The 144,179-nt window shown below is 37.5% G+C and overlaps 1 protein-coding gene and 1 long non-coding RNA gene across 12 annotated transcripts; one reads left to right on the top strand and one right to left on the bottom strand.

The window, feature by feature from the left end:
- Positions 1 to 39,262: 39,262 nt before the first annotated feature.
- LOC116445850 lies at positions 39,263 to 70,846 on the bottom strand. 3 transcript variants are annotated; one of them, XR_004240902.1, is made up of 4 exons: positions 59,507 to 70,846; positions 45,225 to 45,349; positions 41,565 to 41,669; positions 39,263 to 40,836 (listed from the first exon to the last, which is right to left on the bottom strand). It is a non-coding gene; the product is annotated as an uncharacterized LOC116445850 (long non-coding RNA). The 3 variants fall into 3 exon arrangements; XR_004240904.1 differs by having other exon boundaries at positions 45,225 to 59,672; positions 60,207 to 70,846; XR_004240903.1 differs by having other exon boundaries at positions 45,225 to 64,834; positions 69,938 to 70,846.
- Positions 70,847 to 74,047: 3,201 nt separating this feature from the next.
- Positions 74,048 to 137,028, top strand: FLRT2 (fibronectin leucine rich transmembrane protein 2). 9 transcript variants are annotated; one of them, XM_032110996.1, is made up of 3 exons: positions 74,049 to 74,131; positions 114,814 to 114,879; positions 127,267 to 134,658. In XM_032110996.1, exon 3 carries the CDS (start codon positions 127,676 to 127,678, stop codon positions 129,659 to 129,661), a length of 1,986 nt encoding a protein of 661 aa, XP_031966887.1. In that variant the 5' UTR covers positions 74,049 to 74,131; positions 114,814 to 114,879; positions 127,267 to 127,675; the 3' UTR covers positions 129,662 to 134,658. The 9 variants fall into 9 exon arrangements, with proteins under 9 accessions (XP_031966884.1, XP_031966887.1, XP_031966885.1 ...); XM_032110994.1 differs by having other exon boundaries at positions 114,814 to 114,894; XM_032110997.1 differs by lacking the exon at positions 74,049 to 74,131 and adding an exon at positions 77,231 to 77,335.
- Positions 137,029 to 144,179: the final 7,151 nt, after the last annotated feature.

The raw sequence follows: 144,179 nt of genomic DNA, 5'->3' as shown, positions 1-144,179 counted from the left end.
AACCAAAAAACCCAAACAAACAACCTCAGCCTAAATTCCTCCCCTCTCCCACAAATAATATAGTAAATGCTTTGGCCAAAATATTTTACTTCAGTTTTTTTACAATCTTCTTTAACTCTGATAAATTCATCTATCATGTGATATACATGTGGTAAACATCTTTTTCATGATGTAAGCCTCCTACATAGTTCCACAAACTTTATCTGGGAATCTTATAAGTGGTATCTTTAATGTTTGAGTACTTCTGTGACCTTCTACCTAAAACACTATATTAGGACTTCAGGTTATTTACAAAAGTACAGAGTATTCCAGCTAGAACTTATTCTAGTATTCCTCCCTTTTCCTGGATGGTTTCTAACATCTTTGTCAATCTTGTTATGTTGTATTCTTTATCCAGAGAGTAAATATATGACTCATTATAACAATAATGTTGCTTTTTTTTTTAAGACTAAAGAGTTTAATTTAACATTAAGATGTTGTTCAAGTATATTTACTCTAATTATTTTCTGAAAAAATACACTGTATCCTAAAACCCCATATTTCACTTATTGAATAAATAATTATGAGTCATTTAAATAACAAGGAAAATAACCCAAATTTTTCACATTTGTGCTTTAAGACATGAAGTAATTCAACTGACACTTCCTGGACTCCTTATTGACCTGACATTTAAGTCCTTTTTTACCTATTTTAATTCTCGTTCGATGTCTTTGGTTTATTTGGCAAGGTTTTGATAGCAGTGAGGCTGGTTCCAGGGTGGCTTTTATGAGAAAATGTCAGAAGTTGTTCTTATGTCTGACAGAACCAGTCCAGTCAGCTTCGAAAGGGACCCACCACTGGCCAAAGCTGAGCCCATCATATGGTCATAGAGCCTTGTGACAACATGTTTAAGGAGGGGTAAAAATACACTTTGCAAAGCTGCATGGGTAGAGGTGTGAATATGAGAAAGAAAGAACTCTGCAGACACCAAGATCAATGTAAAAAGATGGGGAGAGGATGCTTCAGGTGCCAGAGCAGAGGTTCCCCTGCAGCCCATGGAGGACCCCACACTGGAGAAGGTGACTACACACAGAAGGAAGCTGTGACCCTGTATGAGATACTGTGTTGGAGTAGGACAGTCCCTGGCAGGACCCTGAAGAAAAGTCAGGAAGGAAGCTGAGCCCAAGAAGAAACGAGGTGATTTTAGATTTGTTCTTATTTCTTATTCTCCTACTCTGAATTTTATTTGTGATAAATTAAATTAATTTCCGCTAGCAGAGTCTGTTTAGCCCACAAAGGTAATTGGTGAGTGATCTCTCCTTGCTCTTAACTTGACCTATGAGTTTCTCACTGTATTTTTCTGCCCCTGTGTTTTTGATGGAGAAGGGAGTGATAGAGTGGTCTGGTGGTCACCTGACAACCAGAAAAGGTCAATCCAGCACACTCACTCTCTGCCTTTCTAATCTATTGGAATTTTGGTATTCCTTCCTACATGATCCAAATACACCAAGATGAGAGAAGAGTACAGCCTTCTTTTAGTCAGCATAGGCCACTTGAGGATTTGAGGCTTGAGGACTTTTTTGATTCTAGTATAAATCCCAACACAGTAAGTAAAATCAAAAATTAATTATTGAATTATTGCCACTTCCTGGCAATAAATACCAAGTTGCAGAAAAAAAATTATAAAAGAAACATAAAATAATACTGCGGTTTTAAAATTTTATTTTCATTTGAATGATCTTGGGTTTTGTGCTGAGTCATGTGAGTGCAAGAGATAGTTTAAAATACGTGTTTATAAGGTTTAGTCTGACTGACACCACAGAGAATTTATGAGGTATGTTAGCCTCTCGATGTCAGTGGAGCTGAGGCAGACACTTTGGCACTAGGGGTATTAAAAGCTTTGCTCAAAATTAAATTTTAATATGCAGACTATTAGCAATTATCAGGATTGAGTCCTTCTGGATCATAGCTCTGAACAGAGTACCTAGATTGAGTATTGTCCTCTTCGGGCATGTAATTCTTCATTTATAACAGCTTTGAGATGACTGAAAGCAACTTGTAGCTTTATGTGGTCGCAAAGCCCAGCTCCACTTATCCACACTAACTGGTACCAACTACAGACCAGCAGCCACTGTTTTGTCTTCAGAGCCTTCCTCAGAACAATCCAGATTGTCTCATTGTTCTGATATTGGCATATATGCAAAACTCCTATGCTTCCAATTCAAGAAAGTTCAAAAGACATCTTCACATCACAAGGAAAAAAAAACATGGATGTTTTTCCTTGGCATGCTCACTGCTTTGGCCTGAACCCATGTAATAGAACCTTCAGAACAGAGGATCTTACACTGAGATATTTGTTAAAATATTGCTTAGAAATAGCATAAGACATTTCTTTAGCTCTCTCACCAACAATTAGTTCAACTCCAGGGTTTAGAATTTTAGAACATAGCCTAAAACACAGAAGTTCTTAACTCAGGAACAGCTGAGCTTTTCCTTTATGAAGACTGAGTAAAGGATTTTTGTCACTTCAGGAAGAAACAACCAACACAGGAAGCAAGACTTGCCATAATAGAGGAGATCACCCATCTCTTTGCTGTTATCTAGTGTTCTGTCACTAAAATTGTTCAGATGCATTAGAAGTTTGAAGGGGAGAAAAATTCCTATTGTCTATGAATGAAAATTACCTATGCTTCCTTATCTTTGCAGATAGTTTTCTTAGATCCTAAAACATTACTACAATTAACATTTAACTATTTTTGTTTTAGTGATCCTCCAAAAGTATTGGGAAACAGGCAGAAAAACACATAAGGAGATACAAGAAGAGAAATTAATTTTGCTTATATTAAATTTTTAATTTTCTTATTCTATAAATCCCTTCCTGAGATGAAAAGATGATCCTGCTTGGTTAACCATGTCTGAAGTAGGTTATGGAATTATGGAAGCCTTATGCGATTAGTATTAGGATTAGCATATAATTGTTCAAAAAGCATGAAATCCTTTCCACAACTGTGGTTTAGAAAAACCTTGTATGTCCTATTATTGTCTATGTTCTTTTGTGCATTTTCCTAAGGTGGAATTTGGAATTCAAGAAACAATGGTGTTAAGAAGCAATTTTTCATTGTTTTTTTCCCTATAACACCATTTTGAGCAACAAATAAAGTATTTCAGAAGGGATTAATAAATCATCTCGTAGAGAATGAACAAACAACTCAAAGTGAAGAAACATCTGGGAAGGGAGGAAACAGATGATATTGGTTTCTTAGACAACTTTGGCCTTAGTGACACTGAATACACTCCATCCCAAAACCAAAGGATTCTATTTTCGTTTGTTCTATTTGATTTTGTTGCATCGGTTGTCCAAAAGAGGTAGGAAAACAGCTTATAAAATCCATAACATCTGCAAGCCTCTATTGCTTAATTCTTCATCCTGTTCCCCCCAGTCCAAACCCTAACTCGAGGACATAGTGGAATGGTGATGGGTTTTCCTGCTAAAGGAATAATTTAATTAGGCCCAGTGATAAAAACTGACATGAGGATGTAAAATTGGTTTAGTGATCTTTAATGCCAAAGGAGACTGCAATCTGCATTATCTCATTTCAAATTATTTTCTACCTTTGTAGAATTTTTTTACACCATTATTTGACACCCCAAAAGTAAGGTACTTAAGTTTTATGGCTGTTGGCATTGGAATTGTTAGGAACTTTAATGCAAGCCCACTAAAGCCTAAATCAAGGCATGTACATGAGTTAAAATGTGTAATAGTCCTTGCCTTTGTTAACGTTCAGAATCAAAGTGCTATTTATTCCCACAGAGACCTTTTGATTTCTGAATGCAAGTATAAGGTACTTATGCAGATTCACTCACACCGTAAAGTTTTTTGAATGTCTTCACATGGACAAACCCATAGCTGCTTTGTGTGCAGGACTACTTTTCCTCTAATTCCATAGGATACTAACAGAACCAGCATTTCAAAATATAGGAAAAAACACGGAACAAAAACATTATTTATTAGAGCAACTGTTTCTAAAGTGAAAAGCAGAAGACTACTCTTTTTCTTTCTAGTGCTTTATACTTAGTACTCTCCTTAACTGTTTCAGCTTCCATTGCTTTTAGATTCCTTGAGATTCTTTTTCCTTTCAGCCAAAAGTTTAATTTCACCACTGTAGCATCAACAAGCCACTAGATATCTGACAATGTTGAATGACTATATGTGTTTATATAAAAAAAGCAAAAATTTTTATCTTGTTAATAATTACAGTGTTCTTAATATTTCTTAACATTTTAACTCTAACAAAATTCGCAAGCACATCATCTCTCATGCATTGTTAAACATTTTAAGAGATGGTGGTGTCTACATTATATTATCTCACTCAAGTAGGCGCAGTGGACAGCCGCTGCATTCAGCAGAAGTCTGCTTTCCAGAGTATACACATGCCACTCTAATTAATCCCTAGTGGCAACATACAAAACAATCTTCACATTCTGATTTTGGTTGCCAGAAATTTTGCCACTGTTTTAGGTATTGTTAAACTTTTTTTTTTTTTTTTACTTGCATACAGTACTTACGCCGTATTTTTGTTCTCTTTCTCCAGTGTATGTTTTGGGTATTTTGAGACAGAGAATTATTTTTACTCTGTAGTTTTAGAACAGATGTCTCCGACCTTGATTTAAGGAGTAGATGAAGCATAGTGTAGGAGTCTGCCCTACAGTTAGCCATGCAAAGTGACACCCTTTGCCAGCACGAGGTCACACAAGACATGCAGAGCAGGGAAAGCAGCTCCAGGTGTATTTTTGGGGACTAGTGCCTGGCCGTACAGCAGCAATACTATTCCAAAAGCAGTTTTGTTCTGCTGAAAAAGCCCCTGTACCATACAGGCATGGTTATCATGATGACCAGCTGGAAGTACAGCTGAGAAGCTGAAGAGTATAGTGATACCAAGCTCATTTAATACCTTTGAGAAATTTTTACTAGCCTAGTATTGGTTCAAACTAAGAGATCCAAGGAAATGCAAGGGAAGAAAAGTAACACTGAAATACCCATTTAACAGTACTATGAAATGCCTCCAGTGTTTTCCACCATCTCAAAAGCACACCATTCTACGTAAAAAATGTCCATCTTAAAAATAACATCCTTCTCTCCCTTCTCAACAGTGTAGTTGATATTTTCAGACAATTTTGTCTGAAAATGCTAAATACAACAAACCTCAACTGTATTCTGTATGATCCTCTAAAATTTGGTTTCAGTTCTTTCTGCATCAGCTTCAGTTTTCTTCTAGATCTAAGGAGAAATGAAGGTAGCTTTCAGTCTAAAATACAACAGGGGTTATAACTTTTGAGAAATCTTCTTTTTGAAAAACAAAGAGAGTCACTAGAAGATATCTTCTGTTTAGAATTTATAATCCATTTTTCCTTTGCCTGGACCAGGTTGTGATTGAGGTACATGATGAGAAAGTACAACCTAGGAGCAGATTTAGTTGTGGTGGCTATATCAATGCTGTCGACTGTTTTATATTCCCTCAGTTTCCCCACTCCCACACACCCTCACTGTAAGCAGTGTTTTGGAAAGACCTTGATGGCAAAGATGGTCAGCTCTGACACAGCTGTGGTATTGAGAGGAGGATGCTGAAACTTCTTCATTCTTCTGATAAATTACTGTAGCTAAGACAGTTCCTAATGTTGTCATTTGCAGCTCACTCCCTCTTCTCCTTTCAAGTCTAGCTGCTCTTATTCCTTTGTTATTCTGTGACCAACAAAGATTTGAAACATAAAAGTAAGATGCAGGTGGCTCAGATATTACCCCTGTGGGCAAAGGGCTATGTCCCAGTCTCTGATATATAAGATATTCCAAGCCTTTCATCTGAAACATGCAATGAGAACACTTGATCCTTGGATGTTGCTTTGCTGTCTACATTAATATTGAAAGCCTGGTTTATAGTGCTTAGTTTGTTGACTGTCATAGTTGAATGTCTACCTCTGTGTATAGCTTTCAGCACACGAAAAAGGAATCCCCGGGTTCACTTAGAAAACAGAAGTCAAGTATACTGACAGCCTTGTACATCCATGGTGACAGATGTATGTAAGGAAAGTAAATTAAAGAAATACATTCTTAGCTAAGGAAAGATTATATTGAGATTCAATATATTTGTAATTTTATTGAGCTACCTCAAGAGTTTAGTGGTTTGATATTCTGCATGATACAGACTCGCACACATAGAGTGGTGCATATATACTGTACATGTCATTCTAGTCAAGAATTCCACTTGTCTTTCAATTGGAAAGGACCTAGACCACCTTAACTATTTAATCTTCTTTTATGATAAATGTCACTTAAAAAGAAAAGATTATGTGCACTCTCTTTTTCATTAATTAACTAAGACTGTTTTATGTATCCAAGGATGCAACCATATTGCAATATATTTAGTGAATAGTAAAAAATAGATATCCTCACAACTATATAAATCAATATTCTAGGTCAAGTTTTTAGCAGTTTAGCAAAACAAATTCTAGATATAATCTTTTTTCTCAGTCATTATGATTGACTTTCATGTGAAAATAAAGAGATCATAAGTATTACTTTCTTCTTTTAAAGGGGAAGAAGTCCTTGATCATATTCTTGGCAGCATCTTCCATAGTTTCTACAGAAGAGTAGAAGATAGCCTTCTCTTCAGGTAGACTAAGGAAGTCTGGCTAATAAGCACCAGCAGACTGTGTTTATGCAGAGGTAAAGGATGCAGAGGACTAGTTCCATGCTTTGCGAGAAAACTAATCTGTTTCCCTGTATTTCTTTTAAGGAAGAAGTATAGCACAGCCATTCCTAAACTTTTTGAAGTCTTTCTTTTGTGGAGAAGACAAACATGCAAAGCACTGCATCCAGTTCCCCCTGCCCAGCTGCATTCTCCAGAGTGAACACTGCCATGTGATTTCTCCTTGTTCCTATCCTGACCACCCCCTTTGGCATTCCAGAGATCCAGCTGCTCTGTCTGACCCAGATATGGACTAGACCTGACCTCTCTAGCCTCCCGTCTGGTACTTGCTCAGGCACTTCAGTGATCAGTAGTGCCTTACCAAGGCATGTGCCCTCGAGAACCTTTGCTGTTCTGTGCTGGTTTACAGCAGTAGAATATCAATCACACACAGGCTGGAACAGCTTCTAGAATTTACACTCACTCAGCCTTGTGTATCAGAGCTTCATGAATGCCTTTTAAGTATGGAGTTAAGTCTTTCCATGATATGCAGCTGGTAGGCAGAGGAGCCATAATTAAAAAGTAGGTAGCGTGATTTCTGACTAACTATAGCATGCCCTTACCATGCAGCCTGGACTTCCTCTTTCCATCAGGTATCTCTTCATGGCACTAGTACACAGGCTGTGGTGTCTGATGTCCCCTAAACATGTGGCAGAGACAACATGTTATTAACACAGATACAATAGACTTAAAAGCAGAAAAAACCTCTGTCATGTTTGTATGGATCTGGAAAAGAACAGAGTATTAATTTTTCGAAAGATTAATCCTATTTGGGCATTTTCTAATTTTTCAGAGAACATGGATTCAAAAATATGGATGATTTAAGTAATATTAATCCTAAAAAATCTGAACTGAAATCCATATGTAAAATTATTCCTAGAGATTATTAAAGCTATATTTGGATTGAAAGATGTGATTAATCAAAAATTTGGGAGAAGAAAAGCCTTTCTGACAAAGGTAGTTTTTCTTCCCAGGAATTTTGGAGGAGTTGTTTTTTTTCTCTACAGTTAATTGCATCACTATCATTCTAACATCTTATAAAACTAATGCTCAGATCCACACAGTTATTTGGATGAATATTACTTATTATTATAATATTTTGTTTGTCTTTTTATTAAGTAGTACTTCTGACTAATATATGAGCATATCTCATTTGTTACTTTCCCAAGTGCCTGGAATTTGAGCTTCAGAAGTTTGAGCTGATTTTCAGCATCAAGAAATTAAATAAATGGACTAGATAGCTCTTGCAGAATTTGGAAATGTCGAGTAGAACTATTTTTTTCTGATAATTAGTCACCTGTTTTTTTAATGTGAGTTTCAGAAAGCAAATAGAGCTTTTGCTAAAAGTATTGACTTTGTGATACTGATTATTTTTCATAAGTTGTGGTAAAAGAAGTAGTCATACCAAATGCAAACGACTGTAACATTTCCAAGTTTTAGCATAGCTAGAGAGGCTTTGCATAGAACAAGCGTCTTAAGCTCTCAAAAGCAATTGATACCTCTATGATGTTATAATCCACCTGATGAAGATATAATTTAATACTATTGATGATACTGATTTTTGTGAGGCATATTACATAATTTAAGTGAGTGACAAAGTAAATATGTCTTTTTTGGTGATGGATATATTTTAGCCATATTTGGTAGTTCCTTTTCTGACAGTGAATATTTAACTATTTATTATATCTTTACACCAGATTCCTGCATTTTCTTTTCAAGCTGTAGGTAGATAAAGAATGAAGCAAGTACATGAAGAGCTTGTAAGAAATTACACAGCAGAACATGCTGGAACTAAAAATGGATATGCTCAGCTATCAACATTTTCTAACAGTGCTTGAGTTTGGGCAAAGTTTTCATTTCTCACACCTCTAACAGGCAGCAATAAAATTGCAAACTCTGGCTCTAGCCAAACATTTATAATATTCTTACTTCCTAATGACTTCCCTGGGATTGCTTGTTTTATACCAAGAATAAGATATGGAACATAAAGTGACAAGAGACAAAGATGACATGCAACATTGAGATTTTTGTGAAGAAGAAAATCTCTCTCAGAAGAAAGGCTTTGTTCATCTTGTTAGCTTGACAATTTGTACAGGCTTTCAAGATATATATGTTAAATATAACTATGTTAATTCTTAAGTTACAAGTTTAATGCTAGTGACTTCTGCAGAAATTTTCTTCAAGCTAAGACAGCCTGAACCCTAGATACAAAAGGATTATCAAGCACTAACCTGGATCTCTCCCAGGAGGGAACTATACTCAGAGCAAATAACATTCTTCCCCAGTTACTTGTTAGAGTTGTAGTTCAGATACCAGCTGAGATTGCTGCATCTCACTGAATAAGGACTATTGAATATGACTAGAAAACAATGGTAATCTGATAGGCTTGGGGTCTGACCCTGCAGTTTTTAATCTGTCAGAGCTCTCTCAGAAAGAAGTGCTGTCTATCCTGTGGTAGGTCTGAGCACTTTGCTTTTTAATATTATACTAGAAATGAAGCTCAAATGAGATATATATATATATATATCACATTCTACTTTTTAATAATCTGCTCCTTAAGGTAGCGTTAAAGGTTTGTTAATGTTGAAGAACAAAGTTCCAGCTAAAATAAGATACTTTACTTTAAGATTGCAGTATTAAACAGTTTCCTGGATAGCCTCTTTGCACACAGCCCCTTTAAAACAAAATGGACACTCTCCATAAAAGGCATTTTTGCATTCCACATTGCAGGGTTGGTATCGTACCATAATAGTCATTCTCATGATGAGACTTGATGGCTAACCTGCCAGAAAATAGCTGACTTTTTTTGGCTTTCTTCCTCCATTTTTCACCCGCCCCCCTCTGCTCTTTATAATATATTTAAATAGAGAAAAATCACACGTTTTTGACAAGTAGGAACTGGGGTCAGAACCAACCCCCATCTCCTTCCCAGCTTTCATCTGCCTGAAGCAACATGGCTTGTTTCATCTCATACCTAGGAAACAAGCCAAATGGAACATGCCCTTTGTAAGAGCTGCTTCTCATACGAAGAGCCTGTCTTTTCTGAAGGACAGGCTCCTCTTCCCCTTCTCCTTAACTCAAAATTACTTTCTATAAGGTTCTCAAAGAAAATAGAAAAATTTTAATACTCCACTAAATATCAAATTTTTCAGTAAAAGGGCATAAAATTTGGACTCTCAAGGACTAGAAGGTGGGGAAACAATAATCTTTCTTTCCTCTGGAACAGGAAGAGGTCATAACTGCAGTGCTAGTAGGAAATGGGCAACTTCATGAAAAGTTTGCCTGTGCTATGAAACAAAGCACATTAAGCCTCAAAAAAGTTAAGTGATTCATAAAGAAGTCAAAATGGCAAGTGTAATTTTGGTTTACAAGTCAAAGAGGTATGGGTGGGGTTTGGTTTAGGTTCCAGTTTTTTCAGGTTGAAATTGTTTTGCAGTTTTCACAAAAGTGCAAAAGAAAACATAATTTGTACCTTGTGCACAGGTTTCAGCCAGTCATCTGCTGCACTAACCCGCATTTCAGGTGTGTAGTTAAATTAAAGGTCTCACTATTCTATGAAGGATCTCAGCACTGCTCACAAAAGGTAAATGATAGGCAGAGAAGGGTGAAATGGACTACTTTGACAAGTACTGTGATGCCTCTAAACAAAAAAGAGCTGTCTAAACAAAAACATGTGAACAACATTCTTGTAACAGCAGGGTAGAACTTCCTGTCTGATCATTTCTTAGTTGTTTAAATTAGTCCTGAGGAATTTGACTGATGTAAACACATCTTAGCATGTGTGTGCAAAATACTGTCTTGGTTTGAAAGACAGGTGTCTGCCAAGGAAGGCAGGAGTCTCCCTTGGAATGGAAGAAAAAAAATTGCAACTCACTTCCCTCTGAATTATTATGACTTTGAAATTAAGGGGCTTTCAGGCAAAGATATGAGGAACAGGAATAACAGTTCTTTACTATTATATATCTATATGTGTATAACCAGTCAAACAAGCAGCAATAACTATGGCAGTAACAGCAAACAATCACAAACCCAGTGCCAGCCTTCTCGGCTGTCGGGCCCTTTCCCCTCGGGTGCAGTTCCGCTCGCAGCCGGCAGGGGCGCTGGCGGCTCCCGGTGAGCAGGGCAGGTGCGATGGTTCCCCCGCGGCTGCAGGGGGCGCTCCGGAGCGAGCTCGGGAAACACGCGGCACCGGTGCCCTGGGATCCCGGGAAGGGATGGGACAAAGGCTTCACAAACCCCTGGGCAGCCGATCCCGGTGTCCGGCCGGACCCTTGGGAACAGCAGGGACGAGCACAAATCCCGGGTGGCAGACGAGATGTATCCAAACTCAGGAGCTGAGGTGGGAACCCCCTGGAGGTCTCTGCAGGCAGGGCATGCAGGGCTACAGAGTAGCGAAGGCTCGAAGCAACAGCTGGGCAGGGCGGCCACAGCCCGGCCTCCAGCGGGGCAGGGAAGGCGGGCTTGGGAATCCCAGGGTCTCTCTGGTAAAAGGAAGGCAGCCGAAGAAGCAGCCTCTCTCTCTGTCTAAACACCGAGAACTGACTGCCCACAAACCCAGGTGAAAGAGATGTAGCCCTCCCCCTATGGCCAGGTCTTTTGTTTTTCTTAAACACCCAGTAATTTGTCCCCCTGGCAACATGTATGGGGAAAATTCCTTTAAGAGAAAAAGAAAACAGGAGGAGAACTAAAACCCCAACAAATACTAAGGGAAAATAAATATATTTTGCATCTATTCCAAATATTCCCATGTTTTTGTTGGGGTTTGGAGGGTTTGTGTTCGTTTTATTTTGTTTTTTTCTGGAGAGATGCTTCTATTGTATTCCGTATGCTACCTTTTATGTCAGAGATAATAGATAAATTTCCAGCGACGAGGGGTTCACAGCAGCCACAAAGAGCGACAGAGGGAGTTCTCCTGTACAGTGTGGCCCAGGAGTTTTAGTCAGGAGGGAAACTGTTGTTGAGCTAATGGCCTAACATTGTAGTCAAATAGGTTTATACAGACCCAAAGTTGTCAGATGCTTCCAGTTATAGTAACTGGTCTAACAAAAGACGACTGATGAAGCAGAGTTGCAAGCAAGAAACTATGTTCACTTAACACAATCGACAAAATAAAATATGTGACAAAAGTAGTAATAAAAACTTCTTAAAGTGTGATCTCTTAAGCATTGTACTAACAAGACTCTTTTACAGGCAACTTCCACCATACAGGTTGGCAAAAAGATGAAAATTGAAATATGACATTCTATACAACTTCCATACTTCTGTAGACTATTAGGCTAAAGGTCTAGATGCTGTGAGAAGAAGTCTTTCAGCTGTTGAGCCTATGCCTAAGGATTTACAGTCTACCCTACTTGCCACTTCAGTGTCTGGAAACTTTATATTAGTGTGACAAAATTGAGAAGAAAAAAAACCAAACTTGTCAAAGTTGCTTCTACTAGAATATAGAATAGTTTTTGGAGAAAAAATACCTAATCTCTATCCACTTCTCTATCCACTAAGACTCTTAAAAGCAGACTGGAAAAAGCAAACAAACTACAAATATTTTTCTTGTAAAAAGTCTTTCTCTAGCTGGAAGATGTTTATAGTTTCTTTAGTTCCAGTACAGCTTAGTGAACAATGAAAAACAAAGTGGTTTGAATAATGCATTTGGAGGGAGGAAAATCATACCATTCATTAAAATTTGTCATCTTCATTGCAGCTCAAATTAACAAAGGCATCATTATTTAGGAATGCATTTATATTTGCATTTAAATTTATACTCTTGCTGAAACAGAGGAATTACAAACTCTGTGGTTTTACTTCGCTTCCTGCATTTAGATGTAATTCTAACATATTACTGCCCAAGGGCCATCATGCATTACATTTCGAAAGTGGGCAAAATTCTGTCCTCCCAATTCCTGTAAGTAGCACTGAAGAGTAACTAGAGCATCAAAGTTGATGGAGTGTTTAATGAAATTCATTCCTGTAGCAGATGCTCATGAACCCATTACCCATACCATGGTAAAGTATGGAGCGAGGGTTGGGTGATACACTGGTTTTTGAGCTGGCACTTCCTAGTGCCACCAGAATTTAAACCTAGACCAGTTTAGTTTGCTTGAGGGTTTTTGCCAAGGTAAGTGGTGGTTTTTGGGCATTTTCCCTAGGCTATCTGTATGAGAAAAGCCAGTATCAGAAGTACTCCAAAGAGTGAAAATCAAACTTTCCTATTACTTCTTACTCCATTGATTCAGTTTAATACTATTATCTATATGTTATCTATTCCTTAAAAAAAATTATTTCTGTTTCAAAGACTTCAATAAACACTGAAGTTTTTAATCAATATTAAAATACACACACACATATTTAGAACATATGTCCTGAAATGTGCACAAAACCCAGCTTTCCTGCTAAGATGATCCAAACACCTGTTATCACAGAAATACAGGAAAGCATCTCAAAAACTTCAAAAACATAATTTCTTGAACACTAAGAGTAAAAAAAAAAATCCCCCTTCAATAATGTCTTTACACTTTTCCTCATGATTTAATATAACTGAAGGAACCTAATACCTGAAAAACATTATTTAAAATATCCCCAATCTACAGCATCAACTCAAGGTGAAATCAAGGAAATAAATGCAGTTCTTCCACAGGTGTAAGGTATGGGAAAGGGGTTTACACTATGTCTTTAATTTCCACTCCTCTCTCCATTTCTTTGCTATTACAAACTGAACTATCAACCTATTTCTTGAGTTTTCGTGTTTTCCCAAATGACTTTTTTTGCCCTTTTCCACCTGTATCTGGACAAATTTATCAGTTGCATCAGTGCTTTGTAATGAACTCCTCTTGAGAATCAATTACTTCATTTTCAAAGAGAGTGGGTGTAAGGGTGGGCTCAACACTAGCCTCCACAAGGAAGAAATCAGCAGGAGTTCTTCTGTTAGAGAAAAAGAGGATGAAGAGGAAGAACAATGGGGATGAAGTTATTGTTCCTTTTTTATTTTGAGGTGGCATATAAAAGTCTTGATTTTTGACATCTGTTTGTCCTGTGCAGTTTTACAGAACCACCCTCTGAATTTCTTCTAACAACCAGTTTTGAAGGAAATGCTGTCTCCTTATCCCTTCTGAAAATGTGTTTTGGAAAACTTACTGTGTTTTTGAAACATATTTTGAATTAATGATTTAGTAGATAGTGTGTTCATGAGATTGCAAAGGTACTCTTTGAATCCCACTGAAATGAAAAAGAATTCACTGGAATGAAAAATACATAGAAACTACTGTAAAGAGAGTAGAAAACACGATTTCCTGCAGTCATGTCAAAACCTGATTTAACATATGTATAATTAATATGTTATGAAAAAACCTTCGGAAAACATTGGACTAAGCCTGTTTTGTGGGCAGAAGACACATCTAGAGGTAATCTAAATGTAAGAGAAAAGTCTTTAATTTTCCATGCAAGCCTTTGCATGGAAATTCTAAGTGTAAATTAAGAAGCAGAAATACAATTTCTAAAATGTCTAGTCCATATATAATGTGTAAATAGAAGTCAGTGGCCCTCATAGGTGGACCTATGATATACAGTAACTTTCACAGACAGGCAATGCTTGACAATAAAGGCTTATCCAAACTATAGGGAAGCACAATCTTAACTAAGGATTTTAAGATGAAGACAAGAAAATTTCAATTAGAAATGAGGTACACAGTTCTTGGAGAGAAAGTGAAAAAGCACCAGATGAAATTTGGAGATAGGCAACTAAAGGAAGTGATGTGATTCTTCAGATTCAGACCAGAATTTTTTCCATCCTGGTTCAAGCATTTTAGTTATGCACTCACCATAAAAAGCCTTCATTCTTCAGTAGCCAGCTGAGAGGAGAAGGCATCTTACAAGGGTGATTCTGGATCTCAGTGTCTTTAGATCTGTCACTTACACAAGATACCAAGGTCAACTCAGGGGAAACTTGGTGAATTTAAGTTTTTGATACAGAGTATCAGAACAGACAGTTCAGTTGTCTCAGATGGTTTTAAATTTCTCTGTTCTACCTTTTCCATATTACACTGCAGCATCTCATTTCTTCTTTGAAAGAGCTGTTTCTAGGGCTGATGGAGAAGTTCTATGCTCCATTCCAGTCAGGTCTCTGTTTCTACTGCAGCAATGAGCAGCTATGCCAAAGAAGGCCTGCCGTGGCAGTTATTTTAAGTAGTCCATTCACTAAAACAAATATAGCATAACAATTCAGGGACCACAAAAGAGTCATCATCTAGTGACAATTTACCAGAATAAAGTTCAGTATATACAAACTGTTGACCTAGAAATGATTGTATAAGCCATTACTAATTTTCTGAGTCACCTAGGCAAATCTCCGTTGGGTCTTAGATAATATCTTGTAGCTGAACTCAGAACTGCTAACACAAAGCTATAGCAACTTCTCACCTAACAATTACTCATCCTCACTCCGTTGGGTGTAAATTTGATACGAAACATTCCTTGGTAGTTTCTGCCCCCATGCAGCCTACAGAACTTCTGTTCTGAGTGAACACTTAACGTCTTCAACATTTCTGTAGCCTTGAGGGAGCAAACTTATTCAGATGAGCAGAACAAAAAGGCTGGTTCGTGCCCCAGCTCTTACTTCCCTTGAATTCTAAGCAGTGATCCATACAAATGTTGATTGTGGTATGGATGTAAAGCGAACCATCGTTTTAGTGTGCTGCTTCTCACAGCGTAAATGACTACATAATGTGAGTACTGAAAGAGACCCAGTCAGCTACAGAGCAATCTGATATTGAGGTACAAAGTTCATATTTTACTTCAGATAAGTGAATTATTTTCAGATATATCAAACGCTTGAATAGTCAGTGAGAGGTTATTTATGAAATTAAATTACATCTTTTGTTTTGAATAGAGTAGCCATAGAGATCTAAAAAATAAGAAAAAATCTGAGCCTCAACTCCCTTCTTACTACAGTGATTAGCAAGCTGCATGTTTTCTTTCCTATCAAAAATTTATCATTTTTTTTTTCTCTGTAAGACTTTGAGCATCAGATTTTCTTTGCCTTTCTGGCCTTAAGCACATGTTCAGCTGATTGGTTACAAGAAATTCTTTTACAGTCTCTGGCTAGGTGCCACCTTCCAGCTTGCTTTTCCACATTCTTGAAATGATCAGTCTGTTCCCCCTGTTTTTGGGGGATGAGACCTAGTAGTTCAATCACCTTTTAACTGAGTTTCCAGGAGCACAGAGAGTTTTCTTTTACCTGCCAAGGTACTGTGGCACATACGTGTGCCTAATACCTTCCTTAAATATACTTCATTATTTTTTCACTAACTAAAAAGCAATACTATTTTGGAATTGTGGTTTCTTTTGTTTCTGCTACACCAAGCAATACTCTAGATGTATATATATATGTATTTAAATAGGTCGTGTAATATTTTTTCTTCATATATTAACATTAGTGCAAAACTCAATAGGTTTGACTGAGTTTTGTTATTTTCTGCGTTCTTAATGACAAAATGACAGCAAGCTCAATGTAGATCCTGTCTCAGTCCATGCCAATATGCAGGAGTCTGGAATTTCCATTTTCAGTTCCAGTTGGAACTTAACAAATCACTGATTTCTGATCTATTACATCAGCTTTGGCAAAAAGCTTTCCATACAGAAGGTGGAGAATAAGAAATTATCTTATTAATATGTTCTCATTATATATAAAATAATATAATTCATATATTAATTATCCAGACCATCTTTGAGGAGATGAAGATTAAAGGTCATTGTTTTGCCGTACTTGTCAGTTTTTTCTAATAAATTCTTTTGGTTTATCTCCAGGTATTCAAGGAAGATATCACACAGATGCCCTGTAAGCTATAGGAAATTTAACTGCAGTATAAGTATTTTCCATTCTGTACAGACTTGAGCATTGTTTTTTTCCATAAAAGATTCTGAATTCTGAAAACTTAATCCAGTTCTTTTGTTCCTATAAGAAGGATCTTACATTTGGCAACTGTATAATGTTTTTTCAGTATATAAGTCACCAGTAGATCAAGATGTATCACTGAGCTATACTTTATTATAAACATTACATTATTTATCACTACATATGTTTTGGCATTCTCTTCACCAAATAGGATTAAAATTTAATTTTTAATTCAGTGAGAAAATCTTTTAATAGGTTAGGCTAACATGCTCTCAATCATGTCCAGAAAGATAAATCATCATATCAATTAACATAGCTTTATTATCCTTATGTATATTTACATCTAAAATACATTATTAACTATTTTATTACATGACAAAGCTGGCTTTGTGTGCTTCTAGTTCATCAGTCAAAATGTACTGTGAAAACCAGTCAAATAACTTATAACACTACTCTTAAAAATGTGCAGTAGACTGAAAGGTACAGTTACATGCAAAGCTTATTACCCAAGATGTAATCTAATGCCATAAAATGACAAGAGGGAGCTTATAGTTGAGAATGTAGATGAAAGACAACTGTATATGCAATTTATATACGCATATAAATTCACTTACAAGGTTATAGATATGCTTCACTATATATAATGATGTCTGAATTCATCTTAGATTGGTTATGATACTGAAATAGCTTTATGGATGAGTTTATAATGAAGTCAGCCACAGGATTCCATGAATGAAAGAAGGATCACCAATTACCAACCCCGGGTAATAAAACAGTCTCTGTCAAAAAAGTTGTCACTTAGGCATATACTTCCAATATTCAGTACTAGGTTTTCTCAAGATTGTCTACAATAAAACTGAAAGTTAGAATTGAAATCACAACATATAAGAAACTTTAAAAAAACAGAGAAAAACTGAATTAGAGACTCACTGCAAGCTGTTTCTAAGTCGAGCTTAAAAATAATAATTCCAGTATCAAACAATATTTTCAATAAAGAAACATAAAGCACTAAGATCTCATCTAAAATACAAGATTGTAATCACCAGTTTTCAGAAGGACTAACTAAATGTCTGAGATGATTTAAAGAATGAAAAAATACAGAAAAATAAAAGAATTTGATAGGACACCAAAATAAAAGAGTTTTGAGGAAAATATTTTTTGAGATATATAAGTAGAGCAAACAAGTTAAATGTTATGGAGGTTTAAGAGTTATTCAAATAAAAATTTTAGCTGGTAGAGAAAGCAATGGTTTATGAACATAACAAATTTTTTGTGTGACTAAAAGATCGCAGAATATTCTGAGTTGGAAGGGACCCACAAGGACCATTGAGTCCAACTCTTAAGTGAATGGCCCATACAGGGATAAAACCCACAACTTGGGTGTTATTACCACCATGCTCTAACCACCTGAGCTAATCTTAGGGACAAAAATCCCCCTGCATCATGATCTCCCTGTCTAACTGGTCTCCAATAATAGTGACTCTTTAGTTGAGGAAAAAAAAAAAAAAAAAAAGTAGATTTAGCATGGAATTTCATTTGTTTAAAAAATAAATATTAAAATATAAATGGTCTACAGAAGTATGAGATTGGGTTTAATGAACCAGGAGGTCCCATTCCTTATTATAATTCCTAAGCTTCAGGGTCTAAAAAACCTTACCAATTGTTACACTTGTCCACTCACTGGGAGTGTATTTAATTGAAAGGCAGCAATTTATATCCTACACAGTAGTTGCATAGGTACCACTGCATGATATGACAGCCATTTATAAGGGACATAAACTGAATTTCATCCAGCAACTTGCAAGCAAAATATCCCTCCTAGGATTCCCATGGGCTCTTTTGTGGCCCTCTATTAGTCTTTGTCCTCATTCTGGTCAAAGTCCTAAAGCTTCACAAGAGCTGCACAGCATCCTGTTGTGGAGCAATTAGCAACTCAGCATTGTGTTTTCCTGGTTAATTTATGTTTGACTCCTTTTCAACTTCAGAGCTTTAGATATCTTCAAAAAGGTTGTGGCTTAACATTTGCTATGCCCATTACAGTTCCATTTTTCTAATATTTGTTGAACTAGGGCTGTTTCACAGTTCCACAGCTATAGGGATTTACTTGTGCTTTCTACCATTTTAGGTTCTTGAATTCAATCAAGCATATGCTACCTAAAGCTTAGGACTGTGAATAACAGGCAAAAATATTTTATGATATTGATTCTATCTCACTTTTTGAGAGCCAAGACCCATTTAGTTTTTTTGATTGCTCATACACAAAATAAAATAAAGTGAAGTTCAAGAAAGCCTGGCTGGAAAGAAATTGTTCATTTTTTTGTTTCCTTCTCAAGAAAAATTCTGTCGTCTGGGTGATAGACCTTTTTTCCATAAGTCTGAACAACTTTTAACAATATTGAGCGTGCCCACCAAGATCATCACAAGCTGAAAATCAAACGTATTTTAAAGAGCGCTCAGTAGACTCAGACTTTTATGAAACCACATCCCTGCTATTTTTGCCCTCGTTACCCAATCTGTAAACTGAATTTTAATCCAGTGACTCAAACTTGTAAGATAATACCAATGTTTCATGCATTTTGAATTTCATAACTAGGGTTAAAATATTTACTTAAAACATTATCATTTTGAAATATATATAAAATTCTATATTGCTTGTTATAAATACATCAGGCCATATACCTTTATGGAACTACTCAGGCTAAGGAATCCATAAAATTCATAATCTTTCTGTGACATCTTTTAGATATATTCTGGGACACAGCAATCCTTTTTTGGGCCTGAGCATCTCTGTATATGACACACATGATCACAGAAATGGGTTGCTAATTGTATAAAAACAAAATTCAAATATGATAGTAGAAAATAATACTTTTTGAATCATTACTCTTCCAGAAAGCCAAAATAAAAACTTTCATGCTAATTCCACCAGGAAATATAGTTTTCACCTAGACTACTTTGGGGTCAAATCTCACAGAATTTGTTGAGAGAAAGGGACAAAAGTCAAATATGGCACCCAGTTCTAACTGAGATAGGAGCTCCAGATGAAAAAAAAAAAACAAAAAAAACCTCTTTTTGGATTTTTTCACAGTATATTTTTAAGAATCATGGTTTTATAAACTCTTCAACTTTGACACATCATTGAAAAGAATGTATTTACTTTGAAATTTCTCTGCAAGATGTAGTTTGCCTCTAAATCCTTCCATGCAGGGGAGTTTATAGCACTAATGAAAATATAAATGGAATAATAGTCTAGAGCTATGATTACTACATGCAGGATTTTGTGACTAAGCAACACCTACTAGCTAGTCAGTCTGGGTTTTTAACGTCTTTGAAAGAAACAGCTACCTGAATCACAAACACTTTTATGTTTCCCAAAATACTTTTAGCTCCAGAAATTTTCTGTTCTACAGTTTGTGCTTTTCAGCTGCTTAATAATAATGAGAAGGGTTTTTTCTAACTTGTTTCTTGTGTCAAAAGAAGTCCAGTGAACAAAAAAAAAACTAAGAAAGTGAGTTATATCTTCAATACATGGTACCTGATTGGGATTGGAAACAAAGGCAGAACAGCTGCTTAAAGAAATAAAGCTTGAGAATTTTTTAACCTATTAAAAAGACCTTTAAGAGACACAGAAAGGGCTCATTAAGTGGAAAATTACCAAACAAAAACTTGTTACTTTTTTTGCAAGGTTGCAGATTTTGGAAGACTTACTAAGCATTATTTATATTACAGCAACCTTCATAAGCACAGTTCTAATCTTCTTCAGCTCGGTATATGACTCAATTTCTTATGGTATGATTCTTCTGCTTTCCACACAGCTGTCTAGACAAGTAAATGATGTGCATACACTTCTCAAATCATCATACTGCCACTAAAAGATGTAATGAAATCCTAGACAATGTAAGTACAACAGTCAAGGCAGATTAGACGGAATATTTTCCCGCCAAAAATGGAATGAGTAAGACTGATTTTAAACTACTACAAGATCTACTATTTATAAAAGACTTTGAGAAATACACACAGAGGAGGATAAAAAAATGTAATGAGGTCCATCTCTTTTGCTTGTCAAAAAGAAGGTGTCTCATTATATTTGTTTAAGGACCTTGAGAAAAAAAATACTAAATGACTAATCATTGACAAACAAAAGAAAGTTACTAACTGGAACCTGGAGATACACACTGAAAATAGTAGTAAGTTATAGGGTTTACTTTGTTGTTTTTGTTTGGTGGGGGTGTGCTGCAGTGAGCTATGTTTTTTTTTTTAGTTATGTTCTAATTAAATACAAGTTAGTGTGATCACTGTTGATCATAGTTTCAGGACTAACAGATAGCTATTAACTTTAAATATCTATTGATGTATTATAATACTTCACAATATTAACCCTAGGGCTGTGATTCTTATAGAAATTGAAGAAAAATATTAACAAGAACAGCAGATAAAAAATCAGTCTTTCAAAGGGACTGAAAGAAAAGATGGTCTTATATTTAGGAGATTGTAGGGAAGGAAGATCTGGAAAGGATGACAATATTATGGTGCAATGAATGTAGTGTAGTCTCCACTGAAAAGAGTTATTGAGATAAACACAACTTTACAATTCAGGATCTGAATTATTTAGTTTTGTCATGCAATGGATGGAGAATAGTGCAGCCCTTTGCTAGCACTTGGTTTGGAGCCATGTAATAAGGCCCGAAAAAATAGAGCCAGTGAAATCTAGTTTTGCAATCAGTGGGGAAGACATGATCAGATCTTGACACACTGAAATTACCTTGTTTCTGATATAGAGAAGATTTTCCGATTGCTGGCAAAACATGAGTCAGGCACTCCCAATTCCTCCTACTATGCACACAGGGCATACACAAAACAAACATTGGTTGTATGATTTGCACCTTTGGTGCATCAACAGTAGCAAGTGATTGTTTCCCATCCACATGTGTCTGGGCAACAACATGAAAGCGGAGGTGGGGAGACCCCATTCATCAGTACCAGCTGAGACTGGCTCATCTGGCAGGTTCAAAAGACTGGGGAGGAATTTCCTGAGCAATGAAACAGAAGTCTAGTCAAGCTATTCCTCTAGGAGGCATCAAAAGGTGAAGTCCAAATTTGTACAGCTAAATACAACCACATACTTGAGGAAGAAGTAGCAGCTCGTTTGGTCATCTGTAAGGAATAGGATGGGTCAACAGTAACATTTGTCAATGGACATCAGGAGTGTCATCTGATGACAAAAACCTACCAATTGGTAGGAATTAACCAGCTGGAACAATTCCCTTGCCAAACAAGCTCAGCTGCAGCATCAGAGTCATATGAGGCCATCAGAGCTGGTCTGGATAAGCATCTGTGCAAGACTATTTTTAAAGAAGATAGAACTAACAATATCTAGAGAAAATAATCTAAATAAGATTTCTCGCATGATTAGGAGATAGCCATTTATCCAATATTTATGAAGATAGATCTGTCTTCCTCTAAGCTTCAAAACTTCTCTTCTGTACTCAGTCTTATAAGAGGATCTTTCAGGTATTGTCCAAGCCTCTTCTCAGTTTCAACTTCAAGAAGAAGAATACATTGAAACTGAACTGAGACAAGATGTTAAGGTTGGTGCTATAACTTTTTGTATTTGCTTATGATCTCTCCCACTTTATCTTTTCCCTCCTTGGTCCTGTATGACAAAAAGTATTTGTTTCACAAAGTCATTTCTGAGAAAATTTAAACCAGCAAAAATACAACTAAGCCTCTGCAACAGATGTTAGCATGAGTACAACCTGTAATTAAATTGTGGAATTCACTTCCCAAAACATTACTAGGGTGCACTCTTGAAATGGATTTTATATTTGTTAATGTAAAAATCAACTTTTACAGATGCTTTCAGGTATAAAGCTACAGGGCTTGTCAATAAATAATTCAGTTTTACAGGATCTTTCATAGACTTGCCAATATAGTGCTAATTTTATACAAAAAAAAATTAAATACTACATAAAAAGTAAGTCAGTTTCATAATCCAAATTATTTTATAATCATTGTAAAAAGGTTGTTATAAATCTAAGCATGGATGACATATTCTTACCAACAAATGCTATATCCTAGACTGACAACTTCACCATTTGTCATTTTCTCACAGCTCCTCAGTCTATAGATTGTATGTCATCCTGCTGCTCTTAGGAATTCCAAGTAGGAAACACCTTACTGTCAATATTAATTGTATATTTCTTAAGGATTTGAAGCGGGATTTCTTTTATCAAAAACACTACATTTTTTTTAGTGTGTTGATTTGCTCAGTGAAATGAGCTGAATGTATTTCAACTGGAAACAATACTGTTAGACTTCTTCCTACTTTAATTCCATAGATTCCCTTATCTCTTTAAGAACCTCCCAAGTAACATTGATAGCCCAGTCTGTCCATGTCTAAGACTGCCACCGACCAGTCATTCATCTGCTGAGGATTGTAGTCTTTTATAGTGAGTAAAGTTTACAAACACAGGCTTTCTAATCCGTTATTCTACTGAATGAAGTTTACCAGACAGATGAAATCAAAAGACACTTGTAAAATGCTTTCCAGGAAACTAGGCTACAGTGACTGTCCTGTGATAAAAAGTGATCAAGCTATATCTTGAAGCATGGAATTTGATTATTCTCAAACACAGATGTAAACCAATAAAACACGTCTAATAGAATCTATGCAATAGACTACTTTATCTGTGGCATGATTTATACATAACCCTGAAGCAGAAAGAGGATAAAGGAGCAAAACCTTTAATTTAGGATCAGTCTGATCACTGGCACATTGCAAAAATAAAAATTCAGGACTTGATCTTGGGGTACATTTGAAGCATTAACTGCAATATGAATCAGGCCTTTCTTTGAACAGAAGTCAAGTATGTTTGTCACATACTTACTTATAATATGCAATTTATAAATTTTTTCCTCATTTAAAAGAAATGTCTTTTCCTCCAAGCATCTTAGTGACCAAAAATTAATATCAAGTGCATCAAGCACATGATATTTATGTGTAGTAAGGGTCTCCAGATACCATTTCTAAACCTTGCCTTGATAACAAAACACTGAGTACACTCAGTAGTTCTGTGCTATACCTATTTAATAATGGTATGTCAGTAAAAACTACAAGTTAAACACAAGCCCAGAAATGCTTTGCATTGGGAAATTTCTTCCAGCTCTAAGTCAGGACTAAAATAATTACTGGATATTTTAATAATCAAGCTATACTCCTTATTGAGCAGAGTAATTATAAATAAAGAATATCTTGTGCATTTTGTTATTTATTTTATAAAGTAAGAAGGATGGTATCAAAATAACAAGGTATTGAACTATTGTAGATTTTTCTTGTTAAATGAAGGAGGGAAATTTTCCTGAGAATGATGCCTTGATGGGGCTACCTAAAAACAGAGGCTAGACAAAATTAGGAGACTAAAAGCGGGTATATTTATTGAAGGGCCTTCAGGTACACTTTGGTCAAACAAATGCTCTAGGGGCTACACCCAAAATGGACGACTAGTCACGAGTTTTTCATACCTTTATATGTTTGATCCGTTTGCATATCAGGGGTTAATTCTCCAGTTACAGCTTTTGGTAATGAACTCACTTACCCACAGTTTTCTCCCCCTTAATCCACTTTGTTTACATATTTCAGGGCCTCAGACAGTAAGGTGTCCTTGAAATTCAGGCCTAGAGAGGATTTGTTTTGTCTGACCAGAATGGGAGAGCAGTAGCTAACAGGCTATATGGAGTTACACACTAAAGCATTACAGGATATGAAAATATAAAAGCTAAAATCCTAAGGCATCAAGAACATAACACAGAAAATCAACAAAAGTTTCATCACTTCTCAAAGTCTACGAGCTGGATCTCGACTTAGAAGCCTTCATCTTCTTCCTGTGAGGTCATCTCTGAACAGTCCTGAATTTCTGCTTCTCTGAATCGATTTGAGCCGTCTGATTTCTCCCACAAATATATTAACCTCCCTACTCAAAATACTGTCTTTCAAAGCTCCCAAACCACATAGTTTCAATACCCCAGGAGGTTTTCATGTTGCTGTTTTAGTGGTCCTGTGCTATGTTTGGATAGAATGTTTGTTGTTGCGGTTTTGAGGCTTTTTTTTGTTGTTTTAGTTTTTGTTTGGGTTGTTTGTTTGTATTTTTTAATTACCCCCCTTGTTTTCTCACATTTATCTAAAAGATTTCAATAGCATCTGTATTTGATATAGCTCAGAGTATTTATAGTACTATATCATCATGGACAAAAGGGGCTAACAGAGACCTGAGGAGGAATTTCTTTGTGCAGTTCAAATGCATTACTTCTTGCTTCACCCACCATGTAAACAAATAACAGATTACACCCTCCTTCTTATTCCAGTTTTGTAGGTTATGTCCTGAACTGTTTCCTTGGCTCTCTTCAACTGGGCTAGCAATCACTTAAGCAATGAGCTCAAAGGTACTAATGGCTGAAAGCCTAATCCCTGCAGTTTACCCTTGCACCTTCCAAACTACAGCTTTGTTCATATGTCTGATTGGATGCTTACTTTTTAGCAACACCATGTGTACTTTTGACTCAGTTTGTGGTCTATATTATTTACTTTTTCTGCTGATCTTGCACATGCCCAAAGGTTTTCAGATCTTATATTTAGCAGCTGACTGTTTTCACCTAGATTTTTCCATGTAAAACAGTTAAAAAAATGTTTCAGCCACTATCAGAGAAAGCCTACTCTCTAAACCCAAGTATTTTCTAGAAGAAGATTAGAAATTCCTGTTTTTCTTACAATTCCTAAAATTAAATCCATTACTTATCTTAAGATGCACAAGTAAGAATTACTTGATATATTGACAAAAAAAAGATTAAGATAATATTAAGGAACCCATGATATATACAGCTTGTCCAACCAGACTGAAGAGAGAAAATGCTGATCTGAGTCCCAGTTTCTTAATAGGGACACAGTCTTGGTCACTATGGATATCATATTAGACACCCAAAGTGTCCACTCCCTGGTCAGAGCAAGTATCACGTGACAGTAACATCCCCCCATCTTTACATTAGGCCACTTTCAGGAGTAATAAACAGTGTCAGATGTTACAGAATTGTTTATTGCCCAGTTATTCTCTACCTCCTCTGTCATAAAAGCACAATTTGGATGAAACACCCCTTGGGTCTGTTCTGGCATAGGGACTGCCTTTAGGACTATATTGTGTTCATGAACTAGATTTTAATCTTAATTGTAGCCCTTAAACTCAAAACAACCTCATGAGATTTCAGAAATGTCAGCATTCACAGCAGCAGCAACATAGAAACCAAATCACTCCTCCCCTCCCCCCCCCAGGTGCAATCTGGCTGTGGCACTCTCAATTCTATTATCACTTGTGTTCTTGCCAAAAAAATGCCAAAAAATCTTTTAAAAAAATCACACACATTAATTCTCAGATACTTCCAGATGGATTTTTGGCTCAACATCTGAAATATTTATTAACTGACCAAAAATATTCTCCTACAAGACAATTTTTTTTTTCAATTGTAAAATCAGGTATTGAAGAAGTTTAGGATTAATGCTATGTACTGTCACAGGTTAATGGAGCAGACAAGGTTTAAAATCAATCATCCTTACTGTGAAAATGCATTCATTAGTACAGATAAAGAAACCACATCATCTTTAATTCCAAAGTCAATTTAAAATAAAATTGGTATAATAGTTAGATAAAATATTTCAGGCCTTAGAGGATACTGTTTAATGGTAGGGGTAGTAAAGAATAAAGTTTTATAGCAATGGAACATTCCCTATAGCTTCTGGGGTTGTAACATTGGAAATGTAAAAATGATCCAATCAGTTTTGACAGGGTGCTCGCTACACATGCACAAACTGCTCTACTAATCCTGATCTTCAGGTTGATCCAATATCAGCCATCCTGGGAGCTGGAAAAGGCAATTCTGTTGACTTCTTTCTCATAAAACAGACTACTTGCTGAAAACTCTAGAGATACCCTCCTCCATTAGCAAACAGGTTCAACCTTGCTTGGAATGAATGAAATTAGGGTAAGCAAAGACAGAGAAAGCATCAAGGCCAAACTGGAGCAACATTCTGTTAGTCCAGGACCCAAAGAATCCACAACTACATTATCTGGGTTTATGTTTTTAGTGCAGAAAGGTCATAATCAGCTTTGCAGTTTTCATACGGAAAGATGGTACATAAGGAAAGGAACTGTTCAGCAAAACCTGTTAGAAACAATGCTCAAATGGCCCAGCCTGGTCACTCTGATTCATATTCACATCACTCTATTTTTCAGCTCAGAGGAATGCAACAAGAAAGGAGGCTCCTTACCAGCTACAAACTATTAAACTATAAAAATCTATGAAGTATAAGACTCTAACAAGCCCTTTTGTCAAAGCAGCATCCTATCTACTTCACAGGTGACAACTCATCTGAAGAGGAAATCCAGGGGAAATCTATCAACCCACAGGTTAATCTGTGTGACATTGTAGCACATTCCTAATAATTCTTCTGAAAACTGATCCTTCTTATCCCTGATTAACCACATTTCTCATAAATGCAGCTAAAATAAGGGTGAATGCTTGCCTTTCTGTTGACTTTGAGAGAATCCCAGGAAGTCACAATGGATTTCTTTTAGGATGTGAAAACATTGATAAAAGACATATCTTGTTCAAGAAAAACTTTTTAAAGAATATTAAACCAACAAGCCACACTTTATTCCTTTAAAAGAGAGTAAATAGCCAACTAAGAAGGATAAAGCCTTTTTAAATTATTCAGACAAAACACGACAAATATGACCAGAAATGAAAACATCCTTATCTGAAACCTTTTTCTGAAGTAACTCCAGTGGTGGATTTTTTAAAGAACAAGAACTACTGAACATCTCTTAAACAGATGTAATGAAAATCATTCTGGGAAAGAATTTTAAATTCTGCAAGCGATCCTGTAATGCCATTAGATTATCTTCCATTTATGCTTAATAATCCATAAAACATGGTGGATAATTTACACTACTGAAAGCTCAACCTGCCATAATTTCATTTCTAGTCCTTAGTGAGCCAATTACACAAATTCCTTCTTGCATTTTTTCTTTAACTGACTGTCTTTAATGCATATTGTTCTGATGGTATACAGTATATAAATCTGTCTCTCATCTGTGAGAGGGAATGAAAAAGAATTTACAATTGACAAGACAAACTTAGGTAGTTTAACCTAATCAATCTATCTAATCAAAGGTCACTCACACTTAGTGTCACTGTTGAAGTATCTCCTGCATTTAATTCATGGGCAGTATTAACAGTCACCCCAAAACCTCTGAAAATAAAAGGTAGGCCTCAGGTTCAAACTAAAAATCCTAAGGACATGCAACAACATAAGTGTATAATCAAAGAAAAAGTTTCACCCTGTTTCTTACACACCTATGAAGAAAAACCTTTTAGATTATACAAATTAAATTAAAATAAACAAGTATTATACAAGTTTGTGCACAACATAGAACAATGGGATGAAAACAATTAATGCTTTTTTCTGGATCCAAGCTGATTAAGACTAAAGATCATTATTCTCTCATGAATAGTTGACAACTTGTAGGAATAACCTATATTTTGCTTAGATTTCATCCTATTCATCTACCTACACTAGGCAGCAATTTACTGTCAATGTCAGAGGTGTGATCAAGGAACGAATGGGCAGGGAAAGTCAAAACCATTTTGTCAAAATATTAATTTTGGGATCAAAAACTGTGAAGATACATGTGCTACTTAATGTTTGTCCTGATATTTTTAAAACATTTCTTAGAAACCTACATTTTTCATATGCATTTAGACAAGCCTGCTTGAAAGGAAATGTTCGCTACATTTACTTTCTAACTATGTCTCTGCTATGATGGATCACAAGTAGAAAGAGTGTATTCAGTAAGTATTTGTGTCAGTTGTGAACTAAATTACTCACAAATAATTCTTGACATTATTCAAGTAGTGCTAAGTCTGAGTAATGAAAAAGACTGGAAAGGACCTTGTTTTTAGCTGTCATGATCCATTATTACAGCATGTATCTTTCCAAGATGTTTAAGATTATGAACATCTCCTCTACAGCAGCTGCACTGGTCTTGGTTTGAGCCATTAGATATTTCCTGGATGTGTGTTAATACAGACAAGAACTATTTCAGGCTCTGTCCATAAAGTTCTAAGAAATAATCTGAAAATATTTGAGCTGTTTTAGTGAACCAGGGCCTTAGATTAGCTTTCAGGGGAAGTCAAGAGCCTCAAATCAAAATTAACTAAAATGCCTTAAAAAGCAGCTCCACACATAGCAAAACAGTCAATAATTTAGGATTCATTAATTTAATTTGAAGACTACACTTTCTCTAGCACGTTCATATTTTCAGGAGAAATTCCCAAAACACAAGTGTTTTTATTAGTAGCTTTCATCCCAAGGCATCTCTGGTCTCATCTTACTGGTGTTTTGGTACTCACTTTCTCAGACACACTTCATGCTAGTGTCTAGATATAGCTCATACATTCCTCTTAGTGCCTTAATCTTCCCAGCCGCCTTCACTGTAGAGTAGATAAAATAGTAGCTTATTAAAAAGCCTTGTACCTCCATAAACATGGGCCATGGTCTCTAGCAGCCTCAATAGGTACTACTTTATTTATAGGGTTCATATCTCCTCATCAGAGAAGACAGGTCAAATCAAAGGACCCATTTCTGTTTTCAAATTTGTAATCTGTCACTGAAATCAGCTTCAAGCATTTTGCTAAGAGGAATTAAAAGCATTACACACCTTGTAATAATTACAGAATGACTCTACCAAATCATGAAATAGCAAAATCTCAAAATAAACAACTAAACCACCATAAGGACTTGTATCAGCTCAGCTGCAGATATTTTTCTGCCCCATCCGGTGCTAGAGGAAGCAGGTTTCCTCTTCATGCTGAGTACATAGAGCTTTGACTCATATTACCAGGAAGGCTGAAAGGAGAGGCCTCCCCCAGGCTTCTGAACTCATCTGGTATCTACTCACACAAAGACATCAATGTTCTGAGATAAATTAGCCCCTGGAATGTTTTTGTTTTCAAAACTGTGTTCTAAAAAGGCAGTGTTTGCCACACATCTGGAAAAAGTGCTCATAGGTTAAGGATGAAAATGGGAAAGTCTTGAGAAAATAAAACATGAAAAAGGGCAGACTGGGTGGGAAAACTGCTGCAGACTGAGTGAGGGGATGAAAGGGAGCTATCCTATCAGGAGGATATCTTGCAGAGAAGCTTACCAAGATAGCATTTTCTTCTGGGGCTTGGAGATGCTTCACTTGACACACTTCACTCCCCAGCAGAGTGGGAGGACAGCTAACTTGAGATTTTATATGAAAGTGAAATCTTGGAGATATAAATACATAGAAAGGATCACAGAAATTTTACACAGTTTTGGTTGGGTGTTTTGGGGTTTTTTTAAGACATCCTTTTTTGCTAGAGAAATGCCTTACTACATTCTGATTGTAGGGCATAACAGGTGGGAGAAAAGAAAGAACATACAGAGACCTTAAGTGCCATTTTCTTCTGGCCTGCTTTTTTGTCTGTGGTCTCCCCAACTGTACTTAGTAGTAAACTGTAAGTATAAACAAAAAGTATGTGAGGTATACTGTAGTACATAATATTCCCGTAATCAATAATGTGCTGCCTGCTGCAGCCTTTTCTCCAGCCTGTTGTCAGACCTCAAGTCTTCACCTGAAATTCAGCTGATAGTTACGAATGCCTTTACAGTTCTTGAAGTCCTTCCAAACAGTCAAATGCACTTTACTAAGAGTGAAGTTGAAGCTCATTGCTTGTAAGCAAAATATTGCCATTGCTAGAAAAATCATCTTGCTTAGATTTCCAATATGGTCTTCACAATTGATTTCATATGATCTGACCATTTCCGTCTGTAAAGACATACACAGATCTTTCTGTTATTGCTGTACATACAGAAAAATAAAACTAGGCAGCCATCCAGCATTTATAGAAATATGATCTGTAATGAAGTGGAGGGAAAAAAACATGCTAATGCTACATAAATACAAAAACAATAAGTTGTCTGATAAGACATTAATTAATAACGAGTAAGCTCAAGGATATTTATTATCTTGCAGATATTACTGTAATATAAGAAAAAATTTCATCCATGAACAGGACTTAAAAGAAAGAAAAGGTCAGAAAAACGATCACCTTCCATCACAATTATGCCAGACGAGTTATCAATATATGAAAAGGACTCCAAGTGCAATGATAAATCTCAAGAACAGTTCTATCCATTCTGTGAAATGATAAATTCCACAATCAGGAAAACAATTTAAAGCATGTATCAATACAATGTACACAGAGAGAGAAAAAACCAATGAAAGTGAAATCATAGTCTATTGAAAACTCTAGTAAAGATCAGGGTTCACGTACAAGGCAAAGACTCTTGACAACTGATTTTAAGGCCAGAGGTCAGAATTAGATTGTCTGCATGCTATAATCTAAGGATTTTAATTACCTATCATTGACGGCGAGCCTATGTGATCGATATCATTTCAGTAAAACATGCACTTGATTTGAAAGCAGAAAGATACAATCTACCACTTTTCTAATCAGTTTGTTCTCTTAGGATATTGGAAAATGCTCATCTGGATATCCATAGACTGGCAAGAACTTGAATTTCAGTCTATCATTTCAGAGTTCCAGTCAGACTATCTCTCCATAACAGTCAATAAACGTAAAGAAGTTCATCTCTATCCCACACCCAAAGCACCATTTCAAGGGAAAAGATTGAATAAACATGGAAAAGTGTTGAGCCTAGAAATAAGGAGAAAAATGCAGAGGAGCAGAATCAAACAAAAGCCTTCTCTCTGTTTTTCTTATTGACTAGATAAGGTACCTAATCTACTTTTTCTCCTATGTCCCTCCCCAAATTAGATTCTTGGCTGTTGAGAAGCTTGGTCCTGGTGTCTATCTCTCCAGGACATTGCACAAGAAATCTGTTTGTCCAACGTTTTAAAACTCAAGACAATTGCCATGCAAAGAAGAGGCACAGCAATAATGACTTTTATCACTCTTAGAGTTATCACTTTCAGCATTTTAGTTCAATTTTTACCTTTGCACAGGATGGAAAAGTGTCTGTTGGTGTGTATGTCATACTTCCTGGTGTCCCTTTTAATCCTGTCATTAATCAATACATACTAGCACCTGATAAGACTCTGTTAGTGAAGGTGGCCTTGGTAGCAAAAGTCCATTACAGATATTTCCAGATAATTTCATTGTATACACATTTTTAGCTCATCAAATCAAGTATATGTTCTTCTACACACTTCTTGAAACTCAGACAAAAACATACCAGAAGTGTAAATTTTCTGGAAACTGGTCAACACTTAGATGTTCTCCTTACATTTCACACAGCATTTTCTACTGGTTATGTGCTCACCTAATAGTTTTTTATCAGAAATTTCTCATATAATGCAGTGCCATTGTTCAAAATAAGTGGTAATATCAGCTTATTTCATCTTGTTTTGGAAACAACATTTTCTAAAGAGGGAAGAATAAAATCTAAGCACAGATGAATAAAGGAGAGCATGATGCACAATATAAATGGGAAGGTGAGGGATGAATAAGAATCAAAGTTGATATTAACTAGTCTTGCATTCAGCCATGTGTGCACACCAACAATAACTCGCTAAAAATCAAGAAACTGCGAAAAATGCTTGAAATGCATTGTATATATATTACATGTATGTGTTCATATTAAGGGTCCTTCACAAATAAATCTCTTACTTTACCTAAGAAGGGAAGTGTAGCTGAGCCTTTATACAGAAAGAAATTATGTTTTGAGCTGTTTCCCCCTGCTAATTTTATTTGTTTCATAGACCTAGTCAAAACCCAGACGGGGGATGTGGACAATGTACAAAAAATTGTTCCTTGTAAACATTGGTAGCAGAGATTGAACATCAGCTGGCAACCCAGAGAAAAAGACTATTTCCTTAGGTCTAAGTCCAGTCTGAACATGTGGTTCACTGTGAACTATGAAAACCTGAGCTATTCTTTCTTTCACATGCAGAATAGCCTTTGCAAAATGAAGACTGGCATCTGTTAGTGGTTTTAAACCTATGCTAATAAGTAAACCTCAAATATTTTCCTCAGCTGTGTTCAACTAGTACAGTATATTTCACTTCAACCGAGTGCATCAAGTGGATAAATGAATCTCTTTTTCATGCTACCACAGAAAAATGCAAAGGGCTTAAATCCATCTCCGAGCTTTATCTGCACTAAGATGCAATGTATTCTGGTGATTGCCTCAAATTCTCTTTCAGTATTAGTAGAGATTAAGACACAACAGGGCTGACACAAGCAAGGTTAGCCTGTTCCAAGACATACATATTCACTCTACACCCTTTTCACTGCTGTGAAGGCAGAAATTGGATTAAAGTCAATCTGTCCTGCACCTCCAGCAAAACTATTTTTCCCCTGACTGGCATACATGGAACATACCTCTTAATCATCTGTTTCTTGCTTCTTTTATGAGAAATGGCCAAGAGCACAGCTCAATTACTCCAGGCTTTAGTTACCTCCAAAAGGTACAAACCATTCTACAGAGCAATCAGAAAAACTGGAATTATTGAAATTTTTCCACATGTCTTGAGAATTAGATCACTGCATTGTAAGTTATCACGTAATGCTTAATTATTTAAGAAAAATCATTCTTCCTTTCCTGCTCAAGACAAAAGTATGCACTAAACAACGATCCAAAGGAAGACTTTTTCCAGAGCATAACAGCAAAGGCACCGGGATTGTCCTTGTCTTCCAGAGGACTGCATGGGGATCAAGTGACACATATGCACTGCACCTCTGGGAACAGCAAGGACCACTGTCCTCTCAGCAGCTGGGTGCCAAGGGGAACAGGAGCCTAACACATCAGGCAGACCCAGTGCTGGCAACATGAACCACCAGCATGACAAGGAGAAAGCTCAGTCAGTGACAAAAAACACTGGGGACAGAGAGAGGGCTAGAGACAACACAGCACGCCTAAACAAGGGGTCTAACAGCACTAATGAGTTCACATCAGGAAATGATTAAATTCACAAACCTGAGCTTAAATGAGACCATTTCAGGGCTGGATGCCTCAGAGGAGTCAGGTCAGGGCTGATAAAGGCTATTAGCATGCTCTGGGCCCTGCCGCAGTAAGATGATGTTGCTGCCTCTTACTGCAAGTGGGAAGAGAAGGATTTGGAAAAGAAACAACAAACAAACAACAACAAACAAACCCAAAAACCTAATTTCTGTGTCTGTTTCCTCTTAAGCTTTTTGTATTGTTCATCTTCTCTCTGCTGAGGACACAAGGTCTACAGGTCTTAGACAAATTAAATGAAAAACACAGTCCTTTAAAAAACAAAAGCTCAAATGAAAATAGTCCTGCAGGTCATCTCCCTAATGCCTAAATTATTTGAACAGCTGTATATCAAAGCTAGCAGAATTGTCTCCTTTAGTTAGCTGTGAACCCTTTTAAGTAAAAGTCTGAAAATGTCAAAGCATTTTATATTTAGTCTATACAAGTGCAGATTCAATGGCATGTGTGGGAAAAATATTTCTTAATCTCTCTCTATTTACAGTGAACAACTGCATGCACAGCAGCTTTTTCTCTACTTGGATTTTTTTGACAATTAATTCCCAGTGAGTATAGTTTAACTGGTGATAACATCAATGGGAATGGCATTGTTGTCAAGGGTTCAGGAGCTTACAGTCTCATTTCATGTCTGACTGGGTATGAGCAGTCTCAGGTTACAGTTTAACTGTAGTTATGGACTGTAGAGCTTCCATTTTTTAGGCATAAGCAGACCCCACTACAGTTCAGGCCATTGCTAATTTTTCCAAGCACCATCATTGTTACAGATGTGACCACATGGGATTCTTGGAAGAACAAGTAGAACATGAGACACTTCCCCAATATAATACAGTAAAGATCACAAATATTATCTTAAGTGTTAACATTTAAAAGAAGTTTCAGATGTGTTTTGGTTTTGATGTGTTTTCCCCTTCTAACACTCCATTAATAGCCCAGATCAGATGAGAAATACTCGCTGCGACCCATGTTTGAAATCACAGAAATAAATACAATGATTATGCCTTTTAAAGGAGGGATCTGTTCTTCTCTTCATGAAAAACAACCAAATTATGCCAGATCCCTGGCGATGGATCTGTAAGAGAGTTTGATTGCCAGGGAGAGATAGCAGAGGTGCCTGCCACCTTCCACCTCTTCACAACTAGTTTCTTGGTTGGTACTGAAGCAGAAAAAGGCAAAATTATGTTTGCCATCTTTATTTTGAGGATTTTGACATACCCAGTGAAGGAACTCACTTGCTTCTGTTGTAGTCATTCTTTGAATAACAAGAAAATTTCTGCCACTTTCTCATTTCCACAGTTAAAACCAGTTATGCTCTGGCATTACAAAATCACAGAATCTCTGAATATTCTGAGCTGGGAAGGGACTCACGAGGATCAGTGAAGTCCAACTCCTGTAACGGACAGTCCAAAGAATCACACCATGTGCCTGAGAACATTGTCCAAATGCTTCTTAAGCTCTGTCAGGCTTGGTGCTGTGACCACTTCCCTGGGGAGCCTGTTCAGGTGCCCAACCACCGTCTGGGTGATAAACCTTTCCTAATATCCAAACTAAACCTCTCCTGACACAAGTTCAGGCCATTCCCTCAGTCCTGTCACTGGGCACCACAGAGAAGAGATCAGTGTCTGCCCCTCCTCTTCCCCTCACAAGGAAGTTGTAACTGCAGTTGAGGTCTCCCCTCAGTCTCCTCTTGTCCAGGCTGAACAGACCAAGTGACCTCAGCCACTCCTCACATGGCTTCCCCTCCAGACCCTTCATCATCCTCATGGTCCTCCTCTGAATGCTCTCTAATTGTTTAATGTTTTTCGTATATTATGATGCCCTAAAGTGCACACAGGACTGCACACAGGTGAGGCCACTCGAGTGCAGAGCAGAGCAGGACAATCCCCTCCCTTGCCCAGCCCGCGATGCTGTGCCTGATGAACCCCAGGACACGCTCAGCCCTCCTGGCTGCCAGGGCACAGCTCACTCATGTTCAACTTGCCATTGACCAGGACCCCCAGGTCCCTTTCTGCGGTGCTACTCTCCAGCCTCTCCCTCCCCAGTCTGTCGTACATCCAGGGCTCCCCATTCCAGGTGCAGAATCTGTCACTTGTCTTAGTTAAGCTTCATACAGTTGGTGATTGCCCAGCCCTCTGATTTGTTGACGTCTCCTCGCAGGGCCTCTCTTTAAGGGAGTCAGCAGCTCCTCCTAATTTTGTATCATCCACAAAGTTGCTTAGTATTCCTTCAAGTCCTGCATTCAATTTGTTAATGAACATGTTGAAGAGAGCTGGGCCTAAGATGGAGGCCTGCAGAACCCCACTAGTGCCTGGATGGCAGCAACACCCATTCAATGTAACCCTTTGCGCCTGACCCATGAACCACTCGCTCACCCTTCACAGGATGTTTTTATGCAGCTGAAGGCTGGACATTTTTTCCAGAAGGATTTCATGAGAGACAGTATCAAAAGCTTTGCTGAAATTCAAGATTGCATCAACTGGCTTCTCTTGATCAACTAGGTTGGTTACCTTGTCATAAAAGAAAATCAGGTTTGATATGCAGGACTTTCCCCTCATGAAGCCATGCTGGCTGATGACTGTGTTGTCCTTCAGGCGTTTTTCAATATCCCCCAGAATAATCTTCTCCATAACTTACCAGGCACCGAAGTGAGACTAACAGGCCTGTAAAAATTAAACCCATCTGAATTTTTCCTGACTCTGCTGTGCACTATGACTCAGAAGTCAACCCCCAAAATATTTCACAGAATCAGACAGAAAGATTTAGGCTGCAGTTTGAAGGAAATGTAAATATAGTACTTCATTATCTTTATTTACACAAAATTATCTGTTTATAATGAGATTACAAAAATGGGGAAAGAGCAATGAAGAAAAAGTAACAAGATAGAAACACTTCTATTTTGTGGGGAGAGCTCTTCTCTCTTCTCTTCTCTTCTCTTCTCTTCTCTTCTCTTCTCTTCTCTTCTCTTCTCTTCTCTTCTCTTCTCTCCTCTCCTCTCCTCTCCTCTCCTCTCCTCTCCTCTCCTCTCCTCTCTTCTCCTCTCCTCCCCTTTCCCCCTTATCTTTCCCCCACTCCCTTTCCATTCCCTTTCCCCAAAGGATGGAAAGAATCCAAGGAAGGCTAGATACACTTATTAAGACAACGATGCAATAGGCTTGAGTATACTTTTTTCTGTTCTCAGACAGCCAAAATTCAGGATCTGGATGCAAACCTTGCCAGTATGGTGAAACTAGCTTCAAATCCTTCAGAGAATCACTATAATGTTATTGATGTACTTTTGTTTTGTTGGTTTGGGTGATTTTTTTTTCTTTTCCTAGGTTTTTTTTTTACCTTTTAGGACAAGACAGAATTCTCAGACATATCCTGTAGAAGTTTTTCCACTCCTAAGAAAGCTGCAATTCATAAAATTTAGTATGACTCCATAAGTTTTTAGGAAAAATACCAGATGTCATAAAATCTTGAGAGTATGTGTCAGTGGATTCATGAGAATCCAAGTATGGATTCTATATGGAAAGATTTTCCTTCCTAAGAAGATGGTATAGGGAGTTGTGTGACATGAGGTCCAGCATGCTGGTGGGCAGCTACACCTCAAAGGAAGGACACTTGAATCAAATAAGGCAAAGACACACTTGATTCTGAAAGGAACTGACAGAAATTCATCTTGCCTTGAAGATTATTTTAACAGTTTTCCTACATTTTTTATGCATACTGTATTCATACCACTTTCATGTTACTTTTATGACAAATACAAGTGATAAACTTGTTTTATTGCTCTACAGAGGTACTTTTGCGTCCAATTAGTTTGGTACTACAGTTTGCTCTAATTAGCCTGGAAATACACATCATAGTTAATTACACTGTTCACCGTTTGAGAGGCTGGAAATAATTAAATATGTTTTCATTACTGAACTGGCCTGGAAAAGGTATATACATTTCAAGCATTAGTCCTGAAGTGCTCCTTCAGATGCTGGCAGTCAGTTACATCAAAACTTTCAAAAAAGCCTGAATGTGTTGTCAGAAATACACAGCAACAGTCAAAACAATGAGCCATGTGAAGTAATGTAAAATATACTCTTTCCTTAAAGGAATTATATATCTCTGTGGAATATCAAACAAAACAAAAAACCCCAAAGAGACTGTGTGAAAAATATAAATTTAATAGCAATGGAGAATACTTAACATAAACAATAGTATATAAGCAGTGAAGTTAATTGAAAGTACAAGTACAGAAAACTTTGAAAATCCAGCCAGTAATTTTTTTTTTTCACATTTGCCAAGTAATTAAAATGGATCAGTTTCACTACAAAATAGTGCACTGTGACATCTGAACAGGATATTATCTTTGTTAAATAACTCCATTTTTGATAGTCCTGCCCTAAATGTCCTCTGATTCAGCTGCAGTTTTATTTTTACCAAAGGCCTGAATCTATAAAGGATTGAGGTAACTTTAAAAAATGGGTGCACAGGCTCCCTGCTGAGAGCATTCAGGGAGCCAGAGCCCTCACAGCAGCACACTAAAAGGCAGTCATGGGGTATGGAACCACTCAGTGTCCCCCAGCTCAGCAATCACTACATAATAATTAGCCAAGACGGAGACTCTGTGGTCAGGAGCACATCAGAAATGTCATCCACACCTGGGTCCCAGCGGCGTATACCTGCCATATCTCACCTCCAGCCCTGATAATCCTCCTGGATGGAAAATGGGTTCGTTCCTTTCACTGAATCACAGACAGGGTAAGGTTGGAAGGGACCACGGTGGCATCATCTGGTCCAACCTCACTTTCCTTACACTGAGGTGGGCAGGTTTTACTTTAAAAATAACCCACAGAACCAGGTCATCACTATGGGAGTGTAAGCTTTTAATTGTGGACAGCCAGGTCTGTCCTGAATTGCCTGAGATGTATATCTATGACCTCCTCCATTGGTCTGCTCACCTCTACTGCAGGTGCACCCAGCACTGGACACTTTGAGACAACCTCTTGCAAGATTATCACTCTTTTACATGAAATCTGAATCAAACAGTAAAGAACTTTTAGCAAATCAACTCTTAGAGCTGGAAGTTCCATTTTGGGAAAAATTTTCAACGTATAACAAATCTTTCAGACTCCAAACCCTCCAGGAAGACAAGTTTTATGTCAACAGGGGTGACATAAGAGAGGGAAAATTCCTGTGCCTGGTTAAACTTTTTAAAGTGCTGTAATTTACAGAGTAGGGGAAAAAACCACAATAGAAATAGAAAACGCAAGTAGTAAAATCAAAAGCAAAACTTAATTGTTATGAAAATGGTGAAATTAGATTTTTTAACGTTGTAGTGACTTTTTTCCCTCTCCAAATGAAATTTTGCAAATTGCACCCCAGATAAGAAATGCTGTTTTGGAAGAATCATTCATTTCAACTGAATATGATCCCCTCAAGTTTTTTTTGACCTGTACTATTTCTTAGCTCTGTCAAGAGAATCCTTCTGAATAGACACAGAATTTGCATTTAAGCCTGCTTGTTGTCAGATCATTTAGAAAGGTTATCAGGTGAAACAGACAACTAGAAGAAAAGCTCTTTCTTCATCAGGTACTTTACTATAGATTTTACAACCCATTATCTCCAATGGTTTGGGAAACCAGGGGGTATGTTTATTGTGAACATCAGCAAGAAGTAGTTTTCTTCAGCTTGCCTTTACAAATGAAGCAAATCAGATACAAAATTGGTTGCTCATGAATGTGCAAATTTGAAATAACCCATTCCTTTTTGAAGCTAAGACAAACAAAATTTAACCACCTTATAAAATATTTCTTTATTTAAAAACGTCATTTGTCTTATCTGAATTTTTCTGACTTGACAGCTATATTAAGCAAAGAGAAATTTAAACCTGAAACAAATATGCCTTCGCTGTTATGATTTAAACTTCAACCAGTAACAAATTCAAATGTCAACAATGAAATGTATTCAACCTAAAACAACATCATGATTAGAAGAGGCATTTTCTTCTGTTCATTATGTTAATTTAAATTTCTAAACCTGATTGTTTCAAATTATTCACTTACACAAATTAAATATATTTTTACTTAATTGAAGCCATTCATGACCCACCAAATTCTTTTTTGAAATTATGTAAGGAGGCAAAAAAAAAAATTAAGTAAATTTTTGTTTTTATTTTACTGCAATGAGAGTGAAGTTGTGTAAAAGCCTCCTGAATGAAACCAAGCAAGTTTTGGTTAGTAAGTGAAAGCAATATAGTCATGCCTTAAGGATGATACCCTTAGCTGTAAATACTTTTATTTGCTATTGCAGTCAAAATACACATCTGTGGTGAATAACTACAAATACTCAGAATGTAACTGTAAAGCTCACTGAAATCCTTAACATTATTTTCATTGACCTCAAAGGGTCAAAGTAGTCTGATGGCCTAACCTGTTGATATACAACTGTGTTTGCTTTCACATGCCCATTTATAGCTATAGGAACATGCAACAGATTGTACAGATGCTGCTTTACTTTTAAAAGGAATATGTAGCAGCTACATACAAACTCACTTATGTGTACTGGATATACATTGGCTGTTATTTCTCTGCTCATTGATAAATAGAAGAATTAATAGAAAAAATAGAGGTGATAGTATTATTATTATAGAGTTTCTATCTGAATTATGATGGTGTGATTTACCATAGCAGAACCATAAATGTACAATTTGGTGATTTCCTCTTAAAACTATAACTTAACTTGACAGCAATGCTAGATCATCTTGGTATAATAAAAATCATCCCACTGCACTTTTTTCTGTCATATTATATTTAAAAAACCCTGCAAGTGACAAGAACAATAAAAGATTATCAGGTTCTAATTGCTCTTGCATTGAGGGCGCTTCACGAAACTTGTGACTGCCTCACCTGATCCAGTAATATCAAGCACAGCTGACTGGTAAATTTACCGAATGTCCCCATTTCCCTTAATGAAAGGAAAATGAGGGTAAACTGAACATCACATTAATAGATTCTAGTCTAGCAGCTCCATGCAAAGTTGAAAACTTCAGGAAGAGGTTCGTGCTTTGACCTCGGGCTGCAGGTCAGAATATTTTATATGCCTTGGAGTCCACAGAGAGTCCATGAAACAATGGAAATTCCTGACACAAAGTCCTAGGTAAACAACAAATCTTTAACACTTCAGCATTAAAAGACTATTTTTCAACCCTTATTTTACGCTTAAATGTAAATAATGATCACATAAGATTCCATTTCTTTTAGCCCTATATGAGGTTTAGGCTAACAGCCTTTTCACTGTTTTCTGGAGGACTGAATATAGTGTTATTGATTTCAAGCAGTTAGGAGAATGAGAGGCTGCTGAACTGAGGCCTCTGCAACAGCAGAAGGTGGTGTTGGTGTTGTGACAAGTAATACAGTAGCAGCAATTTAATGAAGCATTTCCTTCTCTACATTAGTTAAAAATTAATTTAGAACCTGGGAGCCTGATTCTAATTTGAGAAAATCAATGTTTAAACACCCACTGAATTGTACAAGTGAGAGATAAACTTCCAAATTATTGACTGCTACTGCTTATGTCATCTGTTTGCAGTTCAGGTGTCTGGTTTCTTAAGGGATTTTAACAAGATTCAAAGTCTTTCCTTATCTCAAACACCGAGCCAACTCAGACAGACTCAGACATAATCTGTACCACAGAAGGACCAGTCTGACAAGCCAAGGCAATGCGGCACTCCCATGACACTGGATTTTTATAACACATGGAATTACACTAAATAGCTGACACTTCACCTTTGCTCTCCCAGCTGCTCAGAGCAAGCAGATCCAGTTCTGACTGTGCTAGATCATCACTGCTTCTCCATACTATTAACAGAAGGATATCTTACCTAGACAAATAGCCATGGCTCCAACTTCTCAGTCATCTCTCAGTCTGCTGGTCTTTCAGGATCTCCTTATTTCAGTAGCATGATCATAGACATGATTGCTTAAGTCTAGGAAAAATCAAGATTTCGTAGGAAGAGGAAAGATTTGTCATTGAAATGAATGTTAGTCCAGCTTTCTGAGACAGAAAGGAAAAGGCTTGTTTTTAAGTAAAAAAAGGCACCAGTTTCTGTGTAAAAGCTTGTCTACTTTTTACAACTGCAGCTGATTTAGCTTCAGACAGTTTAACAAAATTGCTTCCCCTTAAGGGTGGGTGGTCACACCTGTGTAACATCCAGATTTTTTTGAAACAAAAGTGGTAATATTAGTAAAATATGATCTATAATAACTGGGACTTTCCAGATGTAATATGCAATCAAATTTGCACAATTAGAACACCATCTTTAGAGGCAATAAAGTCGGCTTTGTTCCTCACATTCTGAAGATTTGTGCTTTAATTTTTTTTCTTATTCAATTACTTTTGGTATGATAATTAGGACTAAGTGTGCCCCAATTTAATAGATCAGGGTAGTTCTGTATCAATCACTAGAAAAGGCTGGCTTATGCTTACTAAGAATTTGAAGGAGATTATATAATTAGCTACAAAGCATGAGCAGAAAAGATCATTTCTTTGCAGAGAAGAGTATAATAAAAATTCACTCACTTTGTTCTATTAAAATATACATATTTTAAATTGTTCTTTTAGATGACTGGATGGTGAAAGTTAAGCAAACTAAGGCAAGAAGAATAACAAAATAATCCTACTGTAAAACATCACAAAAACAATAGGAAGGGATTCTCTAATATTTTCATTGGAGCTGGTCCAAAACTCATAATAAAATTTTAAATATAGTCCAATATAAAATAAGCCTAACTTTTGTATTACCTGATTCTGCCTGTTTTACTACTTTACCTGCTATATTTTTTATGTAATTATATGTTTAAGTATCCTTACCAGCAGTATGTTCTTACCTGTAAAGACTGCAAGTAGATATGAATAAGTGTGGGAGGAAAATGAGATTTTCTGTTTTGTAAATAGGTAGTTTGCCTTTTTACTGTTTCTTTTTAACCTTAATTCACTGCAGCCTGGCCAACATTTTTCTGACAATCAAAATATTTAGTTTCACTACATTTTGGATGTTTGTTTCGATTTTTTGAACTCCAGAAAACAGTTAATTTTGTTGGTAGAAAAAATTTACATGTAGTCCTGTTTCTTGCTTTCAGGATTGATCAAGGGAAATGCAAGAGTAGTTCCTTTACAGAACAGTATAGAAACACAGGAAAATTTATTAAAAACCTGCTTTCTTAGTGCAAACTAACAGCTTCCTCTGATCTGAAGTTCAAGATCTTCCTGAGTACCAGGTTTTAACTTATGTTTATTAGTCTTTCATAGATTGTTCTTCTTTGAGTCTGCTTAATGAGTTTTTAAATTCATGCAAATTTTTGGCATTGTCAAATACTTTAGCAACAAGTTGCACAAATTAATACTTTTTTAATGTAGGAAAAAACCAAAACGTTGCTCTGTTTGAGCCTGCTATATGACTGAATTTGTTTTCCATTGCTTCCTGTATTTAGGGAAGCAGTGAATAGTCATTGCATATAAACATGCCTTCCCCAGGCAAATAATGCTGCTTTAGATGTCTGTAATTCCCTCCTTGTTTGTGTCTTTTCTGTATTGTATAATCTTAATCTATTTGTATATACTTAATATAGAAACAATTTGTTTCCTTAATCAGCCTTCTCTCCTTTCAATGCACTTTGTCTTTTTTACTATATCCCATTTTAGGTTAACACGGTCAGAAATTAATTAAATGTTGAATCTATGGGCACTTAAACAACATATATGGTAGTACAATTATGTTTTCCTTTTCATACTCAGTCCCTTTCCTAATACTTCCTAACACTCAAATGATTTTTAAAATGCCTTTTGTGGACTCAAATCTCCCATTTTGGAGAATGGAACTAGATGAATTAGCTCATGCAGCATTCCCATGTCTTTCCTGGGAACAAACTCTCTATATCACTACCTTGCTCTCTGGAGTGCTTACTTGGCTCCTGTTCTGCCCTTCCCCACCATGGAATTTGCACCACCAGCCTGTGCACAGAGGAGCATCACCCAGGATATCAACGCTGCTCACATCACCCCCACACACAGCCCAGCCCTGCTTTCCTGGCCTCTCCACACGCAAAAGCAAGAAGGAAGCGTTGGCTCTCTTGACTAATCATAAATGTGACTCCTATTTTTGAAATAATTAATGCTTTTAAAAGGATTTTTTTTCCTTCAAAGTCTCACTCTGAACACTCTGACTTTGTGAATCCTATTTGCGTGAATGATATTTGAAAAGAATTTAAATGGCCTTTCCATTTTTATTTGAACCACACTTTTAGATTAAAAGAATAAAAAGATTTTTCAATTAAAAATGAAGGGAAATTGGTTAGGTGGCACTCAAGAGTTTTATCAGGTCTTCAGTGATCTGTAGAAAGTTAAATATTTGTTTTTCAAAGCAAATTCCACAGCACATTCATCACCACTGTTCAGCTCTAGGAGATAAAATTTAGCTGTGGGAGCACAAGGCAGAAGTCAGGGCTCTGGCTTGCCATTGAAAATACAGGTGCTGAATCTCTTTCTGACCTAGAAAATGTCACTTAACTTTGAGTCCTTCACCTACCAGATTTAAATAGGCAACGATTACTGTTACTTCTATCAAAAGGAGCTGTGGAAATCATGTTTTACCTGGCTAATATGAGGGTGTGCAAAGGAAGTGGAGAGGTACTATCGTTTTCCCTCAGCCTCAGGATGTTTAGTCATGTATGGTGGTGTGATATGACAGGGACAGCAAATATGACAAATGTTCATCTGCAATAGTTATTACAATTATTACCTCTGCAGAAAGTAAAGAGCATGTTTTAATGCAAACTGAAATGGGACTGACTGCGTTTTTGTTTTAACAAAGCAGCATAAACTGAAACTGCTGGTAGATTCCGGCTCCTGAGGTGCTGACCTTGAGCTTGACAGCTGTTTCCCTGTTCCTTCCACCGTATCACAGCTGGCATTCACACACCTTTTTCCAATGAATGAGCCAGATACACCTACTTTGCTATCATCCCCTTGGAGACAGTCTCTGTTTTTGCTGGCCACCTAAAGGTAGAGGAGGGACATAGGTGTCCACACACCCACACACACACGCAGAGTTGCTGAAGACAGGGTGTGCTTGAGCACTGGGGAGACTGAAGTAGATATTTCCCTTGTGCAGTCAGGGTTACCCAGTAAAGTTGTTTTACCTCCATGATCTTTCTGAGAGGGAAATCCCTAAAATAGGTGAATGAAGGTCTTAATGGAACAAGCTGGCTTTATTTCATGTTTGCCCTAAAGCCTCAGCACACTGTTCCAGCAGCGTAAAAGACTATAAAATTCAAATAGGTTATATTTACAGCCACAGTAAGGCCTCTTTACAGTGTGCAAATGATAGAAACAAGAAGCATCACAATCTTTCAACTCACTATCTCAAGAAGGTTTTTCAGCCTTTCCTCCTTTTGTTGTGAGGAAAGGTTTGGCTGCAATCACTTTACACTTATGGCTGACAAGAATATATGGCACTGCCATGCATGACAGTATCCTTACTAACCTGATGAGCATGCTGGGGAGGCTTGCTCTCGCCAGATCTTTCACCACCCCAAAGGTTATCAAGCCTGTTGTCACTCAGGTTTTGGAGTGTGGCAGATCCAGCAAGGGGGTTGTGTATGTGGGAAGCTGAAAATTTACAAGAAAAGGGCATAAATTAGGAAAAGAAATGAGAAAAAAAAGGAATATAAAGAGGTCTTTCTTAATGGTAGTATACAATAAACAATGATCCACAGTGTGCTAAAACTCTCTGGTAAAGGAATTGTAAATGGTGTAAAGAACAGTTATGCTTCAAGCATATCTCTAACTTCCTTAGGCCAGATTTGAAATTCTTTATTCAGTCAGTGCAGGTTCTGAAACGGATATGATTTTTTTTCTTTACTCCAGATAAAGAATTGTAAATTTGGCCTTTTGCATCTGTATGATTCATTCCAGCAGTGTCGAACTGAAATCTTTAATGTTTGAGTTTGTTAACCTATTGTATACAAGCAATTTATCAAAAGTGTTATTAAGTTAAAGGCTAGCTGATTACAAAAGATTTTTCTCTTTGATTTACCAAAAGTGACACAGTAACCAAACACACATACTCTGTTGTATGCAATTAATCTGTATGACAATTTTATCTCAAAAAAAGGAACAGAAAAGGGATAAATAGGTCAGACACCCTGAGTTCTACTTTCCCATCAAAAGTTAAACCAAAGTGCCGCATATGGAATGAAGAAGTGCTCATGCAAATCCCTGGCATGACAGACCTTAATCTCGTCTCACCAAAATCACTCCAAATTAGAGGGCAGCCCAGGAAAGCCAGTATGCCAGTATCAAAGAGTACAGAAGAAAGCCACTCCCAGAGTCCTAGTTATGTAAAAAGCAGGGTGCTACTTAGAAGCCTCACCCTTAGAGGAAATCTGATATGTATAAATTAACTCTCTTAAGAGAAAAGAACCTTGATAACTCTGCCAAGGAGGGCTGTATATCTGGATGTTGGAAATAGGAAGCAAGGGTGGCTGAAACACCATAGTGCAATGGTTCACACTTTATGTTCAACCAAACTTATTTTTAGTTTCATGAACAAGGATATGTAGCATCCAGAAGATTACCTGCCCACAAATTGTTAGAAAGGCCACCAAAAAAAAAAAAAAAATTGTAAAGAGGAAGCTGAAGTGTCTTAATTTACTGAGTCACTAAGGTACTAAGACTGTACTTATAGCCCTGATATCCCAGCTAAAAATCAGTCATGAATTCTTATTAATCACTACTGGAACTTGTTGTTGTTTCATGCATTTCATGTTGTTTCAAGCATTTAAAGTTCTGTACCAGTGGCAGACCTATTTAACACTTTGCAGGAGTTCTGCTCCCCCAGTCTTGATTTAAAAGATCCTGACATATATTTTACTCAAGCCTTGCAAGAAAAATCAAGGAAAAAAAGGCAAAATAAAAATAAATAAGCGGACACAGATTTCCTAAAATTGTGTAAAGATTATGCATATTAAGATAATTTCACTTCAGAAAATACAAAAACACTGATCTTGCCCTTGCTGTCATTAAAGTAAATAGTCCACTGGACTAAAAGTATGCCGTAAAGCACCTGTAAGCTTATCGTTCTGTACCACCAGTTTTGTGCTGCAGTTTATTTCAGGCAAGTCAATCCTTATTTCTGACAATATTTAGTTAAGAATTAGGGCCACTGGGGGTAAAACCTAACAGGTTTTGTCCACTACTCCATTAATGAGCTACTCCAAGGGAGAGAACTTAAAGGGAAATTAAAGAGGACACTGACTTGAAATAAATACATACAACCAGCTGTCCAGTGAAGCAACAGCCCTGAGCTGTAAATTGGTTAAAATTTCTTGGCTCGGAGGAGAAAGAATATTTGTAGCATAAGATCCCATGACCCTCTCTCTGAGCAACAGGTATCTTCCTATGAAATCTGTGACTATGCAAAGATAGAACAGCAGTGAAAAAGCAGGCAACTTTCAGAAGTCATACCTTTAAATAATCATAAAATCTTTCTACACTGTACTTTTTGTGAGCCATAACTCACATTTTCTCAATCCCAATTCAGAAATTACAGTGTTATTAGTTGCTAAATGTTGAGCTAATGCTGAGCTAATGTTGAATGCATGCTATCACAGTTCATGAGGGTGATCCCTAGAAGACCCTCCCCAGGAGATAAGAGTAACCAGAGCTATTTAATAGGAAATGAAGCAAGCAGGTGAAATAATTTATGTAAATATGTTGTATATAATTATCTCACTCTGCTGAGGTCCTTGATAAGTTGATATTTTCTGCCCGTCTCTCTTTATCTATGGCACTGTGCCAAAAGGAGCAACATTAGTGTCTAATGGCAATACCCTCAAAGGTACTAAGGCAATTTTCTTCTCCTTTGTACTTCAGAATATAGTCAGAGATATGTAGAGAAGTAGAGCAGCTGATTCCTAAGCTGTGTTTAAAAGTAGTATTCAGATGCTATCTTTTTACTCATGGACACAAAATAGAAAGTTTTCTCTTGAGAAAAGACAGTGCAGAGATGGCTCTTTGGACATTACTTATAGCTTAGGAGTTCAGCAGCACTAGGAAGAACATTATCTCTATGGGATCAGAAGTTCAGAGCAAAGTTCAAGATACAGCTTTTGCTATACAGAAATTTGGAGCTTATTTCATTCTTTCAGTACTTACTCACTGTCACAAGAATGTGACATGAGAGCAAAGCCATTGTCTCAGTAGGGAACAGTGACTAGAATCACTATTTCCATCTATCTGCGGTGTCCCTTACAACTGATACCCTTTTTAATAGTCCCTAGACCCAGAAAATGATGTTGCTCTGCTCATAATTAACACATGTAGTGATGCTAAGCATTGTTAAAATACACAACAGCAAAATAAAAATTTGCATTCATAGCCACAGTTTAATTAGGAAGATTACAAAGACACTGTACTAAGAAGGCATAAATAATGATATGAGAAATACACTGGGCACAGAGATTAACCTTCCAGCAGTTTTATTAATGTGTCAAGTCTTCAAAATGGAGTTACAAGTTCTCTGTGGAAAAATTCTAATGAATAAATTTATAAATGCATTTCTAACTTCTTCCTGGAACTCATGAATTATTTCTTCATTTTTCACAGATGCAAATACTGGAGAAATGGCTAATGTAGTTTGGTCTATAAAACATAACTGGAAAAATCATTGCTGCAACAGTGTAGTATCTCTTTAGTTTTTTTTTTCCTCCCTCTCCAAGTTAATTCTCGTTAGCTCCACCCCAAAAAAAGAGAGCTTTCAGCGCTCCTGAAACAGCTGTGGTTGTTCCTGCCACAGTGTATGCCTTGTGCTAGCTGTAGTCTGCTTGTGTCCTTGGTAGGAGAGTTTTACGCTTATCCTGTCATCTTTCTGAGGCAGCTGAAAACATACCAAGAGGCGAAAATCAGAGTTCAAATCCAAGTCAAGCCAAACTCTGGACTAATGATTATCCAAAGTAGACAAACAAGGAAAGATGTCACCACTGACATTCACATTGCCCCATCTAATCTTATCCAAATAGTCAAGAAGGGAGAGAAGAAAAGAAAGACCTCCTTATATTCTATTTTTTTACTTTCTTAACCTGGATGACCAGGGTAGACCCTGAAAACAGTGAGAGCATACCCAATGGATGGCTTCCATGCAGTGCTGTCAGGGTGGGACACCAGGCTACATCAACAGTCAGGCGGTACACTGTGATTTCTGAGATTCTAAACTATGACTTGAGATCTGATTTACTTGGCTAGCCCACTAATTGTCTTTACATGGAATTCCAAGGATAAGAAGGTGAGTTTTAATGGTGAAATGAAATGCACTTTTTTTCTTATGTTTTGTAGATTCATGTCACATACTCTTTTTATTTACTCAGTGATTCCTGAGCATGCAAGTTACTAGATTCATTTAAGGAAGTTGTTCTTGAGGCTACATTTTTTTTTCCTGTAGTAACAGAGAGGTCCAAGTTCAGTCCTAAGCATCATAGCCTGGACCAAAGAAAACCAAAATACAATCTTAGAATCATGCAGTAATCTGCAATAGAAGGGACATCCAGAGTCCACCACCATTCTTGCTGTGAAATCAGTGTTCCTGTAGGGACTTAGTGACTGACATATGGGGGGATTTGTCTGTGGTTCCATATGTGTGAGATCTTTTGTTGAAAGTGCTTTAAATGAGCTTGATTGTTCCTTTGCATTCTGTTTAATAAAACAATACAGATGGAGCCCTCCAAACAGTGAAAAATTGCTCTTCTGTGTGCCTGAGTGAAAAGTACTCCATGGAGTTTTTAATGGGATTAGCTAATACGTATAGAAAATGGATCTTTCCTGAGAACCATGTCATATCTTTCGAGCAGATATTACAGGCACAAGGAAAAGGGAGCTGGAGAGAGTAATTTTCTTCTTAGTAGTGTGTGGTTGTCCTTCGTTGCTTGAGATATCAGATAAAAGAAGAAAGGATCAGCAAGATCATGAGTGGCATGGGCCCAAACCTAAAATATAGCCATCACAATCTTAGACAGGTAAAAAGATGGAGAGTAGGAAACTCAGGATATGACAGACCCACTGACTATTTCATTTCCTTTGAAACACAGACTTTTTCTGCTTTTTGTTAAAGATCTCAATGAGTATTTCTGCTCTGAGAAATGTTCATGAGCTCTCCCTTTGTGTGGGACAGTTGATAACTTCCAATCAATTAGACTAGACCTTAGAAAGGCTTCTCCCTTCCTGGCTTACTGTGACGCTGGTCTAGGCATTTCCTAGGTCAACACACTTCAATACACTTTTCTTTTAATAATACCAGTAGTGACCTTTAGAGCTGAAGTCAAATTACAGGTGGTGAGGTGCAACATTAATACTGCTACAGTGGATTACCTTATCTTATTCTATAGTATCAAATGTGAATTTATTTGATGAACACAATAGCAAAAACTTGACCCAAAAGAGACCTCTCGGGGAATATACCGTTTTCAATGCAGGCAACATCATAAAATCAGGAATAGTTCTGCTTAATATGAAGTTTGAGAGTAAACATAAACTATTCATGAATCAATCAACGAGGTCGTAGTATGAGTTGTTCACTGATTCATATGCCATTTTTATTTGATTTTGGTCAGCATTAGATATCTTTATCTGCTATTTTGATTCTTGGTTAAGAAAACTGCTCACTCAAATTTCATGTGCTTCCAAAGCCAAATATAGATACGAATTTCTTTGGATTTTAGACATATGTATGGTGTTAAAATTCACAGTGATGCATGTTAGGGAAGGATCCTATTCTCATTTCACACTTCTGACAATCTGGAGCACCTCTTTTTACTTCAGTGAAGATACAGTAGTTGAATCATAAGAGAATGTGGGTCCTAGATTTTAGTATGGCTTTATACCTTTGAAGGTGTATTTTTCTTCATCCTAAAAATATGCATCCCTGAACAAAAAATTTATACAACAGTCTGCCCTTTAAAACAAAAGAACAAGAACAAAAAGTCAGGATTACATCAATTTATAAACCTCAGGCATCAGACTTTTAAATATTTCAAATCCTAAAGGTGCAGAAATACCTTAGAAAGGTGAGGTATCTTTGAAAACACTCTAGCAATGAATCTGCTTTTTAAAAACAGTTCTCAAGTAAGTCAGGATCATAGTCAATAAGCAACTATGCAATAAACAGCTACAAATGACTAAGCACTCTCTTTATAAAAAAGAATCCTAGCTTCAACAAGCAGATGGATTTGGCTACTGTTGCACGCTTTATTCATATATAGGAACTTCTTAAATAGAAGGGTAATGTTTGAAGAAAATGCCTAATTTACCCATGCAAGGGCTATTAAGGCTTCTACAAAGCAGAAAATTAGTTAATGCACTCAAAACCTTGTTGTTCTTAAATTACATAGCATTGCTAACAGCTTAAAGGCAGTTATTCAGGTTTACAATTCTTCCCATGACTGATACCAGTGCTGTTGAATTTAGTGGAAAAACTGTTGAAGTTGTTTACTAAAACTGTGAGGAAATGAAGGTGTTCACAAATTGCTTTTAATTTTGTTTTGTGAATTCTGGTATCTCCAAATTTAACTGGTCAAAGGCTCTCAAATGCAAATGAATGAAAGCCTCACCCTACAATTCAGATAGAATTTTAGTCAAAGCTTCCCTATAAAATTGATTAAATGAAGCAGGAGAAAGAAAAAGTACTAAATCTAGGTAGTGAATTCTTTACAAAGTATTTCTAGGGCTTCGTCTTACAGGAGTTCATAGTCTGAATCTACTTCCTGAACTCCTATGTTAATATGTGCCAAGGTGGATCTATATCTCCAATGACTCTATGAAATAAATTCCATAATTCTTATTTATTTTCTGTCTTTTTTCATGTTAAGTGTGAATCTTAGGGACACAATTTGGTATCCCCAGGTTATAAAAAGTGAAAGTTCAGGAAGACAAAGAAATATAAAAACTTCTCCTTCTATATTCAGAAGAACCATCTCAAGATGGTATCTGCTTGGGCCACTGCCATTATCCCAGCTCTACGGCTGACACCAAAATAGCACAGTAACTGGAGACACACAAATATCATAGATAATTATATTCCCTTTAGTTAATTCCAACACCACAGCCATACTTTTCAAATGTCACAGTGGTGCTGGCAAATCAACACTTCCATGCATTTGACTGTGCTATGACAAGCTCTCAGGTCAGCCGGGGCTACTCTGCGCCTGGCCCCAGTCTCACCCAAGTGATCCTGCTGACCACAGCCAGTGAAAGAGCACCTGTGGGGGTGGAGTGCTGGTTCCTTTAGCTGCACGTACACACAAAAACTCTTTTTAATGCCTTGCTGGTTCATAGAAAATTGTTTCGCTGACATTTGCTGTAGCTTTTTGCTTTGCTGAGTCAGTCTCCCTTAAAATAAAGATTTGTTCACGTGAACATCAGCAGTAAGTCCAAGCGGCCTCATATTCGTTATCCTCTTTGGGGATATACTATGTAAGCTAGCTTGCATATTTTCTTTCTTCTAAATTTATTCCTTGCACTTCATACTTCTTTTTTAACAAAGAGCAATGTGATAAACCCTTATTTTCTCTTAAGTTACATGATCTCCCAAACTCTTCTTTTTATTTATAAAATCAGACTTGGTGTCATATTTAGTTTCAATTATATTTACTTCTTTTAAAACAATTGTTTTAAGATATAATGTTAACTATTTTGAAATAGAAACATATAGGATACTTCTTTAATTATTAATGAGGTAAATATTTGTTTATTTGTGGGATACGATGTAACAATGAGATGAAAATGGACCGTAACTGTAGCCGCCAATTGGGCAAAAGTTTTGATGGCTTCATGTCTTTATTATTTAAAGAAGGACTTAATAGATGAGTTGGGTAACATTAATATTCATCATTTTAGAATGAATATTACTATCTGGGAAATGCACATGTGTAAATTCAAGGTAGATTGCAAGATTTCATTTAGAAACAAGTGAAAAAAAAGGATGAAAATTATAATTCTAATCAAGATTAAGATAGTGTATAGAAAGTGAGTTGAATTTATATTGGAACATGTGATCATTCTAATGTGTAACAAAAAAATTACTTTCTTTGTCTTGACTACAGTTTCAGCAAGCATTAGCTGGATTCATTCCTGCACCAAAAAAGCTTTTGGCAGCACTGCAGAATCTTCTTAGTATAAATTGAGATTTGAATGCAAACTGAAATAGCAGTTTAATCCTAGAGTAGGTTTACTTATTGTGGTTAGCTGCCTATTTACAGTTTGGCTGGGGGAAAAACAAAATAGAATTTTAAAAAAATATATTGTACGTAAAAGTTATAGTTCATATAATGGCTTAATTTTTTCTGTCTATAAAATTTAACTTTACCAATATATAATACTAATATACTTAGCAAAAAGCTTACATATAGCTCATACCCATATGAATACCTTTATCATCTTGTGTAATAAAATATATAACTACATCACAATAATGATTTGATAAAGGCTTTCTATCAAAATGTAGAATTAAAGAAAAACAAAAACAAAACCAAAACAAAACAGAAGATAAATTAAAAAAGAAAAAAAGAAAAGACAGTGTTAGATCTTTGTGCAAAATGAAGAACACTTGCTGAAATATTTTTTGGCCAGAACAATTGCGTCTGGTTTTGCCAGCAAAACAAAAGCTGGATACATATTTTTGTTATGTTTTTTTTCACACTTTACGTATATATGCTCCAAAACTTTCCAGAGGAGACGAGACCAAAGTCTTCCCAGGATCTTTACTAGGATAGCTCATATCTCCATTACTCTTCTTCCTTTGTTCTTTATGCTTTATCCCCCTATTTTCTTTGTACTTCAGATTAACTTGAAACATGAGTCTTGCTTATGTTATAACTATGATCTAGGGCTAAGTACTTTGGTCAGGTTTTGGGAGGTTTTTTAATTACTAAATTGGTTTACTATCAGAAGATTTTTTAAGGCAGTAGAAACTGAGATTAATAGATTTATGGTTCTTTATCCTGCAGGAATTGCCTCTGTACTGGTAGTGTTTCAACTGACATGTTTCAAGTGGTACAATTCTGGAAGCTGACAAGGTTTTACGTAGCTCACTTGGCAAAAGAGCAGCTTACCGCAGGGTATGAGTGTGAAATTATAGCAACGTGGTAACTGCCAGGTGCATGTTCTTATCCCACAGAAAATATGGTGGAGCTTTCCTCTTACCTGCCAGCTTGTCAAACAAGGCATCAGGGCAAAACATGCAGTGTGCACTGGATGTAAAAATCTTCCTGATAGAAAGCAGAGCAAGAACCATAGATGAGAAGAGTCATTACAAGTAACTACAGAACTGCTGGGTTTACACCTAACTGCAAAGAGGAATGGGAAGCATAGCCTCTAGTTGCTTATTCATAAACCCCATACTCACTCCTCAGCACACAACTTTTATCAGGCTTCTTATATTTCATCAGTGCCTTTGTCCCAGAAATTCTCACTGAATGCACAGGAGCTTAAGCAGTCAAAAGTAGACATCTTTATTCAGGGGTATAGAGGAGTAGCAAGAAAACCAGCTGAGCATTAGAAAGTACTCACATAAAGTCTATTCCCTCCTATAGCTAATACCTTCTCACTCTGCCAGCTCCTCCACACGTAAATCACATCAATTTACACTCCATTTCACTGACTTATACTCTAGTAAGTGAGTGTAAGTAGGTCTTAAGGTGTCTAACTGAGCATAAAGGACTCTAAATTACACATTTTATGCATCACCTCTGAACCTAGCTCATAGGTTTTAAACAAAAGCAGAGTAATAAATCGATAGTTTGGAAGAGGGAGGACGTGAAATGTGTGTCCATTTTGGTTGCTCGAGGTTATCACTGTATTTCATCAAAACTAATAAAAAGGTCCTGCATTTTTATTTTTAACACTATTGAACTCAAACTGAGATATGCTCCAAATTCTTCAAGCAATTATTTAAGCAGGTAAAAAAAAAAAATAGAAAAACATGAAGACACTAAATAAATCAGGGTTTGGCTTGTTTTTCTTTTTATTTTTTTTTCATATCTCAGTTTTGAGCTGTCCCTGAAAAGTTTCAGAGAAAGGCATGTTATTTTTTCTTTTGGACCATGCTCTGAAATCTCTGTCAAACTTCATTCTGATTCACTATCAATTCTACAATGGAATATTCACTTAAGTAAATTGCTAATGAGATTTGTGGCAAAGCTATGAGCCTATGAATAGCATCTCAGAGTCAGTAAAATAGTATTTAGAAACAGTGGAATCTATTTATTACCAAATTACTTACTCCTGAGGTCAATTATTGCTACAAACATTTAATTAAATGGTGATGTAAATTTGATGAGCCTACTCAATACAAGCAAAGCCTGTTCTGCACTTTGAAAAGGTGAATAACAGAACTGTCCCTCCATCATTCCAGCTAAAATTAATTGGTCTCCTGGAAGTCTAGTTATAGAAAATACGCAAACTCCCTGGTTCATCTTCCCCAGAATCTCATCTCCATTAGCTTAAAAATGTACTAAGAAAAAGGTTTCTCAAAGCAGAATAAAAGAACAATACACTTTAATAATGGGAAAAATCCTGAGGGTTATATCTTGCTAAGGAGGGGTTTTTTTAGATTTGTTTTTTGTTGCCTTTTTTTTTCCCCTGAGTTAGGGGGAGGGTTTCTTTTAAGGTATGGTATGGAGCTGGAAGGGAAACAGTAGTTAAGCAGCGAAAGCTGTTATTATTAGTGCTCTTCCTCCACAGTTTAAAAACAGATTCTGGTACTTATGAGAATGGGGAATGGCATTGCTCCGTGACTTCCTCCCTGATAACAAGTTAATTAGATGCCAAGTGCTAAATGCTGGATTCTATGCATTCAAAGGGACACTTATAAAAACAAAAGAATTTGGCATCTAAATAGCCTGTTTGCTTCTGGAAACATTTATTTATTTTAAGACTTCAAAGTAATGACAATCCATAGAATATAGCACTCACATTTTAGAACACATATTTCATCACAAAGATCTTTTATTTCAAATCCTTCTCAGAAATGATAATTATACACCAAGCTTACCCTGCTAGTACTGCGCTGTACAGCTATGAAAATCAAAAGACTCTGTTTTATGCATTTGCTGAACCAGAGATTTTCTTGAAATCCCTTTGTTGAAAGAATGCCCAGTATTATGAATGACACAATCTTTTGGTCTTCATTCAGACAACATTTTCAGTGAAATAAAAGACATTTTTTGGTGTAGAGGCCAGCAATTTGCCCCTGGTTCAGCTGGTCAGAGTTAAGAACAGTTAGGAGGGAGACTTTTGAGTGTCAGAACCAGAAAGACACAAAGAGCTACTTGAATTCTTTAAACACTAATGTTGCATTACATATCTGTCTTGTTCAGTGCCTCTAACAATAACCTGAAGGAGGTGATGAGGCCCTTTCTTCAAGTTTGCAGGTGACAACAAGGAGGGGAGGAACAGTCAATACAGTTGAGGGTGGAGGGACCCAGACTGCTGAAGGAATGGGGCCAACAGGAACCTTATCAAATTCAGCAAAGACAAATGTAAAGGCCTGTGCATGGGAAGCAGAGCCTCTTGCAGTGTTACAGGCTGGGATGGGTTGGTTCCAGGCAGTTCTGCAGGAAAATTTCAGAGTTTGCAGTAGTTAAAAAGCTGAGCATGAGCCATCTGTGCATACCTGCAACGGAAAGGGCTAACTGCATTCTGAGCTGTAGGAACAAGAGGAGGGCACATTCAAGGAATCAAGACAATTTCTCATTCCCATTTACATGCCACTCTTTGGAACACTATAAAGCTACTTTGTCCAGTTTTAGCCAACTCCATCCAGTAAAGACATTGATAAAGAGCATCATAGAGTCATCAAATCACAGAGTGGCTTGGTTTGGAAGAGACCCTGAATATAACCTAGTTCCAAGCCCTGCTGATGTGAGCAGGGAAGCCACCCACTGTATCAGGTTGCACAGGGCCTCGTCCAATCTGTCCTTGAACACTGCCAGGTATGGGGCATCCACTTCTCAACACAGCCTGCTCCAGTGCCTCACCATCCTCATGGTAAAGAATTTCTTCTAAACATCTAACCTAAATCTATCTTCTCTTTGTTTAAAACCATTTCCCCTTGTCCTATTACTATCCCCTCTATTTTATAAGCACCCTTTAAGTACCTATAGGCCACATCACATTCTCCCCAGAGCCTTCTTTTCTCCAGGGGGAACCACCCCAGCTGTCTCAGCCTGTCTTCATAGGAGGGATGCTCCATCCCTCTGACCAACTCTGTGGCACTCGTCTGGACCTGCTCCAGCAGGTCCATGTCTTTTCTGTGCTGAGGACCCTAGAGATGGATGCAGCACCACAGGTGGGATCTCGTGAGAGCAGAGGAAAAGAATTACCTCCTTCAACATGCTAGCCACTCCTATTTTGATGCAGCCCAGGATATGTTTGCCTTTTGGGGCTGTGAGTGCACACTGTGGGCTCATATTCACCAGAAACCCCAAGTCCTTCTCCTCAGGCTGCTCTCCATAACTACTTCTCCCAGTCTGTGCTCGTGTCTGGGATTGCCAGACAATGGGTGCAGCACTCTGCATTTGAACTTGTTGAACCCCAATATGTTCTTGTAGTCCCACATCTCAAGTTTTGTCCAGATCCCTGTGGATGGCTTTCCATCCTTCTGTTCTGTCACCCACACCACTCACCCTCTTGTCATCTTGAAACTTGCTGAGGGTGCTCTCAATCTCACTGTCTATGCCATTCATAAAGATATTCCAGAGCACTGATCGAAAGAGGAGCCCTGACGGACATGACTCATCACCAGCCTCCCAGGCATAGAGGTGAGGCTCACCAGTTTGTAGTTCCCTGGGTCTTCCCTTCTACATTTTATTAAAAATTATAGTGATGGTTCTCTTTTTCCAGTCACCATGGGCTTCACCCGACCGCCTTGACTTCTCATAATACAGGGAAAAACTTTTTCCCAGTGAAAGAAGTCAAGATTAAATAGATTGCCAAGAGTACAGTCTGCATCCTTGGAAGTTTTCAAGTTCTGACAGAATAAATTTCATCTGACAATGAGTTGACCCTAATTTCAGCAATGTGTTGAACTAGAGTAAGGAAGTACTGTAGTAACAGTTAGAAGAAAAACCCTGGAAGAGATATTCTAGGTGTCAAGTTTTCTTGTTGAGGATTTTGTTCTGAATGCCCATATCTCTCTCTAGCACTCGCACAAGATACTACTAGAGTTGATACACACCATTCTGAATAAAATCTTCTTTTTCATGCTTATTTGCCACCAAGGAAAACAAACTACTCCAGTCACAGCACATTTTGGAATGACCATGTCAAAGGTATTTGTGCCAGCCAATCTGTACATATTGGCCATACACTTCTTAATATGTCTGTCCATCAGAAACATATTTCACAAATATTTGTGATCTCTGGTCTCAAGAGATGTGGTTCAGTGAATTCATAATAAAAATATCTCTTTCTCTCTGGTTTTGTTGCATTTTAAGTGTGAGTTATTTTAAAATTTTGTTAAGATAAGTAAGCAAATTAAATTAAAGCCTTATTTAGGACTCTTCAGCCTGTTTCTTTTCCATTAGAATTAAAGGGGACACTATTTAAGAGGTAAGGTAGTAATTGCAGTAATTGCTGAAAATTCATATCTAGCAGCATGGTCTCACACATAAATATACACAAGAAACTCATTTAAATGTCCTTAATAGTAATTAGCCCGTTTACCCCTTAAAACTATGAAAGTATTATTGGAATCCTTTAAGAAATGCATTTTATTCACCCAATAGGCCAGAAAACTTTCTCTGGAACCATTATTCTACATTGTGTAAATATATATCCAGTCACATAATTATTTATCTTCTATTTCTTCATTTTATATTTAACAGTTTTTTGAATTCTGTTTACTTTTCAGCTACGAGTCCATCATACCTATGAAAAGCAATGGTAAACCTGGATATTGCTACAAAACCCCAGAAATTCCAGCAGGCACACAATTAATCACTGGATCTGCTGAGATTCCTACAGCAACTTGCTCATAATTCAACTTTTCTCTTACCAGTGCCAAAACTCATCTGCCTGTTTTTATGAGATCTTAAAACTAATACAGTTGCTATCAATGTAAACCCTTTAGTGAGATGTGGAGGATGCAGAGCATCTGCCATCTACTTTGCAACAGGTATAACTGAAACTAAGGACTACATCAGTGAGAACAACTGATTCCTTTATGGAAATCCAGAACAGAAGTGTGAAGGACCATTCCTGAGAAAACATCAAACCTTTGCAACATCAGTTGTGAGGCTTTTCCAACTTTTAAGAGATGTTATGATCAGTTGTTCTGAAAATAACTACTGCTCTTAAGTTAGAAGCAAAACATGGCAAGAGCAAGCAGGCAGTCAGACTGATGTCATTTTTATGACTCGCGAGTTCAGACCCTGTAAGAAAACAAAGTTTTTGAGGTTTCAACACAGCAAGACACCTGCTGCCAGCCATGATGACTTGTGATTTGTATGGATTCTTTTGAAAACCTGGAGTCCATGAAGATTTGGCTTCAGCTAATCATACTCTCCTGAGAAGACAGGAGAGGAAGAATTTCTGTCCTGATAATACCAGAAGACTCCTTCCCCACCCAGCATACAGTGATTAGCCACTGAACAAGATGTGATGTGGAGTATATGCTCTGTGATTCACACTGGCTTAAAAAGGGCATTTCTGTTTCATTATTGCCCAGCTGGATTTGGGGTTTGTAAAAGGCTGACATACAATTTGACAATTTCCACTAACCTGAGTGGGAATCAGTCCTGTGGTGACGGGATCCCTTCACAGAGAACTAGCACCAGGTAAGCAATCAAAAAGAGCGTGCTGACATGTTCATCTGGAGTAGAACATGTGCCAGGAAGTGATGTTTTGACTTCTTCACACTTCCAAAATCATCTCCCAGATGTACGGTCTGTGCAGAGTTGGAAGGAAGAGTTAGCTCTTTTATTAGTGTGCCAGTTTCGCTTAGTTGGCAGCTGGGGTTAAACCATGACAATTAGAAAGCTGCAGACTTGTTTAATCCAAACACACTAGGATAATACAGAGAGACAAGTTGTATAAATGTTGAATTTGGCTTAAAGACTGTATCAGTACAGGCAGATCCCTGGCTATGTAAATATATTTATTTGTGTATACATTGCATTTGTACACTATACACTGTTATATACATCTCTGTATATATAGATCTCTGCCTATGTTAGAAAGAACTAGAGAAAAATTATTTTCACAAAATACTGCATTGGAAAAGGTAATAAAGGAAAAATCTTAATTTACGTTTAACACTGAAAAGTGGTTTGCCCTAAATTTTCATGGTTTGAGAAATACATCCAAGTGAAAACAAAAAAAAAATAAAATGGCAGGCTGCTGGTTAACAGTACACTGAATCTAAATTAATAGGAAAGAGCATTCAGAAACCCACTGCTCCCAAACTTTCCTTCATCCCTACCTCACATTTTCAGTTTTCATAACTTTTATTTTCCCCTGCAGCCTTCTTCTCACACTTCCACTGAAGGCTGCACAAATAGTGTAAATTATAGTGTTCCTCCTATCTTTTTCTTTAGGGAGTTCTTTTTGTAAATATCTTTCAAATCATGTATGATGCTATGAGCCATCTTGTCACTCTTTCACTCTGGAAGGAAGAGCCAATGACAAGTGAGAGGTCACAGACATGTAGAAAATACAATATAAGACAGATTAATTATTTGGTTGAAAGCAGTGGGAGTCGATTAATTTTGGAGGGCCGTCATAATCCTTCCTCAACACATGACCAAAACACGGCCACTGCATTCCCAAAATGTAAAACTAGTCACAGCCTTCTTTTTTCCCAAAATGCTTTTGTGCTCTGGACGATGACCAGAATGTATCTACTGAGTTTCAGAAACAGCAGAAACCTATTGTTTATCAAAAGATAGGGAAGGACTTGGGATATGTGGCATAAAACACTGCTGGACCCATTCCAGTTAAAAATTCTTTCACCTCAATTTGACTCATGAAGAAGACTTTCGGTGGCCACTACATAGAGCAGTAGACCCTCTTCTCGATCAGGAATTGTGCGACAAGGTCCCAAATATAGCCAGTCACCCTCTGCCCCTATACCTCCTTAGCTTACAGCTCTCTCAGACCTGTTACTCTCGTGAACTTCCCTGGCAGTTTTGTGGCAGGAGTAGGAAAGCCAGAAACCACTGAATTTGAGCAGTTGCTGTTAGGTGAAAAGGCAGTAGCAATAACCATTAGCAATAATAATTTAGAGCCGACAGTAGCTCTAAATGATGCTGTCAGATATTCAAACTGGAACAGGGTTTTTGCTTTCACCTGCCAGTACTAAGCAGACCTGAGAATGAAGACTGCAGTTGTCCCTGGTATACCACGTGCTGTGTTTAGGTATGAAAAAAACCGGTGGTGATAACACAGGAGGACAAAATTTTACGAGATACAGCTTGTGGGGAGGAAAAAGGGAAGACAAAAATAAAGCATGAATATGTCATTTCTAGGTGATGTCTGTGGGGTATGGCCATTTCATCTTCCACTTCATATTGTCTTTGCCTATAAGCAGGTTGGGATGAAGTTGAAAGTTGGCATCTTTTGCTATCTGTCCTGCAGGGGCAGAAACAACTGTATAAATTGCAAGAGCAGAGATTAATGGGGGCATTTTCCCTGACCCTTTTTCATTTTCTTTTGTAAGTTATAACAGCACAGCCACTTGTGCTTATTACATTGCACTTTGTGATTTAGGGCTTGAGATTCTGTGCTAAGATAAAAGGAGGTTAAGAAATGAAAGGGTTGGGGAAAGAAGGAGGGAAGAGGAGTACAAGAAGAGAAAAAGCAGGCAACACGAGAAGAGTTATGTCCTTTGAAGCAATAAATAAGTCAAAGCTACGAAGTAATGCTAAGAAATAGTTAATCCACAGCATACTTCAGCATAGATGTATAAAACAACAACCTCAATGACACAAGTGGCAGCAGTGGCGCAGCCAATCTATTGGCAGAAAGGAGGTGTAAGGTAGCAAAGGGGATTAAATAGCAACAAAGAAGAGACAGTCAGTAGGCCTGAGTGTGCTATAGCATTTAGCAGGACCAATTATATGGCAGGAGGAAATGGCAAGCTGAACAAAAAAAATGACAGAATATTCCATAGAACACCAGAAAAGCAGAGAACATGGGAAGCCAGAGATAAAGTCTCATCTGTGGCCCTGAGGGCCAGAAAAATGGAGTTCCTTCTAGCTGCTGCAGTTGGAATTTGGTTTTTCATCAGCTGCCCGGGCTGGTGAAAAAAACTACAAAACTTGTTCTGTTCACATTGTGTTACTAACTGTTTCTAGTTGAAGTTTAGAAGTTTTTCCAGAGCCATGTTATACTCTATGTTGATGAAGATCAGGAAATAAACTAGAAACATGGGTGGCTGCCAGGAGCCTTGGATAAGTACCTATTTCTTGGTTGTTTCTTGAGAATGAGTGGCAGCATTGATAACAGGTGATGTATTCTACTGTTTTGGATGGAAAATGAGAGAGTGGCAGCTGAGATGTGTGGGTGTGTGATGCTGTAGTTGACAAGGAACTGGTAACCAACAAAAGAGTGGAAAAGAGAAAAAAAGATTTTGTTACTTAAGGAAGTTACGGAGACAAATCCATTTTGTGTCTGATGAGAAGTTTCCTACGTCATAGTCTGTAGTAGGATACAATAGCTGAAAAGTCAAGATAGACAAACTCAAATGTATAATTGGCATTGAAGATAATTAGCCATCATGATGTATTATCTGGTTATGTTTCCAAGCTATATGTTCTTTCTCAGTTAGAACTTATTAGCTTAATAAAAACATTTGAAAATCAAATTAGGCATACTCTAGCAATGCTTCATAGACCCCTTAGATGATTCCATTGCTACTTTAAAAATATAACACCTGCTAAAGATTGATTTGTTTAATTTTATAATACAGTGTGTATAAAGATATAAAGTATTTCTAGTATTTAAAAAATTAATTGAAATTAAAACAACATATGAAAAGATAAGACTGGTGAAGTATTTGTTCCTTTTGACCTGGCTTCTGCTCTTTTTAGTGCTATTTAATACTTTTTATACGCTATCAAGAATTTCAATTTTAGTGAAAGTAGAAAAACTAATTACAGAGAGATATTAACGTAAACTGAGTTTCAGCAGATTTCTTGTGACCTGATATTTTTTCTAGTCTAGAGAATTACCAAACACTTAATAGTGTTTTGTTCACCTGAGCTCAAGTAAATAAAGTTCCTAGGCCTCTGAAACTCACCTACGTGAGGTAATGATACCACTGTTAATCTGCCTGACGCTCTGCTAAATGCAAAAAACAAATAAACAAACCCATCCACATTTGTTTTCCTTTCATATAAACCACCACAGTTTCATTAATTTCATTATACCAATGTATATCAGTTAACAATCTGAAACATAAGGTATATGCTATTTTATCCTTCTACAGTAACCTTCTGCCTGATAACCTTCACCTACTCATAAGAAGGATTTCCTAGTGAAGGAAAGCATGTTCATTTGTCCCATTTTACAGATAAGGAACACAGTATCTGTACAGCCTAAAATTAATGTTTCCACATTTACTTCTTCCAAAGCAGCCCTCTTAAAATTTTGTTTATCTAATTTGTAAGGCACCCTCTGTAACCCAGTTTTGCCAGGTCTTTTAAAATAAGATGTAGTAAAGATGATGAGACAGGTACCTAGGAGGAAAAAGACAAGCATAAGCAGTTGTATAATAAGAAAAAAATAAGGCAGTATTTTCATTAACTAAAAGTAAAACATGATGCATGATAAAACCAAGAAGGAATGAAAATCATCAGTAACAGTCCTTATCCCCTTCTGGCCACCAGTCTAATAATTATCAGCTGACAATTTTACAGAAATTACTTACAATAAAGAATTTGGAGTGCTTTTGAGTTTTAGTCTATGTCAAAGATAATGTCCAGAGCATAAAAGGTAGATTAGGAAAATGTGTATAGGCTGTTGTGGTGTATAACAGATCCTCAATACTGAGATTTATTCTGCCTTGCTGGCACATTCATTTTTTAGATAAATAGTAGTGTTGAGTATAAACTGTTGGTACATGTGGGAAAAAAAGCTTTACCAATATTTCTGCATTGAAACTGCTAGAAGGTTACAAACACACCCGGTAATTAAAACAAATTAAAAGCAAAAAGCAGCTAGCAAGAAGTAATGGATGGTCCAGGAGACATAAATGAGGAAGAATGCAGACAAGTGCAGAAAGATGTATAGAGCGTTCAAAATGCTAACGGATGACAGACAGTTCAATGCAGATAAATGAAGTGCAATTATGACTTTGATGAGCTTTCGTGACACAAGACTACTCTTTGTTCAAGATAAAATATGAGGAATATAGATGAAAACATGAATAAAATGGGAGACAAGTCATTGTGCATCATTAATGACTGATAAGAAACAGAAAGAAAAAGACAAATCAATGAATTTAATGAATCTTAATAGTCCAATTGTCTATGTCTGTGGATTAGTACGCACATGCTTCATAAAATATGATCATTTAGAAAAGAAACGGAGAAACAAAATGGAGCTTCTTCATGTTCTGTTAAATACAAGGTGTCTAACTGAGCACTGGACTAGAAAAAGATCATCAGTTTCCCTGACTTCTGCTTCTTCATCCATGACTTTTTTAATCAAGATATGTAACTTGAACAACTGGCCAGGTGGTTTATGGATCTTTTTGCACATTTCTCTAAAGTGTCAAACAACATGACATGGCCAGAAGTAACAGGGTGTTGGCACAGCTATACCAATTCTCTGATTCATTGCATCAAAAGTTGTGCAGTCAGTGTGATCTGACTCAGCTGACTCAATAGAGTTTGCCCTGCAAAAGCAGGAGATATTTGTCCATTTATATCCAAGTATAGAATTCCAGATTTGTGGTAGTAACCAAATACATAGAAAGCAATTTAATGGTCTCTCTTTTAGTACAACCACTACACCACAACAGAGGAGATATTCCCAAAGGATCTACTCACGTGCCTCCAAGAACAAATTTCCTAGGAAATGATGAATTTAATACCATCACCTGCAAACCTGAAATAAGCATAGATAAGTCAAATAATTCTATCAGAGGATAAGGTAAGCTCCAGTAGACAATGCCCTGAGGCTACAGGCAATGAAGAGTTCACAGGTACTGACTGCAACACGCTCCTTAGCTCAGGTATCACATGGCACAAATATTATTCAGCATTTCTGGACAGTTTAAAACATATTAAAAAAAAAAGGAGGAGAAATTAAAACAAACAATCCAATAAATGCAATCTTAACAGTAACAAAAAGTGAAATAAAACCGGAACTGTTAACTCCAATCTTCTCTTAGTCACAAAATTGAAAACCATGAGATTCAAAACCTGCATTTCTAATGGAAATCATTACATCAATCTATGACATGATGTGGCAGTCTAACCCAATATTCACTAGGAGTTCCTTTCTTCCAATAATTATCTTGTTCGCTTACTTTGTATTGGTTCTTTAATGGGTTTCTTTAGGTTTTTTGACTTTTTTCTAGTTTGAGAATTTGCATTCTTGAAAGTTAGAGACTTTTTTTTTTTTAACTTTAAATTAGAGCTGTGACTATTGACTCATTTGCAGTGGGGGATCAAGCAGCACTGGTTAAAGTTATTACCTCCCCCAGTTGTCCACCCATCCCTTTCCTCATTTTCCCTCAACAGGAGGAGCTTTTTTAGACTGGCAGCAACCAATGACAGTTACCAGTTTACAGGCTAGAAAAAAAAAGGAAGCTGGAAATTGACCCTGGTCAGTGCTAGTACATATTTTGCTGTCATCTGCAGAGGTTCAAGAATATATCTCAGTAATAACTGCTGCAGAAAATGTACCTGCAGAAGCACAGCAAAAAGCTTTGGTCAATAATTGCTTAAACTTCCTCAGTTTCGATGACTGCAAAAGTCTGCATGTCTCAAGCAATAGCCTTACTCTAGAAATTATCTCTGTCAAATTATCATCAACTATAAGAAAAATTATAAGACAATTGTTCAAAATGGTAATGGTAATTGTTCAAATGGTCCAATCTCATACACAACAGTGAAACGACTAAGGAAAGAGAAGCACTGATAGCATCTGAAAAGAGCTTAACACATATATAGATGAAAAATTCTGTCTTTCAGATATGTAATGCAATAGGCTATGCAGTATGGATAGTATGGATTGGTAAAACTAACTATTGTCGGAGGAAAGAGCTGGAGCTTGTTTGTGAGTTTATGAAATGGCCCTTCAGAGAGCTGATGTTATGTATTCAGCAAGTATTACACGTTTTTAGTAAGTCAGGTGTGCAGTTACTGGTGGCTAGTGTCATAAAACCAGAGTCCTGGGGGAATCCATGGGCCTTGATGCAGTCCATCCTTCCCTGGCAGCCCCCCCTCCGCGCTCCTTCTCTCCAACTCTGCTCTGGTGCAGGGGCTTTGTGTCACCTTGGCGGTGGCACCAGAGGCACTCACTTGCTGGAGGTGTGCAGGTCTCCAGTCCTGTCTTCTGGATGGGCATTGGACAGGCATGATAGCCTTCTTTCCAGCCTTGTCTCCAGTCCCCTGTGAACCCTGAGCCTGACTCTCCATCCTGGCATGTCTGGGAATATTAATGAACCAAGCCCCCTTTTTTGTCCACCCTGCCTCCCATCTGCAGGACTGGCCGAGGGCACTGCCTTTTTCTGGGATCACCCTTGACTTCCAGCTCATCCTCCCTTTTTCTTGCTGCTCCCTACAACAAGTCCAGCAATAAGCTGAAAATTGTAAGAATGCTAAGACTGGCCATAGGAGTGTTCAATAGCCAACAATGACCTTTGAAACCAGAGAAATCCAAGGACAATGACAACAAAAGTGTATAGTTAGCCTATTTTGTTCAATAGTGGTTGATAAAAATTGTGTTTGACAAATGCAGGAAACAAATTCCAAAGATGTTCCTATAGCGAAGCCCCAGCTTCTCTGAGCATGCAGAAATCTGTCTCTGTGATGAACAAATGCTGACGAATATGCATATGCTTCAAAATGAAAATGAATGAGCCAAAACCTGAAAACTCTCCTCTCTCCAACTCATTATTTGGACTTAGTAAAATTCACCAATAAATGATTATACACTCAAGCTGCTTCATTCGCTTCAGGGAGGATGGCACTGTCTTCTCTAACCCGAGAAAACAGAATAGCTTAACTTCTTAGCATTCTTTCTGCCTGAGGCACAGAAAGGAGGACCATTTTATGATGCAAGTAAAAAGTTCCGTTTATCCTGGGGGTATATTCCTGGCTCTTCTTCAAAACTACTCCACCTAGGACATTTTCAGTGTGGTGTGTTTAACTAAATAAGCTCATGGTAGATTTCCAGTGCAATTTGTCACCACCAAGTAAGCAGAATTAACTGAATAGAAAATTCATCGTGAACTGAGGAAGGGTCTGTTTGAGTTAAAAGCAAAGAAGAAGCAGACCTCAATTACTTAATTATTAATTCTGCAAGACAATTATATATATATATGTCTGTATATGATCCAGAAAAGACTTTCCCATGTGCTGTTATCTTTGCATATAGCTGGTCAGTGCTCCCTCAGAAGCTGAATTGTATACAGTATATATAAAAGGCAAAATTGGTCTTTCCTCAGGCATTGTTCAAGGTCTTGAGAATTGCAAAGTCTGCTGAATGGAAAGCAAGAATTCCACAAGAGGAATGGAATTTCCTAACAATGACTCCTAGCTGAATTAAGTTCACCCTAAATTTGCAATCCTGGTGCAATTTGGCAGATGAGTTTTCTCACCAGAAGGTTCCTTCAGCATCCCATTGGTGAAACAAATTTAGACTTTCCCAGTTCTGCTATACTATGGGAATGATATAAAAAAATCTACTGGCACTAGGCACCTTATTCTTCATAGCATCAATCAGTAAGCAGCCTCATAACTTTTAGCACTGCATTTCTATTTCAACATAGCACATGTCCCTCATAAATGCACGTCCCTTCTCTTTCTGGCCACGGTTTCCTGGATGGGCACCTTTCACTGGTTCAGTAGATCTAATCAGAGGTCTTTGTTCCTCCTGACAACATTTCCCTTAAGTCTAAAAGGCAGTGCCTTCCTGTTCATAAAGAGATTATTGAAGTGGCATAAAATCTCTTTTACTAAATCCTAAGAAAAAGTTTTAGGTCTGAACAAGATTAATCTGGTGCCCTATGTTTTGAAAGAGTTGAAGTTGTTGACTGCTGTGACAACCTTCCTATCCCCCTCAGTCCACAAATCTGTGATGTGGGTGCTTTGCACTGCTAAAGAGCAAGACAAATGGTTTCACAAGATATTTTCACTGCCTCAAAATCCTCTTGAAGACCTGAAAGCTTGCTGCCAATTTATAAGGATTCAAAACATATACCATCTGCCTAGACTTTTTTTTTTCTTTCCTTTCAGGTAATCGGTCTGTACCATGGTGAAATGTTTTTCTGCCCTCTAGTAATAGCCCCTGGGAAGGGGACCTCTTGGTGCACCAGCATGCAAAGATTATTGCTCATTTATTTCTGAGTTTGGAGGTGTAATCATGTAGCCTCTCCTTCTTGACCCTGAAGGTCAGGGTAACATCTTTATAACTTTTTCTTCAGGTAATTGAAACCAGTTTTCCTTTTTACCTATCCTTCTTACAACAATATGTTTTAAAATAAATAAACAAGAAAGACTAGAAAAGGCTTTACCAAATGATGTTACCAGTTTATCAGAATCTAGGGATTAATCCAGAAAAGGCAAAAGTCAATACATTTCAATAGAAAATTTGCATTCTCCCTTGTATCCTATTACACATAATTAACTGATACTGGAATTGAAAGAGGGTTAACAGTTGTCAGATAGAACTTGAAGTATTTTGAAATACTGTAGAACAAAGTTTGCTGATCTTGTGTAAAGCCATGGATGGAAATCAAGAAAATATAAAGCTAAAGCTGTGCCATGAGCCTTGGGGTCTATATTATAAATTGTATCATTTTTTAATGTTCTCTCTTTAAATAATATTTAGAGATTTGGACCAGGCTAATTTTTTTAAAAATAATGTTCTCCTGTCCAACTTTTATATTTTCTCATAATTCTAATGTTCATTCATGTTTATCGAGCTGAAAGAAAATTTGCTCCTCTTTGATCATTTAGAGGCACTCTGTCAAAATTGTAACCATACCCTTGAAAATACAAAAAGTTACGGAAATGGACTTGACAGAGACAAAAGTGAAAGAATTATTTGAGTTTGCCAAACCTGTGGATAAGAAAGTACAAATAAATCTGATTTTTAATCAGTAGGAAATTAGAATGAGTGAGCTCTTGAGCTCCCATGGGAGACTGGGTAGATAGCCTTGAAATCAGAAAGGGATGCTTTCTCTACAGTAGATTAATAGTCTGCCTTCTAGGCTTCTCCACTTAGAAAAAAAGAAGAGCATTGAATGCATAAGGGGCAACTTAATGAATGCTGTGTGACTTTCACTGAGGTGTTTCAGCTCTATATAATGAAGCAAGAGTTTGTCTGATAGAAGGGTGTGGATTATTTTTTCCAGAAACATAAAGGTGCAGTGAGAGAACCAGAGACAGAAGATACGCCTTTATTTTAAAAGCTGGCTATGACAATGGAAAGGACCTTAATGATTACGCTTAGAAAATGTGAAAGAAAAAAATTATGTTGGCTATTTGTGTGTTATTTAGAAGGTTTTACTTATGCCTTCCACTCTAGCCATGGTAGGCAGTTAGATCAATCATAATTTTTTTTCATATATGTGTTGATTTTAATTTTTCTCATTATTCCCTTTTCCCTTGCATTGTCTATACAAGAAAAACCAAACAAACCCACAAAGAAACAATGCATAACAATATTTAATGACTGCTGGATTCTTATGTCATGATTTAACCACTTTAATTATCTTAATTTTATCAAATTCAACTAACTGTTGATTGGATTGATCTCTATTTGTGCAACTGTTGTCAGCATGAAAACTAAGGTGAGAAACATCAATATACACACAGAATCTTGTCTTCCTTATAGACTTTTTGCTTAAAATAAGATAGCATAATATCTAATGCAATTTTTCATAATTTATTTTGGTCAAAAAACTTGGTCAGAAAAGTTTACTTTTTATTGTTTGAAATATAAAAAAAGTGTTGCAGTCCAGTGTTCCTGTCTTACCTATTTATCCATTTCCAGCATGTCTATTGGCTGGCATCTGGGTAGATCTGTTTTAATTTTAAGAAAATTTAACATGAATCTCTCAGGTGTTCGGAAGGAAAGGGGAAAAAAATCAAAATATTTTAAGCAGCTTATAGCCTGGTTTCATTGGAAATCAGCTTGGCAAGTAGTCCCAAACAGGAAACTTTGGAACTTCCTCCTCAGTTCTGAAAACAAAAAAACAAACAAAAAAACCCCAAAACAAAACAAAACAAGAAAGATCTATAAGATTCACAGATTTCCATGTGTTTTGGGATCAGGCAGTGAAGGATGGCCGAATGCCAAAGGCAACCCATAGAAATAGTTTATCATAAAACTGTCAAATGCTAAATGCAAAAATCCCTTTGGGTAAAGAAGAGAGAACCTCTATTAGGTTAAGGCTACGACGTGCAGCAACCCAAAGCCTTATGCATACAATGACAAGGTGATACCTAACAGAATATACAACTATAAAAAAAGGAAGTAACAATGGGCTGAATGGAAAGGGGGAGGAAAGAAAGCACTGATGAGAAACATGACAAACAAGAACAGTCTAATGGCATAGCTAAGTTTTCTAATTCATTTTATTTGGAAATAAAATCCAATCCCAAAACTCTAAAATGGTAGAAGTTTACTATTTGAGTCATATGACAAACTCTGCCAAACTTTGTTTCAGAACGAGTATGGTATTTCATGTTAAGCTCACCAGAGGTGAGAGCTCAGGGAAAGGGCATATTGGGTATGTGTGCTTCCGAGCCTAATGGAGTTCTAGTTAAGTGCTTCATTTGTTTTATTGAAGTGGAAAGGAACATATTTATAACTTCATTTTGTTTAGAATTCAATAAAATATAACAATATATTAATAACTCATTGTCTGCTATTCTAAATGTCTTTCCCTTCCCTTCCCTTCCCTTCCCTTCCCTTCCCTTCCCTTCCCTTCCCTTCCCTTCCCTTCCCTTCCCTTCCCTTCCCTTCCCTTCCCTTCCCTTCCCTTCCTTCCCTTCCCTTCCCTTCCCTTCCCTTCCCTTCCCTTCCCTTCCCTTCCCTTCCCTTCCCTTCCCTTCCCTTCCCTTCCCTTCCCTTCCCTTCCCTTTCCTCTCTCTTTCTTCCCCTTTCCTTCTCTCTTCGTGCCTTTCCTTTCCTTTCCTTTCCTTCCCCATCCCCTTTCCTTTCCTTTCCTTCCCCATCCCCTTTCCTTTCCTTCCCCATCCCCTTTCCTTCCCCATCCCCTTTCCTTTCCTTCCCCATCCCCTTTCCTTTCCTTCCCCATCCCCTTTCCTTCCTTTCCTTTCCTTTCCTTTCCTTTCCTTTCCTTTCCTTTCCTTTCCTTTCCTTTCCTTTCCTTTCCTTTCCTTTCCTTTCCTTTCCTTTCCTTTTCCTTTCCTTTCCTTTCCTTTCCTTTCCTTTCCTTTCCTTTCCTTTCCTTTCCTTTCCTTTCCTTTCCTTTCCTTTCCTTTCCTTTCCTTTCCTTTCCTTTCCTTTCCTTTCCTTTCCTTTCCTTTCCTTTCCTTTCCTTTCCTTCCCCATCCCCTTTCCTTTCCTTTCCTTTCCTTCACCATCCCCATCCCCTTTCCTTTCCTTGCCTTGCCTTGCCTTGCCTTGCCTTGCCTTGCCTTGCCTTGCCTTGCCTTTCCTTTCCCACCTCCAAACCTTTTTTAATAAGCTGATTTTCCAAAATGTGATGAAGAATATACTTAGTGATTTTTTTCCCTTCTGTCAGCTGCATGAAGGCCTGAAGTAAAATTTTACATTACTGACAAAAATTGAGATTATTCAGTATTTAGACCAACCTCGCAGTTACAAAATTGTTTCCATTTTCTTTTACCCTCTCTCTTGCAAGCCACAGAAATCAATCTAAGACTATAGCTGGAGGAAAAAAAATATTAAAAAGACACTTTCATTTTTATATTTCTTAATGTTACCCCATTTTACACTTTCTATAAAATAAGTGAGGTTGTATTATGGATCAGTGGACCATCACTCCAGGCTAGCCATCTTGTATGATCACAGATAATTTAAAGAGAATATATTTCTATATTCTCCTTTCAGTTTACAGCTTTCCAACAGTGCAAAGCGGTTTGCTAGCAAATAAATAAATAAATACATCCTTGACACATTTATAGTGTGGTGATTGTGAGGGGAAAAATTGTTTAAAGTCCAAGTAATCAGACTATTACCGAGATTACGTTGAGTGGGGGAATAGAGGGAAGGGGTGTGCAGCAGTTTAAACAGAGCGTGATGGAAGGAGCGAGGGGGGGAAGTGTCCCCCGGTGGCCGCCGAGCATCCCTCCTACCGCTGTGCTCTGCTGCCACCTTGGCCGCGCCGCGGGACGTGCAGGCGGCCCCGCTCCGCGCCCGCGGAGCTCCCGCTGCGCACCTGCGGCAGCGCTTCTCCTCCTGCTTGCGAAACCTCCCTCGGACAGGGCTATTCACGGTCTCCACTCACTTCACCCGCTGTTACAAACTGGACAAGGATATATGTGATGCCTAAAGGGTCAGTTTTGGGGGAGTTTTGGGTTTTTTTCTGAGTGAGGCTGGGGGTTGTTCTTCAAAGGAGGTTTATTTGCCTTTTGTGCTTAAAATCGGAACCTAGAAATGTGGGTGGAAGGAGAATTTTTTTTCTGTCCTTTTGCTTAGTGTAGGATTCTTCTTCTCCTTTGTCCAGCCTTATCTTATACATTTAATGAAGAAAGCAGTGAAATTCCCATTCATACACATCTACCCTCTGCATCCTTCCTACAGCATGACCACGGGGGCTCTGGAAGGAGCTCCCGGAACACCAGCTGCAGTCAGAGGTCGTGTCCCCCTTTCCTTTTCTTTTTTTTTTTTTTTTTTTTTTTTTTTTTTTTTTTTTTTTTTTTTTTGTTGGGGGGAGGGTGGGGGCAGAAAGGGGTGACAGAAACATCATAATGTACTGAAAATATATCTAAATGAATATGAGGCAACCAATGGAGTTTGTTAAATCTTGTTTCCCTGTTGTCTTGATGTTGTCTTGACATCGGGCTCTGGGCTGGTGGTACACACTTGGAAAGGCTTTCAAGCACTTCATTTAATCTTTGAATTGCACATGCTTTTCTCTTAGTTTTAAGGCTTTCTTGTGCTTAGGAGGAAGCATGTTCTGACATGCTAGAGTTTGGTGGTGGTAAATATTTCCTTTGACTACAAAGTGCATGTGTGAAAAAGGCTTTTCTTTTTTTTTTTCTTTCTTTCCTGAAAATATGTTTCTTTCTCACTTGCTCCTTTCTTTGTTGTAGTTAATAACCTGTAAAAGAGCTGAATCTGGAGATCTGAGTGAAATGGCACTTTTAGAGTTGTACTTTTAACCTCACCATTCTGAGGAAAGTGCAAAAGCTCTGTATATGTGTATGAGAGGAATTCATGCCATGCAGATGAGTTTGCAGACTCGGTGACAAAGGGGACCACAGGTGAGTCCCCAGCGATCTACTTTGCCAAGAGGATTTTTCCAGCCCCTAATCACAGAAAAGTATCCAGCCCTCCATCTGCTCCCTAGAGTTGGCGGTTCTCATCTGTTTCAAGTGAAAATAACCAAGAATAGAAAACGGCACGTAATAAAGAATCCCCAGCCAAGTAGCCGCGTTGTCCTGCATTCCCCCCAAACCAGCACTCCCCGCTGCTGGGGTCTCGGTCTCCGGGCGAGAGAAGGAGCTGCAAAGGGTTAAGCCGCTGACTTGCTTGCTAGGCAAAGTTTGAGGAAGAATATGTCTGAGGCTGGATACGCTGCAGCCCCGCGTTTGAAATCTGTCACCCTCACTTAGGAGCGCTGCATCTCTGGTTGTCACCGGTGAATAATGATCGCACGGCGATAAGATCGCTCGGCGGCGGTGCGCCGGGGCCGCCCGGGGGAAGAGAAGACAGGAAATTATGAGGCATTTAGCCGCTTCAACGGGGTGTTCTTCAGTGTCATCGGTGGGTGTCAGGGTCAAATGACCGACTGGAGAGCAATTTGGGAAGATAATTTCTTTCTCCCCTTCCTTGAGAGAAACCTTGGCTGTTGGTGACCGTTGGCAGCTATGGAAAACAGAGACCTCGGTGGTGATCCTTAAAACAGTATCATGCCGGAGCCCAGCTGTTCTGCCACTTTCTCCCCTTTCAACCTGCCGGACCCGGTGGGCTTTGGGTGACCTACCGAGAAGAAACCCACTTCCGCAGGAGCAGGTAACGCCTGATTAAGTCACTTTCTGCATTGACATGATCTTGATTTGACCAAAACGTGTACTGAGTATCATTCACTGATTTGAAGTATGAGCTGGTTGAGGGTCCGGGGACAGGGAGAGGAACAGGAATAATTCCGCCTAGTCCCTCTGAGACTGTGGAGCAGGGCAACTGCCTGCAGCCTTGCAGAAGTTTTCAACATTCCCACTTTCCTCCGTGATTGGGGGCACAGAGGGCAGAAACACCTGTGATCGACAATGGCCAGCTCTGCCTTCTGTGCTGACGACAAGTTGCTAGTATCGGGGACGTGGAAAACAGAGGGACAGGTGGACTTAATATGAGAAAAAGGGTTGAGGGTTTTTTTCGCCAGAAAATGCACTGGTCCTCCATCAGCTTCATGACGGAGATATAAATCATTTTCAAATAAGAGCTCTGAAAAGTATGCAGAGGCTTGAAAATAAAATAAAATAAAATAAAATAAAATAAAATAAAATAAAATAAAATAAAATAAAATAAAATAGAAAGAAAGAAAGAAAGAAAGAAAGAAAGACCTATCTTAAAAAGTCAAAAAATACCTAGAACGGCCTTTGAAAAAGGTTGTTCATTAGCCTTTGTACTCTACGGGGCTCCTGATCCTTTCATCCCTCGGGGCCAGCTGGCAGCTGCGAGCAGACTCAACTACAGAGCAGCCCCTGCTCCGAGGCTGGGATGAAGGCTCTGACCGCGGGACTGACCCGTGTCACACCCTCTTCTTCCCGGCCGGCTGGGACCTGTGGAGGGCCCCGGGCTGCCTCCCCTCCATCCTGGAGGCGTAGAGCAGGGAGAGGAGTGGGGTTCCGTCCTTAACTCCCTTCCTCTTGCTGAGTCCCGTGAGAAATGCCGGGCTACCTGCTCTCCCCCTTCCGTGCTCGCTCCCCACCCCCATCACTCCGCGTAGGTGAAGGCACAAGTCCTTCTCCGAGCGAGCAGGCGGCGCGGCTCGGCTCGGCTCGGTTCCGGGCTGTCCATGAGCCGGGACTCTCCGAAGCCCCCGTGGAGGGCAGGGCGAGTGCTGGGGCAGGAGCTGCGCCGAGCACGCCGCGGCTGGGCTGACGCTCGCCGGGACTCCTCGGTACGGCTTTATCGAGCCTTTGAAGTCGTGAGTAGTTTAGCCCCCCCAAGCGAAGGGCGAAGGAGGCGCCGAGCTAATGGCGAGTGAGTCAGCTTTTGAGGTACGGCCGAGCAAATAGAAGCCACTGAGCAGCCAGGGGTGAGGGGGAAGCCAACCCCGAGGCATTTCGGTTCCCTTCTCTGTTTCCTCGACACATGGCATTGATCAGCTCCCTCTCCTCCATCCCTCCCCAGCCCATTTCTTAAAGTAGCTTGCAGCTAAAGCTGTGCTTTTTTTTTACTAATGGAGGAGTTTGAGGCAAATTCTCTTCGCACACCCCACGTCCTACCTTGACGGCTGTATCCTATCGCTCAAGTGCTTCTCGGTATTAAACAGCCTTGTCTCTAAGTGGACTTGCCAGGACAAGGCGGTAGCCTACTAGGGAGCTGGACGGCGGGGAAAGGGTTACTCCAAAACAAGCGCAGACAGCCCGGCACACACACACACACACACACACACACACACACACACACACACTCGTATACACACGCACTGAATGTGCACAGGAGAAATAGGGAGGTGGGAGGAGTGGGTGTTGTTACCGCTTTAGGGCAAAAGGCGGTTTCTCCAGCGGTTTTTAAGTCTTTATGACTGATTATGAAAATCAGACATAATACTAGAGGAGGTCCGTCTCTTCCCTGAGGGTTGGAGATTCTTTTATTCTGTGTTGTATTTGTTGTATAATGGTACTGCCTATCTAAAAGTTAGCAAGAGAGGACGGAAAGGAAAATAAGAGGGTGGGGGAGGCGAGCTTGGCGGCGGCTGCACATGAAATATCGCCATGTTGGTGGAGAGCACGGCTGTAATTATTGCTAGAGACGGCATCTCCCAGAACGGCAGCTCGGGGAGTTTTTCAGCTCCCTTCCCGGCTTCCCTTCCGATACGCTCCGATACACTCCGAGAGTCCCCGGAACAGCGGTGCCGGGGCAGTCCTGCCGCGAAGGGTGGCGATACCCGCACCTCCCTCTCCCGCAGCGCCGGCCCGGCGGGCTCGGCGGTGAGGCAGGGTGGGGATCGGGGGCTGCGCAGCCCGTACGTCCCCCCAGGCAGCGCCGCCCGCTTGGTTCCCATTGCTGAAGGCGGGGGAGAGGGCGAATCTAAACGGATGAAGCTCGCTAAATTGTCCTCAGCAACCTAGGGGTTAAAAGCGGTCGGGGAGGGGGAGGCGGGGGGGACGGGGAGGGAAATAAGGAAATAAGAAAAAGAGAAAATCTAGCCTGACTTTGCCTCTTGGAAAGCTTTAGGTTGCAGCCCTGCCTTCCAAGCATTCTTTAAACTAGAAATGTGGGAGGGACTCCAGGAGAGAGAGAGAGAGATGGCTATCAACTGAATTCATTACTGTAAACATCTCCCTGGGGTGTCAGGCAGGGAGGAAAAAAAAGGCACGACTTACATTAGCAGAGAATAGTGAGATGTGAGGCATCATTACTGCTAAGATCAGCCTGCAATCCCGGCTGGAGGCAGGCGCAGGACTTAGAGAGAGCCAGAAACACACACTCACACATACTCACATACATGTGTCCGATGCCTTCTCCGACTTAGGAGGGTCCTGGGTCGCCGTGCCTGCTCCTCATGTGATCCTTTCATCATTTCCAGAGGAAAGAGACAAAAAAACCCAACAACAACAACAACAACAAAAAAAAACAATCTCAAAGACAGAAACCCCAAGACCCCGCGTAGCCGCAGTCCCCTCTCGTTTATTTTTTCACCGGAGAAGGAGGATCGGCGGGGGAAAGAGAGAGCGAATCGAGGAGAGAAAGTGCGTTGGGAATGCCAGAGCCGCGGGCTGCGCGCCGGAGGAGGAGGTGGCGGAGCAGGGGGTAGGACCATGCCGCCGCCTCGTAAGGGCGGAGGAAGGCGCGGGAGGCGCGGGGGTCGCTCGGAGCGGCGGCGGCCGGCGGGGAACGGGCCCGCGGGGCCGGCCGGGAGCGGCGCCGGGCGGAGGGCGGCGGCGGCCACCACCGAGGAGCGGCGGCGGCAAAGTTTTGGTGTGGGGGGCCAGAGGCGCGCAGGGGGATTACGATCGGTGCCGGCGAGGGATTCCCAGACGCCGCCAGGTACAGTTGGGATTTCATTTCTCACTCTTTTCCTTTCTGGTAATGCTAGCCCCGGGCCATCTAAAGCCGCGGTGCCCTTTGCCTTGTCCCAGATGACAAAGTTGAGGAGCCGGGATCAGGCTGTGTCAGAAACACCGCCTTCGCCACGTTACAGCCCCATGTCCGTGGCGCCGGGCACACACAAGTATGGATTTATGAATGGCCGGCGGCAAGCGCTAGCAGGGTCCCCGGGCTATTTTGCGCCAGCGTGTGGCTCAGGAGCGGGACTCGGAGCTGGCAGCTGCAGCGAGGTGCCGGTCCCCGGTCGCGTTTCACTGCCGAGCGGGAGGGTGCCGAGCCTGGCCCCCACCCCGTGGGGAGGGGAGAGCCGAGGACTACCCCTGCGGCAGGGGCACCGGCAGAGCGCCTGTGTGAGCACCACCAGTGGCTCTATTTGGGAGGTGGTTCGGAGAAACGGGACCTTTAGAGGTGAGCCTTGCTTGGAAGAGGTAGTCAGTCGGCTTAGTTCGGCGCTGCCAAGTGTTAAGGAATCTACGAGGAGAGTCAGGAGCTGCACTCGGCAGGAGGATCCATCAGACCCCCATCAGCAGCTTCCGAAGCGGGGCTGGCGGTGAGTGGGTGGGGGCGAGGTTAAGAGAATCGGATCAGGACTTGGGAATACAAAGGAGCCGCTCAGAGAACTGGCGAGTTAGATGGGGGTCTGACAAAATAAGAACAAATACTGCGGGGGGCTGGGTACGTAGGGATGGTGTGTGAACAAAAAATAGCAGATCGCAAAAGGAAGTCAAGTAGCTGAAAAGACCTCTCTTGAACATGATATAAAACCCCGTAAAAGATAAATAAACAATCAAAAAAGTTAAGAGAATAAGATTCTCCTCCTTCTTTTCAGAGTTGGAAGCAGTCAACAGGAGCTTTTAATTAATTTTAATGGAGGAAATCTGTTTTAAGGCTTACAATAAGCTAATAAATCCAAGGCACAAATCCGTGTAAATTCCTGTACTGTGTGTGGAAGGTACTGATTAGATTTCTTCAGATGCTGCCTTTTGCAGTGCACAGCTCAGCCAAATAGAATGGGAGAGGTTCCTTGCACAAGGAGCAGGAAAAGATACTAAAGCTAGTCAGACCTCTCCCTCTCCCTCCCTCTCCCTCTCTCATTCCTTCCCTCTCCCTCTCTCCCTCTCTCCCTCAGTCAGGGTGTATGTTAAAGAGAGGTTTATTTACTGTAACTAACTTTACAGTGCTTGCAGGAAAATTAAACCAGTTTAGAGGTTGAGATTGATCAGTGCTTGGGTTTAATAAACTCAACTAACCATACAAAAACCCCCATAAATTTCCATGGACTTATTTCCTTGCTTCATTCACTGACATGGTCTTTCTCCAAAGGAAGACCTTTATATATTTGTAGTTTAAGAGGCAACTGATGAACTGATTTTCGATATATATATTTTTGGAAGGAGAAAAGTTCATCCTGGCATTTTTTCTAAAAACAATTAAAAGGTACTGTACCTACACCTCTATCCACCTTTCTTTCTTTTCTTCTTTTGAAAGAGTCAGTATATGCAAGGTTATCACTGAGACATAACTTTGCATAATGAAAAAGATATAAACGTTGCATAATTAAAAAGACATAACTGATGTGATTTTAAAGTCACTATTTCTATGTGACAAAAGTGATGTTAGAATGTTAGTGTTGATCTTTTTTCTGAAAATTATGGGAAGAGAGATTTCAAGAAGCTATTTCAATACTTGTTCTGTATCCTGATACGGTAGTGAGGCAGTTAAGAGAGTGCAGGCCTGGAGTACTGTAGGTGAAACAAGTCAGAGCACTGTGTAAATACAGGGTCTATAAAACTACCTGTGACTAGAACAATCAGTGTTTTCCAAAGTCCGAGGCTTTAGCAAGCAGTGGTACTGGAATGCACCCAGAGTCCTTAAGAGTCTCTCTACACACACATACACCCTATATTTTGTATAAGGTGATGTTATCTGTGTTTGGCTTGGGGAAGTCTGGATCTAATTTGAGCCACTGTTACAAGTCACATTTATATCCTGGCCTGCTGGATAGTTTGATTTAGGATGTAGACTTATCTCCTTTGCACAACCCTACACCCTCCCAGTTGGAATCTGCATTACATAGGTTATGCTTTCCTTCAAGATTCAAGAATGTGCTTGCATTCAACTGCTTAAAATAGCAGTATCTAAAATGTGGGATGTCACTGGGGCTGGCTTCCCTACCCTTCCCGCAGCAAAGAAGGAGAGACACAGTTTTACCAAGTGAAGAAAACAAAAAGGACTTGAAACAAGTACAACTATCAGGATTTTCCAGTACTGAACTTTCTATTTAAAGGACTAGAAAAGAAGGCACAGTTAAGATAATATTGTTTCCAGGAAAGTGAGAGCTTTATTTCTTAATAAGTTCTGTTACCTCTTTAATCTCCAAATGAGCTCATTTTTGTCTAGGATACTTTCATGTAACTTTCAGGCTTTCACTAGGCAGATTCAAATCCAGTCCATTAGTGACCTCTATCTGTGAGAATGGTGTAGTCAATGGTGTTTTTTCCCTTCACCATAGTGGATTGGAAACACAGACTATAAATTGTTTTAGTCTTTTATACCTGCAAATCACCTAGTTTTTAGGTTACCAGTTTTATATTCGTTGCAAACAATGCGATTTTCTAGTGTTTTAAGCAGGAAAACAAAACCGAACTCCAGTTCCAAACATGAATCCAGAACTCTTGAAAGAGCTTTCAATTTCAGCTATTCCAGTGATAATATGATGAATATTTGCAAAAATCAGAAAAGTAAGAAGCCACCGGTGCTATTTAACATCAGTACTAAAGGAATTGCATTTATATTTGTCTGATGTTATAATACTTACTCTAAAGCAGGCTGAACCTGTGGGAAATTTTATTGCCCCTCAGTGCTTACATAGTTGAAACTTGAGAGAAACACTCAGACCAGATATACTGTGAGTAGAATTTATAGTAGCAGGGTGTTTAAAAAATATTAAAAAAATATAGAATTCTAGTGCTCTCTGTATTAGGAATACGTATCAGAGATGAGGGAAAAGGGATCTTTATAAAACAGATGGACTCTTACAGCAGATTATTAAACCCAGCTTCCCAATACTAATTTGTGTCTTGTTTATATCCACAGCTATATTCCATATTTTAGTTAGTGATTGTAAATGGCAGTCAAGGACTTGATCAGCAAAGTCTTTGGGTAGATGAATACCACTGTTTGACATTTCTCAGACTGTAGCTGATTACCTCAGCACTTGGTAATATGATTTTTAGGTGTTTCCTTCCCTCCCCCTTGGGCAGTCTTTTTTCGGAGTCTTTCTGCCAATGCTTGTTATTTATTTCCTCAAGAAACCAAAAGAGTTGGAACTTGCCCCAGAGGCATAAAAATTGTTTTTTCTTCTCTTTTTTTTTAAACAATTATTTGTATTTTTTTCTCTTATAAAAAACAGTAGAAAAGAATAATATGCAGGTGTTATTTTTTTAAAGAAGGCTAACTTAACTTACACTGAAGATATGAGCTTCAGTTTCCCTACAGCTATGTGTAACCAACACCTTTCAAGTAATTGACTTATTTTAAAGAAAAGCAATCACAGAAAGATCGTCATTAAAATGATGTCATGTTTTATTCATTTATTTTAAACAAACCCAAACCTTAATCCATAGATGATACTCAGGAAAGAAGTGTTTGAAATAAAAGCTCTTCTCTGTTTAACAAATTATATTCTAATCACATCAAACAATATGCCCTAGGAATACTACAATTTAATCTGATATTTTCAGCCACTGGTGAAAGGCGTTGGGACCTTCTTATACCTTTTCTTTTTCTTTTTTTTTTTTTTTTTTTTTTAATGATGATTTGCCCAGAGTACAGGTTGGTTATTTGTTTTTTTTTCCTGTCTTTCACTCCTTCTTCTGACATGGCCCCTTTGAACTCTATCAAAATTAAATACTAGCAACAATTTAAAACAAATCCATCATGCCCTATTCAGCATTCCTGAAAACTTAAGGTCTGTAAAATTTCCCTTTTTAAAAGAAATCTTGTGTTTCAACTCTAGAAACAGTCTCCTGTATATTTTACTTCAAGCTATGACTGCTTTATTTAGTTTGGGTTTTTTTCCATAAGCCTTTTCTAGCCTATTTTAATGCAAGGATGTATTTACAAAGCCATATGACACAGAAAATTGTTTATCATTCAAAGGTACTGTCTTTGAAACTGCTTAAGTCCATTCACATAAAAACTTATTTTGATATACAGGATCAGATCATTGCCAGATTTGGTCCTGCAGAGTGATGGCTTTACTTCAGACCCAGGTGTGAGGTGCCTTGCTTATAACAGGCCCTGGTCAGTATTTTACAGGATCTGCCCCTTACTAAGAAGAATGTTAGATGTCACAGATAATATTCTGGCTTGGCCTTCAAGTCAACAGGCAACATCATAACTCTTAAACACCAGCAAACTATTCACAGTATAAATTATCATTGTAGTTTTATGCAAGAGTTGTGGATTAAAGGCTGCAGTCAAAACATTTTGGAGAAAAAGGAAAATTTTGAAAGGTAGTTCAGGCAATAATCTGTAGGTTACTGTGATGGTCTGCAGTGTGTTTTTGCAAATCCTGGCCGAGGCAGAGGCATACCTTGGGCCACAGAATTCAGTATTTACTTCCTTTCATCATCATTTATTTTTGAATATATCACAGTGAAAATGTTTGGATGAAGTGACAGAAATTCTACTCTTTGGCCAAAGTTCTTTATTGTGTCCAAGTTGTCATTGGTAATCTAATTATCTTAAAAATATCATATAAATATCAAGCTAGTTCCTTCATAAAAACATTCTAGATGACTAAATTAATCTAAAGCTATTCCCAAAACTCTCTTCAGACAAAATCGTAAAGATTTTTTAATGTCTGAGATCTTGTGGGAGCATTACAAGCAAAAGATTTTGATGTTCCATATCTGATTTATTAGATATTCATTGTCTTGTACATCTGTGTTCAGAAAGACCCAGGCAGGTTGATGCTACACTCTTCTCTTGTAGTAAATACTGTAAACTATACGAAAGTGCTACATGACCTCTTGAGAGCAGAGAAGGTGAGAGCTCTGTATGAGAAGCCTCATCAGCAGCTCCTGAGAACAGAAATCAGTGGGCTGCACTGTTACTCCCAGTTCTCACTGGCTGATTTTGTCATTGCTTCTCAAAACCAACAGGTCAAATTAAACCAAAGAGCAGAGCTTTTTCTGACAGTACTTGGCAGTCCTGCACCACAGAGCTGCACTAGCAGCTCATACCTGGCCAAGCTGTTCCGTAAGAATTAGCCAAGAGACATGATTTTCAAAAGGGTTGTCTGCGTGGGGAGGGGACACAGTGCTCCAGCACCATGTCCTAGGACTGCTGGAGGGCTTTGGTGATGTTCATGCACAGTCTTCAATCTTCACACAGATTGCAGAGGACCAAAACATGGTCAAACTGCAGTCACAGAATCATCAACTGCAGACTAGAAGTTTCATAGTACAAATATTTCTTTCTCTTAAGATTTCCTCTATATTTTTCCTACAGAAAAAAAGATGATATTTACAATGTCATTGGAAACTAATGCAAAAAAATATTATTTTATATCAGTATCATACTGAGAACAAGATAATTAATGTGCAATATTGAAAAAGAAATGTTGGTTATATCTATATGTACTTGCATATATATACAGTTTTTGTATGTGTTACATATATAGGTGACTGTGACTTTGTCTAATCATAGAGGTCTCCCTCAGGCTTTTCAAAGCATATATAATTAACATTAATTCAAAATTAATTCTGTTGGTGAACTGCAAATCAAATTAAACGATAAGAAAAACTCATACTTTTCCGCCAGTGTGTTGGAAGTTTCTATACTGGGTAAAAAAGCTGAGGTGCTCCCAAGAGGTATTGCTCCCGAGGTCAATGGAAAGAGTCTGCAGCAAACTTACCTGTGCTTATGAAATACAACTTCACAGCTGAAGAACTGTATTTTAAATTAATGTACTTGATTCCAGACTCAATCCTTCTCTCTTTCACTGGCAAGTTAATTTCACAGACACTCTTCTCATGATTAGGTATTACTCATGTGAGTAATGATTTAAATACCCCAAAGTGATGTAATTTAGCTGTAATTGAGGATGATACAACCCCAACAGCATGTCTCTGGTTATACTAATGTATATATGCTTTCATTAGTAGTTTCTTCGTGTATGTACAGGAAAACAAGCCATGTAGGTAAAAGTAATTAGAGTTACTAGAATTGTGTCTTTATTAGGATTGTAGCAGTGCAGGTGTTTGTCACAGCTACAGTGTACTTAGGTATACTTCTGTAAAAACTATCTGTAGACAAGGCATCGTGTGCGCATATCATTTAATGAACTGCGATTTTGGTAAGTGAGGGGGTTTTAGTAAGCCTGTTTCATGCCTTAAATGCTAACTGAAACCATGTCAGGTGTCTCTAAATGAGGTATTTGTTAGCAGTACCTTATAATTTCATTTGTGATCTAGGAAGTTTTTCCGAGGTGGTGCTTCTTGTGTCATTGAGAGATTTGCATCCAACTAAATGTACCCTATTTAGTAGTCTTGTTTGTCTGGTTTTGCAGGCCATCTCATTGACTCATCCAGCTTTAACCTTATTCTTATCTTTAACCACTTAGCTTTGGAGTTAGTCACAAATGCTCCAAGACTACACATTATTTCTTGAGCCATATCAGTTGATAACTTGCTGTAAAGTTTCATCATTTGTTAAGGGAAAAAAAAGCCAAAACCAAAATACTTTGATACCCGAATTGCTGTTGTCTTAGATCGGGTGGTTGTAGGACTCCAATTAAATATATTGCTGTTCTATATGCATATTTCATTATGTTGTATAGCTCCATTAATGTTAGCCCCCACATTATTCTTTGAAGAAGAGGAAGTGGAGGCAGAAAAGACAAGCAAGTCTAACCAACAGCTCACACTTCTGTCTCTAGTATGCTCATAACATTTTCTTTCTTGATTTAAACTTTTTCAATATTTCATTACTTTATGCTTTGAACTGCCCATTGAAAATTAATTTCCAAAACAATATAACTAAACTAAGCAACTAAAAAGTGCTATTATCCAGCCTGATAAATTTCTCCTCCTTTAAAACAAATTTAGTTGTCTAAGAACAAATTTCCTCACGTTGAAGATGAGTATACAGTTAGATACTGCTAAAATTTAACAGAACATGATCACATACAGGCAGAGTCATTCTCATCCTGTATTGCTAAATCCTGTGTATCAAATTGGGGTATGCCTAACAGTGATGTTTGAAATAGCTCATTCTGGCCCTGTGCCATGCTGCTCAGTGAAGAGCTGCTACTTGAACAGTTCAACAGTAAATTGTAAAATGCATTTTGCCATTAGAAGTAGTTTTTTCTATTATTTGAGAAATTACTTTCACTGTTTCACAAAACTAATTTCGAAACCTTATTGTTTAGCAGTTGTGCAGCAGAATTACAGTCTTTACTCATGGAGAGAAGTGTCTACCACTACAGCTTTGAAAATACTTGAAAGATAAAAGCATAATGGACACCTCTCATTTTTTTAAGAATGTGCACTTTGAATGCCACAGACAGAGCCAAGTCCTTTGTAATTGCTCAGAGATGCCTAAGCATCTGCGGCAGAACATCTGACAGTAAGGTTACTGTAGTTCCTTTATCCATGTTGAGCCCTATAAGAATCTCTTTTTTAAAATCTCTTATTTATTCATATGGTATTATATATTTAAAATGTTAAAAATGTACATGTGGGGACACACACACAAACAAAATGTAGAAAAAAAACCAACAAAAAAAAGAGATTTCCAAGAGAATTAAAGCAGTAAAAGAGCATTTAACAAAATCTATTTTCCTCTGAAGCTTAGTTAGCATCTTCCTTTTTTATGATTTAACTAGTTAGTGGGGCAAACAGTGATACTGCAGAACTTTGAAATGGAAACTGTACATGAGTTTTTCTAGTTTGTTTGGTTTTCTCCTGTAATTCTTTCCCCCCACAATTAACTGAGAACAGTTTTCACAAGTAGTACTCCATTCAATACATTCTTAAGAAGGGTTGATGAAATTTGATTTCATTTTAAATTCTGGATACAGGGTTCTGTATCCCATCTTGTGTGATACACCAGAATCTTAGATTTTAGTTGCATATAATTCCAGTAAAATGCAGTCTTTGAAAATGAAATAAAGATGAAAAAAGAACCAAAACCCACTAAAAAAAACCCAAAAGCGAAACCCAAGGAAACCCAAGCCCACAGTCCAGGAGATGTGGGTATCTCAATGCTAACAAGAAGTTTGTTTTCTGTCCCACACTGGATAATCTTATCAGTATCTATTTAACTTTATATCTAGTACCAAATACAGGTTAGTCTATTATCACTGAAGTCAAACACACAGCTCTATTCTCAGAGCAGTACAGCGGATCTTTATAAATCTGGAATAAATGAGATGTTAGAGTTGCTGCCAGCAGCTCTGGCAACAGAATTGTTGATCTGCCCAGATTCTCTTTCCTGCAAAAATGTCTTATCAGCAGATCCACACACCCTACATGGTGCGACTGTGAATTTACAGATAAGAGGACAGAATAACTGAAAGTGGATGGATGGCATGATCATAAATAGGTCATGAGTTACCAACTGTGGAGCTTGATCCTGAGCACCAGGAGAGGCAATTATAAATTTCAGAGCCCTTCAAAGGATAAAGAGGTCTCTAGGTAGAGGAGCTTTAACTCTTCACCCTTCATTTGTCCAAAGTTGAAAGTACATAAATCAGTCCATATGAGCAGAGATGACTCTGAAATTCATAACCACTCATCTCTGTGACATTGATGGAAACTCTATTGAATCAAATGCATAGGTATTCTAATTATAAATCTCTGATATTCAGAACTTCCCTTAGGCCATCAATATCTCATATGCAATCATATTTTACAAGCTGCCAAATGATTGTCTGGTTATGCATGTGCTGACCCAGAGAAGGCATCCTCTAGTACAGCCAACCAGCTGCAGAAAGATGATCCTTTTTGAGCACCAGGAGAATAAACACCTTTAAATTTCAGATAACATCAGTGTCAGTTCACAGGCTGCTTAAGTCTTGTGAAGAAATATTTGGCAGTCTTGGGAAAGGGTGTTTAAATATAGCCCTGTATATTGTCTTGTGTTGATTGATAGCCAATGCTTGTTGAAAGGCATTCTTTTAACTCTTTCAGTGCAATGCTAAAAGATTATCTCCTCCTTAATACAATAAGAAATAAAAAGAGACCTGGGGCCTTGCTATGAAATTTGCCTTCCCGCTGTCTGGAGTACTTTTATTGACATATGTTTGTATTCTGGTAGCAGCATACCATTCTCCTATTTCTCTCTCTTACTGTCTCTATATTTTAAATACATGTGGCACCATAGGCTGAATCAGAATTTTTAGTTAGCTCTTCAGCTAAGAAGGATCTTTCTTTTAAGCTGGAGTTCATCCTCTTATGTCTGTCATGTCAGGTGCATGGAGGACAAGTATCCTAAAGATATTATTGAAACTGAAATAATAATGCTCACATACACTTTTATTTTCATTTAAATATTTCTGATATCATTTTTGAAAGTTAAGTATTGTGCCAAGGGAAGATAAAAGCAGGAAAGGGAAAGTGATTAGAAAATAACTGAAAAACAGGATGTAAGTGAGTAATCAAAATTGTCCAGACCAAATTAAGTCCAGAGATAAACAAGTTTATGTGCAACAGAAAATCAGATTTTCCTAGTCATCACAGTTTTAACCACCTAAGCTGTTATTTGTCTGAGAAGAAAATGACTGCCATGAGAGGGAGAGGTAGGACAGTACACCTTCTAGGAGAGGAGAAAAGGATCTGTTGCGTTTTCCTAATTGTTTCTGTGGTGGGCATAGCACATTTGAATTATCACACAGTTAATGTTAGCTCAGAGTGTGTTACCTCTGGAACAGGACCCTTTTTGGTTTTGTAAGTCTGGTGCTCTTTAGTCTATTCCCTATTAATATTATTCTAGGTTCTCATTTTTGTGCCTTTAGAAACTGTGCATTCTAACCATAAGAAAAAACAGAGAAAAGATGGGATGGAAAAAGCGATTAGTGAGAAACTAGTCTTAAATTTTCCTCTCAGGAATGGGTTTATACACAGGAAACCTGCTTTACATGGATAAATCAAAGGGGAATAATTAATATTATTTGTTATTTAAAGTATATAATATAGATCCTGGTGGCTTTTTTTGTTAGACCTCTCATCTGAAAGAGATTAGAGATCCCTTATGCGACAAAAGAAGAATGAATTAGGGGAGCAATGGGGACAGTGCTATGGGAGCAAATGACACCAAAGTGGGTCTTTATTACTGTTGCTTATAAGAAACCTGATGAAGGAAATGTTCATTGTACACTATAACATTCAGAATTGTGAGGTTTTTTCTGCATCATCAGTGCATTCATGCTGTCTTGTTCATTAAATCACTGGCTAGGTCAAACATTGATCAAACTCTATACTATGGTGTGCCTCTTGCGGCTGAAGGCAGGGCAGAATTCAGCACTGGATTTTGCAGTCGGGGGACAGGAAGTGGTACAGACTGAGGACTAAGCCAGCAATGGCTGCAGAAACTCCCTGCACACGTACATATGGCAGGGTTGGCATTTCTCTTCCCCCAGGAACACCAAATGCCCACAATCAGCATCAGCACCAAGTCTGAGCCCTTAATATGAAGGAAGGAGATAATTCATGGTGAAGGCTATTCTAAAGATATATGTCCTTGCTTTTTTAGTGAGGGTGTGCAATTTTTTACAGTGTCAGCCTTCTCCATGAGTGTTGTGGCAGCAATAATATTTGGAACAACATGTAATTCTAGTTATTTGCTTACTTCTAATCTTGCAGAAAGTCCAGTAAAGAATCTGACTAGAATTCAGTCACTGTAACTGTAAAAGAGAAGAAAAAGCTCAGTGGAAAAATGGCACTGTATGAGTTAACATGTTAGCCCTTCATTCTTTCAGATCGAGCTTCCTGTGAGTAATAAAACACAAGGCAGATGAATTTGGCTGGTCTCAGTCAAGCCTCTCATGGATAGTTGCCCACACGGGAATAACTACTGCATAGATTAGCTCTGTGAATAGTTCCAGGACAGGTGTGGGACTGAACTGCTTTGGCAGAACTGTGCTGGGGAACTTGTGTGTGATGATTCGCTTGGTGGTATCTGCCTTCCCTTTTGATGAGCACTAAAATTCAGCCAAACATGTTTTTTAAAATTGATTTTAGGAAATTGGAGAAAACTCAAATTTTGTCAGATTAGCAAATATTTTATTAAAAAGTTCAGACAAATCAAGTACAAGTAGAAATTAAAATACCCTTACCAGGGTAAGAAACTAGTCAACATGTCATTCCTGACAACAGAAACAATGTTATGGTTTCTGATTTGTCTTTCCTGACAGTGTAAAACAAGTAACAAAAAAAGTGCAATATTTTAAAAGCTTATGAGGGGAGAAAATGACACAGTTTCTCTTGCTGAATACAAAATCTTTTTCTTACTATCTGAAATCCAGACATAGTCTTTGGTGATCTATATGAAATGAAAGGTGGACTCAGGTAGACCCACCACTATTAACAGAGCCTTATTTTTCCAGTCCCTGTCAGAAGTGAAAAGATTTGTTAGGTAAGGAAGCTAAACTGTTCTTTCACCTCCACATGCTCTTCTTCCTCTGTTCTCACAAAGCAGACTTGAGCCTCCGTCACACTGTACAAGTCCTTGTAAAAAGCACATTATCAGAAACAAACTCTGCACTATTTTTCCTGACATAAATAGAGGGAAAGCAAACATAAGATAGAAGGAAGTGTTAAGAACAGCATTGATCAAAGAATTCTGATGCACCAGTAGATTCAGAAAGCTTCTTGATATTAGATGTGTAGCACTTGCGTAAATCATGGCTCGACCAATTTAAAGCAGCTGAATATCCACACCATAAAACAGAAAACTTCTCTGTTAAACTCCTTGTTAGAGCCATGACTGTAGGCCACCCTTCCTTCTTTAGCAATAGGGGAAAGAGATTGCAGTCTGGGAGCTGACAATGCTGTTTGTGCCCTGGCTGCCTCAGAATCAACAGAGGACCCTGCTCTTCAAATCTCTCAGACAAAGTAAATATTTTTTTTCTTGATTTAACTGGAAATGCTTGGGCATGCAATTGCCTAAGGTCAGGTTTACAGCACTGCTGTAGTTATTTGCCACAGAGTTTGGAGTTTCAGAGTCATCTGTGAAGTAATTTATTGAGGCATCTATTTCATACTGCAGTTCTGTCTCATAGCAATTGCTATGCCCATTGCGACTGACGTGTTTTCCATGACATTTTTCATGCATTCCACCACTGCTATAACTAATGAAGCTTGATTTTCACAGGCATGTGACCATTGTGGGCATGTAATATAGCTCTAAAAAATTTACTGGCCTAACCCTCATCTCCTTCTGCTAGAGGACTACAGACATAATGGCTTTATCAATGCAACTGTGGACTTTTGCCACATGCAGTAAATTTCAAAATTATCAGTTTTAACAAATTAAATAATTTCTCCTGCTGCAGGAACTCTCTCTTGCAGGAATAGGGAGAATAATCAGAGGCCTCTATCAATTTGACATTTTTAAATTTCAGTTATGCTTTTAATTGTGCATATTCTGGTGGTGCTGTCTAAGAAAGATATGAACAGCATGAGACAATTGCTGTAATGTTACTAGAGAAAATTCAGTATTGCTGTGTTGCAGTGAATATTTATCTCCAGAATTTACGATAAGACCTTGCTAGCTGGTAACCAGTGATGTTTTTCATTCAGGATTTAGTGACCTTTTTCCAGTAAAAATTTCAGTAGTACCTCAGAGGCTGTTAATGTCTAAGAATAAATGTGTCCTTTCATTAGTCATTGTTTCCTTTATAGAAACTAGTACAATGTTTTGCAACTAGATATAAACAAAAGTGAATAATAATGAGCCACACTGCGTTCTGTTCTATGTGATCTCATTCTGCTCATCACTGTATTAACCTAATGCCAATATGTAAAACTCTAGTGAAGGCCGCCTTTACAAAAATATTCTGCAATGTTCAATAGTATCACAGGTCTTTATATCATACAGAGAAATATTAATACTCAACATGAGACTTGGTCAGTCAGAACTGAAAATCTTTACATTCCCTTCTGATTATGAAATTGAGGGCAGTGGTTTATGCACACAATTATTTATGGGTGCATCGATTATGTTTATAACTCCACTGACTTGATACGTATGCACAATCTAGATAAGTAATTAGCAAAATGATGCCAATTGCCTGCATATTGCAACTGCAAATAACAGCGTTGCAAAAGTTACTCCCAATGGATTGTTCTTCTAGAAATGTTATATCCAGCATCCCTCTCTCACCCTTGCTCTCTCACTCTCTCCCTCTCCCTCACTTTGCCCTTCTATTGTAACCTCTAATGTTTAAAGCCTTAGATGTGCTGAAACCTAGGTCTTCCTCCCAAGATTAAAGGGTTGTATTTTCATGGTACTATGATTCCATCTATTTTAACATCTCCTATCAGAGGGGAAGGAGCCCACAGGTTCGCTAATAGACATCAGTACAAAGCTGTCATTTTAGGCTGTGGGAAAATGAGATTAGAACCCATATGACAAGAAACAAATCTCTTCTTCCTTTCTCCCAGGTAATTACACAAGTTGAATTCATGATCCCAGTGTATTTCTTGCTTTTCAGGCAATTTACAGGAGGAAGATTCTCCTTATTATAAATAAGTATCTGTGTTCTATAATTGCTGACAGTCATTTGGGGAACCTTTCCCTTATATGCATTGCAATGTTGCATATAAAATAATGGGAAATAAATAATACCATATCTCATATTACTGGTCTTAAATAGAGGGGAATATTTCTGATAATTTTCCAGTGTTTGTCTTCTCATGATGTATCATTACCGGTAAGGGAAAAGGAACTGTAAAACCTGAAATAGCAAAAATTAAAATGTGACTGGTCATACTTTCACCAGAGATTTTTCTTCAGTATAAATATAGGTTTTTTCTTCTAAAATATGGAATTACTTTACATCTACATAAATGAAAATGAAGAGACTTACTCCTTTTTTCAAATCTTCACCTATAGGATAAAGCAGAAAGCAGATGAGCATCCTTATATCAGACCAATTGACAGTGTCACGGCAAAACATATTTAGGGCTGTAAATAGTCAGAAACACGGTGCATGTATAGACCTTTGTGAAATGACTGAAGTAAAGTAGAGAGTGCTGGTTGTTTATGAGTCCATGTGTAGATATCAGTACATTGATAAATCAATTGGGAAACTAGAGTGATCTGCCTTTTTGTGCATGCTGCCTATATCCATAGTAATTTAAAAAGCAATTGCAAAAATCCACAACACTTTTGAAAACAGAATCAAAAGCACTATATTTAGTCCAAAGGGTATGTTTTAAAAAATTCGTTTTTAAAAGTGTGTTAGATTTTTATTAAAAATACTAAGTATAGGGAAATTTTAAAGAATCCTCTACTTTTTAATATAAACTTAAAAAAAAAAGGCATTCCACAAACAGCAAAATTTTCGCACTGTTTGAACAGAGCTACTTGCTTTATTTTGAGGATTAGCATGCCATCCTGTAGAGAAAGTCATACACGTGCTTAGTATATCTTGCCAGTTTGCTACATAAATGTGTGGGGCCTGGGAGAATAATAAAAATAAACCCAGCAAAACAATTGTCTGCTTCCAGCCCAAGTACAAGCATTAAAAATGCTACTATAATCAGATTATTCCTAATGAAGCTGCAGCTTCGAAATACCTGGATTTTCTACATAAAGAAGTGAATTTGGAACAAATAGGGGAAGGACATTGTAATGCTCTCCATAAAGTACAGCAAATATCTGAAGAACACTGTACCATAGAGACCATGACTGCAACTTACGCATATATCAGTTTTTACAGATATCTCCAGGCAGCAATGGCTGACTTCTAGCAGCTTTGCTCTCCATTGTAGCCATGTAAGTCAGGAATACTTTCTCACTAGTATCTCAGTGCATAACGAGTATTGCTCCTGGGACAATTGACTCCACATTACTTGATTAAAAATTACTTACTTAAAACCACTATTTACTCAACAGTATCTATGATTGCTTTATTTTCCCCCAAAGCTTAAGGATCATGCAGCTGTACTGCACTCATTTCATGCTAAAACAATTGAAGTTTTTTAGCTTTCTCCCCTACCTTCCCACTCTCTCCCAAAAGTGACTAAGATATTATTCCTGTTAAGTACAGGCCTCTATGTCGTGCTACACATGACATTGGCTCCTTCTAGTTCCAGTTTGATCAAAAATAAATTTGTGAAGCAGTCTCCTTTCCACCGTCCTTCAGAATTCTGCATTCTTTCAATTCCAGTCAAAGTCAATAGCTTTTGAACATGATGACCATTTTGCAAGGTCTCCAATATACTTAAATATATTTCTTTCAGTGGAAGTTTCTTTCAATTATCTCCATTGGAAGGACCAAGAAGAACCACCAACATATTTTTATGTTTCTGAGTGAGAAAAATTTAATTTCACAACGTAGTATGGCCTAAAATATAAATCTGAGACAGTTTGAAGTAAAAGCTCTTTCTGGAGATCAAGTTTTCTCATGGTGACTTTTAAAAAAAAAAAATTTAAATTGTAGCAATATTGCCTGCAAAATCCACAAAACAACAGCAAAAAGTAAAAAAAGTAATGAGAATAGGCAGCAGGTTGTCTGGCATGCAATGAGAATTAAAACAAAGACCAATCTCCCTTGGTAAATGTTGATATGAATATTTAAATGAAATAGGGGCAAAATACAGTCTGTCAAAACCAGTTTCCTTCTAGAGACATGGGAAGAATTAGGATTTATTTCAAGGGAAAGCTTTTATGCATGTCCCCAATATCTTGGTTTGCACAACTTGTCTCTGTGCTAAAACTTCCTAAACTAATTTGCCTAATAAAGAATGTGGGAATAATTTTTGTAATATGCAGTTTATCCTAGCAATTTCTCATATATATATGAAATTTTTGTCCTCAAGTGTTTCCTGAAGAGAAAATACTGCAATATCATACTGGGTGAGCTTCAGTGGGCAGAAATGTTGCATCCAGTTACCGATTTGATATTCAGTATATAGAATATATACTCTGTGATCTGAACATGCAGCTCTGCTCCTCAGCTGGTCTGTACTGATGTAATTTTCTAAGATTAGTTATGCTAGTTCAGGACTTCAACAGAAGAATGAACAGTCAACTAGATGATCTGATCTGATTACCTTTCCAGAGTAACAAAAATTAAAGAGAACATAAAATATTAATGAAGAATCCATTCCTCTTAAATTTAACACAGTCATAATTTTTTTTTCCCATACTATGTTCAGAATTGGCTGAGAATTTTAGAAATATGTAAATAAATTTCAAATAAAACTTTTTGATTCAGTGGAACAACATATCTCAAGTGATTCAGAATTACTTATTTGGTGTCCTAAACACAACTTTGAGCTGCATAAACCTCTGAAATTTAATATCATCCCATTGTGACAGGTAATTGAATAATTTGGATGTAACCCTTTTTTAGGTATTTGTGTGGCTTAGTAACACCGAAATAGCTAAGATTCTCTGCTTTAATATAAGTGACTAAAGTTCCTGGAGTCAAAGACTTAGGTGATGGTTAGGCCTTCAGTAAAATCAATAGAAATAATTCCCCCTGACTTCAAAGGAATGGGGTAACTTCTTCTGACTACCCTTTCCATGTCTCTTATGGTTAATCAAGCACTTCTCTGAGTAGTTGTTAAAACTTTTATTATGTGTATGACGTTTTTATGCTTTCCCTGTCATGCAAAGGAGCATCCATCCAAGAAATGGCCACATAGCTTGAGATGTGATTGCTAGGTTTAACTCTACTGTAAAGTCCTACAAGCCACCTGGAAAAGGATGTATTCCTTTTCTTCTTGTCTTAGTGGAACATGGGCACTGAGACAAGAATGCATCCCAAAGGGAGAGAAAAAGTTATTATATGGGTACCTGGAATTAAGCTAATGCATAGAATTTCTGAGTATGATTCAGGTTCAGTACTGCATCTTAGCATTTTTTATCAAAACTGTGTAAAAATTAGTTTGTACTTAAATGATCTAAAGAAAGTTTGTAAAACCAGGATCCAATACATCTATATGTGTTTTCCATGTATACTTGCAACATTCAGGCTTGAATTATTCACAGACCTAAAGAACTGCCTTTCTGAAACATGTTTGTTTCCAGGTCAATCAAAAAAGTAGTGAGAAATGCTGAGCATTTTTTGACGAACTGAAAATCATTGTACTTGTCCCACTAGCTGGAATGCTGTCTTTACTCTTTTAGCCTTTGTCTCAATAAGCAGAATACTGGGATATTTTTCTAAAAGCAGAAATTAATACATAGTCTCCAAGAAATTATGTAAGTCTCATTTCTAGGCATAAATGGAATTAGCTTTGACACAGCACTGATGTATCAGTGTTGAAAATATGTCTGCAGTGATGGAGCAGGCACAGCTGGCATAAGGAAACCTCCTCGTTACTCAAGATAAATTAATTAACCAAGTTTGGTGCTATGGAATAGCAAAAAATGATTGATCAGAGTTGAGCCATAGCATAGGATTCATATATTCTCCTTTGACAGAGAATGCACTGACTATGCCTTGTCTTCAATTGGAGCCATGGGTTAGTAATTGAGAAGACAAGGCACTGAAATAATAGTAAGAATCAGTTGAACACTGGAGGAGTTTTTATCCAGGCACCTGTTCATAAGATCTGTTATGTATATATTACAGATATTATATCCTTAGGCCTTAGTTGCTAAACCCTTAAAAATGTCTAAATTTCTGTTCACGTCAGGAAAACACAGTCACGTAGAAGTACCTACAGTGCAGCTGGTAGTTGAAATCACACACAGTGGAAATCTGTAGAAAGATACTATGTAACTTATGTTATTAACTCTGAGTGTATTTGGGTCTTCTTTATTTTCCTGGCCCTCTCTTACTCCCGTTGTGCATCTCCTCAATCTCCTTTCCCTTTCTGATGGACATCAGTGCAATAAATCAGTTTAAAATGAAATTTTGCAATAGAAGCAATACCTTGTTGGCATTGCACACAAGATAGGTATATTTTGTATTTGGATACTTTAAGTGGATACTCTGGGTGGCATTAATAACACCAATATTTATATTATTATAAGCTTAGCTTGCACTAGAGTGTCATTTTTATAGTGTTATGTTCCCTGCAAATGTTCTTCCTGTCACAATAATTTCTGTCTTTTTGAAGGCAAACACACTGGAGAACTAAGCCAAGTGTATGGAGTTTCCAGTATTTTTAATGTTATGACTATTAAAATTATGACCTTTATGCAGTCATCTGAGGCTCTACGCAATGCCTCCAAACTCTGAGCCTCTTTGAGATTATTAATGGCAGTAACATTATCTCAGTAATGTGAGAACAGTAGCTGTCCAGATTGAATGTTATTGGTAAAATTGCCTTGGAAAATATGCCCATTTGAATTGGTTAAAAATACAAGTTTTAAATCAAAGAATCCCTTCTTCAATTTCAAATATTTCTCAAGCATATTGAGGAAAATTCTGGACAATCACTATCATCAGAAAATTAGGATTTTCAAGAAAGTATTGAAGGTGTCAAAGCTAAGCTTTCACTAATTTTTGAGTGTTGCTGAAAAAAGACTATAACCAATTTAGTATTTACAAATTTTTGTGATAAGCTTATCAAGTATAGTAATGATCTAAAAAATAGATATATACTTATTTTAAGAAAATGTCTCAATAGCTTTTTGGCTGCTGAAAGAAGAAATATTTAATTTGCTGGGCTATTTGAAGTTCTCCAGACTGATCAAAATAACCAGAGTTTTATTTTATTTTCTTTGTTTCACAGTTTCCAAATATTTATGACAGAAAATGTTACCATTGTTAGTCCCATACATATAAACAAAAGCTGCTAAAGTGTTTCTAGATCAAGTCCATAAATATTGTATATTACCATCATGTTTTTGGTGCAAATAGCCTGAAATGAGATCTGTCTTTCTTCAGAAATTTTATTTATGGTTTACTTTATTCAATTTTTGTATTACACAGTCATTCTCTATAATAAGTTAATGCTATGCTGTAACTATTTAAAGGGATTATAGTGTCAGTAAATTTTAAATCAAGCTACTTGCCTAAGCTTATATTACTGAAATAATGATTGATGTGCACTTTTGTTAAATCATGTGAAATCAAGTACACGAGAGGGCAAAAAATATCACCAGCACCACCAACAAAACAGCCTTTAAAAATTTAATAACTGAAGAGTTTCAAAATTTAGTAACTGTAGAGCCACTTAGAGCCATTGTGCTTTAGTGATTAGAGGAGGAAGAAGCATATTATAGAAACTGAAGTGAAATCCTGGCTAAGCAGAAAATGTTAGGAAAATTATATTGGCTTCAAAAAGATGAAATTTCACTCCTGGGTCTTATTCCTTCTGACTCCGCTTCTGACTCACTGAGCTTACTTGGTCAAGTAATTTAACCTTTGGTCCTAGCTGGTTAAAAATTCTGACCAATCCCAGAAATTTCGTTCAAAGCTGTGTCAGTGAATCATCTTTTGTCTCTAAAACACTTAAAGATGATGTAGTGAAAGATGGTCTTTTTATAAAATGTTCCATAATAATCTAGGTATCTCAAATTCTTCAAAATTTAAGTAAACAGCAAGAGAGAGATTTTTCTGGTTTTATCGCTTTTATTTATTTTTCCACTACAAGGAAACATGCATTTTTCACAATATAATTTGTTGCTATTGTAAGGAGATATTCACAAAATAGAAATATTTAGCTCAGAAGGGAAAAGCTATTAGGTAGATAAGGAAAATATTCTTAAGTATCTTTTTCCTTAGATCAGATCAAGGGTCTGGAACTCAACTACTTACTCAAGGGATTGTATTCTCTATAGTTAGGAGCTATCCTGCTGAACTGAGTGCTGCAGAATATATGGTCAGAATAAGTACAAGCTATTTATATAAATAACAAGACATTCTTAAGTAGGAAAAAAAGTATGATTCCATGTGCCTTTGTATGGGAGTGAACAAGACAGCAGTTAATCATTCAGGAGCTAGGCAGAAGCTCAGAAACCTGTTTACAAATGTGAACAATTAAGTATTTAGGCTCTCTAGTGTTTTAGTCTTCAGGAGTTTCTGAAGCCTCTGGTGATGCTTTTGTCTAGTCTGTCTTTTGACTAGTCTGGCGCTTTTTCTCTTTTGGGATGTATAGCATATATTTGCCATATCAAACAATTCTTTTTCTACTCAGAATCTTGCCATATATAATATTGTTTAAGAAGCTGTACTATCTTCTGTTTCATCTGTTTTTTAACATTAATCTTCTCATTTTGTCTAATACCCTGTGCCTTTCCAGCATTTAATTGCCAGGTTAGTTCTGATTAATCTGCGTATATCTAAGATACCAGGCTATGTTACTAAGCTACATTTTACAAAGATTTTTTGCACATGATATTATCTATGCAGCATAAATTTCTGTTTATATTTTTCAGCCTATGCAGCATTTTTGGCTTCTCATTTGCTTTAATGAATAATGAAGTTATTGTAATAAAACTAGCAATTTTTGACAATGTAGGATTAGTCTGAAACAATAGTAATATTATAATAACTTATCATGGCACAACAGCGAAAATATAGACTGCAATGATTTAATCTAGATGGACTCCTAGAAAATACCCAAAGCGAGATTTTTTCATCCAGAAGAACTTGCAAGAATCCCAGAAAGGTAGCAGGAAGGAAGGAAGGAAGGAAGGAAGGAAGGAAGGAAGGAAGGAAGGAAGGAAGGAAGGAAGGAAGGAAAAGAAAGTATCTCCAGTAGGTAATGAAATTTTGATCACTGGTAATAGGAAGGGTTAAAACTATTTGGAACATTGTAGAGAGTATTAAAAAAAATCAAGAATGAACTGGAGCAGGTACATAGACCAGCTTCTTTGATAACTAAAGGAATGAAGAAGTTGTTTTACAAGAGGGGACTGAAAGAGCTGGATTTAGCCTAGCAAAATAATAGCTGAGAAAAGTATGATTGCCTTCTATAAATAAATGGGGGGCAAGAGGAAGATGAGTTATTTTTGCTAAAGGACAAGGTTACCCAAGAACAAATGAATATAAACTAGCTATGAATGCATTTATTCTGCAAATTCATATAAAGGGTTTTAAGATGGAGCTCAAATGAGATGAATGGGATTGTATGACATGATTATTTATGATAGCAGGGAATTGGATTCACTGACCCAGGATGCCTCCTCTAGTTCTACAGCATGTGCTTGTACAAATCGCAGTTCTGTTCTCTGACTAGTAGATCACCTATTTCTGTAATTAGCTACTTCCTCTGCTGAGATCTTGTAAATCTTTGATTTTTGTTTCCAGCAGTAATGCAGTTAGAAATTTGGGTTTAGATTCCACCCTCTCCCTTTGCATTTTCTCTTTTTTTAATGTATAACAGAAATAATGCTATGCTTCTGCATTTTCTGGTATTTTTGGCAGAAAAACAGATCAGGGTAAATGGAGGCAAAAAGGTATGTGAAAGGTAGGTGGTAAACTTTCTGAGCAGGAATTATGTACGAGTAGGTATGAACAGGTAAAACAACCAGTTTTGTGCCACTGTATTTCAAATATGAGCACTAATATATATATGCATGTTACATTTTAATGTTGGTATAAAAAGTATTAACAGTTACTTTGATTTAACATTAAAGAAGTGTCTTATTTTTACAGACATACAGGAAATTCAAATACAGAGATTTACTTCTCTGTAGATTATTTTTGTAAATTCCACTGGTTCTGCAGAAATTTCTTGCTCTCTCAGATCACCAAGCTGATTTTGTGTGTGACCTGATGCCTTGAAGTGCCACATTTGCTTAGGTGACCTAATTGGCTCAGGCAACTTAGGTGCATCTGCTCATCTTGGTGACTCACATTCTTTTCTTGATGAGTCGGGTACACAGAATTATCTTTTCAAGAACATGCATTGTTGATAATTTGCCTAGAAGGGCATGTGGGTAGGTCTTGAAGAATTATCTCTATAGTCATTGGCTATGATGTTGCAAGAACTTGTTAGCCAAAAGAAAATGGTGAGCAACTGGTAAAATGCCATATATAAAACATTCCTTAGTAGACTGAAAGTTTGTCTTATTTATTCTAATATTTTATTCTCTTATTATTAATAAAAACTTATTTTGTTTTGAAAAATATGTACATATAACTTTGTGGTACAGCTGGGTGATTTGGGAAAGTGATAACAGAAAGAAAGGAAATTTTGGGAAGACTTAAAAACTAAATTTTTTATTCATCCACTGTGAATTGTCAGGGCTGTTAATCAGACAAAATTGTTAATCAGTCATAATGTTCAGAATTTCAGCTCTTTCCTGCTACTGAGCATGTGCTGGATCTGACTGTGATATTGTCAGGCGTGCTAAGCAAATATTAAGGAGTGTGAGAGCAGCAATGCAGAAAAATTCAAACTTGTGTTGCATTATGCCCTGTCAATCACAGTGAATGTGGCCTGACACAGCATGGTATTTGTGCCCAGATGGTCTCAAGGGCTTAAAATTCTTAAAAGGAAAGTTTCTTGTGAGCTAGGTTATTAAGAGTTTCATCTGAATAAGGAATGAAGGTTGTGGCCCTTTAGAAACACAGTGTCCCAAGAGATTCCTACGTCTTTGTCAATTTAAAATGATGGCAAGCAGTGGCATCATATTTATTGTATAGCAGTATCTATATTAATAGCCACCACATAACAGCTGAAAAACATTCCTTTTCTATCTGGGCATGTCGCCTCAGTACATTAACAAAGGTTCAAGAACAGAAGATGACAGGCTTTCATAGAGAATCATGCTGTTAAAATAACATTCTCTCCTGTGCCACAGCTTCTGGCATTGGAATCCACCATCCTGTCGTAAATTGCTGACATCAGTGTAGAACAGCATTAAGATTGTGCCTTTAACCCTTTTGATACCATTTCTCTGGGTAATTCTGTATCATATTAAGAAGGAAGAGAAAAAACTTCACAGGAAAAGGTACATATACATACATACACCCATACAGTGTATCTCTTACAGACAAATTTCAGAACACAGACTTCAGATTTTCCTTAGAACTCTCACTGCTATTTCAAAATGATGACAAGAATGATGACAGCTCTTTACTTTTAATCTATAAGTGAAAGAAAAATTAGATTCTGTATATTTAAAATGTTGACCTTCAGAAATTCCTCAAAAACTCTGACCACATCAATGTATTAATTTCAATAATAGAAGAGTGAGAAGGAGGGAAAAGGGGGAGAGGGAGAAGCACTCAGCTGTTCCAATGGTGTCCTCGCTTTGTTTTGGTGACTGTAACGCCTTTCACTATACCAATCATAAATCACAATTCTTCTCTCTTTAATGTTATGCAACTTTTAGAGTACATCTGTTACTGTGAAACCTGGCCTTTTGAATTTTTTTAAGACATTTTCTTTGTTCATAAAGAGGCAATCTAACCATAGATATGACGGAATGCAAAATAAGAAGACAGAATGGACACCCAGTTAACAAAGGCTTCTTGATTTGCAAGAGGGAAAAAGGGTTTGCAGTCTCAATTTACAAGGTGTAGATAAATTTCTGAACTTCACTACAGAGGAAGTGAAGTAGAAACAAACTGTGATTAGTGATTTGAATGAGTGCAAAAGAGTTTTGAACATATTTGGAAACAGGCATCACGCAAAAGCTCACCAAATCACACAAATATTAACCAAATCTGAGTTCCTTAACATAGAATCACAGTGAGAATTACAACTGGGAGAAGTCTCTTACATGTTAAATTAATACTTGCATTTAATTCTTCCTGTTCAACTCCTTAAGTAGTTGGCCTTTTCCTAGAACACATGGTAGATGAAATCTTTAGTAATTTTGCCTGCCCTGCCTAAGTACCCTGTTCTGCAGCAAAGGTCTTCCAGGTATAAAGGATGTTTTCTCACACCACATACAAGAGATCCTCAGCTACACTGGGTCAGTCTGCTCTAAATTCAGCTTTTTTTCTGCCTTTCAAACAGCTATTTAATTTAAAATCTATATTTTTGCAGGCCCTCATGGCATGGAAATGATACCTCCTGGCATTTGTTTGTCTTTAGTTAAATCCAAAGTTGATAACATAATAAAAAAGTTTATTAGATTCTCCTGTGACCACCTTCACTGGCAGAAATTCTATTACATGCAGTTTGGCCCAAAAGTATTCTTGGTATAATTCCATCAAATCTAGCTTTCTGTTTACATCAAATTCTACTTGTGTGTATGGGGTTTGATTTGATATGGGATTTAACTTACAAGATGTGGGATAAGAGAACAGAGGTTGTTAAAAGGTACAACAGCTTAGATTGCCAAAACTGACACATTCACCCTTGAATGTGTCTCATTTTCTTTCAGTGTACTTTCAGTGTGATGAGACAGAGGAAAACTGAAAGAATGAACTTCTATGCTGCAAAATTGTGTTTAATATACAGCCAGCTGTACAAGAGCTCATCTGGTTTAAAGCATTATTTTGAGTTTCGTTTGCTTGGAAAAGCATAGAGTTCATATATATCTTCCTCCTTGTTGCCTTTGCTGAAGCAAGGACAGATAAATTTCTTCCCATGAAGCTAATTACCAACTAACAAAACAATACACAAACAGAAAGTATCACCTTGATTCATCCCTGGAAAATAATACCGTTATCTTCCAACCTGCACCATCATGGAGGCATATGTCACTATTTCTGGAGGTGATGATAGGCTACTGAGCTTCCTAAGCTTCTTGGACTTCTGTCACTCCTCTTCACACCAGCTCTATTTTTACCTCTTCAGGACCCTGTTAGAATCCAGCAACCCCATTCCTCTGCAAACTACAAATTTCTGCAGTTTTTGCTGTCCCCTGTTGCAATTCCTGTTACTGTTTAATTTATGCTGCGGTTTTTTTCCTATTTGTTAGGTCTTATTCCACCATCTTTTCAGTTCTTTCCTAAATTATTAAGTGTAGGTGTCTGCTGCAGGGCTTGGGGATTTAGCAAGAGTCTCTCATTAATATTAATGGTGGTCATGCATAAATCAGTGTTCAGCATAGAGAAATTTTTTCCCTTCTTTTTTTGGTGAAGGGTATATGAGTGTGATCAACTTTTTTTGATACCATACTAAGAAGGTTAAGAATAATGCCATTTAAATTACTTCTCATTTAAATACAGAGTAGATATACTCTTAGATAATACTTAGATGCCTACATGTGGTGCCACCTTGTCATTTCAGTGAGTAAAAAAGATTTAGTCTCAACTTTTTCAATTATTAGTTGTTGTGGTTGTTGGTTTATCAGACTGAAAGTCTCAAACAGTGAATGTCTCCATTCAAAGCAGAAATACAGCACAGGTGCTACGGAAGTATGAGCCGTGCTTTCATCTTCCTTTCACACATACACATCATCTCATTCTGTCCCTCACCTTAACTCAGAGGGACCTTCTAGTGAATAACTGGAGAGTTTCATCTCTATTATTATTCAGGGTTTTTTTTGCCTCACAAGGGCCCAGTTACTCCAAATGGGAATTGTGGTTTTGGCTGTACCCAGTGGTAACTGCATTGGAATCTAATTCCTTATTTCACACAGAACTGCCATCAGCTGGTAACAGTTGCTGGGTCCAGCTGAGATTAATTTGAAATAATATGCCAAAGTTTGAGGGATATTGTAGTCTATTTTCAAAGTTTTCAACTAAATAATTCCTCATAATTATATTAATCTAATACCATGTCTATAATCTGTGTTATTTTCAGGACATTCTTTCCAATCTAAACTTCTACAGGCTGAAGGTAGGAACAGGTCATGCAGAAACTCTTATAGATCTGTCTGACTTTGATGTGGAACCTAGGGCTAATTGCATTTGACCCTTACTGCTTTGGGGCAAATCTGAACTATCCTAGCTCTAAAGCCTGATTATTTTCTGTTTGTACCTCGAAAAACTCATGTGAAAATGAGAATTATGTTGATTTTTATAATTTTAAAATACATTTTTTTCTCTAATAGTAATGACAAATGGAACTCTTGATATTTTCCAAAGCATCTTACCTCAGCCTTAGTAATTTTTTCCAGATTTACCAGATAGTTAAAACTATTGGTAACTATAAGACTTGACCTAGGCCACATGAATACGACTGTGGCACGTTTTTGTCAGAACACATGTTCAGAAGAATATCTATTAGTCCACATGTGTGTAAATCCAGATGCACCTTCACTACCTTTCTGGCTCCAGGGAGCCCGAGTGGTTGGTGGGAACTTGGCCAAGTGGAGGTGCAATGGTTGATTATCTGTCCTCTCCATGAAAAATTGTGAGACTGATTGAAGTCAGCCCTCAGAGTTCCCTCATCCCAGATCAGTAGCAGTAGCTGGTTTGCATGAGCACTGAAAATATCAGCCATGTCTGAATAGTACTCAAATCCAAATTACAATTAAAAATTTAATTACAGCAATGCAGTACAAAGCTTTTTAATGTCATCGATTCAGGACTTTTCACGAGAAAATATGCACTGATGAAAAGTATATACCAGTCAAGTAAGGGTCTAAAATCCTATTAGAAATCCTGTGGTTGCTCAAAATCTGCAAAATACAGCTCTCCATTTTTCTGCTTCACCTAGTTTTTCTATAGTATTTATCTACCCTACAAAAACTTTTGGTGAATTGTTCATGTTTATAACAGGCTTTTAAATGTAAAAGAGCATGTAAATCAAGTGTCTCTGTGATGCACACACTGCTAACAGCGCTTAGTATGAAAAGCTTCCTGATCTCACTCAGAGCTTGCCTGCCATACCTCTAAGCTTCATTAACTTCTGACAGTTCTTCCTGCGTTAAGATCTCTTTTTCTTTGTGTAATCATGGTCTCTAAATGGTAGGTATAATAATTTTCCATTTAGAAAACACTTATATGTGAACATTATTAGGATTATATGCTTGAAAATGGGGAATGTTATTAAAATATTCAAGCAAGTATTTAAATGTAGTCCTAACATTAGTTATCTCTATATTTTTAATCAATGTAACTACAGAATTTGATTTTTCACATCTAGTATTCCCATCTGGGTTTTGACTCAATAATTATAGTTGTAGCTAATTGCAAATTCTATATTTAAGTTGGCTAGCAATTCCTTTACGAAGGATTAGAGTGAGCTCTCTTTCAGAAACTTTCGTATCTGTCTTATTTACAGCAGACATCTGATTTTAGTCAAGAGATAGCCCTGTGACTTTTTCCCAAACATTTCAATTTCTGATTTGGTTGTAATACAAAGTGTTAAGCATTGTAATTTCTGTTCTCTTTTCTTGTATAATCAGTGTTATCAGACAAAGTACACATCTCTTCTAATCTGTCTGAAGCTGCTGGTAATGTTCTGAGAACATTCTTCACTTTTAACAGTGATTATGGCAGTTGAGGTGGGGATAAAGGCCAGAGCCTCCACAGACATACGTGCTTTCCTCCCCATTAGTCCAAGAGGAGGCAGGTGTGCTCATCACTGGGACTGGAGACACACTGGAGCCCTCCCTATAAACTCCACCATCTGACCTATGTCCACATCCTGTTCTGCTCACACTGTCAGTGAAGCAAGTGAGGTAGGAGTTCCTGCATGGCTCTAGCAATGCTCCAATGATTTTCCATGCACTTATTGTTTCCCCTGTAGACGTATGTTCTGAACTTGTCTTGCAGTCCAGCTTTTCTCGGGCAGAACAAAGTAGAATAAGTAGTGCTGTTTAGTCACACTTGACAACCCTGTCACTAGCCCGGCCACAAAAAAAGTGGGTTACCCTGGGGGTCAGATAGGCCAGAGCCAAGCATTTACCAGAGACAATCACTGGGCATCTGCTTATAATTGCACTCAGATGGCAAGTAGCTGTGCAGAGGCTGCTACCAGCTGGAAGGAATTAGGGAAATATCAAGTGACTCTAAATTTTGCAAGGACCAGAGTTACCTTAAAGCAACAGGTATAGTAGAGCAGAGGTATCAGGGCATAGGTCATGTGAGATCCAGGGATTTACAAAGCCTTTGTGGCAGCATTATGTCCAGTAGAGGTGTGAGGAGAGTATTGATTCTGCACTGGTATCTTAATATTGGTAGAAAAATACCAGAAGGAGCCTTGCAACTATTCATATTGGTGTTTTGCTTACTATTATAAGTTACAGGCCAGAAAATAAGTTTTAAAGCCCATTTTAAGATGAAAAGTCAAAACAGTTCTGGCAACACAAGTAATACGGGATCCACAAGTCAGAGCAACTTCTTACTTGTGAATTTGTTAAAGGAAACTCCCCATGTGGTCCCCCACATGAGCATAGGAAGTAGAATACTACCCACGCTAGGAAGGATAATAATGCCTTCTCTACAAATGTAAGTGGGAGTGAGAAAATGGGTTAAAGCCCAAACCTGACAATAGATTTAACTGAAACCATTTCTTTCGTTCTTGTTGTGTGTGCACTTGGGAGACCGTGCTGCTCCAAGGAACACAGAAGAGTGCTAAGAAAAAGAGGACAAGGTGCATCCATTCCTTCTCCCCTTCATGACTCTTGTCCAGCAGTAGAAAATGTCCCAAACCCTGAATTTTTCACTTCAACAGAAGGGCAAATATATACAATAGGAGATAATCAAAGCCTATGAAACAAATATAATGCAATCAAGAAATTTAATCTCTTCAAACCTGTGTAGGTAGTAACATACTAGATAATCAGGACTCTTATCACAAGTTTATCCTGCTTTTCTGTAGAATTTGTCTATTCTTTTTTGAGACCTTATTGACATACAATTTTTCTCTGTTTTATGCATTTTTACATTGGTCCTAATTATGGAAGGGAAGTCTACCTGCAGATATTTTACTTGTAACCATAATAGATATTTCATGACACGCTGCTCTTTCCATACTTTTTTGAGTCCTTCACTGCTTTTTCATTCCTGATTCCTGAACTCACCATCTGCAATCCTTTTCCAGTAAATTATCACTTAGCAATGTTTAATAGTAAGTTTAGTGATGTCTTTGTTCAGCTCATTACAAACAAATATATTACTTCCCGGGTATCCAGTCCTCCTTTGATACGTAGCCTCCCCAAACCTAGACATTTAATTTTAAAGAAACATTTAAATACATGTTTCATTAAAATCAGTACATCAAGAGAACCTTTGCACATTTGGCCTTCAGCAGGGAGGTATCTGCTAGATATTATTGTACTTACAGACGAAATCAAGTCAGAGCAAATGTTTTAAACTGGCCTAGTTGCATGTCAGGGGTTTTATAGGTTTTCTAATTTCATTTATTCTTGATTATGTATTTGCTGGTTTTCATTTGTACTGGAGCATCATTACTTAATGTTTCTACTATACTTGAGAGGTGAAAAGTAATTTAGCTCAGATGTACATTTACTGTAAGTGTTAAATGCTCTTGCTATCTCCTGTGGGTAGAGCCTGGACATCCTTAAATCCATGTATTTAGCAAAGAAGACCTCTTTCAAGAGATATGGATTTATTTCCTATGCTTTTTTCATTGATGCTGTTTTGGAAAGATATCAGCACACTAAAGGAAACAAAATGTCCAGCTCACAAATCTAAGGGGAACTTGGAGCTGCTGAGACACAGTTACTTTGGTATTTAAGAGGGATAAAAAAACCCCTTAGAAATCCTGTTTTGAAAAATTAAGAATAAAGCAAGTATTCACTTTCCAACCAAATACAGTTCTTTCAGAAATCCAAATGCCATTTAATTTATGTAAGTCACGGGAGGGAGAGAATATCAGTCAGAAGCCCGTCCACGCTTGCTGAAATCCACAGAAACCTCCTGGAGTGGATTGTGCTTCACGCTGGGGAGTGCAGAGATGAGGGAGGAAGAATGTAGAACAAATGTGTAGTAGAGAAAAAGGGAATGAGAAGGTGGAAATATAGATGTGTGTGTGTGAACCTAGGTCATTGTTACAGAATAGGGAAAAGAACATCCAGTACATGGTTCTTCCTTGGCATTACACTGGTAGCAATGAGAGCTTCATCAAGATGGAGGAGGTGGAGGGGATATCGATTTTTTTAGAAATATGTGAGGATAAAAGTAAAATACAGCAATGCCTGGAATGAGTTAAAGTTTTGGCTGACATTCATTAGCAAGACTGTCGTTAATATGCAGTGGTGTTTTTATCTCTGCTTCTGATAAATCAAACCATGACTGTGAGATTTTACACAGTGCATGATGGTGCACCGCATCACCAGATGAAACTTTAGGATAAATTTTCATTTTGAAAAGTGAATTAGACCCTTAAATATCCCAAGAAACTGATAGAGCCCATTATCTTGTTTATTATTCAGGTCTTTAAAAAATCCCTTGATGCAGCAATAATTGCTTGCCTGAATCAACTGAATTTATGTAAAACAAATTTTCAGCTACTTTCTTGAAAATATTTCTCTCAAGCCTATTACACTAAATGTCATTCAGAATAGTCCCAAGAAACTTGGAGAAAATTGCCTTTTTGGTTTTTTTTCCCTAACATACTGCAACTACTCTCTTGCAGTTTTATGTCCTTGTCATTTCACAAAGTATTAGCTGTGGTTTTCTACTGAGCTGCCATTCTTAGCTGTATAACTATTGCATAAGCTGCGTGGATACATATTTGGAATTATAAAGTGGGATGGAGAAATCAAGTCAAGTGGTCGGCATTCTAGGCAGTTAACAGAATATAGCACTAGAAGGGATGATATTTGGTCCAGCCCTCCAGGCTCATTGACTTCGGCAATTCTCTCTGTTCATGGGCATAAAAATTCTCTTAAGGTCACAACCAAGGTTAAATCACGGGAACTTCGAAATGGGAAACTTTAAAAAATACTTCTGAAAATAAAACAAAGGGTCTACTGAAACTAATGGGAAATTTTCCATTGACTTCAAAGGCAGTAGAATAGAATCAGAGCCATGAAACTTCATACATGGGAAGGGAATCCGTGACTATGATTTTGTAGTATTTTCTCAAAATTATACATTTCCTATTGACCACCTTCTTTTACCAATTTTAATAATTTCTGGCTTCTCTTGAAATAAAGAATATAGTCTTGCAGCCTAGTGCAAATAAACCTACCTCAAAAATATAGAATATAGGAAATAGAGCATTATAGAATTTGAATATTCAAAACTTAGCAATAAAATAACTCACAGTAAAGACTTTTTAGCACTCTACTAACAACATCAATATTAATTTTGTTGAGAAAGCATACAGATGATAGATGTTATGATGACATATTAGCATTTGACATGGGGAAGAAAGTTACAGTGAAGGGATTTTTTATTTGTTTTTTTTTTTTTTTTAAAGACGAAGAACATTCACATTCTCAAACTTCATTATCACATTGTGGCATCGGTTTTAAAAAATAAATATTTCTCCACAAATCTTAGATACATTTAGAAACAAACCTAAAAAGAAAAGAAAAAAAAAGAACCTTTTTCAGGTGCTAAGAATTATACATCCCCTTTTTATTGATTTCTTCAAATGTCCATGTCAACCTCAGTCAGACTTCAGTTTAAAGTGTGGAAGTATTATATAGTATGTTCACAGCCAGACAAGCCACTAAAAATGGCCATTTTCATCAAAGGAGAATTTGGCCCTGGAAGCAGAAATTCCTGAAAATGGGAGAGATACATTTGCATTCCTTTTTTCCTTGCTTTTTGAGCACATTTACATGAGTCTTGAGAAGGACTTTAACAGTGAGTTATCGTCTTGAGTTTGTCTTACATAGCTTTCTATGACCATTTCCACCAGAAAATCAATCCTAGGAATTCTGAGCTTTGAGCATGAACTCAAAAGCTCTCCAAGTGACTAATGTGAGCAACAACAATTAATGACACTTGCAATAATAAGCCTTCTCATAGCTGTAATTTGCAGAAGACTTTATTGTAAAATCCCAAATAATAAATGTATTTTAGAAAATCATAATATTTGAATCAAGAGCACACCAGGAACAGAAAAAGAGGTGATTTTTTTGCTATTGCCATTTTTTGTCTCCATGCGAGGACTAAGATGGCTCATTCAATCCTATGAATAGTAAAAAGAGTTGCAAGAAGTGGTGAAAGACAGAAAGGTTTTTTAACTTTGGCACAGAGCTGTCCACATGATATTGTTGAATCAAGGGATTGGGGTAATCTCCAGCATTAGCAACGTGAGGTTAATTTTTTTTTGCTCATGTAGTAAAATAACTGCCATGAATTTTATCATGTCTCATTCAGGCCACATTAAAACCTGCATGCTGTATAATCATGCTGTAATTAATCCATATGAGTCTCAATATTCCAGGTTTATATTTCTTTTTCTTTCTTCTGTGCATATTTGACATAGTATGTGCGACTATTCCTTCCGGCTTTCACTATGCATTTTTCATTCAAAACCCAAGAAGACAAATTCCCTCTGCAATTCAGAAAAAGACAGACTTGCAACTTTTCAGCATTTAAAAAACTTTTTGTCACCCACTGTCAGAGAACAAGGTAAAACCAGCATGGTCATTTTAATAGTTGGCGCTTAAAACAAAGATGGATTTGAATAGTTGCCTTGTCTTTCTGCAGTGTATGTTTGTGCTGTTCTGTCACACAGCACTATAGTTTTCAAGCTGTCTTAACCACAACATCAGGGGAAGTTGTGTGCTTGTTTCCCTATATCCTTGTAAATCATACTGTCCATTTATATGCTTTCAAGAAACAAAATAATTTCTGCAAGTGCTTTCATTAAATTGAGTTCCCCACTGGGACACCAGTCTTCTTCCCTCTACTTGTTTTGAATGACTGTCTGAGGTTGGGAGTAAAGGCTAAAAGGAAAAAACAAACCAAAATAACAAAGGTGGAACAGTCAAACCTCAGGCCATTAAGGGCCATGTCTTCAAAGCCGTGTGACAGAGCAGAGAGGACATGTGGTTTCATTGATTGAATGCAGACTGAGAGACTGAGAGGAACTTGTAACTTTTAATTTTACTTGTGCTCCAGTCTCTCTTTGCAACCCTTAAGCAAACTTATTTAACTCAGCAGAAGATCTAGCATTGTCTTTTCTAGAGTCACAACACCAACCCCAAAGGCCAAGGCAGATTTAGGACACACTTTGAGTTGTACTCATTCTGGTCTGCTTCAAGGGGGCAAGAAGGCATCCTGAAGGAAGCTCAGAATAACTGCCCAAACTAGTACAATTATGTGTACTAAATCACACACTTATGTGTGATCCTAAAGCCCTTGGCCTTACTCTTATATCCCATATATTGGGTCTTATCCTGCATTTCTTGGAAAAGTCTGAGCTGCTCAAAAGCTGTGCCAGAGCAGTTTCCTCAGTATGTGTGTTTACCACAGGTCTGTATGCCATTCACAGCTGAACCCAAAACAGCAGCCCAGTGTCTCAATTTCTCAATCTAAACTAAAAAATAAAAAAGCTTTTTGGAATTCAGGAGGAGGCTAATGATGCTTGTCATGCCGTGACTTTGCAAGGGATCATTAGCTAACCCTGGGAACAAAAGCAGCTGAAGCACAAACTCTTATCTCCCCAGAGAAAACAGGGAGGGATTCGCAGCAGGAAGAACAAACCGTATATCAGGTCCTAGCCAAGATATGGCCTTCCAGTGACAGGTTTGCCTGCGAGAGCAGGAGTCTGGGCTCTGTGACCCAGGAGGTCAGTTCCAGGCCCACCTTGCCATAACACAAATGAACCAGGGAACTAGCTTGACTCCTGCTGACAGCCATCTGGTCAGAAGCACAGTAAGTGCTGCTGGTCCAGGACAGAGCTTCCAAACCCCAAACTGGCATGAGAAAATGAGTGCTAGGGTGAATATAACTGACTGTAGCTGGTATGAGCAAAAAAAAAAAAAAAAGCCTTCAAAAAGCTAGCACATGACCATATGAGGCCCAACTTTCTGATTCTTTATTTTGAGAAAGAAAATCTAAAACCTTAAAAATTTCAAAAAAAAGTGGCAGGAAAGGAAAATGTCCCCTGTTTCTATGAGGATACTGGCTAAATGAAGTCTGTGGTACTGCTCCAAACCCTGTTTCTTTGCCTGTTGAAAACAAGCAGCAGAGAACACTTCATCTTGTTAATTTTTGTTACCTTTGTAGTGAGATATCTGGGACATCCTATCCGCGCAACTTGATGGAGAATGCTGTTTTTAGGTGCTTCGCTTCATTTTACCTTTTATTATGTTCAGGAGAGATAGAGTTGTCATAAATATTTAAGTGGGAAGCCAGGTAGGATAATTGAATTAATCAGTCATATTTACTTAATGCTCATATTGAGTTTAAGAAGCACATCCACTGGTGCTATGTCTGATTATAGGTTCTGACTTGCAACCTGATTTTACTGTGAATCTTAAGACATATAGCATGTCTTTTATGGCATCATCTCCTTGAACCAGTGGGTCCAGAAGTACTTAAGCTTGTCTTCCCTGAGATGCAAGACTTTGTGATTATAGGTATGAGGATAAGGATTGCAAATGTAAATGCTAAGGGCTGTCCAGGCCACCACAGCATTTCCAAGAAAAATTAATTACTTCATCGATTAAACAGCACCATTTAGAGGTGCAGGGGTATTCTACTTGCCATAAATTAGAAGGATGTTGTCATTTTCCATCCTGTCATTATCTACTGCTTCTGACTGTAAGGTAGTTTTCATTCTAAGAGCTTGCCACAGAAAAAATCAGTGTCCACCAAGAAGAGAGAATGAAGAGTGGAGTTTTCTTCTGTCAGTGGAGTGACACTAGTCTTGCCAATCTCCCCTTTTAGAAACATGCCTGACTGCTCCTGGCTCAGTATTTAGTCAAAGACTTGCCATCAGGAAAGAGAAGTCATCACATGCACATTGCCTCATCTTCACGCCGTTTTGGACTCTAACTGCTCTTAAGGAATAGCTTTACATTGCCACCTCATTTTTCACCATACTCATAGCCCATTCTAATGACTGATGGCTGGACACTACTGTCCTAGTCTGGATTAGAAAGGATGATGAGAAGGTGAATAATGATGTGTACAATGACATGTATGACTGTACCAAACAGATCCCGGGGTATAATTATGTTGTAGGAATAAAGCAGTGTTTGAACTCTCATGGCTTTGTTAACACTCTGAGATGATGTTTACTATGTCCTGCAGTAACTGATGCAAAAGCTGACCTGACTCCCTGAGAGAGAGGCTTAGCAAATACAACATGGAAAGAAAATAATCTTCTGGGACCACAAATTTGTAACTTCATTTTTTTTAGAGAAGAAAATAAACAATCCTTGTTTGCTGTTACCAAGAATTTACTAAGTGCCAGTACCACAGCTGTCAAGAGACCATCTCTGGATTTTATTTATTTATCTTTAGATAAATAAATAAAAAAAATAGATTGCTTAGAAAATAGGCTTTAAAAATTGTGATTGTAATTACTTAGATTAACAAAGGCAGAGAGGAGTGAAAGCTTTTGGAGTGTTCATCCATAGACAGGGGAAAGGGATTGATCAGAATGGGTGTTGACGTGTTATGGGTGGTGATAGAAGGAAATCAGACACAGGATCAGAAGAAGAAAAGACACAGTTATCCTCTGCTTTTGTTTCTTTTTATCACTATATTTATTCTGAAATTTTTTTGTGGTGTCTAATTTAGAAAGGGAGATATTTTTTCTAAACTCTCCTTACACTGAAACACAAGCAAAGTTATGGATTCTATATGTTAGTGGAAGATGAGGATCTTTCTAAATATCTTACCTCAAAGGAGGTAAAGTGGATGGTGAGCCAGTCTTCCTTCAAAGGATTGGGTTTGACGACCTTCCCAGCAGTCAAAAAGAAAATGACATAACCTAGAAAGTTCACAGACTTCATATAGACTTTATATAGCAGCTGATTGGATGACCTCTTTCACCAAAGTTTCGCTGAGAACAAAGATCCTGTTTATATCATTCAAAGAATACAAATGGAATAGAAAAAAGAAATACATTTATACGAAAATTAGAGAAATAAAAATTACAGGTGTGTTCTAACTCAAACACTAGATTCAAAACAGTCTGAGTTTCAAGGCAATACAATTCTATATACAGACACTGCAGCTTGGGTTTTTCTCTATAGGAAAGGTGCAGAGGTCATTGAAGAAAAGAATCCAAAGCATGATTATTTATTTCAGTTCTTTCTGCAGTCACTACTTCACTCTATAAAGTTTCCAGTCCTCTAAAGCTAAAGCAGAACATTGCTATTTCTGGAACCAGAACTTAGCCCTGGAAGCACATTTTTGCATCATCATTTTACCATTTTATTTTCGTACTTGCCTTAAAACCTCATGGCTTTAAAAGCAGAATAGACTGGAAAAGAACTTTTTGTTACATTTGGAATGCTCAGGAGGAAAAAACAATTGCTTGATAATACATTACTTGGTCAGTTTAGGTTTAACATTATATTTATGGTGATTAGCAACTATTCAGAATTTCAAATTGCAGAATTTGAGCTGTTTCAATACTTTTTAGTGATCAGATACATTACTGGATGGCACCATATCTAATTTCCGTCTCAAATACTCTGCAAATGTAATGGACAGGTCCATGCAAGCTGCATTTCTGTTGTTGTGCTCAGTCCCTAGTTCAGACCATAAGATATGACTGACCAAAACAAGCAATTCTCAGCTGAGACAGACCAACAGTCCATCTATCTCAGTGTTTTGTCTCCAGCAAAGACAAGAAATTGTTGGAGTTGCTTTTTGCTATCCAGTTTCATCTTGTACACATCCAGAAGTGCCTGAAACAGTGTAACTAGACATATTATGGGGTGCATCCCTTTCTCTTCTCTTAAAGGGAGCCTGTTGAAAGACTCGTAAATTGCAAAACCCTTTCCACAGAAATTTTCACTATCTGCTTTGTAAAGGAATATTTTTTGTTACCTGTTTTACAGACACCTTACTAATTTCAATGAATCTCTGTGTCTCTTGGTATTCAAAATATGATTTTCATGCAAGAATTTTCCTAATTCAATGCTTCTTGTTAGGCAGTGTGTGTCAGAAGCTGCCCAGGTGATGACTGGTATTTGCAGTTAATTTGCTACAGGTACCTATTCAAATCACCTTACATTTTCTTTTGTTCCAGTGCAACTCAGTGATTTGTGGGAAGTGAACTCAGAAAGTGACCAGAACAGCCACAGTGAATGTGTTTAAACAGTCAGTGCTTAGTCAGTCCTTATCTGTACTCTGTGCTTTAAAAGTAGTTGGTTATTAGTAATAATAATGAATGCTATTGCTTTGACAAGATTTCCTCCTTCATATATGCCCTAAGCAGAAGATTTGAATAATTATTTTTTTAAAGAGGGCTAATGCTTGAAATATTTTCAGTGAATATAGAAACAGATTTTTTTTTTTTCTCTTTTGAATACAGGATGGTTTTCTGCTTCACTGGAACAGAGGAGGGCAATATCTCCCAAGAGACTCAAAAGCCTTGAAGGTAGCTGCTGCCAGGGTAGGTTAGTTTGAGCATATGTTTGGATAGAGCATGTAGCAGCATCTCTCAGGATGTATGGTATTAGGAAATGCAGTTTATTTTGATTCAAACAGGAAGGAAAGAATTTCTAAAATAATACTTTACAGTAAACAAATTCAACTGCTGTGGGCTGAACTCATATGAGTCAATAAGTCTTATCCATTGGAATAACTGTAACTTTTATTTTTTGTCCTTTACTGCTTCACAGCACTTTTTGAGTTAAGGTCAGCTATTTGCTGAAACAGTCAGAGATGTCTAGATAGATTTGGAGTGAAATGTCTGATAAATTCTTGCCAAATCCAAACTGAAGGCATATGGGAGTGGTGGTGATGATGGGTGAAGCCTCAGATGACTTCTCCCCTTCATATTTATTCTAATCCTCAGTGCCACTTTGTTGTCTAAGCTGTGTATTCTGCATAACAAAACACAGATGCAGTAGCCCAAAGCCAGGGGTGGAGTAAAAAGGGATTTTCACTGTAAGAAAATTTTCTTTGTGTAGTCAAAGCAACATCTGCAGTTACTCAAGTTCTAAAAATCCTTTTTCCAGGCTGCTGTCCATCTCTCCATAAAGCAGAGGATTTTGATATTTTTCCTCATCTGCTCTGTTTCCACATATGCATGTGCACATCCAATGTATGCAATGAAACAGGAAGGTGCAAGCCCATGCCTGCTGTTATGCATGTAGCAATAGCAATATTTCCATGGCCATCAAAGTTGATTTGCTTTTTAGTTCCCTTGTTTTATAGCACCCTAAAAAAAAGGAACATGTAGAGATCAGAATGGATGACCAGAGGTAAAATTGCTGAAAATACCATGGATTGCATGTAAAGCTAACACTGCCTTTATACCCTACATCAATGGGTTACACAGACTATATGCCTTATTAGCAGAAGTCTAAGTAAAGAATCTGTGCGTTTAGTATGTAAAATTTTGGTGTAGACATAAATCAAAATCCAAGATTTCCCATACTTACAGAGATACTTGTATTAAGGGACCTACCTCAGTCTTTAGTCCATAGAAAAACCCATCAGCAAGCCCCCAAATCCCATAGCAGACATTTATATGAAGATCATTTAAAGTACCCAGAGGTCTGCATAGAAAACATGAGTGTCTTCTTATTTGATTCACGCAGTGACCTGAATAAATAGAGTGCTCGCAAACAGAAGAAAACAATAATTGCATTTTTGAGCAGGCATATTTTGTTGCCTGTAGAACAGCTTAAAACTCCATCTCACTTTTTCTTTACATATTTCTCCCTCTGGCCCTCTCTCAGGTTTTGTTGTGCACTGCCTCTCTGCCTTCCTGAACTCACTTGAGATGTCTAGTTTTGTATAAGCTCAAAATGCTGATAATACTTTTGTGATTCCTTGCAATAACAACTGTGCTGAAAAGTAGCACAAGGACACATATTGATAAAGACTCTGCTGCCTGGAATGATTTGGCATATGTCAGATGGAATCTGCATTTGAGCTGAAGGCAACTCCAGGCTTCTGCACCTCTTAGGACTCACTTAAAAACTACTGAGAGGGTTTAAGTGGTTTGCGAGTCTCTTGTTGGCTGTCTGCACATGGCTAAAGATCACCCACCGTGAAGCATTAATGGCAGAGGACTATGGTTTTTGCTTTACTATTGGTAGGTGTCATTTGTGGGCCTCCTGGCAATTTTGATTGACTGATGCAACCACACACAGACCTCAAAGGTAAAGGGGAGAAGTGGAAAAACAAAGTAGAATTGCATTCTGTGTTCTTTTCCATCTTTGTCAGGATTAGTTCAACATAAAGGCTTTGAACTTCACAGTTGAAATAAGCTTAGGCAAGCTCTTTCAAAAATGTTTTAGAGCATTTATTGAGAAAATATAATGACAGAAAATTCAGGACAGAGTACCAGGGCTTTATTCTGCTCTGAGCTGCTTCTTCATAAATGCACAAAGATGGCAGGCTCTCTCTTGTGTATGTATTCTGTACATTGTGGAGAAAATTAGACCTATAGCCATTATTGTATCCTCTTTTCCCTGTTCATGGTCAGAGGGCTTGTGATTCGGTATATCAGGGGAAACTCTTCACAGAATATTCAGTCCTACAGTCATCATGATGGGGCAAAAGAAAAATTGGCTGGAGCAACACATTTCCAGCTTCTGGAAATGATGTCCATTTGGCTCTGCTTTGTCTTTGAGCACCTTCTGTCTTGGCAGCATCTCTGCTCCTTCAGGAAACAAGGAAGACTGAAAAGTGACTTGAATCATAACTGCAGATGTAAACACCATTTAATCTTCTGCTCTGTCTCTTGTCCCCCAGGGAACTGAGCTGCTGTCAGAAATTAAAGGCAGATAGTAGTTTCTTGGTTGATGTGAACTGTTGCAGTCAGTGTTTAAACGTAATTGGTACTCCTTCATCCTGCAGGAACAGTCCTCTTGCTGGCTAACACTACCTGTATGTATTATTTTGTGATCTCTTAAGAGTTCTCATGAGATTCTTGTGGTTTTAACTCCACAGCTGAGAATAACTGGGTTAGAAATGTCTATTTACTATTTCTAGCTTGCTCTTATTTCTATTTGTACCTAAAACTGAAGCTGCCCCATGTTAAATTCTATACCATGCAGCCTTCTTTTCTCAAAGAACTTCTAAGGTTAAATGGGAGATCTGAATGGCTCTTGGAGAAAAGTAGTAGTGTACCCTTTCACTAAAGAAGAATCAAACCAGAGCAAAATGCCAGAAAGTTTGCTCTCTGTCAGAATCAAGACCTGGGGAGGATTCACATCCCCATTGCTGCAAAGAAATTCTTTAAACTTATCGTATTTTCTTCAATCCTTTTAATCCTCATATGTATACATTCTTAGGATATGTGCTTGACCAGCAATACTAAAAAGAGACAACAGGACTCCCTCACTGAAAATAGTTATTATTATAGAGTTACTGGAATCTTGAATGACAATTAGCAAAAAACAAATGGCAGAACCAAACAAAAGTAAATGAGGCAAAACACCTGTTAATGGTCTGTATCATTGGTAAACTCTTCTCTCCTACTGCCTCTGGTGTTTCTTTCCTCTCTGTACTCAGAAAAAACACTGGTTTTACTGGTGTCCAGTTAAATAGTGTATGAATGTTTTTCTACTGCCATAAGATAGCTACAGTTGTACCTATACCTTTAGTGTTTCATATTACTGATTTTCTTTCTTTTTTTTTTTTTATTCTGATGATATGTGGGAACATAAGTTGTTTCCTGTATGAAGTGCTCTGTGTCGTATCTGGAGCAGTGAGATTATTGCACTTTCTCCACCTGTGCATACAGAAAAGTGTAATTGGATCCCTGGGAAAAGATAACAAATCCAGATCCCCAGGTTCTTTTCAGGCACTGTTGATGCTGAGATATTGTACAGTTGATAAATAATTCAGCTATTTAGCTGAATAGGGATTTCAGAGGCTTAGCCGTACATTCTTCATCTATTATTTTAATAACTTTCCCCTTTTCTGTTAACTGGCTATCTGATGATGTAAGAATTTTGTTTGATAACCTTCTTTTTGCCCATAACAGAATGTGTCATATAAACAAGATTTGTTCTGTATCCGGGGCAAAGCTTTTGTTCACTGGCCCCATAAGTGACTACACCATACATGACAGGTTCTCTGAAGCAGTTAGGAGAGAAAACAACTTTATTAATCTTTCTTGATAGCTCTTTAGCAGTGTTTATGGAGTAGTTCTTAGAGCTGTGAAGGAGGAGCATGCTAAGTAATATTAAAATAGGAAGGAGAGATCTCCATCTGCCTTTGTTGGAAAGAGGAATGTATGATGACACTTTCAACTTTATTTATATCAAGGTGCCTAAGAAATTGAGGGGCAGCTCGTGCCATATTTTCTCTCCAAGCCATATGCTACAAATATGGAAGACAAGAATATGACAGCCTACGCTCATTTCCCTAAGATCCTAAATGAACGATACCCCACAAGGTAATGTGACGCCGTACAGGATCTCATCAATGATGTAGCAGCATGCAACACATTTAAAATGTGTCAAAATGTTGTCTCCAAAGAAGCAGTGTTTAGCCACTTAGGTCACTAAAAGCAGCTTTTTCAAATTCTCCACAGACGTTTTGCCAGGCTGCCCACATATCTCTAGATAAAAGCAAACTGTTTGCTTCACATTGTAGAATAATTTATAGGTAGGGACCAATTTGCTTGCAAAGAAACAGCAGGTTGCCATCATTTTTTCTTAACACAAAATGCATTATGCTAACCATAGTACAGAATGTATGTGTTCCAAAAGGCGAATTATCTGAAATTAATTTATTATTATTAGTTTTTCTCAAACAGTTATGTCCACTTCTGTCAAGGAAATCTGTAAGCCCTCTGGAAAACGGTCAAGAAGGCAAAGGAAGATTGTCTTTCTATTTCTTTCGCTGTGTTAAGTGCAGCTGTCCTGAGGCACATAATTCCAAAACAATTTTCATGGTTTTAAATTGTGGAATGTAAACACTATTTTACAAACACTTTTATGAAATAGAAATGTGTCAAAACTTACATTTTTGGGTAAAAAAGTCAATTTTTTATTCTTCCCTATCCATTTTTCTCTCTTTGTCTCTGGTCACAAAGGATCAGAAAACATTGGACCTCAGGCACATTTCCTATTGAAAACATTATCAAAACTGACAAATCTACATGCAAGTTTTTGGCTTCAGTAAAATAATTTATTTTAATGAAAATGTATTTTGTTGAAATGTTCCAGATAGCCTCTCATGTGAGATTCTTTTCATCTGCCATTTCCAACTTTCTCAATCCAGCTTCACATCATCACATGGTACATTGATGAATTTATGGAGTCCTAGATGAGATCCATCAAAATTATTTCACCTAAGATATGAGAACAGCTTTCGGGGATGAAAGACCAGGAAATTAATTTACTGCCATACTAAATAGACCATTCTCACTGTTTGAGAAATTTGTTAAGTTTTGAACACTGCAGCATTAGACTGGTGAAAAATTAGAGTAGGCCTTGGGGCAAGGTTAATAAAGACACCAATATCCCTTTGCTAGTGGGTGCAATACTCCATTTAATATGAGTCCTGGAGGTGATCATCTGTTCCTCTTTGCCCACTGGAGTGAAAATATCATGATGGTCACCATCTGGAGTAAACTTTCAACAATCAGCAATTTTATAATGAAAGCAGGGATATTTCATTATAAAAAGATGCTTGGGCTGTCAATGACTTTGGGCTGCCTTGAAGTACTACCCAACTCAGAAGTTCACATTGGCTAAAAACCTGAAGATCTGCACCTTTTCTTCTCCCTTGTGTTCTGTGAGGGAGTCCTGTCTGCTCATGCACGAGCAATTAAAGATTTTGCTTTTTAATTTGCTGTGTGCATACTCATTAACTTTTACTCATCTACAATTAGTTGAAATACTAGGTTTGGCTGTTTCATACATTAGAATTCAGGACTCCACAGGCAGGACATTCTTAGTGGCAGTTTTCCATTTCTAGAACTCCTAAAATGAAATTATGAATGAAATTGGGTCCATGCAAGATTAATTAATTCAGACAGTCATTCAGATCAGACTGGATGGCATGAAAAATCAAAAGATGAATTTGGATGGATATATTTTCTATTAGATGTTCTACAGTATTTCATTTATGGGTTTTATTGTTAGAAAGTAGTCTTATTCTTAAGAATATTTAATGACAAAATTTATATTTACTGATGTGTGCACAAGCAAGGACAATTTTTTTTTTGCCACAAACTGGAAATGCAGATGTTTCTGGGTGCTGAGGTTTGTTAATTTTCGCAGTCTGGTGGAGTTGCAACATCAAATTTTGAGAATAACTTCCTTCTGTTACAAATCAGTAACTGTTAAACAAACACAGGAATGAAGATAACATTAGTCTAGGTAGTCTCCACACCTGAACTTTGGCACTTCAACACGCCTTTATGGAGGAGTCTGAGGAGCTGAGCAGGTTGTGTGGCACAGCATGGTGCCTGACAGGATGACTGACAGCCTTGAATTCATGGCCCCACCTGAGACATTAATGCAATTGATCTTGTAGCTATTTCAGCCCTGCTTCCTGGAGTACAGAAGTGCTCTAGTGTTTATGTCTTGTAGTAGGTTCTCTCTCCTGACCTGTTACTGGTTCCTGTTAATCTGCACAAGAAAAAAAATCTGTTCTGAGTTTTTTTTCCCCAAAAACTTTTTTCCATTATTTTTTCTCTTTTCTCTCCCTTCCTCTTCCATGTCTCCTCATGCCTATGAAGTAATTTCACATCTGTAGTAACCTACAAGTAAAAAAATCTTGAACCATGAAGCTGGGAATAATGTTTTTATAAGAATACATGAACGTTGATTTTCCCAGTAACAAAGTCCTATACAACTCAATTTGTCAGGTAGGTAACAGAGACGCCATTGAACAAGTCAGCAGTCACAGACAGCTTCGAGGAAGAAGTGTGTGCATGTGTATGTGGACAGACAAAGTGGGAAGAAAAGAAGTCCCCCGTTTATTTATCTATTTGTTTATTCGGGGGAGAGAAAGTTTCCTGCTGGCTTAGCTCCCCCTCCTGGCAGTCAGGAATTGGGCTGTATCAGAGTCCAATAGAACCTGTACACTACCCAAATTGCCAAATACAAAGCTCTTGTTCATTATAATAGCATGCCTTTTAAAAGGGGATTTCCTGAAGCCTGCGTCCTTCTGGGCAATGCGTCCACATAATAATTTGCAGGAATGTAGCTAGAAAGAGAGAAAAGGCTCGGAGGACCAGAAGATTACAAAAGAACAAGAAGGAGAAGGATGGCATATTATGTCTTTACATCCATTGTTGCAAGATGTACCACTCTCTAAATTTTCTCCTGTCTCCACCAAGGCAGATACAAATCAATTTCACTTGCATCCTCAGGCTGCCTGATCTGAGGTTTTGAGAATAATTATAAATTCAAATTGAGAGGTAAAACCAGAAATATCCTGATCAGAGTGGAAAAAAGCACAAGAGTTCAGTTGTATACATTTGCTGAATCATTTTGCTAACAATATTGCAAAGACATTAATGCCCTTCTCTGCCAAAATAGGCTCATATAGACTTCACTGTGTCTGTAAGAGTGTACAGAGACACTTAAAGTTTCCTTCCTATACTAGCTACTGATCATTATCCTGTCATCACTACTCACTTTACAAGAGGGCGCCAAGGATAGTTTCTTCCTCTTTATCTCTTTTACTTCACCTGCTTTTCTTCGTCCTTGCCTCTTCTTCTTACATAATACACACCCACAACTATGAAGGAGCCAGAATAGAAGGCATGCAAAAGGGCTTCCTATAAAAGCATTTTGATTCCTTTGGGTCATTTTCCCTGTGCCTTTGATGCAGAGATTATAGGCTCATATTAAAATTTGAACACAAAGTTCAAACCCAAGTAACTCACAGAGAAATATATACAGTAAACTATCACCCAAGGCTCCTAATCACTTAAAAAAAACCAAACCAAACCAAACCAAACCAAAAAAAAAAACAAAACAGAAGCACTAGGATTTTCATTTATGTGTAGATATGAACTCTATGTATATGGAAAAAAGGGATTTGTCAGGTATTATTCTGTAATTTTTCTTGTTACCAGTTGATAGAAATACAAGGACATTTTTCTTAAGCACAAGGAACTCTGTTCGGGATTTCATAGGAATGGAATTAGATTTGTTTTCTGTTTGTCATTCAATTCCAGACGTAATAGCCTTGTACTTACTGTATGTTATAATTATGTAGAGTAAGATTATGACTTGATTATAACCTTGGTCTGCAGTTAAGCCAAGAAAGTTTATGCCAAATGGTTTAGTGATAAATAAGAGTCACTGACTAGTAATAGTGAAAAGAATAAGTATGATCATTTGGTTCTGGTTTTTCTTGCCTTTCAATTTAAGTTGCATGACACTCAGGTCCAGATAAATGGATGAACTGCTACGAAAAGTGGTGGTGAGTGGTTAAACTATCAGAGAAAAAAAAAAAGCCTTGGATTACTATGACCTATTTTTTATTATTTTCAGTATTCCTTGAAGGAAAGAACAGCCAAATATTCTTAATGTTATTCTCTCTGAAAAAATTTATAGCCTTAATGTTAACCATGGTTAGACTAATGAAGAGAGACAACCTAGCTTTAGGAGCACTTCAAAACTCTGTGCTTCTAACACAGGTCTGTAAGTATTCATATGCAGGATTGGCTCCATGTGCTATCTTCTCCCTTTATTCTCTATTATCTTCCCTGAATATTGCTAGGTTCTCAGGTAGCCACAGGGACTTTGACTGCATATTTGGAAGCCTGCAGAATGAAAATTGGGAAGGATGGTTCTGAGGGCAGCTTTGGAGATTCTTTAGACACCATAGGCAGAACCAGTGAGACAGTATACCAGTCAGTGAGGTGGAAAAAAGTTCCATAAGTAGACTGCTAGTGAATTAATTTTTTTTCCCCTAAATATCACAAATTTATAATTGAACAGCATTTCCAGTAATATATTTATTTCATGACTATGCACAGCAGAGTGACAAGAGCTGGCAGTTGAATGGGTGATTCTGACCCGTAAAGGTGCGACTAACAAAAAACCTTCAACATTCCCAAATTGTAGACATATGTTTTAGCTTTTAAATATCTTTAATCAAAACACCTTATCTTTTATCCAGTGCACAAAGCCAGAATTTTTCTTATCCAGCTAGCATCAGTTATGCCAAAAGGGAATTTAAAGAAGGCAGGTTTGAAAAAAGACAGTGGGACAAAAATGTTGATCAGAAATGCCTCCTAAGTTATGAAAAGAAATATTTCCATTGATTGCAGGAACTACTAAGCCAAATTTTCAGACCTGACCACCTAAAACACATGATATTTTCTCATCTATTTCAAAGTGCTTTTCTCAACTTCATTTTATCATTCCTTAAATCCTAATGGGATTAAATATCCTGGCTGCAGTAAGGCAGGAAATGTCTTACACACTTGGAAGATATAACTTGTGTCTAAGGAGGATATAGTGAGAAATAATAGCAATCAAGTGTACAGGGGAGGAAAGAGAAAAAATAACCAAATTGGTCATGGACAGATGTGTTATTATTGAGGCATTTGCTCGTTGATTTCTTTAATTTTAAGTTAATTGTGACACTTGCCTTTTTCTCTTCCTAGATTGGTTTATTTCTGACTTCAAATAAGGAAAGTTACTGACATCTATAGCTTGTGAGTCAACTGCCAAAATTTACAATCACAATAGCAAAGGACTGCCCTTAATTCCTCCACTTCCAAATTTCTACTTCTGCAAACAACCAGTAAATTTGCAGAGACGCTCAGTTCATTACTTGCAGACATACTGAAAGCAGAGAACTTGCTTTAGGAAGCCAGCATGACAGGAATTGGGGGGGGGGGGGGGGGGGGAAGTTAAGTGACTCTACCTGCCTTCAGTTTTGGCAGTTTGCTAAAGGAAAAACTGCTTATGCTTTTCCAGCCTTTTGGAATGTAGAGATGATGGTTTTCCTTCACATAGTTTCTTTTTTTTAATCAAGCAGGTTTCCAACTCTTCAATCTTTTTAATGTCTTTGGGGTAGAGATTTCCGACACAGAGACAGAACTCACTTTTGCATTAGGGTCCCTGAGATTTGCTGAAAAATACATCATGAGCCCTACTATAAGTTAGTATTAAGCAGTAGTAAAAGACTACTGAAGTAAAACCTTTCCCAAAAAAGTTATTTAAGTACCTTCAGTTTTATCTTTGCTCCCTCCTTCTTTACTTCTGCCTCACCACAGTCAACCCTGAAGTCATAAATATCTAGTTAGATATGTCCTCGTGCTCTTGCTTAGTACAATCAAAAGTAGTCCGTTGTACATATAAGCTGTACTGATTTTTATTGTATCAGTGTATTAAGGACTGATATCTAGAGTTTAGGATATTTGCACCAGTAAAAGGACTGCCTTTCTTACCATTACAAGGGAAGAAATCATTAAGAAAATTTTAACAGATTTCTAATAGTAAAATCCATGTAACAAGAAAAGGAGAGAAGCTCCAGAATCTAGTTAAGTGACTATGCAATCAAAGCTCTTTTTCCTAGAGTATCTAATGAGAGGTGCTGTGTGCTTGACTCAATTTGTTTGAATTGTTACTGAAATCTTTAATTTGGGTGCCACATTTACTTAGGTGAGAGGTGCACTGGCCAGAGTACTAGAATGAGGTGAATGCATAAATCAGTTTTAATATGACAGTCCCTTCTCAGGAGATTCCCTGCAAACCAGGAACTGCAGCTGCCTGTGGCTGCATGTTCTCAGCTGGGCTTTCTATTACACCCAGGAGTGAAATAAAACCGAATCAGGAACTGGACTTACAATCGGAAGCGAGCTTAGTGCAGGGTATTGGCTCTGTTAGGAGGTACAGGCTGTCTCTCTCTGATGATGATGGAAAAGTGACAGAACAATTGTTATTACCCTGTGTGGTCCCAAGCATCTCAGAGGAGGCTCTGCATATCCATTCTCATTTTAAAAGGAGAGTGTCATGATGGATCAGAGCACTATGATCTAGATGGGAGCCAGGCCATATTAAAGGCAGATAAACTGTCACACTTAGGCTCATGTTAGAATGTAATCCTGTTAAGAGTTTCTCTACAGTATCACGTCATCTGCCATAATTGAAAAGAAATCACTCTTGACTGAAATATGCCTGTGAGAGAGAAAACCATGAACAGTGGGGTACTTAATCTAACTGCTTCTATAAAAGGACAATACACTGCATAGGCTGTATTACAGTATTACATTTGCATTTGTACTGTATTACAGTATTACATATCTTTAAAATTTGAAGTCATAATGATTAACAGGATTTTTCAGGGTCTGACTTTTTATCTCCAGCTGTTTGAACCTTGTGGCTGATACCTGATGATGCTCTAAATAAATACAGTAGTCTGAAAGTGCAAAGTTGAAGTGTTATAAGAGTTTGACTCCTAAGGATGCTTTCTATACTGCCAGTCCATGGGATTCCCAAAAGTAGCATTTGGGACATGTTATAAACTGCACAGATGTATCAGAAGAACAAGGTTCTGTGTACAACCAAAGTAAATTTCTTTCTTAATGATCTAGATGGTTTTAAATTGCTTAAATAAAAATAAATATAAATATAATAATAATAATAAATACATAAACAGATAAGTGAGCACCATTTTGAAACAGAATACTTTTGTTCACTAAAATTGTATTTTCTTGAAATCCCAGCCAATGAGTTACGATCTGAATAAACAAAACCTGGAAAATTACTGTGCTTATGTCACTGCAATTGAAAACCCTAAGATCTGCACATGCTTTGTACTTGCCAAGGTTTATGTCCTTCATTAGGTCCAACTATGTATAATGCAGGGCTTTTTTTTTTTTAATCATTGGAAACAGCATAAGACAAGAAAACATCAAACAACACAGTACCTTTCATTGCATGCTTTAGAGAGCGGGAATATTTGGTTATAGATCTGAATAATAAATAGTAGCTGGGAACATAAAAAGCATGCTTACAGACTGAATTGTTTATGTAGCCATTCACAGATAACTGTGCAGCAAAATTAAAAGACGTATCTAACCTTTATGGTTTCAAAGGAAACGTTCTGAAAAACTGCCATAGTTTGAGCTGATCTCCTAAAACAATAATGTAGCAGATGTGAGCCGGTTTCATTTAGTGTAAAGCAAGTTCTGAAATCTATTGACAGCACAGTTCACATCAGAACCAATAACAAGACGATAGTTTTAGCAAATAAATGTCTTACAGCAGGATATCTTACATTTGTGGACTACCATACATATCATAAAAGACTCTCCTCATAAGCCTCTAATTCACTAAAGTGAGGTACAATAATCTGGCAGTGTGCATTAATTCGGACAATATATGAAATGGTATTACAGAAATAGAAGCAGAATATTCCAGAGTCTGGTAGGAAATGAAAAAAAACATAGAGTGTGATTAAATAATACAGCCCAGAGTCTACTCTGTCAGGCATCAGAGAAGAGCAGTCATTGAAGTCAGTGGCTCTGAAAAAGAAAAATAATTACCTGAGCAAAAAATTTCAGTTAAATAGTTTAGGTTTTGGGCTGTTTTTAGTTTTAGAATTTTAAACAGACTGTGAGAGGACAAAGAGAAGGTATAGTATGCAAATGAAAGTGATAGATCTGACCTTCAGTGAAGTCACTGCAAGTCCTTCAGTCATTGCAATGACTTTGCATTAAATCTATTTCAAGATTATTTAACAGTAATATTAAGATAATATTTAATATTAATGCCTTTTTGTCCCTTTTTCCCCCAGAAATCCATCAGCCTTAGAATAGTCTTCTGATGGGCTTGTTCTTCCCTATTAAACTTTCTCTTTTTTCTCTTTCCTTTTACAGGCAGGCCAGAACTGGCAGATAGCTGATATGAGGACTTTGCTGACTTCAGAAAGCTGACAGACACCAACAGACTTCAGTGAAATATCCCTCCAGGCACAGAGACTTTTGGTAGCTGTAAAGTAACCTGTTATTCATCTGCAAAGACATGGCTACTGATTCTTTCAGCACACATGGAGGAAGGCAACAAACTTTGTAACCCAGGCTAATAAGACTGTGTTTTCCTTTTCAAAAGTAGGAGGCAGGCCAGTTAGAAAAGGATTGTTTTATGCTTAGCCTCCAGGACTTTAACTCTGGCCTGAACACTGGACATAAATAGAAGCCAATTTAATGACCTGAGATTTTGTTACCTGTGCTTTATTATTGTAATCAGTTGTTAAACAATTTGGTACTTTATTTCTTTAAATTAGAAATGGGTTCGTGGACTAAAATGTGGCCCACAGATTGGGCTCTTCTCATGAAATCATGGCTTATCTTTTCCCTGGGGCTCTACATACAGGTCTCCAAAATTTTGGCCTGCCCAAAAGTGTGCCGCTGTGACCGAAACTTTGTCTACTGTAATGAGCGAAGCTTGACCTCAGTGCCTCTTGGGATACCAGAGGGTGTAACCGTCCTCTACCTCCATAATAACCAAATTAATAATGCTGGATTTCCTGCAGAGTTGCACAATGTCCAGTCTGTGCACACAGTCTACCTGTATGGCAACCAATTGGATGAATTCCCCATGAACCTGCCCAAGAATGTCAGGGTTCTCCACCTGCAGGAAAACAACATTCAGACCATTTCACGTGCTGCTCTTGCTCAGCTTTTGAAGCTGGAAGAACTGCACCTGGATGACAACTCCATCTCCACTGTTGGCGTTGAGGATGGGGCGTTCCAGGAAGCCATCAGCCTCAAGCTTCTGTTCTTGTCCAAGAATCACTTAAGCAGTGTGCCAGTAGGCCTTCCGCTGGACTTACAAGAACTTCGAGTAGATGAAAACCGAATTGCTGTCATTTCAGACCTGGCCTTCCAGAATCTTACAAGTCTGGAGCGCCTGATCGTGGATGGCAATCTCCTTACTAATAAAGGCATAGCTGAAGGCACCTTTAGCCACCTCTCCAAGCTCAAGGAATTCTCAATAGTTCGGAATTCACTGACTTACCCTCCTCCCGATCTTCCAGGTACACATCTGCTAAGACTTTATTTGCAGGACAACCAGATAACCCATATACCACTTACAGCCTTTTCAAACCTCCACAAACTGGAACGTCTTGATATTTCCAACAATCAACTTCGGATGTTGGCAAAGGGAGTATTTGATAATCTCCATAATCTGAGACAACTCACTGTAAGGAATAATCCTTGGTTATGTGACTGCAGCATTAAGTGGGTCACTGAATGGCTCAAATTTATTCCTGCTTCCATCAATGTACGGGGTTTTATGTGCCAGGGACCAGAGCAGGTCCGAGGTATGGCAGTCAGGGAGCTCAACATGAATATGTTGTCATGCCCCACCACCACCCCTGGTCTGCCACTAATCATCACCCCCGTCCCAGCTACAACCATGCCAACTACATTAGTTCCCAGCTCATCATTTCCCCCCTCAAGTAATAAATATAATCCTCTCACTCCCATCATAGCCACACTCCCCACTGTGCCTGTCAGAGAGGACAGAGAAAGGGTGACACCTCCTTTGTCTGAATGGATTCAGCTCTCCATCCATTTTGTCAATGACACTTGCATCCAAGTCAACTGGATGTCACTTTTTAGCGTGATGGCATATAAACTCACATGGGTTAAAATGGGCCATAGTCTGGTGGGAGGAATTGTTCATGAACGAATAATCAGTGGCGAGAAGCAGCAATCAAGCTTGGTAAATCTGGAGCCCAAATCCACTTATCGGATTTGTTTGGTTCCACTGGATACTTATAACAATTACCAAACTGGAGAAGACACTGTCTGTTCAGAAGCCACAACCAAGGCTTCCTTTTTGAATGGCAGCAACATCCCTTCCAGCCATGAACAGACAACTTCTCAGAACCTAGGCTCCCCATTTCTGCTGGCAGGGTTGATTGGGGGTGCAGTGATATTTGTCCTTGTGGTCTTGCTCAGCATTTTTTGCTGGCATATGCACAAAAAAGGTCGTTACACCTCCCAGAAGTGGAAATACAACCGCGGCCGTCGGAAAGATGACTACTGTGAGGCAGGGACCAAGAAGGACAACTCCATCCTGGAGATGACGGAAACCAGCTTCCAGATTGTCTCCTTAAATAATGATCAGCTCCTTAAAGGAGATTTCAGACTGCAGCCCATTTATACCCCAAACGGGGGCATTAACTACACAGACTGCCACATCCCCAACAACATGCGATACTGCAACAGCAATGTCTCAGACCTGGAGCACTGTCATACGTGATAGTGAGGGAAGATGGGGGTTTCCAGGACAAGGAGAAAAAACTCTAGAAAAAATAAGCCCCCCAACAACAATGAAAAAAATTACATTTGATAAATGTTAAACAGATGCATTTATGCATTTGAATACTCTGTAATTTATACGGTGTACTATATAATGGGATTTAAAAAAAGTGCTATCTTTTCTATTTCAAGTTAATTGCAAATGGTTTTGTAACTCTTTGCTTTTTAAATCTTTAAAAAATATTGCTGAGTACTGTACAGGGTTGTACAATAAGAACCCAATGTCATGGCAAAGGAAAGAATGACTCATTCTTCAAACATTAACCACTTTGCTGTCGAAGCTGTCTGAGGGATGTTAAGTTTCTACGTGTCCTGGAATACAGGAAAATAAGTGCATATTAAAACAGGGTCACTAGGAACAGACAAAAGCAATTCAGATAAAATGGGTACAACCCTTGTGACTTGAACCCAGCAACTGCTGTTGAGCTTCAAACAATTGGAAATACATCCATTCCTATTTGTCAGTTCTGCATTTCTCACCTCCAACTGAAAGCTGGAGTTCTGAGTGCTGCCAAAAACGCTACTTTCTTGTTTGATCAGTTTTCTCTCAATCCACTTGGAACAGGAAACATAGAAGGAGCTCAGTGTCAAACTCAAAGTGACCTTGATTTCTATTTGCAAAAGTTGCTCTGAAAATGTCCCCCAATACTAGATACTTTATCTTAGAAACTGTTCCTGCTTTTCCTTATAATTAAGAAGCTTTGGGCATTCTCTGACCATTCTATCTTCTCAGTGGGAGGTGAACGTTATGTAACAGAATGTGACAGAGAGCTGTCATTAAGTTGCACCTCTTTTTAATAGAGAAGCATTTGTTGACACAGCGTGTTCTGGTAAAACCAGAATGAGGGAAATTCTGAGTGCTCCCAGCTCTGCAGTATTCAAGTACAATTTCAAATCTAAAAGTGTGTATTGCTGAAAACATGGTGCAACATATAATGACAATGGAAAGGTTTTACTATTAGTTTGTATGGTTCAAGCTTTGTTTGACTTAAGGGTCTGAGTTATGTTCAGCATGGAGAAATAGGGAAAAAAAAGAAAAAAAAGAGAAAACAAACAAGAAACATATTATAAAAATTTATTTAGTCCTGGAAAGATCTCCAGGGCTATTATGAACTAAAATATTTTCAGTGGTGAACATCATGTACAGATTCTGGTGGGTTTTGTTTGTTTGTTTTGCTTTTTTTCCTCCCCAATTAAAGCATACAGATACTAACATTAGTTAAGCATTTGATTGACTGAGAAATTTTGAGAACACAAGTACATTGTGTCCCCCTGAATTACCCTTCTTTTACCTAAAGCATTTTCAAGTTTTCCATAATGATTTCTGCTTCACAAGCAGTAGGTGGGTTTAGAATTTGCTTTTTTATACCCTCAGAATCTTTAGCTGCAATACCTTCTCAGTCCTTGAGCTTTACATGCACGACACAAAACATCATGCTTGCATTAAAACCATAATGCAGCTCTCAAAATTACGTAATGGTTCAGCCAGCCTGAACTCAATGACTGTCAAGAATGGTGGTATTCTTGCCAGCTCAGTGGTGGAGTCTAATTCTTTGGGTTTTTTTCAGTTTGCTTTTTAATGTAGCTAATTTTCTCCTGAGCTTGGGGACAAACTAAAGTTCACATCACATTGGAAAAAAAAAAAACAACAGAAAAAAAATAGAGACGAAACTTCCCTGAGGTAGTAGGGAACTGAAGGGAGAACATTTTACAGTGACCACTTAGGGATAGACAGGAAGTTGCTGCATGTGAAGTAAAGGCCGAAGCACTTTCATGTTGGAATGCTTAGACTTTTCACTTTATGAAGCTCCTTATGCTGCAAGAGAGTGTTTTAGTCCTTTCTTTTGCTCATTTCACTCAGCCCATTCTTGAAACTCAGCAGTCTATAAGCATGTATTCCTTCAATTCAGATCACATGATAACACTCATTTTCTGCAATGACAAAATGAACCCAGTTATGATTGATGGCAAAGTACAACCATTTTATAAGGAACCACATCCTCCCACCAACATCTTTTAAAATCACGTTTTTAAATTCCGCTCTATATCCTACATATGTGCTATTTTCTTCAGCTATAGCAGGTATTCTAAGCAACCTGTTTGACTACTAGAATAGTTAAGTCACTAAAATTTTGTTGATTAAAAGTTTATCATATGATTTCAAATGGCATGATTCTAGGTAGAAATGTCTATGCCAAAGTGAGGTTTTTTTTCTGTGATCTATTTACTGAAGATGATGATGAGATCAATACTTTTGGGCTTTGGCTTTTAGTTTTGATGGGTTTTTGTTGCTTTTTTTTGTTTGTTTTGTTTTGCTTAACATATTGTAGGTGTCACAGCTCAAAAGACAATCAGCAAATAGTTGTGCTTCTGCATGCTTCTATTGCATGCTGGAGTTTTCTTGAAGTTAAGCAGAGCCAGAGATTCCCATTGGGTGTGGACATAGTATTTAATTTCAATGAAATAGCTGGTTGTACATTTAATTTCAAAAGGCCTCCTTTGAAACTACATGCTTACTAGTATTTTTTACTTCAATGACTGATGTAGGAGGAATCTTCTGTTCTAGACCTCAGTATACCATAGGCACCTTATTTGTAGCAATTGACTTATTCAGGGAGTTTGGCCTGTACTACAGGTGAGTGATCCACAAGCCCAACCTGATGACAACAAATCTGATTGCTTATCTAATAGGGTCAAAACAGAAGGCATTCACAAACTGTTCATTTTGATCTTGAATGGTGAAATATACATATACATATATACATATACATATATATATATATATATATATATATATATATATATATATATATAATATGTAGACTATTACTCGCTTACCTAAAAACCACAATGATATTAAAGATGGCATAGTTTATGTTTGTTTTCAGTATGAACAAAAATATATCTATTTTTATGGGATACTGTCAAAAGTTTCTTTACTATAAAGACTCTTCTGAAAAAAAACACAGCAAGTCCCTCATACAAAAATTTGTGGATAGAGCTGGGAATATTACCTAAAAAATTCAGAGGTGTAGTCAACTGAATATGTTTCATTTGAAGAATGTTTCTCCAAATTCTAATTGTTCCTTAGCTCCAAAACAGTTAATGTATTTCAACCTACAACAGAATTTGGGACTTCTCAAAGTGCCAGTCACACAAACATCTGAGATTTCATTTCAGGTCCCACCTAGATAAATACATAATGAGCAAATTTCACTAGGTAAAGTATTAAGAAAAAGTCGGTGTTAAAAATGGACAATGATCTTTTGACAGTGTAAAGTTTAAGATTAGTAGCTTTTTCCTTGGGCTTTGTAAAAACTGGGTGATCTTCACATAGGACAAATATCTGACCACATATAATAAGTAAAGGCTATAGAGCAGAAATGCCAAATATGTGTATATACAACTCACCCAAAATGTTCGCTTTTAAGTCCTGATTTGATCAAGTTCATTGGATCTAGGGAGAAATTATTTGTTTTCAGACAAAATCTCACCCATCTTCCATTGTATACAGCTAATAGTTACCATAGATGTGCAGAAAGATTGGTGAATAGAATAAAACAAGAGTTTAAGCGAAATTGCATTAAAGAAATATCACGACACTGCTGTTCCCAGTGCTTGCTTTCCTTCTGAAGATGTATTTATTTACAAACAGGTCCTTACTTTCATGGATTCTGTCACTTTAACAAGTGTTCCTTGCATGTGGCTTGCTGGCAGAAACAAACACCTGATTAATGCATGGACTTTGTGTTAACAGGTTCTTATTGGAACATTATTACTGAATTTCTTTATAAGAATATTTAGGGAATAATCTACTTTGAACTGAAAAGATATTAGCAGTTTTCCCTGTAAGCCAATAAAGGACTACAGTGAATGTCATGTAAAACAGACAAATGAAATGACATATGCTATTTGCTACTAAAGTATATTTTTTCTCTCAATCATTTTCTTTTTTCATGAGAGAAATTTTCTGAGTCTGAAAAATTTATTGATTTCAATTTTGCAAACAAAAAAACTTTATGCATATTGATATTATTGTTTTAAGGGTCTACATAAGGCACTTTACTAATGACATTGAAGTGAAAGTTCAGTCTCAGCTTTTGACAGTAAAGTGGTTAATTCCCATTGAATTCTACATTTATAGTACTTCCTCACCTTAAATTTAACATGGAGATTAAAGTTTTTCTTTAGAACATGAGAATAATGGTTTTACACATGACTTATCTTTACAGCTCAGTGGAAAAACAAAACAGAAGTGAGTGCCAAAACCAAAAGTTACTGGCTCTGAACCTCATCAAATCCTGCCTGATGCTCTCTTCTAAACACAGAGATAATCCTAGGAAGCTGATGATCACTCCTTCCCTGAACTCTATTGAACAGGGCACTTTGTATTCCAGATGATACTACAGGCAATATTGAAGCATTTGGCATTAAACTTTTGTACAGTAGAGAATATTTTGCTCTTTAAAAGGACACTGGCTAGTAGTCCATATGGAAAACTAGCACAGAAGAGATTTGGCAACCTTTTATTACACTGGGGCTCTGTGGAAATGTGCCTCATGAGAGCTGAATTCTGATCCTTTCAGAAACAGATAAGCTACTAAAAAAATTGTTATCATGAGTTGGTCCCAAATATCTGAAGATGATCTTTCATAAAATTGATTTTAACTGAGATATGCACACTTGATTCTGTTCTGTGTTTGGTATACTTTCTATCTTTAACATGGAAAAATAGATGGTTTGAAGTCTGCGTTATCTGTTTTCTGCAATCTGCCATGTTGCACGCATTGTTAACTTCAAAACCTCACTATACACTATATATTATCTTGTTGACATATTCAGTAAAGAGTTATTTAAAAAAATACAACAATCTTGCTGTATTTATATGAGCAAGTTAATTAAAATAAGGATGTGGGTATCTGAAAGGGACAAAAATTATCAATCTTTTGTACTTTCATTCATGGAGATATTTTCAGATTTCTACTGTCTGTTCAATCCTCTCTTCAGTTTCTAAAAGACAAGTATCATCTGTCTCTCGAAGAGTTAAATAATTTGTTACCTCAGTTTCTCAGATATAATCTTATCTTTAAAAGGTTATCTCTTTCTGATATGCATATAGAAAAGCAATATAAAATGAGAACAGACTGTACTCCAGTGTTTGCAATTAATAGGTACACTTAAGGAGCTACACATGTCTATAACAAATATATATATGTGGAAGCTGTGACTCATTATATGCATAGCCATTTGATAAATGCATTTGACATTCATCCATGACAATAATGAATCTGTCTTTTAACTATTATTATCTATTTAATCTGTTTGCTTGACATGAAATATGATTTTTTTTCCAATTCTCCCTTCAAAATTGTTCTTGAATTTTCAGAATGCACAACATTCATACATAAGCCTTAATAAATTTTTGTATAAAGCAAATCTTATACATAACATATGGTAATATATACTCTATATATAAAGAGATGCTTTGGCTACTTAGAAATGGAAATTAACCCTCTTCTACTTCCATATACAAGAACTAATTCTTTTTGCTTTACCAGAAAGTGAGATATTGAATATTGCTAGCTATGTTATTTCAAAGCTTAGAAATTTAATATTGCTGAGTTTACAGTTCCTCAACAAATTATCTTACTCTCTTTCTTAACCCCCGAAAATAATGTAAAATTACTGGGGGCTGGTCCAAGTCAACCTAGTCCTGCCCTTTTCCCCCTGTAATATGCTTCCCCTCATTTGATGTTTCTACTGAACCTGAGACCCTGGTAACTAAACCTACTTGCTTTACCATAGGAAGGTGGACAATATAGATAATGAAAGTGACAAATACTTGCAATCAGTTATGTCTTTCTGACAATGAAGGCATGATCATTTTCAATTGACAATATTTTCTGTCACAAAGAGTCGACAATGACTGACTTCATCAGGTAATCTTTTAATAACCCAAAGTTATTTATTGTAGTAAAGATAAAACTTTATTTTTAATACTTTTAAGCTCAATTATCTGGAGTTGTTCATACACATGTGCAATTGTGTATAAATTTCTGGTGTACAGAGGATTTAGCTACAAGGATCTCCCGAAGAAAGCACATGGAGGAGTATTTGTCATTATTGTTCAGTCAAAAATTTTTAATATTTCACTTTAAAAAGAGTTCTTCCATTGAAGTGGAGTTATGGAACCACATGGAGAAACTGCATTCCACCATTAAAGTATGAAACAAATATTTCAATTAAAATTCTGCCTGAAATGCCACTGTCAACAAAGGCAGAAACTAAAATTCACTAAAATACTTCCATTACACAGAGAGAGAGAGACTTGGTGAATTTTTAGCAATAATTTTCATTTCTAAAACAAATTAATACATTTTTAATGGTGAAATCCTGACCCCACTGATTTCAGCTATAAATCACAATAATATATAACAGAACAATTAGTAAACGCATGCAATATGACACATGGTGTAACGTCACACTATGTATCTCCAAATAAAGTACATCAACTGAGTAAGGCAGTAGGCCTACATCTCTCTTATGAAAAGCTGGGAAAGCTGTGAAATAGACTGTACAGAAAATGATGGGGGAGATAAGTATGTACTGAGCAACACTGGTCAATATAAAGCCATGGAAAATAAGGACATTTAAAACACAAATGGGACACTGAGCATAGCAAGAACCTTCTTTTTCACATAAACACATGCTTTTTTGCTTATAACTCCATATTATGGCTAAGTTGTGACTGAAAAAAAAAATGCATGTATGAATATTAAGAGTTTATAGAATAGTTACATTTTGGTGGGGGCATCTTATACCGAATGAGAGACTTGACTTTGTTCAGTGTGTCTATTATTTACCTTCTCCACATAGAAAGGAGTTGGCTGAAGAACAAAAGTCATGTTGATAACACTATCCTGTTTTACTAAGCATAGAATGCCCTGAAGAATTAAGACAGTATATAAATTATTATGCAAAAATCCAACTCAGATATCCATGGGTGTTTACAGCTTTAACACCCTCTGGGCAAGAAGCCTCCGTGCTAAATTACTAGCACTAAGCGGGACAAAACAATTCTGGTAAAGCACAGTTGCCAGAAAGATTCTGTGAAAAAATGGTGTATTTCTTGAGTGAAATCAATAGTTCCACTCCTATAAACTTTGAACAGGTGACCACATAGATAAATCAAATTCTTTCTGATGATTACTGGAACAATGTGTCCAAACATGGAATAATATAATTTTCCTACTTCAAAAATACCAGCTTGTGATGACGGAAAGCAGATTTTGTTCTGTGAAGATGAAATGCAGCAATAATGATGGACAGAACATAGAGATATTCCTTTTTAATGACATTTTATGGACATGATAAAATACATACGCATATGCTATACACATATATTTGTGATATAATTTTAAAATTCCTTTACAGTTTTCAGACTCTTCAGATGAAATCCACTCCTAACACGTGCAATATTCCAAAATATTTAACTCTTCATAAATATCTGTAATCTCTTTAAATGAGTAGTTACAGAAAGTGCATAGTGTTAGCTCAAAGATTTAGCTGTAGTAAAAAAAAAGGAAAGAGAAAGGAAAGAAGAAAGGAAAAAAAGGAAAGCAGGGCACTGGCATGTGTTTGCAAGTGAGGACTGCAGAAGCAAGGCACGAAAATTATTTAATTTTCAAGAAAACACTACACCTGACAAAAAGCACATAATGAGTTGTCAAAGATATATTACTTAGAAAAATAAGTGGAAATGTAAGGGGAGATATGCCATATCATAATAGTTATTATAATAGTATGCAGTTAAGTACTTTATGCAATTAAAAAAAAAAAGTTCATAAAAGTATTGAAGCTTTTCATATTTCCCATCCCTAGTGAGCATATATTCTATTTTCAGTTCACAAGAAAGGAGTTTAGACGGCTTTTTACTTACATCTTCATTGCAGATTAGTTTTGAAGCCAGTGTTTCCTTTTTTTTTTCATGATGTTTATTGGAAGCTTTTGCACGCACAGATTTATTTTATCAACTATGAAGATTTTGAGGAATAGTCTACTTTATGTGCAGTACTTGCTTTCATGAGAAACAAGTAGCAAGTGTATGTGTAGAGCTTTCTGATTTTGTTTTGGTTTTCCTTTTTATAATTTAACTTTACAAAAATGGAGCAAATTTGAAGTAGAGCAAATATTAACTATTTTCTGCTGTAATTACAGCAGTGGTAAGACTGTATTCTTTCTAACAGAAAAAAATTTAAGAATACTGAGTTAACAAAAATTATCTTAAAGAATTTTGATATCAATTTTCAGTTGAATTATTTTTCAACCTTTAGTTACAATAGTCATGCTGGGAATTTGAGTTGGAAACACTGAGTAAACTCAGGTTTGTGGTTATAGGAACTTTGGGTTCATAGGTTCAGTTTTACAGATTATTAGTAGTACCCGCACAAAGAGAAGGAAACAAAGGTTTCTTCTTCCTTAGGTATCAGATTCCTTTTTGTAGTGATCAAGGAGGAAAGACAGCTACTTCACAGAGATCTCCCTCAAGAAACAAGCTGTCCAGAACAGAAGGAAAATACCTGCAGTCATGGCATTGATGACTATGGAAGCTGGCAGAAGTAGAGCTGAATCATACCGTGAGGGATGTAGCAAATTACAGGTGTTCTGCATCATTATATAGGACCTTTGGTTTGTCCAGGACCCTACTAAGGTATCTTCACTGAGGTTCATGCTCTTGGAGGGCTTGTGTCAAAAGGCAAAACCCATGCCCATAAAAGCCAGGAAGGATCTGGGTTTTACTTTGTTTTGCCAGTCTTTAATTGCTCTTTTGTGTAAGTTCTGGAGTGCCAGCTACACGACAATGTTCAAGAGGCACAAGGTGGGTTTGAAAGGTCACATTTTCGACGACTCTCCTTTAATCAAGGCAAATATTAGTAAGGTCCTTGCAGGCAAAATTCCAATCCACAGCAGATGTGATCATTATGTTAGCCATCAGATCAGACACTAGTTTAGATGTCTATTCCTTTTCTCCCTTATTTCCTGTCAAATTAATTTTCTTAAAAACTAAAACTAAGCAGTTTGTACTATGGCTTATTTGTCACAACATAAGGAAAAGGTTTCTACAAAACAATTATACCTTCAAGCTGTGATGATTACCCAGTAAAGCTAAGCTACAGAAATACTGCCAATTCAGTGAAACATTTGTCATAAAGTAATTATCTTCTACTGTGATATCAATTCAGCTTATATCCAGTCTATGAAAAATCCAAACACACCAATCTCACAATTTCCATTGCTTTTGCCTCATTTCTTCTATGTCACATCAACCTTCTCTAGAATGACTGGTTTAGAGGACAGATTGCTGCTTGATGCCTCATATGGTTATCTAAGTGTTTACATTTAAGATTAAAACAAGAAAAACAAAGCTCTTTTCTCATTGCCTGCATTTTTGGTCTGCTCTAGTAGTAATTTACTCTGTATCTGTCCACTGCACTATTGGTTTATCACCATTTTACACATATATAAGACACACACACACATGCACAATCATACTGTATTTATATGGTTTATGTTTATGTATATTAAAATACTCAAATATACAAATATATTATGCATATCTGTAGTATAAATATGGATTGATCTACGTTGAGTCCATTACGGATCTTTTGCTCTGGTTTTATGCAGCAATTCAGTTCCACCTGAGCTTGTACAAGACAGTAAAGGTATAGAATAGCATGAATGTTTTTTGAAGAACTGTAATGTCAGTATTGGTAATGGGTATGTTCTCAATAATGTATGTGCTTTGACAGCCTATGCACTAAAATCTGAAAATTACAGAGAAGATTATCACAGCTCCTGGAAGTAGATAGTGTGTGCCTTTTGGAATACACTTTGGAATGCACAAAGCACATTTGAGGAATCAGTTTACAGCAGGACTGTTCTGTGTGGTCACTAAATAAAGTGTAGACAGAGGACAATGAGGGAAAAGGTAGTATAATGCTGAAACCCAGTATGAACAAGAAGGGGACAATTCAGATATTTCTACATCATTAGCATTACAGTTGACATTCTGTGTAATTTTTTTCTCTGTGGTCTACGTTTCTTTCCCTGTACTTGACAGTTTTTCCTTGTCATAGTGATGCCATGAAGATTTTTGCCTTTTCTTTTATACCCCTGTTATACCTTTTACAACTTCTGTATTCCTAGTGCTTTTTGCCTACATTCTTGGACTTGTTTGTCAAGCTAAGAGACTAAACATTTCAGAAGCTTCCTAGCTAGGGATCAGTGTGCCCCAGACCCCAAGGTCCTCTCCAGAACATATTCTGTAAACCAAGATAGAACCATCCAGGGGAAGGTTCCTTGGGGAGGGGGGGGGGCTCACTTGAGCCTCTCATTGGGGAATCTTTGATAGATATGCTAATTAGTAAAACCTATAATGTTATACCCAATGTTGGGGAGAGGGAGAGAGACACAGGGACACAGACACAGGGAGACACAGAGACAGAGGGGACAGAGATAGACTCGGCGGGGTGCATCTCGATGCATATGACCTGGATGTGTACACCTAAGGATCCTTAAAATAAATACCAAGGTAAAATCCCTTTTCCCCTTCTAACCGTGTGTGACTCTTGATTTTAAGACCAGGAAAAGGCATCAGTTGCTGGCGACCACGAAGGAACTCGAATCCTCAATCTTCTGGCATCAATAGGAACTGTCTTTTAACTCACTCTTCACCTTCTGCTTCATGAAAAACCTGATTTTTTTATACAGGATTTTTGTGAAATGCCTCAAAATGAGCTCATGTTATACATGACCAAAACATTTGTGTGCAGCAGCCCAAATGGACAGTGTTCATTGCCATTCATCCTCCTCAAGTCATTATCTGAGATGAGCCACACAGCCGGTGTGCTATTACAAGAAAACTTAGAAATTTGCTGTGTTTTCTTTCAGTGTTTCATTTTGGAGCAATAGCAAATGAACTGATACATGTATTGAAGCTCCTTCTAGTTTACGAAGTTCCAGGAACAGGCTACTGTGAACTTCAAAGCTGTTTTAGTATTTGGATCAGGGGTGGAGACAGAGAGATGGATTTGAAAGATAGAAATTCTGCCAATAAAAAAATGTCTTTTAAATAAATATGGGCCAAAATATAAGAGACCTAGGGTTCAGACCTAGGGTATATTGTGGTAAATATAAAGATGCAAAAATTTCTTCTATTTTTTCTCAATTTGTGGGATTCAATTAGGGTTGCTGCTTATTTTAAGTGACTAAATTAGTACACCATTATTAAATTTTTGCCTGGGTTGAGAAAAATTCTTTGTTTCATGCATTTTCCAACTATTTATTTCTTTTAATTTTGAATTTACTTTTTCAATTTTCTGACCCAAAGGAACTAATTTGCTGCTAAGTTGCAGCAAATTTGAAAAGCTGCATGCTTGTCAGTTAAAACAAAATATCACAGTAGACATTCTTCCACCTTGCTATAGAAGATAAATTGTTTAGAGAAATATGAAAGCCCCAATAATCCAGCAAACAGTTTGATCAGGAGAAAAAATTTATCAGTGTTTGAAAGACTGATGTTAATTTGAGGTAGTAAAGAAATTCACTGTCAGATGAATGCTTTCTCTGCATTAATTCTAAAAGATGACATGTACTCATTTCAATTTAGATTTAGATAGCTGATGAAGGATAAGGGAAATAACTATAGCAAATAACAAAGTTGAGTAAAACACTAACAGCATTAGCTTAATGCAGAGTTTTGAACTTCCTCAGGTTAGAATTTCCTCTTGCTGTAAAATACAGTTGTATTTTCTAATGAACACTATGACCTTCAAAACTTTATGATCAGGATATTTCTCATAATTATTCAAAAATTGTGTTTCAGAAGCTATCCTTCAGAAAGATCTAATAGCCATGCTAAATACTCTGTGTTTTGACTGCTTCCAGCCCTGACAGTTCTTTGGTAATGCTCTGTTGGATTTGCTTCCACGTTTTTTCCTTTTGTTTTTCCTACTTGACTACCCTGGCTGGAGACAATCACTTGAAGTATAAGCCATATTTTGACATGTGCAGGTTTTTCTCAGGGCAGCCGGGCAAGAGGGAAGAGGCAAACTAGGACAGATCCTTTCAGTTCTCTGATGGTGACCCACAAGCAGTTTGCCACGCAGTGTCACCTGCACAGCTGACACAGAGCCCTCAGCAGGTGCTGCAAAGGGGAGGATGACAGCAGTGTGCTGGACAGTCATCGTGCCTGACACCTGTCCTCAGCATCACCTGCCATGTGCTTCTGCAACTTTCAATCCAGCACACGTGCACCAGCAAATAGATCCCTGCTGAATGACCTCTAGCGTCTTTATGAGACTGTTGATCATGAATGGCACAGAGGGGGCTGGGATCTGCTCTGTGAGTGTTAGCGCCGTATTTTCCAGTTTCCTTTCACCAGCTACATGCGCTACATTCTTGAAAAAGTATTAGAACCATAAATTAAACTGACAAAACTGAAAGCTTTTGTAACTTATGGCAAATTCAAAGTTAATGCTAAAGGTTCTAGTTTTGCATATTATATAAGAACTTATATTAATATTTTTAATAGGGTATCCACATCCTTAAAGAGTATTTGGATGTGTCTCTTTATAAAAAAGATTAACAAAATGTAAATTGTATGGGAATTTAAAAGGACTGGAATAATCTGTGGATCCTGTTACAGTCTTCTTCATAGTGAATTATTCTAACTGTTTCAAGTTTTGGAATGTATCCTGAAGTATATATTTTTAACCAAAAACCTTATAAAAAAACTGTCAGATTAGAATAATTTATGTAGGAGGCCATCTATGTCATTTATGATTTCTTCTGTAGATCCACATATAAATTTCTAACCTTCAGTGTCATCTAGTGCATAGAAAATACAAATTCTGACACCAAAATGCTAATGATCCTGAGTCCGCATACCTGTTGATTCTTGCCTATAATGGGAAAAATTATACATCCTTTACAAACCTGGAGATAAGCACGGGGTAAAAGCTAGGCATTTTTATTTCACAATATGCAGCTGTGCTGAAAAGCAGTAGATTTACCTAGAGGCATTTCAGTATAAGATAAGAAACTGCTTTACTATTTTGAGAGTTTTCCCTAATATATGGACTCCACAGGAATTCAATAACAATATACAGAATACAATAGAATTATATCATCACGATATCCACACTTCTGCTTAAAAACATTACAGGTAAAAAAGGAAACAATGATTGTATGTAAAGCCTGGAGTACATTATTAGTATTTCTGAAAAGTTTAATCAGAGAGATAGACAACATCTGACTATAACAGAAAATTAAGAAAATAAGAAGCATAAAGAAAGGATACCACCATTATTTAAAAAAAACCCAAACCAAACCATATTTTTTAAAAAGCAGAACAATCCTCAATAGCAATACAGTTAGAAGTGTATCACACATTTCCTAGCTGCTAAAGGTTTTGTTGTACCTTTCACTGTCCTTTGGTATCCTTCCAGCTGTTATGATACCATGTGGTAAATCACTAGCACCCAAATGATTTCACAGGGAAGATTATGATGAAATTTTTGTTTCCTTCTTCACTTTAGGATCTGCTGGGGTAATTATTTCTTTTTTAAATGGTCTTTTACACACTGTTTCTTCTTCATTGCTGTGCAAGTCCACAGTACATTCAAATTTACTACATGTGATGCACTTGTCATACTCCCAAACCCCAATTTTGTTCAGGTCTGCATGTCTTTAACTAGCTGTTGATGAGTTGTTAATAGACATGGGATCTCTGACGGCAGGCTGTGACTCAGCTCTTATCCCACACCACTATTCCTCTATACTGCTTCCATTGCTTTCTCTTCTCAAGCACTCTGCCAACACACTAGCCCTGTAACTCTCTACATGTTGTCATTATATTAGAGTCAGAAAGATCTCATTTTATATAGAACAACTACTTTTTACAACCATATATTAAAATGGTTATATCACAAGAAGACAAGACATGTTAAAACCAATTAAATATGGTTATCCAGTTATGAGAGAAAAATACTGTTACAGCTAAACTAGGTCAAAGCAAAGTTCCAGGCAGATCAAGAAAATGTCGTACAAAGTAAGTTTGGCAAACCATAGTCCTGAGGCCTCATAAACTCACTACAAAGCCTGTGGCCTATTTCTAGCAATGAAAATACTGTAATGCTGAGCTACAGTCTAGGACACATAGTGCGCATGTTAAAAATGCTGCAATAAAGTCCCTGTACATGCTCTGAACCCTAGTTTAGAGTCTAGTACCAGCACAATTGTAAGAAAGAATCTACTAAAGATTAGAAAGCATTATCTTAGCTGTAGGAGTACCTACAAAGTTGTTTAAAGTGTTTAAAAACACAAAAGTGGTTTAAAAAAGTTGGGTTTTGTTTTCTACTACTACAGCATTACAATTTAAGGTTTATGATTTAGTCTAA

This window comes from Corvus moneduloides, chromosome 6 (genome assembly GCF_009650955.1).
Source record: "Corvus moneduloides isolate bCorMon1 chromosome 6, bCorMon1.pri, whole genome shotgun sequence".
Lineage (NCBI taxonomy): Eukaryota > Metazoa > Chordata > Aves > Passeriformes > Corvidae > Corvus > Corvus moneduloides.
The sequence above is the reverse complement of the archived record's forward strand: the minus strand, read 5'-3'. Positions and strand labels throughout refer to the sequence as shown.

Excerpts from the sequence above, each read along its gene's own strand:
- FLRT2 (XM_032110999.1), top strand. The coding sequence starts at position 127,676 with ATGGGTTCGTGGACTAAAATGTGGCCCACAGATTGGGCTCTTCTCATG.